Source organism: Scyliorhinus canicula, chromosome 13, assembly GCF_902713615.1.
Source record: "Scyliorhinus canicula chromosome 13, sScyCan1.1, whole genome shotgun sequence".
NCBI lineage: Eukaryota > Metazoa > Chordata > Chondrichthyes > Carcharhiniformes > Scyliorhinidae > Scyliorhinus > Scyliorhinus canicula.
The window spans coordinates 159,591,725-159,735,903 of NC_052158.1; positions in this window are offsets into that span (position 1 = coordinate 159,591,725).

The window sequence follows — 144,179 nt, forward strand, 5'->3', positions numbered from 1 at the left end:
GAGGTCAGTCATCTCAGTCCCGGGCCAGCACTGCAGGAGCTCCTCAGAGTCGTGTCCTGGGCCCAACCACCTTCATCAGTAACCTTCCTTCCAAGATCAATGGTGGGGATGTTTGCGGATGACTGCACAATTTTCAGCACCATTCAAGGCTCCTCAGATAATGAAGCAGTTCATGTCCAAATGCAGCAATATCCAGGCTTGTGCTGACAAGTGGCAAGTTACATGTGCGCCACACAGGTTCCAGGCAATGATCATTTCCAATAAGAGACAATCAAACCATTCAAACTACTGACATTCAATGGTATTACTGTCATTGAATACCACCATCAACATCCTGGGAGTTTCCATTGACCAGAAACTGAACTGGACTCGCCATATAAATACTCTGGCTATAAAAAGCAGGTTAGAGGCTAGGAATGCTATGCCTCCTGACCCCTACTAAAGCCTTTCCACCATCTACAAGACACAAGCCAGGACTACGATAGAATACTCTCCACTTGCCTGGATGAGTGCAGCTCCAACACTCAAGAAGCTCAACACCATCCAGGGCAAAGCCCGCTAGATTGGCACGCGTTCCACAAACATTCAAACCTTTCACCCTCGATCCACAGTGGCAGCCGTGTGTACCATCTACAAGATGCACTGGGTTTATAACCCATGACCACTACCATCTATAAGGACAAGAGCAGCAGATACCTGGGAACCCCACCACTTGGAGGTTCCCCTCCAAGTCACACACCACCCCGACCCGGAAATATATCGCCGTTCCTTCACTGTCGCTGGGTCAAAATCCTGGACCCCCCCCTCTCTAACAGCACAGTGGGTGTACCTACATGACATGGACTGCAGTGGTTCAAGAAGGCAGCTCACCACCACCTTCTCAAGGGCAGTTCTGGTCTAGTCAGCAACGCTCACATGCCGTAAAAATGAATTTTAAAAATACACTCATAAACACACACTAATACATGTTCGTAGGGGTAGAGGTAGGGGGTAGGGGTAGGGGGTTGAGGTAGGGCGCAGCAGCATGCAGGGGGGGGGGGGGCGATGGTGCGTTGGCCCTGGGCATCCATCCGGGAGGAGAAAGGGGGAGGGAGGAGAAAGAGGCCAAGGGGGTGGGGAGGCAGAATTAATCCAAATTCCTGCTTATTTCCTCAGACTCTTCAAAAGGTTGTTTCTCTCCAGGATTAGAAAAGGTGCCTTGATAATTCACAGCGCAGAACCCTTTCTGTGCTGCACCTGCACACTTATTTCAGCGACTGATGCATGGGAACGCTAAGGTCTCGCTGAATATCCACTTCTCTCAATTTATGTCCATTCAAATAATAATCCCATTTTTGCTACTGAAGTGGATAACCTCACATTTATCCACATTATACTGCATCTGCCATGCATGTGCCCACTCACTCAGCCTGTCCAAATCCCACTGAAGCATCTCTGCCTCCTCACAGCTCACCCTCACACCCAACGTTATATCACCTACAAATTTGGAGACAATACATTTAGTTCCCTCATTCAAATCATTAATATATAATGTGATAATGGACTCTCGCAACTTCCCTACTTCCGATGTCAGGCTCACTGGTCTATAGTTTCCTGTTTTCTCTATCTCCCATTTTGAATAGAGTAGTTATATTAGCTACCCTCCAATCTGTAGGAACTATACAAGGTCCAAAGAATTTTGGAAAATGCACACAGATACATACACACACACACATTCAAACACACACATGCACACACAAATATGCACATACCCACACATATACACACAGTTACAAACATACACACACATGCAAGTACATATACATACATACATGCAGATATATACATATGTACAAACATATACACATGCACACGCAAACACACACACAAAACATACACAGATATACACACAGACATCGCACAAACACACACAAAACATACATAAATATATACATACACATGGACAGACAAATACACACACACACACAAACATACACAGACATACAGACAGATACAGACAGACATGCACTTAAACATACACATGCATACACACGTACATACACCAACAAACACAGACATAAACACACTCACATGGAGACAGTGGCACACGCACATCCACATACAAAAGACACACAAACACAGACAGACACAAAGTTACACACACACACGCGCATAGATACAAACATATAAGCATACATATACATATATAAGCATACACACATAGGTATACACAGATACATACTTATACACACATATGCACACAAACACACATATGCAAACATACATACACACATGCACAAATACATAAACACATACGCTGTCTGAAAGGGTGGTGGAGGCAGAGACCTTCATAACACTTTTAAAGTATTTAGATCTGCACTTGCAATTGGAGGGTGGATAAAGCTATGGGCAAAGTGCTGGTAAATGGGATTAGAATAGTGAGGTGGTTGTTTTTGAGCGGCGCTGATGCAATGGGCGGAAGGGCCTTTTCTGTGTTGTAGACTCTGTGACACACAACAGACACACTCTCCCTGATATACAGTGACACGGACTGACAATCACATTCACACACACATACACTCACTCATGTACACATAGGCATATCATGGACACTCACATACACACACACACACTCAACACACACCCAAACACGCATATATTGGTACATACTGATACTCACATACATATAGACACTCATATACACAATTCTGCACGTAAACCTGAGTATATTTTCACCTCAAAGCATAACAATGGGCCGCACGGTAGCACAAGTGGATAGCACTATGGCTTCACAGCGCCAGGGTCCTGAGTTCGATTCCCGGCTTGCGTCACTGTCTGTGCAGAGTCTGCACGTTCTCCTCGTGTCTGCCTGGGCTGCCTCCGGGTGCTCCAGTTTCCTCCCACAGTCCAAAGACGTGCAGGTTAAGTGGATCGGCCATGATAAATTGCCCTTAGTGTCCAAAAAGGTGAGGAGGGGTTATTGGGTTACAGGGATAGAGTGGAAGTGAGGGCTTAAGTGGGTCGGTGCAGACTCGATGGGCCGAATGGCCTCCTTCTACCCTGTATGTTCTATATTCAATGAGTACCACTTCTCTGGTCCTTTCCCACAGACCCACAAATATTTCCTTTCTAAACATTTATCCAGTGCTCTTTTCTAAGTCACTGTATAACTTGCTTCCATCGCCCTTTCAATCAGCAGCATCCAGATTATAACAGTGCAGTAAAATGTCTCTCATCTCATCTCTGGTTTTGTGACAATCATCTTATATCTGTGCTCTGGTTCCTGAACCTGTCTGATGTGATGGGCCGAATGCCTCCTTCTGCACTGTAGGAATTCTACGAATCCTTCTATGGATTCCATGGCAGACGTGCAACAGGAAGTTCTTCCCATGAAAAAATGAATGAAAATCACTTATTGTCACGAGTAGGCTTCATGAAGTTACTGTGAAAAGCCCCTAGTCGCCACATTCCGGCGCCTGTCCGGGGAGGCTGGTACGGTTCCTTGGCCATTGTACAGTGTTTGACTCTCCTTTTCCCAAAAGCACACGGGCAGCAGAGAATGGGCAATCTCCTGCAAGTCCCCCTCAAACCCACTCACCATCCTGACTGGGAAATATATCGCCGTTCCTTCACTGTCCCTGAGTTAAAATCCTGGAACTCCCTCCCTAACTGCTCTGTGGGTGTACGTACAAAACATGAACTGAAGCGGTTCAAGAAGGTAGCTCGCCACCACCTTCTCGAGGGCAGTTACGGATGGGCAACAAACGCTACACTTTCCAGTTATACCTACGTCCTGTGAAAGGATAAATAAATGAAATGCCTTCGAACAGGTCTACACCATCTCCCCCTCAGTGCTGGTCCTTCCAGTTTCTCACAGAGACCTCAGGAGGTGTAGGCGATGTTACTGACTGGTCTGTTGATCGGAATGGCTTAGAAATTGGATTGGGGCATATTCTTGGTACAGTGAGGCCGTCAATGCAACTGCACCAAATTAGTCCATTGCCTAATTAGGAGTCCCAATCGAAGCAGAGGAACCAGCTATTGATCGCTGAATACCAGAAGAGACCTCGGAGAAAATGGGGGCAAGGGGCGGGGGGGGGGGGGGGGGGGGGGAAGGAGGATGGAGGAGCGAGACACAGTGTTGGAACAGAGAGAAGAAAGTCTTTCAAACTCAGCATTTGAATCATAAACTTTTACAGTGCAGAAGGAGGCCGGTTCGGGTGGCCACAGGAATTTAGTCAATGTGGCTTCACAAGAGTGAGTAGGTTGGTGGGAGGAGAAGAAAATGCTGCAAAAAGCCCATCATTTCCTTGGCGAAGAGTGAAAATAAATTTCACTATGTCAGAGCTTATTTCCTTTTTAAAACTTATATGTTCAACACAGGAACAATTATATACCGTGTGCATTTACTTTTGAGACAATACAAATGGTGGAAGCTTTAGCTTGAGTCTTGTCAGGTTCGTGACGAGTTCATGACAATCACAGATTCGCCACAGTGCTGTGGGAGGCCATTCAGCCCAGCCACTCTGCGCCAGCCCTCCAAATAAACAATTCCCTTAATGCTGTTCTCTTGTCTGTTCCTCATATTTTTTCTTTTCAAATAATCATCTAATTTCCTTCAGAATGTCCCAATTCGACCTGTTTCCACCTCTCTCTGGCATTGCATTCCAGGACTTAGCCACTCACTGTGTGAAAAAGTATTTTCTCATATCAATTCTGCTTCACTTACCAATATTACGATCCCAGAAGACCGCAACAGTGACGAGGATACTGGATAGAAACCCCAACATTTTATTTTAATTTTGTAATTTCACAGTGAAATAGGGATACGGTATATTAAAACAAACTTTATTACTCACACAGTATTAAATATCTTTAACATCGCACCGAAAAATAGCTTACAATTAACCCTTAAACAATACTTTTAAATACTGTGAATACAATACCCTTAACTGCTATCTTTATTCCCACTCAAACAAGAGAAACCATCTCAGCTCTCAATCCACTTAACTAAGCACATAGAAATACCGACTGTGCAGAGATGAGGGTGCAAACAGTGGTATCATACATTTTTAAACTTCATTCATGGGATGTCGACTTCCTGCTGGCTGGGCCAGCATTTATAGCCCATCAATGTTTGGCCTTGAGAAGGTGGTGGTCAGCTGCTTTCTTGACCGCTGCAGCCCATGTGATATAGGTGCACCCGCAGTGCTGTTAGGGCGAGAGTTTCAGGGTTTTGTCCCAGTGACAATGAAGGAACGGCTGATATATTTCCAAGTCAGGATGGTGAGTGACATTGGAGGGGAACTTCCTGCCCGTGGTGCCCCCATGTATCTACTGCCCTTCTCCTTCTATATGGCAGTGGTCGTGGATTTGGTAGGTGCTGTCTATGGAGCCTTGGTGAGCTCCTACAGTGCATCTTATAGATGGTACACGCTGCTGCCACTGTGCATTGATGGTGGGAGCGGTGAATATTTCTGGATGGAGTGCCAGTCAAGCGGGGCTGCTTTGTCCTGGATGGTGTCGAACCTCATCATCGAACATAGAATTTACAGTGCAGAAAGAGGCCATTCAGCTCATCGGGCCTACACCGGCTCTTGGCAAGGGCACCCTACTTAAGCCCACGCCTCCACCCTATCCCCGTAACCCAGCAACCCCCCTCACCCCACCTTTCTGGACACTAAAGGCAACTCATCGTGGCCAATCCACCTAACCCGCATGTCTTTGGACTGCGTGAGGAAACCGGAGCACCCGGAGGAAACCCACGCAGCCACGGGGAGAACGTGCAGACTCCGCATAGACAGTGACCCAAGCCGGGAATTGAACCAGGGACCCTGGAGCTGTGAAGCTAACCACTAACTGTGCTACCGTTCCGCCGTCATGAGTGGTGATGGAGCTTTACCCATCCAGGCAAGTTGATACTATTCCGTCACACTCCTGACTTGTGTCTTGTAGATTATGGACAGGCTTTGGGAAGTCAGGAGATGAGTTACTCGCTGCAGGATTTAGGGCAGCACGGTAGCATTGTGGATAGCACAATTGCTTCACAGCTCCAGGGTCCCAGGTTCGATTCCCGGCTTGGGTCACTGTCTGTGCGGAGTCTGCATATCCTCCCCGTGTGTGCGTGGGTTTCCTCCGGGTGCTCCGGTTTCCTCCCACAGTCTAAAGATGTGCAGGTTAGGTGGATTGGCCATGCTAAATTGCCCTTCATGTCCAAAATTGCCCTTAGTGCTGGGTGGGGTTACTGGATTATGGGGATAGGGTGGAGGTGTGGACCTTGGGTAGGGTGCTCTTTCCAAGAGCCGGTGCAGACTCGATGGGCCGAATGGCCTCCTTCTGCATTGTAAATTCTATGAATTCTATGATTCCTAGTCTCTGACCTGATTTGATAGCCACAGTATTAACATGGTTCAGTTTCTGGTCAATGGTTATGCCCAGGATGTTGATTGTGGGGGATTCAGTGATGTTAATATCATTGAATGACAAGGGGTGATGGTTAGATCCTCTCTTGTAGGAGATGGTCATTGCCTGGCACTTGTGTGGTGCAAATGTTACTTGTCACTTGTCAGCCCAAGCCTGGATATTGCCCAGGTCTTGCTGCATTTAGATATGGAGCATTTCAGTATCTGAGGAATCACAAATTGGGATGAAGATTGTGCAGTCATCAGTGAACGTCTGATCGTATGACGGAAGATGGTTGGGCCTAGGACACTACCCTAAGGAACTCCTGCACCGATGTCCTGGAGTTGAGATGACTGACCCCCAACTTCCACAACCATCTTCCTTTGTGCCAGGTATGACTCAAACCAGTGGAGAGTTTCCTTCTGATTTCCATTAATTCATGTTTAGCTAGGGATCTTTGACCCTCAGAAAACCCAAACATAACATCAGCGAGGAGGTTACTGCTCAGCGAGTGCCACTTGATAGTGCAGTTGATGACCCCTTCCATCCCTTTACTGATGATAGAGAGTAGACTGAGAGGGCGGTAATTGGCTGGGTCGGATTTGTCATGCTTTTTGTGTACAGGCATACTTGGGCAATTTTCCACATTGCCGGGTAGATGCCAGTGGTCTAGCTGTACTGGAACAGCTTGGCTAGGGGTGCGGCAAGTTCTGGACAAGCCTTCAGTAGCATTGCTGGTATACTGTCAGGGACTAGATCCTTTGCAGCATCCTGCTGAAGATTGGAGCAAAAGCTTCAGCTTTGTCTTTAGCACTGATGTGTCAGACTCCCCGCTGGATATTTGTGGAGCCTCCTCCTCCAGTGAGTTGTTTAATTGTCCACCACCATTCACGACTGGATGTGGCAGGACTGCAGAGCTTAGATATCTTGTGGAATCGCTCAAATTGTGTCGCACTTGCTGCTCATGCTGTTTGGCCTGCAAGTAGTCCTGTGTTACAGCTTCACTAGGTGATTCCTTATTTTTACGTACAGCAGGTGTTCCTGGCATACATTCCTCCAACCTTCATTGAGCTTTTTAGTTTAGATACCTTGCATTTAGATTATGTAACCTTCCTCAACACCTTAACTGTCTCTACATCATCAGATTGATTATCCTGGATCCAGAGCGACTCTTTTTTTGTTTTCATAGAATCATAGAATTTACAGTGCAGAAGGAGACCATTCAGCCCATCGAGTTTGCACCGGCTCTTGGAAAGAGCACTACACTTAAGCCCCACGCCTCCACCCCATCCCCGCAACCCCACACAACCTATTTGGTCACTAAGGGCAATTTATTATGGCCAACCCACCTAACCTGCACATCTTTGGATTATGGGAGAAACCGGAGCACCCGGAGGAAACCCACACAGACATGGGGAGAACGTGCAGACTCCGCACAGACAGTGACCCAAGCCGGGAATCGAACCTGGGACCCTGGAGCTATGGAGCAACTGTGCTAACCACTGTGCTACCGTGCTGCCCACAGAATCGCTTATGGGATGTGGGTGTCACTGGTTAGGCCAACATTTAATGTCCATCCCTAATTGTCCTGGAGAAGGTGGTGGTGAGCGGCCTTCTTGAACCACCGCAGTCCTTCTGTGGGATCCTCCGCTTCGCCGGCAGCGCACCCACGCCCGCGGGTTTCCCGATGGCCTGGGGTGGCCACAATGGGAAACCCCATTGGCTGGCTGCGGGATGGAGAATCCCACCCCATGTGTGTGAACAGGATATTCCCCAACCAAGGACTGGGAAAACCAAAGTGCCTGTTATCGGTCCCTATGGCAACGACATCCCTCGCAGCTGTTTGCAGCTGAACCAGATTCTTTGCAACATTCTCGTGAAATGAGCTTCTGGACACATACCCTCGCCTCACTCAGACTGACTATTCTCACCTCTGTAACATTCGCAACTCTGCTTGGTTACATTAACGTCACCAATTCCCTTCCCGTCTCTGCTCATCTGCCGCTGAAACCTTCTTCTATACCTGTGTTAACTCTGATGGGCACCATCCATCTGTGAGGGATGTTGGGAATGCAGCCTCAGAGGGGATCATCTGCTCCTCTTTCTTTGATGGCCGAAGATGCAGATTTCTGAAAGGTAAAGTCTGCCACACATTGTCCACAGGATGTTGGAACTTGCCAGTGATGTGTATTTCAGGGTTTGTAGCTTCTCAGGTGATTCTCCCCAAATCATTTTGGGCAGGTTTGGTGGGGTGTTTCCTGCTGTGCGTTTGGCCGCGATCCTGAGCAGTATTCACCCGTACTTAGTCGCTTGGGGAGTTTCTCACGAGCAAATCCCACACTACAAATTTATTTCTGCAGTGGGGAACTAAAGACCGGCTCCTCAGAGATCGCAGTGCCCTTTTAAAGGCTGCCCTCAGATCTCAAAGTCAGGTTGAGGGTCCCTCTCATCCATTCCCCACAGACATCGCGACTCTCCGCAGACATGGGCATCACCTCCCAGGCATGAAGGGGACCCAGCCCCACACCCATGCACCCTTGTAGGCATCAGGGCATTCCCCCCATCCCCAAGTGAGCATACCCCACCATGGGATCACTGAGGGATCCCTGCCTTTAACGCCCCCCCTCCTTTTCAGTTCTCCCCTATTCAGCCTCCCACTTTTATGACTGTAAGGACAGGTCAGAGGCTGGGAATCCTATGGTGAGTAACTCACCTGCTGACCACCCCCCCCCCCCCCCCCCAAAGCCTGTCCACCATCTGCAAGGCACAAATCAGGAGTGTAATGGAATACTCTCCACTTGCCTGGACGAGTGCAGCTCCAACAACACTCAAGAAGCTTGAGACCATCCAGGACAAAGCAACCCCGCTTGATTGCTCCCCCTTCCACAAACATTCACTCCCTCCACCACCGATGCACAGTGGCAGCCGTGTGTACCATCTACAAGATGCACTGCAGTAACTCATCAAGGTTCCTTAGACAACACCTTCCAAACGCACAACCACTACCATCTAGAAGGACAAGATCAGCAGATACCTGGGAACCCCACCACCTGGAGGTTCCTCTCCAAGTCACTCACCATCCTGATTTGGAAATATATCGGCCGCTCGTTCACTGTCCCTGGGGCAACCTCCTAGAATTCCCTCCCTAACAGCACAGTGGGTGTACCTACACACCCGGGGCTGCAGCCGTTCAAGAAGGCAGCTCACCCCCACCTCCTCAAGGGGCAATTAGGGATGGGCAACAAATGCTGGCCTGTAAGAGGGGCCGAACGGTCTGGCCTCTCCCTAGAAAGTGAAGTGATGGGCAGGAAGGTTGGTGTTGTGCAGACGTCGAGTGCGGGTCAGATCTGATTTGGATCATTGAAGAGCTGCTCTGCCGGGAGGAATGTTACCCTCAGCCAGCCAGCCAGCTGCATGATTTCCGCATCTTGGCACAGGCTGAACATTTGCGATTCGACTTTCGCCCAAACCGCAGACACTCAATGAAAGGGAAAGTGACCGAGAAGCAGGTGCGGAAGCCAAGAGGCGTGTTGGTGAGACAGAGAGGGGGTAAGAGAGAGGCAAGGAGGGTGGGGGCCTGGTTATAAATACAGTGGGAGTGAAGGCGGAGGAGCAGGAATCTGAGATCCTGCACAGGGATGGAGGTGAGATCCAGAGGAGGGGGACAGAGGAGGGGGGATGGAGGTGAGAGCCGGAGAGAGGGGGACCCAGAGGAGGGGGAATGGAGGTGAGATCCAGAGGAGGGGGACAGAGGAGGGGGGATGGAGGTGAGAGCCGGAGAGGGGGGGACCCAGAGGAGGGGGAATGGAGGTGAGATCCAGAGGAGGGGACAGAGGAGGTGGGATGGAGGTGAGAGCCGGAGGAGGGGGGACCCAGAGGAGGGGGAATGGAGGTGAGATCCAGAGGAGGGGGACAGAGGAGGGGGATGGAGGTGAGAGCCGGAGGAGGGGGACAGAGGAGGGGGATGGAGGTGAGAGCCGGAGGAGGGCGGACGCAGAGGAGGGGAGGGAAGGAGGAGGGGGGACCCAGAGGAGGGGAGGGGAGGAGGAGAAGAGGGGGGGGGGAGGGGGGGTGGGGGGGCTGACTCCTTTATTCCATCAAAATGCGAAGAATTCAAACTTTTAGAATTGTTCCAAAATGTTGGCAAAACTAACCAGCTTCTAGCAATTGGAATGATGATTGGCGATGCATCCAGTTCTTTATTCCAATGTTCAGAACAGTTATAATGCTGCTGGGGACCTGGAATAAATCAAACTCAGCGGCTCTGGATGCATTCGCATCTTTAATTGTTCACAACTCAATACTTTTATTCCTTTCAAGGTTGAAGATTGATTCTTTTTAAGGTAAATTTGCTGATGATACCGTTTGGATTTGCCTCAAACCTCAGCCAGCAGGAGAATGTAGAATTGATTCCAGTCTGTCACTCATTCTCCCAGAGTGGGATTGGAGTGGATATTCTGCATTCTAATCCCTGCTGCCCCTTAATGTTACTGAACAGCCAGAGGTGAGAATCCAGCCCCCGATTCGTGTTATTCACTAAAGTAAATCTCTCGCCAGATGCTGGCATCCGGACAGAACTTCCTTCACCTGTTCCTGGTGCTCAGTCTGATGGGCTCCAGCGACGGAGCATCACCCGGGACAGAGGCGGCTGAACAGGTAAGGGGAGTGTCTGGGATAAAGAGAGGGGGAGAGACAGAGTCTGGAGTGGGAATGAGAGAGAGAGAGTGACTGGCAGTGAGAGAGAGAGGGAGGGTGTCTGGGAGAGACGGAGAGGTGGAGAGAGGGAGGGTGTCTGGGAGAGGTGGAGAGGTGGAGAGAGGGAGGGTGGCAGGGAGGGAGATTGGAGGTAAGGGGGGAGATTGGAAGTGTGTGAGAGGGAGAGAGTTGGAATGTAGAAGAGCAAGAGAGAGGCCGCGAGAGAAAGATGAGGGGATAGGGAGAGACGGGGGAGACACTGGAGTAAGAGAGAAGGAAAAAGGCGAGAGAGCGAGAGAGAGAGAGAGAGAATGTGGGGTAGAGGGGAAGAGAGACCAGGGTGAGAGAGAGAGACTGGGTCAATGTGTCCGGGAGAGTGATGGGGGTGAGGTAGTGAGTGATGGGGGAGTGAGGTAGTGAGTGATGGGGTGAGGTAGTGAGTGATGGGGGTGAGGCAGTGAGTGATGGGGGTGAGGCAGTGAGTGATGGGGATGAGGTAGTGAGTGATGGGGGTGTGAGGCAGTGAGTGATGGGGTGTAAGGTAGTGAGTGATAGGAGTGAGGCAGTGAGTGATGGAGGTGTGAGGTAGTGAGTAACGGTGTGAGGCAGTAAGTGATGGGGTGATGCAGTGAGTGATGGGGGTGTGATGCAGTGAGTGATGGGGGTGTGAGGTAGTGAGTAACGGTGTGAGGCAGTGAGTGATGGGGTGAGGCAGTGAGTGATGGGGGTGTGATGCAGTGAGTGATGGGGGTGTGAGGTAGTGAGTGACGGGGGTGAGGTAGTGAGTGATGGGGGTGAGGCAGTGAGTGAGGTGGTGTGAGGGAGTGAGTGATCGGGGTGTGAGGAAGTGAGTGATGGGGGTGAGGCAGTGAGTGAGGTGGTGTGAGGGAGTGAGTGATCGGGGTGTGAGGTAGTGAGTGATGGGGTGAGGTAGTGAGTGATGGGGTGAGGCAGTGAGTGATGGGGTGAGGCAGTGAGTGATGGGGGTGAGGTAGTGAGTGATGGGGTGAAGTAGTGAGTGATGGGGGTGAGGTAGTGAGTGATGGGGTGAGGCAGTGAGTGATGGGGGTGTGAGGCAGTGAGTGATGGGGGTGAGGCAGTGAGTGATGGGGTGAGGCAGTGAGTGATGGGTTGAGGCAGTGAGTGATGGGGGTGTGAGGTAGTGAGTGATGGGTGTGAGGCAGTGAGTGATGGGGTGAGGTAGTGAGTGATGGGGGTGAGGTAGTGAGTGATGGGGTGAGGCAGTGAGTAATGGGGGTGTGAGTTAGTGAGTGATGGGGGTGAGGCAGTGAGTGATGGTGTGAGGGAGTGAGTGATGGGGTGAGGTAGTGAGTGATGGGGTGAGGCAGTGAGTGATGGGGGTGAGGTAGTGAGTGATGGGTGTGAGGGAGTGAGTGATGGGGGTGTGAGGCAGTGAGTGATGGGGGTGAGGCAGTGAGTGATGGGGGTGTGAGGAAGTGAGTGATGGGGATGTGAGGTAGTGAGTGATGGGGTGAGGTAGTGAGTGATGGGGGTGAGGCAGTGAGTGATGGGGGTGAGGTAGTGAGTGATGGGGGTGAGGCAGTGAGTGATGGGGATGTGAGGTAGTGAGTGATAGGGTGAGGTAGTGAGTGATGGGGGTGAGGCAGTGAGTGATGGGGTGAGGTAGTGAGTGATGGGGGTGTGAGGCAGTGAATGATGGGGGTGTGAGGCAGTGAGTGATGGGGGTGTGAGGTAGTGAGTGATGGGGTGTGAGGCAGTGAGTGATGGGGGTGTGAGGTAGTGAGTGATGGGGTGTGAGGCAGTGAGTGATGGGGTGAGGTAGTGAGTGATGGGGTGAGGTAGTGAGTGATGGGGTGAGGTAGTGAGTGATGGGTGTGAGGGAGTGAGTGATGGGTGTGAGGGAGTGAGTGATGGGGGTGTGAAGCAGTGAGTGATGGGGGTGTGAGGTAGTGAGTGATGGGGTGTGAGGGAGTGAGTGATGGGGGTGTGAGGCAGTGAGTGATGGGGTGTGAGGCAGTGCGTGATGGGGGTGTGAGGCAGTAAGTGATGGGTGTGAGGCAGTAAGTGATGGGTGTGAGGTAGTGAGTGATGGGTGTGAGGCAGTAAGTGATGGGTGTGAGGTAGTGAGTGATGGGGTGTGAGGCAGTGAGTGATGGGGTAAGGCAGTGAGTGATGGAGGTGTGAGGCAGTGAGTGATGGGGTGAGGCAGTGAGTGATGGGGTTGAGGCAGTGAGTGATGGGGTGAGGCAGTGAGTGATGGGGTGAGGCAGTGAGTGATGGGGTGAGGTAGTGAGTGATGGGGTGTGAGGCAGTGAGTGATGGGGTTGAGGCAGTGAGTGATGGGGGTGTGAGGCAGTGAGTGATGGGGTGAGGCAGTGAGTGATGGGTGTGTGAGGTAGTGAGTGATGGGGTGTGAGGCAGTGAGTGATGGGGTTGAGGCAGTGAGTGATGGGGGTGTGAGGCAGTGAGTGATGGGGTGAGGCAGTGAGTGATGGGTGTGAGGCAGTGAGTGATGGGGTGTGAGGCAGTGAGTGATGGGGTGAGGCAGTGAGTGATGGGGTTGAGGCAGTGAGTGATGGGGTGAGGTTGTGAGTGATGGGTGTGAGGGAGTGAGTGATGGGGTGAGGTTGTGCGTGATGGGTGTGAGGGAGTGAGTGATGGGTGTGAGGGAGTGAGTGATGTGTGTGAGGGAGTGAGTGATGGGGTGAGGTAGTGAGTGATGGGTGTGAGGCAGTGAGTGATGGGGTGAGGTTGTGAGTGATGGGTGTGAGGGAGTGAGTGATGGGTGTGAGGGAGTGAGTGGTGGGGGTCAGGCAGTGAGTGATGGGGTGTGAGGAAGTGAGTGATGGGGGTGTGAGGCAGTGAGTGATGGGGGTACGAGGTAGTGAGTGATAGGGGTGTGAGGTTGTGAGTGATGGGGGTGTGAGGCAGTGAGTGATGGGGTGAGGCAGTGAGTGATGGGGGTGTGAGGCAGTGAGTGATGGGGGTGTGAGGCAGTGAGTGATGGGGGTGTGAGGTAGTGAGTGATGGGGGTGAGGTAGTGAGTGATGGGGTGTGAGGCAGTGAGTGAAGGGGGTGTGAGGCAGTGAGTGATGGGGTTTGAGGCAGTGAGTGATGGGGGTGAGGGAGTGAGTGATGGGGGTGTGAGGCAGTGAGGGATGGGGGTGAGGCAGTGAGTGATGGGGTGAGGTAGTGAGTGATGGGTGTGAGGTAGTGAGTGATGGGGGTGTGAGGTAGTGCGTGAAAGGGGTGAGGCAGTGAGTGTTGGGAGTGAGGTAGTGAGTGATGGAGTGTGAGGCAGTGAGTGTTGGGGGTGTGAGGCAGTGAGTTATGGGGTGAGAGAGTGAGTGATGGGGGTGTGAGGTAGTGAGTGATGGGGGAGTGAGGCAGTGAGTGATGGGGGTGTGAGGTAGTGAGTGATGGGTGTGAGGCAGTGAGTGATGGGGGTGTGAGGCAGTGAGTGATGGGGTGTGAGGCAGTGAGTGATGGGGGTGTGAGGCAGTGAGTGATGGAGTGAGGTAGTGAGTGATGGGGGTGTGAGTTAGTGAGTGATGGGGGTGTGAGGTAGTGAGTGATGGGGGTCAGGCAGTGAGTGATGGGGTGTGAGGAAGTGAGTGATGGGGGTGTGAGGCAGTGAGTGATGGGGGTACGAGGTAGTGAGTGATAGGGGTGTGAGGTTGTGAGTGATGGGGGTGTGAGGCAGTGAGTGATGGGGTGAGGCAGTGAGTGATGGGGGTGTGAAGCAGTGAGTGATGGGGGTGTGAGGCAGTGAGTGATGGGGGTGTGAGGTAGTGAGTGATGGGGGTGAGGTAGTGAGTGATGGGGTGTGAGGCAGTGAGTGAAGGGGGTGTGAGGCAGTGAGTGATGGGGTTTGAGGCAGTGAGTGATGGGGGTGAGGGAGTGAGTGATGGGGGTGTGAGGCAGTGAGGGATGGGGGTGAGGCAGTGAGTGATGGGGTGAGGTAGTGAGTGATGGGTGTGAGGTAGTGAGTGATGGGGGTGTGAGGTAGTGCGTGAAAGGGGTGAGGCAGTGAGTGTTGGGAGTGAGGTAGTGAGTGATGGAGTGTGAGGCAGTGAGTGTTGGGGGTGTGAGGCAGTGAGTTATGGGGTGAGAGAGTGAGTGATGGGGGTGTGAGGTAGTGAGTGATGGGGGAGTGAGGCAGTGAGTGATGGGGGTGTGAGGTAGTGAGTGATGGGTGTGAGGCAGTGAGTGATGGGGGTGTGAGGCAGTGAGTGATGGGGTGTGAGGCAGTGAGTGATGGGGGTGTGAGGCAGTGAGTGATGGAGTGAGGTAGTGAGTGATGGGGGTGTGAGTTAGTGAGTGATGGGGGTGTGAGGTAGTGAGTGATGGGGGTGTGAGTTAGTGGGTGATGGGGGTGTGAGGCAGTGAGTTATGGGGTGTGAGGCAGTGAGTGATGGGGTGAGGCAGTGCGTGATGGGGTGAGGTAGTGAGTGATGGGGGTGTGAAGTAGTGAGTGATGGGGTGAGGCAGTGAGTGATGGGGTGTGAGGGAGTGAGTGATGGGGGTGTGAGGCAGTGAGTGATGGGGTGTGAGGCAGTGCGTGATGGGGGTGTGAGGCAGTAAGTGATGGGTGTGAGGCAGTAAGTGATGGGTGTGAGGTAGTGAGTGATGGGTGTGAGGCAGTAAGTGATGGGTGTGAGGTAGTGAGTGATGGGGTGTGAGGCAGTGAGTGATGGGGTAAGGCAGTGAGTGATGGAGGTGTGAGGCAGTGAGTGATGGGGTGAGGCAGTGAGTGATGGGGTTGAGGCAGTGAGTGATGGGGTGAGGCAGTGAGTGATGGGGTGAGGTAGTGAGTGATGGGGTGTGAGGCAGTGAGTGATGGGGTTGAGGCAGTGAGTGATGGGGGTGTGAGGCAGTGAGTGATGGGGTGAGGCAGTGAGTGATGGGTGTGTGAGGTAGTGAGTGATGGGGTGTGAGGCAGTGAGTGATGGGGTTGAGGCAGTGAGTGATGGGGGTGTGAGGCAGTGAGTGATGGGGTGAGGCAGTGAGTGATGGGTGTGAGGCAGTGAGTGATGGGGTGTGAGGCAGTGAGTGATGGGGTGAGGCAGTGAGTGATGGGGTTGAGGCAGTGAGTGATGGGGTGAGGTTGTGAGTGATGGGTGTGAGGGAGTGAGTGATGGGGTGAGGTTGTGCGTGATGGGTGTGAGGGAGTGAGTGATGGGTGTGAGGGAGTGAGTGATGGGTGTGAGGGAGTGAGTGATGGGGTGAGGTAGTGAGTGATGGATGTGAGGCAGTGAGTGATGGGGTGAGGTTGTGAGTGATGGGTGTGAGGGAGTGAGTGATGGGTGTGAGGGAGTGAGTGATGGGGTGAGGTAGTGAGTGATGGGTGTGAGGCAGTGAGTGATGGGGTGAGGTAGTGAGTGATGGGGGTCAGGCAGTGAGTGATGGGGGTGTGAGGAAGTGAGTGATGGGGGTGTGAGGCAGTGAGTGATGGGGGTACGAGGTAGGGAGTGATAGGGGTGTGAGGTTGTGAGTGATGGGGGTGTGAGGCAGTGAGTGATGGGGTGAGGCAGTGAGTGATGGGGGTGTGAGGCAGTGAGTGATGGGGGTGTGAGGCAGTGAGTGATGGGGGTGTGAGGCAGTGAGTGATGGGGGTGAGGCAGTGAGTGATGGGGGTGTGAGGCAGTGAGTGATGGGGGTGTGAGGTAGTGAGTGATGGGTGTGAGGCAGTGAGTGATGGGGGTGTGAGGTAGTGAGTGATGGGGGTGAGGCAGTGAGTGATGGGGTGAGGCAGTGAGTGATGTGGGTGAGGTAGTGAGTGATGGGGTGTGAGGCAGTGAGTGAAGGGGGTGTGAGGCAGTGAGTGATGGGGTTTGAGGCAGTGAGTGATGGGGGTGAGGGAGTGAGTGATGGGGGTGTGAGGCAGTGAGGGATGGGGGTGAGGCAGTGAGTGATGGGGTGATGTAGTGAGTGATGGGTGTGAGGTAGTGAGTGATGGGGGTGTGAGGTAGTGCGTGAAAGGGGTGAGGCAGTGAGTGTTGGGAGTGAGGTAGTGAGTGATGGAGTGTGAGGCAGTGAGTGTTGGGGGTGTGAGGCAGTGAGTTATGGAGTGAGAGAGTGAGTGATGGGGGTGTGAGGTAGTGAGTGATGGGGGAGTGAGGCAGTGAGTGATGGGGGTGTGAGGTAGTGAGTGATGGGTGTGAGGCAGTGAGTGATGGGGGTGTGAGGCAGTGAGTGATGGGGTGTGAGGCAGTGAGTGATGGGGGTGTGAGGCAGTGAGTGATGGAGTGAGGTAGTGAGTGATGGGGGTGTGAGTTAGTGAGTGATGGGGGTGTGAGGTAGTGAGTGATGGGGGTGTGAGGTAGTGAGTGATGGGGGTGTGAGTTAGTGGGTGATGGGGGTGTGAGGCAGTGAGTTATGGGGTGTGAGGCAGTGAGTGATGGGGTGAGGCAGTGCGTGATGGGGTGAGGTAGTGAGTGATGGGGGTGTGAAGTAGTGAGTGATGGGCTGAGGCAGTGAGTGATGGGGGTGAGGTAGTGAGTGATGGGGGTGAGGTAGTGTGTAATGGGGTGAGGTAGTGAGTGACGGGGTGAGGTAGTGAGTGATGGGGGTGAGGCAGTGAGTGATGGAGGTGTGAGGCAGTGAGTGATGGGGTGAGGCAGTGAGTGATGGGGGTGTGAGGTAGTGAGTGATGGGGGTGAGGCAGTAAGTGATGGGGGTGAGGTAGTGAGTGATGGGGGTGAGGTAGTGAGTGAGGGGGTTGAGTGATGGGGTGTGAGGCAGTGAGTGATGGTGTGAGGTAGTGAGTTATGGGTGTGAGGTAGTGAGTGATGGCGGTGAGGTAATGAGTGATGGGGGTGTAAGGCAGTGAGTGATGGGGGTGCGAGGTAGTGAGTGATGGGGTGTGAGGTAGTGAGTGATGGGGGTGTGAGGTAGTGAGTGATGGGGGTGTGAGGTTGTGAGTGATGTTGGTGAGGAAGTGAGTGATGGGGGTGTGAGGTAGTGAGTGATGGGGGTGTGAGGTAGTGAGTGATGGGGGTTGAGGAGTGAGTGATGGCGGTGAGGTAGAGTGAGGGGGGTGCGAGGTAGTGAGTGATGAGTGTGAGGCACTGTGTGAGGGGGTGCGAGGTAGTGAGTGATGGGTGTGAGGTAGTGAGTGATGGGGGTGTGAGGTAGTGAGTGATGGGGCGAGGTAGTGAGTGATGGGTGGTGAGTGATGGGTGTGAGGTATTGAGTGATCGTGGTAAGGAGGTGAGTGATGGGGGTGTGAGGTAGTGAGTGATGGTGGTGAGGAGGTGAGTGATGGGGGTGTGGGGAGAGTGGCAGGTGATGATGTGGTGAGTGATGGGGTGTGAGGAGACTGGCAGGGGATGATGGGGATAGTGATGGGGGTGTGGGGAGAGTGGCGGGTGATGATGGGGAGAGTGATGGGGGTGTGGGGAGAGTAGCGGGGGATGATGGGGAGAGTGATGGGGGTGTGGGGAGAGTGGCTGGGGATGATGGGGAGAGTGATGGGGGTGTGGGGAGTGTGGCGGGGGATGATGGGGAGAGTGATGTGGGTGTGGGGAGTGTGGCGGGGGATGATGGGGAGAGTGATGGGGGTGTGGGGAATGTGGCGGGGGATGATGGGGAGAGTGATGGGGGTGTGGGGAGAGTGGCGGGTGATGATGGGGAGAGTGATGTGGGTGTGGGGAGAGTGGCGGGTGATGATGGGGAGAGTGATGTGGGTGTGGGGAGAGTGGCGGGGGATGATGGGGAGAGTGATGGGGGTGTGGGGAGAGTGGCGGGGATGATGGGGAGAGTGATGGGGGTGTGGGGAGAGTGGCTGGGGATGATGGGGTGAGTGATGGGGTGTGGGGAGAGTGGCGGGTGATGATGGGTAGAGTGATGGGGGTGTGGGGAGAGTGGCGGGGGATGATGGGGAGAGTGAAGGGGGTGTGGGGCTGTGTAGGGAGAGTGATGTGGGTGTGGGGTGAGTGGCGGTGAATGATGGGGAGAGTGATGGGGGTGTGCGGCTGTGTAGGGAGAGCGATGTGGGTGTGGGGTGAGTGGCGGGGGATGATGGGGAGAGTGATGTGGGTGTGGGGAGAGTGGCGGGTGATGATGGGGAGAGTGATGGGGGTGTGGGGAGAGTGGCGGGGATGATGGGGAGAGTGATGTGGGTGTGTGGAGAGTGGCGGGGGATGATGGGGAGAGTGATGGGGGTGTGGGGAGAGTGGCGGGGATGATGGGGAGAGTGATGGGGGTGTGGGGAGAGTGATGGGGGTGTGGGGCTGTGTAGGGAGAGTGATGTGGGTGTGGGGAGTGTGGCGGGGGATGATGGGGAGAGTGATGTGGGTGTGGGGAGAGTGGCGGGTGATGATGGAGAGAGTGAAGGGGGTGTGGGGAGAGTGACGGGGGATGATGGGGAGAGTGATGTGGGTGTGGGGAAAGTGGCTGGGGATGATGGGGAGAGTGATGTGGGTGTGGGGAGAGTGGCTGGGGATGATGGCGAGAGTGATGGGGGTGTGGGGAGAGTGGCGGGGGATGATGGAGAGAGTGATGTGGGTGTGGGGAGAGTGGCGGGTGATGATGGGGAGAGTGATGTGGGTGTGGGGAGAGTGGCGGGGGATGATGGGGAGAGTGATGTGGGTGTGGGGAGAGTGGCTGGGGGATGATGGCGAGAGTGATGGGGGTGTGGGGAGAGTGGCGGGGGATGATGGGGAGAGTGATGTGGGGTGAGTGGCGGGGGATGATGGGGAGAGTGATGTGGGTGTGGGGTGAGTGGCGTTGGATGATGGGGAGAGTGAAGGGGGTGTGGGGAGAGTGGCTGGGGATGATGGCGAGAGTGATGGGGGTGTGGGGAGAGTGGCGGGGGATGATGGAGAGAGTGATGTGGGTGTGGGGAGAGTGGCGTTGGATGATGGGGAGAGTGATGTGGGTGTGGGGAGAGTGGCTGGGGATGATGGCGAGAGTGATGGGGGTGTGGGGAGAGTGGCGGGGGATGATGGAGAGAGTGATGTGGGTGTGGGGAGAGTGGCGGGTGATGATGGGGAGAGTGATGTGGGTGTGGGGAGAGTGGCGGGGATGATGGGGAGAGTGATGGGGGTGTGGGGAGAGTGGCTGGGGATGATGGGGAGAGTGATGTGGGTATGGGGAGAGTGGCTGGGGATGATGGCGAGAGTGATGGGGGTGTGGGGAGAGTGGCGTTGGATGATGGGGAGAGTGATGTGGGGTGAGTGGCGGGGGATGATGGGGAGAGTGATGTGGGTGTGGGGTGAGTGGCGTTGGATGATGGGGAGAGTGAAGGGGGTGTGGGGAGAGTGGCGGGGGATGATGGGGAGAGTGAAGGGGGTATGCGATGTGTGTGTGAGACAGTTCTGTGTTGGATTCCGTTGCTGCGCCCTGCCTGGTCCTCCCGGTGGGGTACGAGCTGGATTGCTCTCTGCTGATTGTCTCACCACCTGTGACCTGCCAACAATCAGTGTGCAGACTTGGGAATGTTGAACACAAATAAGAGTACAAGTAGCGCTTGTGTAGCTGTAAAGAAAGGCTTGCACGGGGCAGCACGGTGGTGCAGTGGTTAGCACTGCAGGCTCACAGCTCCGAGGTCCCAGGTTCGGTTCTGGCTCTGGGTCACTGGCCGTGTGGGGTTTGCACATTCTCCCCATATCTACGTGGGTTTCGCCCCCACAACCCAAAGATGTGCAGGGTAGGTGGATTGGCCACGCTAAATTGTCCCTTAATTGGAAAAATGAATTGGGTACTCTAAATTAAAAAAGAAAGAAAGACTTGCACATCCAGCGCACCTTTCACAAACTCGGGATGTTGTAAGGCCATTGAAGGTCAATGAGGTACGTGTGAAGTGCAGTCACTGTTCAAATTACACAGCAAGATCCCACATCAATGTGATGTTGACCAGATAATGTGTAGATTGAGGTACAGATAGTGACGAGTACACCAGGGAGGGCAGATAAGACCTCGGTTTAACATTTAAACTGAACGATGGTACCTCTGACCGTGCGGCAATCCGTCAGTATTGTACTGGCTCTGCCAGTCTGCACTTTGTGCCCAAGTCTCCAGAGTGGGACTTGAACCGACAACGTTCTGTGTCAGAAATGAGAGTGTTGGCCCCACAGCTGATAGCCTGAGGCAGAAAAGATTTGTGTCTTTGGGGGAAAAGAATCGGACGATGTGCTCAGAATGTTGTGTTTGACCCTTCTTTCAGAATGGATATTCCCTCTGAATTAAACCTTTCGATGGTACTTAGGTACAGTCAGAAATAATTGGATTTTATTTGTTTTTAGCAGAAAACATGATCACTTAAGTTTTATTTTTTAATTTTATTCTTTTCCCGGTGGCACAGTGGTTAACACTGCTGCCTCACAGCGCCAGGGACTTGGGTTCAATTCCAACCTTGGATCAGTGTGTGGAGTCTGCACTTTCCCCCTGTGTCTGTGTGGGTTTCCTCCGGGTGCTCCAGTTTCCTCCCACTGTCCAAAGATGTGCAGGCTACGTGGATTGGCCATGATAAATTACCCTTTAGTGTCCAAAGATGTGGAAGTTAGGTGGGTATGGGGTTAGGACAGGTGAGTGGGCCTAGGTAGGGTGCTCTTTCAGAGGGTCAAGTGTAGACTCGATGGGCCGAATGGCCTCATTCTGCACTGTTGGAACTCTGTGTTTCTGAGTCTGAACAATATCTGTACATTTATGTAAAACAGGCAGAAATGAAACATTCTAACTTGTCCTGGGACAGGTTGTTGAAGATTGTCATTTTCAGAGTTAACCTTTCCACAGTCCTCAGACCCCATACCGTGGGCAGTTCTGACTTCAGCATCCATGGAGGGGAACGATTCCGGTCCGTCAGCCTGGCTTCCTCCCTTCAATCACCTCACCAGTCGCCAAATTGATGTCGCATCAAAGAAAAAGAGGAGGAGCGTGCCCCAGTTAGGTTTCCGTTCAAACCGGAGCTCTGCCAAACCCAAAACCGGCAAGTCGAAACAGAGGTGAGTCTTCCACACTCCCCCCTTCAGAAGGTCTCCCCAACCATCCCCTCAGGGCTCACTCTGAATGTGAACTGATTTACGTTGGTGGCAAAATTGAGGAGAGGCAATGAAAACAAAATGGGGGAATGTTAAAGGGGCAGAGGATGGGGGTCTTTCCACACACCTCGGAAGGGTAGGGGTCGGTTAGTTGGCTAGATTGGTTGGTTGAGACACAGAATGAAACCAAAGGCTTGAATTCAATCCTGTACTGGCTCTGGTTGCTCATGGCGACCTGGCTCCCTGAATGTCGCACGCTTGCAAGTCTCTCTGTCCATAGAGCCAAAGAATCCCTGCAGTGCAGGCGGAGGCCTTTTGGCCCATCGAGTCTGCACCGACCCTCCAAGTGAGCACCCTGAACCTAGGCCCACTCCCTGCCCTATCCCTGAGTGAGAGATGCCAGTGATAAAAAAAAAAACAACCTTTTGAAGGTGACAGGACAAGTTGAGATGCCTGTGGAAGAGCAGACAGCGAGGATTTGTGGCTTTGTTATCAGACACATAGAGTACAAAAACAATTATGTGACATTTTTATATTAGTCAGGCCTCAGCTGGACTATTTTGGCCAATTCTGGGCAGCACTTTCGGAAGAATGTCAAGGTGGTTTAAGGGGAAACAGAGTTCCGTTTTGGGTGTGTTTCTCAGCGCCTGCAACACGAAGAGCGACCCCGCTGTTAAACGGTCCTTTTTCTGGCCTCATAAGGACAGGGCACTCCTGGGCCCAATCCTTGGCATGGACAACCTGGAATCCGGGCACCTTGCTACTGCCAGCCTGGTACCTTGGCAGTGCCCCTGCCGGCCTGGTATTGCCAACTGGGCACCGCCAGGGTGATCGGGGGCACTGCAAAAGCAGAGGGAATGCCAGGGTATCACCCTTCCTAGAGCCCGACCACCCAGGGCCCTCTGGAGGCCTGGGAGAGCCCCTCAGGTGTCGTTACGCCCGGTCCATGTGTTTGCGGACCAGTGATTGAACGGTGCCACAGCGTGGACTCCCAGGCGCAGCCGCTCATTCCTACGCTTTGGAAGAGTCCAGCGCAGACATCCTTCAGTGAAGCTAACTGCTGACTTAAATATGTAAATCTGGAACCCACCCTCATTGGGCAGGATGCGACGTCTCGTGAAATCGTGAAATTCATTCAATCTCGCGAGGCATCCCAAGCGTCACCAATCTTGTGAGAGGCCTCCCGCGAGATTGAACAGCCTCGTCGCGTCCTGGGTCGGGCATGATGAGGTCATTCGATCGGGCCCTTAGCGTAGATTTACTGGAATGAGACTGGGAATGAGAGACTTCAATGCTGAGAGACTGGGGAAGCTGCAAATGTTCTTCTTTAACCATAGAATATCGGAACAGCAGTCAGCCATTTAGCCCATCCATCCTACTCTGCCATTTAATAAGATAAGACTAGGGGCGGCACGGTGGCACAGTGGTTAGCACTGCTGCCTCACAGATCCAGGGTCCCGGGTTCAATTCCGGCCTTGAGTGACTGTGTGGAGGCTGCACGTTCTCCCGTGTCTGCGTGGTGCTCAGGATTCCTCCCACAGTCCAATGATGTGCAGGTTAGGTGCATTGGCCATGCTAAATTGCCCCTTAGGGTGAGGTTACTTGAATAGGGTGAGGCATTGTGTCTAAGTAGCGTGGCCTTTTGAAGGGTCAGTGCTCACTCGATTGGCCAAATGGTCTCCTTCTGCACTGTAGGGATTCTGTGATTCTATTACCCTGGCTGATCGAACATTCACCAACTCCACTTTCCTGTCTTAGTTCTGTGAACCTCAATTTTCCTCCGGATTAAAAACCTATTGATCTCAAACTTGAAAATGTTCAGGGACTCAGCCTCCACAGCTTCCTGATTCACCGCTCTTTGAGGAAGAAATTCTTCCTCAAATCCATCTTAAATGAGCTCCTTATTCTGCGACTCTGCCCTCTGGTCCTGCACTCTCCCACAAGTGGAAGAGTGGCACAGTAGCACAGTGGTTAACACTGTTGCTTCACAGCGCCAGGGTCCTGGGTTTGATTCCCGGCTTGGGTCACTGTCTGTGTGGAGTCTGCACGTTCTCCCCGTGACTGTGTGGGTTTCCTCCGGGTGCTCCGGTTTCCTCCCACAGTCCCGAAAGACGTGCTGTGAGGTGAATTGGACATTCTGAATTCTCCCTCTGTGTACCCGAACAGGCGCCGGAGTGTGGCAACTAGGGGCTTTTCACAGTAACTTCATTGCAGTGTTAATGTAACACTTGTGACAATAAAAAGATTATTATTAAACATCCTTCCAACATTTACCTGACTAACCCCCTAAGAATTTTATATGTTTCAATCGTATCAGCAGAGAGGGTTGAGGATAGATTTAACAGAGGTGTGTAAGAAGGATTTGATAGAGTAAATGAGGAGAAAGTGTTTGCAATGGGGAAAATGTCAGTAATCAGAGTGCACAGATTTAAGATAATTGGGAATGGTCTGCCTGGAAGGGAACCCTGTCACTGCCCCTGCCACCCTGTCACTGGCCCTGCCACCCTGCCACCGTGTCACTGCCACCCTGTCACTGCCCCTGCCACCCTGTTACTGCCACCCTGCCCCTGCCCCTGCCACCCTGTCACTGCCCCTGCCACCCTGTCACTGCCCCTGCCACCCTGGCAGTGCCCCTGTCACCCTGTCACTGCCCCGCCACCCTGTCACTGCCCCTGCCACCCTGGCAGAGCCTCTGCCACCCTGTCACTGCCCCTGCCACCCTGTCACTGCCCCTGCCACCCTGTCACCCTGTCACTGCCACCCTGTCACTGCCCTGCCACCCTGTCACTGCCCCTGCCACCCTGTCACTGCCACCCTGTCACTGCCCCTGCCACCCTGTCACTGCCCCTGCCACCCTGTCACTGTCCCTGCCACCCTGTCACTGCCCCGCCACCCTGTCCCTGCCCCTGCCACCCTGTCACTGCCCCTGCCACCCTGCCACTGCCCATGCCACCCTGTCACTGCCCCTGCCTCCGTGTCACTGCCCCTGCCACCCTGTCACTGCCCCTGCCACCCTGTCACTGCCCCTGCCACCCTGTCACTGCCCCTGCCTCTGTGTCACTGCCCCTGCCACCCTGTCACTGCCCCTGCCTCCGTGTCACTGCCCCGCCACCCTGTCACTGCCCCTGCCATCCTGTCACTGCCCCGCCACCCTGTCACTGCCCCTGCCATCCTGTCACTGCCCCGCCACCCTGTCACTGCCCATGCCACCCTGTCACTGCCCCGCCACCCTGTCACTGCCCCTGTCACCCTGCCACTGCTCTGCCACCCTGGCAGTGCCCCTGTCACCCTGTCACTGCCCCTTCCACCCTGTCACTGCCCCTGCCACCCTGTCACTGCCCCTGCCGCCCTGTCACTGCCCCAGCCACCCTGTCACTGCCCCTGCCACCCTGTCACTGCCCCTGCCACCCTGTCACTGCCCCTGCCACCCTGTCACTGCCCCTGCCTCCGTGTCACTGCCCCTGCCACCCTGTCACTGCCCCGCCACCCTGTTACTGCCCCTGCCACCCTGTCACTCCCCCTGCCACCCTGTCACTGCCCCTGCCACCCTGTCACTGCCCCTGCCACCCTATCACTGCCCCTGTCACCCTGTCTCTGCCCCTGTCACTGCCCCTGCCTCTGTGTCACAGCACCTGCCACCCTGTCACTGCCCCTGCCACCCTGTCACTGCCCCTGCCATCCTGTCACTGCCCCTGCCACCCTGGCAGTGTTATCCGGTCACTTTGGTGGTGCCAGGGTAGTAGTGCAAACCTGGCAGTGGCAAAGTGCCCAGGTGCTAGAGAGAATGCCAGGGAGCCACCTTGCCTTGTCCCCAACCACCTAGAGGTCACCAAAGGCCTTGAAGACCCTTCAATTACCATTAGGCCTGGTCAATGTGGACCAGTACAAAATGGCACCTGGTCCTGGCCTCGCTGGTGATGCTGTTAGTTCCTGTGCCCCGGGAGAATCCAGCACAAGCATATTTGAATGTGCCGTACAGCTTATTTAAATATGTATATCTGGATCTCGCCCAGCGTAGTCGCCCATTGCGACGCCTGCCGATGTTCAGATGAAATTTGCGAGACGTCTCGGCGGGTGTTTTACCGAGAAAGCAGCGGGTTGGGGGTGGGGTGGGGTGGTATACGCTCGCGAACTCTCTGCATTATTATTGGGCGGTGAATGCGGAGAAGGTCCGGCAGTGGTGGGGGGAGGAAGGAGGGGACTGGGTGGAGGTGGCACCGTGTGTGGGTGGGCAGGTCTGGCTGTGGCCCTGCTCCCCTTAGCCCCGGGGATGGATACGGTGAGGCGGTGGTGACTTTGGAACCACCTGAGGCAGGAGAAATGTGAGTTGCGGGGGGGGCAGTTTCGGGGTGGGATGGGGACTATTCATGGCTCTATGTGAAGCCCAGACCATTGCCAGCGGGTACGGGCTGGGGGGGGGGGGGGGCAGTTTCGGGGTGGGATGGGGACTATTCGTGTCTCTATGTGAAGCCCAGTCCATTGCCAGCGGGTACGGGCTGGGGGGGGGGGGGGGGGGGGGGGGGGCGCGGGGGGTGGGGGGGGGGGGGGTGTTGAAGGATATGGGGATGTTATGGTATTGAGTATGTGTTTATGTATGTATTCCTTAGTTTGAATGAAAATATTTTAAAAATATTGGTGGTAAGGATGAAAGCCTGAGATTGCAGGACGATAGAGACTGGGCAGAACAGTAGCAAATGGAATTTAACCATGGAAAGTGTGAGGTGATGCATTTTAGGAGAACTAACAAGACAAGGGAATAGACAATGAACGGTCAGACATGAGGAAGTACAGAGGACCAGAAGGAACTTGCTGTGCAAGTCTACAGATCCCTGAAGGCAGCAGATAGGTAGATAAGGTGGTTAAAAGGCCTCTGGGAGGGCAGCACGGTTGCACAGGTGTTAGCACTACTGCATCACGGCACTGAGGTCCCGGGTTCGAATCCCGGCCCTGGGTTACTGTCCGTGTGGAGTTTGCACATTCTCCCTGTGTCTGCGTGAGGTTCGCCCCCACAGCCCAAAGATGTGCAGGGTAGGTGGATTGGCCAAAAACAAATTGCCCCTTAATTGGAAAAAATGAATCGGGTACTCTAAATTTATTTATTTTTAAAAGGAGGCCTCTGGAACACTGCCCTTATTTTAGCTGAGGCATAGAATTTAAGAGCAGGGAGGTGATGCTGGAGCTGTATAAGGCCACAGCTGGAGCAGTGAGTGCAGTTCTGGTTACCACACTACAGGAAGTTTGTGATTGCACTGGAGAGAGTGCAGAGGAGATTCACCAGGATGCTGCCTAGGCTGGAGTGTTTCAGCTGTGAGGGAGAGGTTGGATAGACTGGGGTTGTTTCCTTCGAGCATAGATGCTGAGGAGAGACCTTATCGAGGTGTATAAAATCATGAGGGACATACACAGGGTGGATAGGAAGGAACCATTCCCCTTAGAAAGAAAGAAGAAAATCACTTATTGTCACAAGTAGGCTTCAAATGAAGTTACTGTGAAAAGCCCCTAGTCGCCACATTCCGGCGCCTGTTCGGGGAGGGGGAGTGGAGGGGTCAATAACCGGGCGGCATAGATTTAAGGTAAGAGGCTGGAGGTTGAGAGGGGATTTGAGGAAACACCGTTTCCCCCAGAGAGTGGTGGGAATCTGGAACTCGCTGCCTGAAATGATGGTTGAGGCGGGAACCCTCGCAACATTAAGATGAGCATTTGAAATACCACAGCCCACATGGCTACGAACCAAGTACTGCAAAATGGGCAGAGAAGAGATAGGTGCTTGATGCAGGGCAGAAACGATGGGTAGAAGGGTCTCTTTCCATTCTGTAAAACTCTGGCTGACTCTATATGTGGATTGTTCTTTCAAACAGCCATAAAGGGTAAATGATATTAAGCGTAAAGTGACTATTTATACTGTATTACACTGTGATTCACACAACAAAAAAGTGGGACAAGAGGTAGGACATTCGGCCCTTGTTCCTGCTCCTATAACTGAATGACCCAGAGTGTGAAAGGACAGTGTGTGACCCAGTGTCCCAGAGTGTGAAAGGACAGTGTGTGACCCACTGTCCCAGAGTGTGAAAGGACAGTGTGTGTCCCACTGTCCCAGAGTGTGAAAGGACAGTGTGTGTCCCACTGTCCCAGAGTGTGAAAGGACAGTGTGTGTCCCACTGTCCCAGAGTGTGAAAGGACAGTGTGTGTCCCACTGTCCCAGAGTGTGAAAGGACAGTGTGTGACCCGCTGTCCCAGAGTGTGAATGGACAGTGTGTGTCCTACTGTCCCAGAGTGTGAAAGGACAGTGTGTGACCCACTGTCCCAGAGTGTGAAAGGACAGTGTGTGACCCACTGTCCCAGAGTGTGAAAGGACAGTGTGTGTCCCACTGTCCCAGAGTGTGAAATGACAGTGTGTGTCCCACTGTCCCAGAGTGTGAAAGGACAGTGTGTGACCCACTGTCCCAGAGTGTGAATGGACAGTGTGTGTCCCACTGTCCCAGAGTGTGAAAGGACAGTGTGTGTCCCACTGTCCCAGAGTGTGAAAGGACAGTGTGTGTCCCACTGTCCCAGAGTGTGAAAGGACAGTGTGTGACCCAGTGTCCCAGAGTATGAAAGGACAGTGTGTGACCCACTGTCCCAGAGTGTGAATGGACAGTGTGTGTCCCACTGTCCCAGAGTGTGAAAGGACAGTGTGTGTCCCACTGTCCCAGAGTGTGAAAGGACAGTGTGTGACCCGCTGTCCCAGAGTGTGAATGGACAGTGTGTGTCCTACTGTCCCAGAGTGTGAAAGGACAGTGTGTGACCCAGTGTCCCAGAGTGTGAAAGGACAGTGTGTGTCCCACTGTCCCAGAGTGTGAAAGGACAGTGTGTGTCCCACTGTCCCAGAGTGTGAAAGGACCCACTGTTCCAGAGTGTGAAAGGACAGTGTGTGACCCAGTGTCCCAGAGTGTGAAAGGACCCACTGTCCCAGAGTGTGAAAGGACAGTGTGTGTCCCACTGTCCCAGAGTGTGAAAGGACAGTGTGTGACCCACTGTCCCATAGTGTGAATGGACAGTGTGTGACCCACTGTCCCAGAGTGTGAATGGGCAGTGTGTGACCCAGTGTCCCAGAGTGTGAAAGGACAGTGTGTGACCCAGTGTCCCAGAGTGTGAAAGGACAGTGTGTGTCCCACTGTCCCAAAGTGTGAAAGGACAGTGTGTGACCCACTGTCCAAGAGTGTGAAAGGACAGTGTGTGACCCACTGTCCCAGAGTGTGAAAGGACAGTGTGTGACCCACTGTCCGAGAGTGTGAAAGGACAGTGTGTGTCCCACTGTCCCAGAGTGTGAAATGACAGTGTGTGTCCCACTGTCCCAGAGTGTGAAAGGACAGTGTGTGACCCACTGTCCCAGAGTGTGAATGGACAGTGTGTGTCCCACTGTCCCAGAGTGTGAAAGGACAGTGTGTGTCCCACTGTCCCAGAGTGTGAAAGGACAGTGTGTGTCCCACTGTCCCAGAGTGTGAAAGGACAGTGTGTGACCCAGTGTCCCAGAGTATGAAAGGACAGTGTGTGACCCACTGTCCCAGAGTGTGAATGGACAGTGTGTGTCCCACTGTCCCAGAGTGTGAAAGGACAGTGTGTGTCCCACTGTCCCAGAGTGTGAAAGGACAGTGTGTGACCCGCTGTCCCAGAGTGTGAATGGACAGTGTGTGTCCTACTGTCCCAGAGTGTGAAAGGACAGTGTGTGACCCAGTGTCCCAGAGTGTGAAAGGACAGTGTGTGTCCCACTGTCCCAGAGTGTGAAAGGACAGTGTGTGTCCCACTGTCCCAGAGTGTGAAAGGACCCACTGTCCCAGAGTGTGAAAGGACAGTGTGTGACCCAGTGTCCCAGAGTGTGAAAGGACCCACTGTCCCAGAGTGTGAAAGGACAGTGTGTGTCCCACTGTCCCAGAGTGTGAAAGGACAGTGTGTGACCCACTGTCCCATAGTGTGAATGGACAGTGTGTGACCCACTGTCCCAGAGTGTGAATGGACAGTGTGTGACCCACTGTCCCAGAGTGTGAAAGGACAGTGTGTGTCCCACTGTCCCAGAGTGTGAAAGGACAGTGTGTGACCCAGTGTCCCAGAATGTGAATGGACAGTGTGTGTCCCACTGTCCCAGAGTGTGAAAGGACAGTGTGTGACCCACTGTCCCAGAGTGTGAATGGACAGTGTGTGTCCCACTGTCCCAGAGTGTGAAAGGACAGTGTGTGTCCCACTGTCCCAGAGTGTGAAAGGACAGTGTGTGACCCAGTGTCCCAGAGTGTGAAAGGACAGTGTGTGTCCCACTGTCCCAGAGTGTGAATGGACAGTGTGTGTCCCACTGTCCCAGAGTGTGAAAGGACAGTGTGTGACCCAGTGTCCCAGAGTGTGAAAGGACAGTGTGTGTCCCACTGTCCCAAAGTGTGAAAGGACCCACTGTCCCAGAGTGTGAAAGGACAGTGTGTGTCCCACTGTCCCAGAGTGTGAAAGGACAGTGTGTGTCCCACTGTCCCAGAGTGTGAAAGGACCGTGTGTGTCCCACTGTCCCAGAGTGTGAAAGGACAGTGTGTGTCCCACTGTCCCAGAGTGTGAAAGGACCCACTGTCCCAGAGTGTGAAAGGACAGTGTGTGTCCCACTGTCCCAGAGTGTGAAAGGACAGTGTGTGTCCCACTGTCCCAGAGTGTGAAAGGACCCACTGTCCCAGAGTGTGAAAGGACAGTGTGTGTCCCACTGTCCCAGAGTGTGAAAGGACAGTGTGTGTCCCACTGTCCCAGAGTGTGAAAGGACCCACTGTCCCAGAGTGTGAAAGGACAGTGTGTGTCCCACTGTCCCAGAGTGTGAAAGGACAGTGTGTGTCCCACTGTCCCAGAGTGTGAAAGGACCCACTGTCCCAGAGTGTGAAAGGACAGTGTGTGTCCCACTGTCCCAAAGTGTGAAAGGACAGTGTGTGACCCAGTGGCCCAGAGTGTGAAAGGACAGTGTGTGTCCCACTGTCCCAGAGTGTGAATGGGCAGTGTGTGTCCCACTGTCCCAGAGTGTGAAAGGACCCACTGTCCCAGAGTGTGAAAGGACAGTGTGTGACCCACTGTCCCAGAGTGTGAAAGGACAGTGTGTGACCCACTGTCCCAGAGTGTGAAAGGACAGTGTGGGACCCACTGTCCCATAGTGTGAAAGGACAGTGTGTGACCCACTGTCCCATAGTGTGAATGGACAGTGTGTGACCCACTGTCCCAGAGTGTGAAATGACAGTGTGTGACCCACTGTCCCAGAGTGTGAAAGGACAGTGTGGGACCCACTGTCCCAAAGTGTGAAAGGACAGTGTTTGACTCAGTGGCCCAGTGTGCACCTCCGGTATTATCATGCTTGGAATCTCTGGGCTGGTCAATGGTTGAATGTGGACGAGGAATTGGAATGTTTAATGGTGTCTGGACGCTGCTATCTTGCTGCTTGGCTTTGATTTGTCAGCACAGCATTTCAATCTGTAATTATTCTTGATCGTTCTAGGAAAGTTCCAGATGGTCGAAGGAGACGAGTTAATTTCCCAATGGATCGGATTGGTCACATGTACCTACCAAAGATCAGAAACTGACATGGTATATCATTAACCTTTGGACATGAGAACATAAATGCAGGGCACGATCTGACGTCCGACTCGGGATGTGACATGGCCGTTAAATCTCGCCTGAGGCCTCTGATGAGATTTACAGGCCTTGTCACATGTTGCGAGGTCAAATGGCATCTCACGAGGCCTCGCGTTCTGGATCCTGCCCCAATGGACGGGTCCTAAATTTTACTGATCAAAATGTTCAGTCAGGCTCACTTGTATATGCTCTCGCCGGCGGTGGCCAAGGTGCGGGGTCTAATCTCTGTGCCTCGGAGACCCAGAGTGAGTGCCATTTAACACTGGTCTCTACCAAGGTGAGCCAAGCACACTATCCCAGGTGATCGTTCATGAAGAAATTTCTCAGTCCTAAATGACCGACCACTTATCCTGACACAACACGCCCCTAGTTCTAGATTCTCCAACCGGGCGAAGCCACCATGAAAAACCCTCTCTGAATAATTTATGTCTCAATGAGATCATGTCTCATTCTTTTAATCTACAGAAATTATCGATCCATTTTACTCAATTCCTTCTCCCAGGACAAACTTCTCATTCTGGGAATCAGTCTTGTCAACCGATGTTGCGCCATCACTTAATTAAATATAACCTTCCTTGGGTATGGAACCAAATATCTGCTCCAAAAGTCCCACCAAAGCTTTGCACATTTTCAGCAAGACTTATTGTTATGCTGCAACTCCTTTACATTGAAGGTTAACATAAGATTTGCTTTACTAATTGTTTGCTGTACCACCGTTAACCGTCTTGTGCAGGAAGACCCAAATCACCACGAACACGAGAAACTCCATGGATAAAACATTCCATTTTTTCTCTTCTTCCTTCCAAAGTGAATAACCTCACGTTTTCTTGCATCGCATTCCATCTGCCACCTTCTTTCCCACTCATCCAACCTACCCACTCACCCAACCTGTCCACTCACTCACCCAGCCTTCCCACTCACCCAACCCGCCCACTCACCCAACCTGCCCACTCACCCAACCTGCCCACTCACTCACCTACCTGCCCCACTCACCCAACCTGCCCACTCACTCACCCAATCTGCCCACTCACCCAACCTGCCCACTCACTCACCCAACCTGCCCACTCACTCATCCAACCTTCCACTCACCCAACCTGCCCACTCACCCAACCTGCCCCCACTCACCACCTGCCCACTCAACCCACTAGCCCACTCACTCACCCAACCTGCCCACTCACCCAACCAGCCCACTCACCCAACCCACCCCCTCACCCAACCTGCCCACTCCCCAACCCACCCCTCACCCACCTGCCCACTCACCCAACCTGCCCCTCACTCATCCAACCTTCCCCTCACCCAACCTGCCCACCACCACAACCTGCCCTCTCACCCAACCTGCCTCACCCAAGCCTTCCCACTCACCCAACCTGCCCACTCACCCAACCTGCCCTCTCACCCAACCTGCCCTCAACCTCACCAACCTGCCCCTACTCACGCCCCAACCCGCCCACTCACCCAACCCGCCCACTCACCCAACCGCCCACTCACCCAACCTGCCTCTCACCCACCACCTGCCTCTCACCCAAGCTGCCCACTCACCCAACCTGCCCACTCACCCAACCTGCCCTCTCACCCAACCTGCCCACTCATCCACCTGCCCACTCACCCAACCTGCCCATTCACCCAACCTACCTTCCCCCTCACCCAACCCCCCAACCCGCCCAACCTGCCCTCTCACTGAACCTGCCCTCTCACTGACCTGCCCACTCACCAACCTGCCCTCTCACCCACCAACCTGCCCACTCACCCCCTGCCCTCTCACCCAACCTGCCCACTCACCAACCTACCCTCTCCCCAACCTGCCCACTCACCCAACCTGCCCTCTCACCCAACCCGCCCACATCCCACCAACCTGCCCTCTCACTCACCCAACCCGCCCACTCACCCAACCTGCCCACTCACCTAACCTGCCCACTCCCCAAACCTGCCCTCACCCCAACCTGCCCACTCATCCAACCTGCCCACTCACCCAACCTGCCCACTCACCCAACCTGCCCACTCACCCAACCCGCCCAACCCCCCAACTGCCCTCTCACTGAACCTGCCCTCTCACTGAACCTGCCTCTCACCCAACCTGCCCACTCACCCAACCTGCCCTCTCCCAACCTGCCCACATCACTCACCCAACCTGCCCACTCACCCCCTACCCTCTCACCCAACCTGCCCACTCCCCCAACCTACCCTCTCACCCAACCCACCCGCCCACTCACCCACCCTGCCCTCTCACTCACCCAACCCCCCTCTCACCCAACCTGCCCACTCACCAACCTGCCACTCACTCAACCTGCCCTCTCACTGACCTGCCCACTCACCCAACCCGCCCACTCACCCAACCTGCCCACTCCCACCAACCTGCCCTCTCACCCAACCTGCCCACTCACTCACCCAACCCGCCCTCTCACCCAACCTTCCCTCTCACCCAACCTGCCCCTCACCCAACCCGCCCACTCACAACCAACCTGCCCACTCACCCAACCTGCCCTCTCACCCAACCTGCCACTCATCACCAACCTGCCCACCTCACCCAACCTGCCCTCTCACCCAACCTTCCCTCTCACCCAACCTGCCCACGTCACCCAACCTGCCCACTCACCCAACCTGCCCTCTCACCCAACCTTCCCTCTCACCCAACCTGCCCACTACATCACCAACCCGCCCACTCACCCAGCCCGCCCACTCACCCAACCTGCCCTCTCACCCAACCTGCCCACTCACCCAACCTGCCCTCTCACCCAACCTGCCCACTCACCCAACCTGCCCTCTCACCCAACCTGCCCACTCACCCAACCTGCCCACTCACCCACCTGCCCACTCACCCAACCTGCCCACTCACCCAACCTGCCCACTCACCCACCTGCCCTCTCACTGAACCTGCCCACTCACCCAACCTGCCCTCTCACCCAACCTGCCCACTCACCCAACCTACCCACTCACCCAACCTGCCCACTCACTCACCCAACCTGCCCACTCACCCAACCTTCCCTCTCACCCAACCTGCCCTCTCACCCAACCTACCCACTCACCCAACCTGCCCACTCACTCACCCACCTGCCCACTCACCCAACCTGCCCACTCACCCAACCCTCAACCCCCCAACCTGCCCACTAACCCAACCCGCCCAACCCCCCAACCTGCCCACTCACCCAACGCTGCCCACTCACCCCACCTGCCCACTCACCCCACCCCCCACTCACTCACCCAACCCGCCCACTCACCCCCCTGCCCACTCACCCAACCTGCCCACTCACCCAACCTGCCCACTCACCCAACCTGCCCACTCACCCAACCTGCCCACTCACTCACCCAACCTGCCCACTCACTCACCCAACCTGCCCACTCACCCAACCTGCCCACTCACCCAACCTGCCCACTCACCCAACCTGCCCTCTCACTGAAACTGCTCACTCACCCAACCTGCCCTCTCACTGAACCTGCCCACTCACCCAACCTGCCCACTCACTCACCCAACCTGCCCACTCCCTCACACCCAACCTTCCCTCCACCAACCCTCTCACCCAACCTACCACTCACCCAACCTGCCCACTCACTCCACCCCCGCCCACTCACCCAACCTGCCCACTCACCCAACCCGCTCAACCCGCCCAACCTGCCCACTAACCCAACCCCCAACCCGCCAACCGCCCACCTGCCCACTAACCCAACCTGCCCACTCCACCCAACCTGCCCCTCACCCAACCTGCCCTCTCACTCACCCAACCTGCCCACTCACCCACCTGCCCACTCACCCAACACTGCCCACTCACCCAACACTGCCCACTCACCCAACACTGCCCCCTCACCCAACACTGCCCCCTCACCCACCTGCCCACTCACTCACCCAACCCGCCCGCTCACCCAACCTGCCCACTCACTCACCCAACCTGCCCTCTCACCCAACCCACCCACTCACCCAACCTGCCCACTCACCCAACCTGCCCACTCACCCACCTGCCTACTCACCCAACCTGCCCTCTCACCCAACCTGCCCACTCACCCAACCTTCCCTCTCACCCAACCTGCCCTCTCATCCAACCCGCCCAACCCGCCCAACCTGCCCACTCACCCAACCTGCCCTCTCACCCAACCTGCCCACTCACCCAACCTTCCCTCTCACCCAACCTGCCCTCTCACCCAACCCGCCCAACCCGCCCAACCTGCCCACTCACCCAACCTGCCCACTCACCCAATCTGCCCTCTCACCCATCCCGCCCATCCTACCCATACCTTTCTATGACACACAACTGGGTGGAATTGTGATGAGGATGCAATGAGGCTTCAATGTGATTCAGACAAGTTTAAAAAAAATAAATTTAGAGGATCCAATTCTTTTTTTCCCAATTAAGGTGCAATTTAGCACGGCGAATCCACCCATCCTGCACATCTTCGGGTTGTGGGGGTGAGACCCACCCAGACACGGGGAGAATGTACAAACTCCACATGGACAGTGACCCAGAGCCGGGATCGAACCCGGGTCCTCGGCGCCATGAGATAACTGTGCTAACCACTGCGCCACCGTGCTTCCCATGATTCAGACAAGTTGAGTGAATGGGCAAACACATGGCAGATGCAGTACAACATGGCTAAATGTGACATTACACATTAGCTTTGTACCATCAGCAAGTTTGGATATATTTTACACGGCACCTCACCCATAGATCCACGTGACAGGCCCCAGCACTGATCCTTGTGGTACCCCCGAGGTCACAGTCTGCCAGCCTGAAAATTACTGCTTCTTTGCTACTCCCTGTTTTCTGTCCTTTAACCAATCCTGAATCCATGGCTCAACATCCAATATTCACACTCCAGGGTATTACCAAACCCTCAGCTCAAAATTAGTGGCAGGCCATTCATGGGTGATGCCAGGATGCACGATTACACTCAAAAGGGTGCGGGATTCTGGAACTCTCTGCAAAAAGCTGCTGAGGTTGATGATCAATGGAAAATTTGAAAATTGCAAATAATTTTTGTTGTTAGATAAGGGCATTAGAACATAAGAACTAGGAGCAGGAGTCGGCCATCTGGCCCCTCAAGCCTGCTCCGCCATTCAATGAGATCATGGCTGATCCTTTATGGACTCAGCTCCACTTTCCCACCTGAACACCATAAGCCTTAGTCCCTTTATTCTTCAATTAAAGAATCACGGTGAGTAAATAGAATTAAGATAACAAATCAGCCATGATCTAATTGAGTGACGGAATAGGTTTGAGGAGCTAAATGCCCTCCTATTCCTGCTGTCCTATTATCATGTGAATAGACAGTGTTTACAAGCCCCAGTTACAAAACAACGACCTGCTCACTGACGCTCAGTTGGGTTCTGCCTGGGTCGTTCAGCTCCCCGCAATCATTAAAACCTCGGTCCAAACATGGACAAAAGAGCTGTGGGCGAGGTGAGATGAGAGTGACTGCCCTTGACAGCAAGGCAGCATTTCAATGAGTATTGGAATGAAGGAACCCTCGCAAAGCTGAAGTCATTGGCTAATGGTTGGTGAACTTTCCACTGCTTTGAATCATAGCCAGCACAAGGAAGATAGTTGTGGTTGTTGGAGGTCAATCATTTCACAGGATATCACTGCAGGAGTTCCTCAAGTATTTGACCATTGATGAGAAACCAAAATAGACTAGACATATAAACACTGTGGCCACAAGGGCAGATCAAAAGCTGGGAATTCTGTAATGCGTAACTCACCTTCCCAAAGTCTATCTACCACCTACAAGGAACAAGTTAGGAGTATTATGGAATACTCACCACTTGCCTGGATGAGTGCAGCTCCAACAACACTGCACTCAATCTGTATGCACTGCGCTGGAATCAATCACTATGTCGATGTACATAGATACATAGATACGTAGAAGATCGGAGCAGGAGGAGGCCTTTTGGCCCTTCGAGCCGCCGTCATTCATCACCATCATGGCTGATCATCCAACTCAATAGCCTAATCCTGCTTTCTCCCCATAACCTTTGATCCTATTTGCCCCAAGTGCTATATCTAGCCACCTCTTGAATATATTAATGTTTTAGCATCAACTGCTTCCTGTGGTCATGAATTCCACAGGCTCACCATTCATTGTGTGAAGAAATGTCTTCTTATCTCTGTCCGAAATGGTTTACCCTGAATCCTCAGACTGTGACCCCTGATTCTGGACACACCAATCATTGGGAACATCTTCCCTGCATCTACCATGTCTGGTCCTGTTAGTCATTTGTCAATGTACTCTGCCAATTATTCTTTTTGTCTAATATGTACGTACTGTGTACGTTCCCTTGGCCGCAGAAAAATATTTTTCACTGTACTTCGGTACATGTGACAATAAATCAATCAATCAATCAAGAAACTTGACACCATCCAGGACAAATCAGCCCACTTGATTGCTCCCCCTTCCACAAACATTCAAACCCTCCACCACTGACGTACAGTGGCAGCCGTGTGTACCGTCTACAAGATGCACTGCAGTAGCTCACCAAGGCTCCTTAGACAGCAACTTCCAAACCAGCTACCTCGACCATCTAGAAGGACAAGGGTAGCAGCTACCTGGGAACCCCACCGACTGGAGGTTCCCCTCCAAATCACTCACCACCCCGACTTGGAAATATATCGCCATTCCTTCACTGTCGCTGGGGCAACAGTGAGGAACTGCCTCCCTAACAGCACTGTAGGTGTAGCTACACCTGCAGCGGTTCAAGAAGACAGCTCACCACCACCTTCCCGAGGGCAATTAGAATGGGCAATAAATGCTAGCCTAAGCAGCCACGCCCACATCTGGTGGATGAATAAAAATTTTAAATGGCACCTCCTGTTTGGAGACAGATGGAGCTGAACTTTATGCCGGGGGTATTTCCCGCCCCACTGAAGTCATGGAGTTTTGAATGGCTCCCTGCATTCTGCAGCCCCATTCCCGGCCGGGGTGGGGGGGGGGGGGGGGGGGGGGGTGGGGGGGGGGGGGGGGAGGGATTTAAAATTCCACTCACGAGGGAGTACATTGATTGTTAGACCCAGGGAATGCCTCTGGGTCCTGTGCTGAGAGCGGAGAGTGAGGACAGGCCCAGATAGATGCTGATCCTTTTGTTCGTTACCCGTGAGAACTCATTGTTTGGGACGTACTTGAGGAACGAGGATCTGAACAAGGTACAGGAAAGTGAGGGACATCTGACAGCCCTGGCACCATGACAGCACAGACCTAAGCCTAAACCCGACATATAGATAACGCAGTCCCAGAGCTAAACTCAAAACTGTAGGAAGGAGCAGTGCTCCGAAAGCTCGTGTTTGAAACAAACCTGTTGGACTTTAACCTGGTGTTGTAAGACTTCTTCCCGTGCTCACCCCAGTCCAACTCCGGCATCTCCACACCATGGCTAAACTCAAAACTGACATCGCTGTCCCAGGGCACATGTTGATATGGAAAGAGTGCTGACACATAACGTGAGCCCTACATCAAAGCTGCACAGTTACACAGAAGCCTGATAATGGATCAATACCTTCAGGAAAAGAGGGAAGGAAATTGGAGGGATAAAGGACCAGAATATCTTGCTGTTTTGAGATATTTTCTTATCTTCTTTTCATAGTTTCCTGGCCTGGACAAGATTTTAAAATGAGGATCATCGAAAGCTTATCAGCAGAAAACATGATCGTTTCCCGAGGGCGTGTGCATTGCTAATTCTGTTCAATCTTTTATTGCTGTATCGATGTGATTGTAATTTGAAATGTGTCAATAACCTGAAGAATGCCCTGTCAAAGTATCCTCGCCATTAAATTTAACAGAGTTTGGAAAATTAAAAAGAATTTTCATTTATATCGCGGTTTCCTTCACCTCAAGGTATTCCAACGTGCTTCACAGTCAATGGCGTCATTGTCGGAATGTAGGGAATGTCAATGTTAGTTTAAACTCAACAAGCCCCCACAAACAGCAAATAGTTGAATAACTAGATATCTGGTCATATCTCCCTCATGTGGTTATTGAGCTTCACCTTAAATTTATCCATTGCTTCATCTCGACCACTCCCCATGGAAGCGAGTTCCACGTTCTCACCATTCTTTTGAGTAAAGAAATTTCTCCTGAATCCAGATTTTAGATATTAGTGACCCTTTTATATTTATGTCCTAGTTCTGGTCTCCCTGGCCAGTGGGAATATCTTCTCTCCATAGAATCATAGATTCATAGAATCCCTCAGAGGTCCTGGAAGGGAGGGTGACTCCGAGTACAGAGGTGGCAATATTTGGAGTGTTGGAAGATCCAGGGGGGTGGGGAGAGAGGCTGGCGTTTTGGCCTTTACCTCCCTGGTGGCCCGGAGGTGGATTTTGTTGGAATGGAGAGACTCGGAGGCTCCAAAGTCGGGTGTTTGGGTCAGTGACTAGAGAAAATGAAGTTCACCTTAAGGAGTTCACGACAGCAGTCGACGTCTTCAAGGAAATTTGACCGTCAGCGGGGGGAGGAGGAGGTGGGGGGGGGGGGGGGGGCAAGGAAGTGAAGAATAAGGGTAGGGAATCTAATGTATGGGTATTTAGGGTTTATGATGGGGGGGGGTGGGGGGGTTGGGTATGTCATTGTGGGGTTACTGTGTGTGTTGGATCTCTTTGTTTAAAATGTTAAAATAATAAATGCCTCAATAAAATATTTTCTAAAAAAAAAAATAGATTCATAGAATCCCTACAGTGCAGAGGGTGGCAATTTGGTCCATTGAGTCTGCACCAGCCCTTGGAAGGGGTTCCTACTTAAGCCCACACCTCCACCCTATCCCCATAACCCAATAACCCCACAAAACCTTTTTGACAGTACGGGGTAATTTATCATGGCCAATCCACCTAACCTGCACATCTTTGAACATCTCCACTCTCAAAACATTGCATCATCTTAAAGACCTCTACCAGGTCTCCTCCCATTCCGCCAGCCTTTCACACTTTTTGTTCTCTCTGGGGACTGCCACTAGCACTCTTTCCCCTTGCTTTCTGTGGCTATTCGTGGGCAGCACAGTAGCATAAGTGGATAGCACTGTGGCTTCACAGCGCCAGGGTCCCAGGTTCGATTCCCAGCTTGGGTCACTGCCTGGGCGGAGTCTGCACGTTCTCCCCGTGTCTGCGTGGGTTTCCTCCGGTTTCCTTCCACAGTCCAAAGACGTGCAGGTTTGGTGGATTGGCCATGATAAATTGCCCTTAGTGTCCAAAAAGGTTAGGTGGGGTTATTGGGTTACGGGGATAGGGTGGAAGTGAGGGCTTAAGTGGGTCGATGCAGACTCGATGAACCGAATGGCCTCCTTCTGCATTGTATGTTCTATGTTCTATAAGCACCCCGTTTCCCTGGGTTTCTGTGGCTATGACTCATCTTTCATTCTCACTCCACAGTATAAATATTTCCCACTTTCTCTGTCTTCAGCTTTGACAAAGGGTCATCTGGACTTGAAACGTTAGCTCTTTTCTCTCCCCACAGATGCTGCCAGACCTGCTGAGATTTTCCAGCATTTTCTCTTTCGTTTCAGATTCCAGCATCGGCAGTAATTTGCTTTTATCACCTCCCATTCTTAACCTTTCTACAAGAAAGGTGCCCAGTCTGTTCAGCCTTTCCTGATGTGGTACAACCCAATCTGCTACCAGCATAGTAAATCTCTTTTGCATTTTCTCTGGTACTTTTGTATCTTTTTTGTTATATGGAGACCAGAATTACTGTAAGTGTCAAACCGAGGTTCAATACAGAAACAAAATAGTGAGATTGTCTTTGGCAGAAGAGTCAACCGTGATCAGAGCTGGGACCTCAACATTTCACTGTTTATATAAATGGTTTGGATAAGGGGATCGAAGGGAAGGTTGCCAGATTTTCTGATGATGCAAAGATAGGTCGGAAAGTAAGTTGTGAAGAGAACAGAAGCAGGTCACAAAAGGATAAAGATCAGCTAACTGAGTGGGCGACGATCTCGCAGATAAGAGTATAATGTGGGCAAGTGTGAAATTGTCCATTTTGGCATGAATAATAAAAAAGGTGCTTATCTAAATGGTGAGAGATTACAGAATTCTGAGGCTCAGAGGGATCGGGCTCGTAGACAGGTACAGCAAGTCATTAGGAAATATAATACAATGTGTTTGTTTATTGTGAGGGGAGTTGATTACAGAGATTACGGAGGTTACGTTTCAGTTGTACAGGGCACTAGTGAGACCACATCTGGAGTATTGTGCACAGTATTAGTCTACATATTTAAGGAAGAATATAAGTGGGAAGCAGTTCACTGAATTATAGAATTTACAGTGCAAATGGAGGCCGTAGCAGCCTCGTAACAGCCCCGTAACAGCCTCCCCGAACAGGCGCTGGAATGTGGCGACTAGGGGCTTTTCACAGTAACTTCATTGAAGTCTACTCGTGACAATAAGCGATTTTCATTTCATTTTCATTTCATTCAGCCTATTGAGTTTGCACCGGCCCTTGGAAAGAGTACCCTACTTAAACACATGCCTCCACCCTATCCCTGTAAACCCAGTAACCCCACCTAACCTCTTGGACACTGAGGGACAATTTAGCATCGCCAATCCCCCTAACCTGCACATTTGTGGACACATTTTTGGTTCAGAGAAGGTTTACCAGACTAAAACTGGAATGGGCGGGTTATATGAGGAAAGGTTGGACAGGCTGGGTTTGTGTCCGCTGGAGTTTAGAGTGAGAAACAACTTGATTGAAACCTTTCTGATCCTGAGGGGTGTTGACAGGGTGGATGTGAAGAGGATGTTTCCTCTTGTGGGAGAATCTAGAACTCGGGTCACTGTTTAACAATAAGGGGTAACCCATTTAAGACAGAGTTGAGGAGAATTTTTTCTCTCGGAGGATAGTGAGTCTCTGCAACTCCATTCCTCAGAAGGCAGTGGAAGCAGAATCTTTGAATATTTTTAAGGCAGAGCTGGATAGATTCCTGATTAAGAAGAGGGGGTGAAAGGTTATCGGGGAGGCAGGAATGTGGTGTTGAAATTACAATTGGAAAAATCACGATTTTATTGAATGTGGAGCGGGCTCGAGGGGCCGAGTGGCCTAGTCCTGATCCTAATTCATATGTTGGTTCTGGAAATCTGACATTTAAGAAAAGTGCTGGGAATATTCGGCACATTGTGGAGCCTCAGTGAAGAGAGAAGCAGAGTTAATGTTTTTCTATAACCCAGATCCCTCTCCCCCTCACCCCCAATCAGACATTAATCCTTCCAATCAAAATGTATTACTTCACACTTATTCAAATTAAAGTTCGCCTTCCAATTACACAGCCACTCTGCAAGATAAATAATGAGAGTCCTAACTCTCTATTAATCACCCCCCCAAATTTGTGTTATCCGCAAATTTTTAAATTGCTCTTTTGATACCAGAGTCCAAATCATTTATGTAACTGATGAACAACAGTGCTCCCAGCAAAGATCGTGCTGTGCAGAAATGCCTACAAATTAATTACATTTCAAATTCAATAATTCTGTTTGAAATGATCTTAGGTCCTGCACACGAATTACAGGTATCCTTATTTTTTTCTACTGGTTGTTGTATGATAACTCACCACTAGAGGGTGGTGCAGGACTGTTTAAGGTTCTTTTCCTGCCTTTTTATTTTTTCATGCCATCTGCGATTCGCTGACGTGACTGACGTCTTGGCTCGGGACGATTTTTACGCTTCATCTTATGAGCCCCAGGCCTCTCCGCCCAGGAGGAGCACGGTAACACTGTGGTTAGCACAGTTGCTTCACAGCACCAGGGTCCAGGGTTCGATTCCCGGATTGGGTCACTGTCTGTGCGGAGTTTGCACGTTCTCCCCGTGTCTGTGTGGGTTTCCTCCGGGTGCTCCGGTTTCCTCCCACAGTCCAAAGACGTGCTGTTAGGTGGATTGGCCGTGATAAATTGTGTCCAAAAAGGTTACTGGGTTACGGGGGTAGGGTGGAGAAGTGGGCTTAAGTGGGGTGCTCTTTCCAAGGGCCGGTGCAGACTCGATGGGCTGAATGGTCTCCTTCTGCACTGTGTAATCTATGGTTCTATGATTTTCCCTTGGGCCTTGTGGGTGTCAGTACACTTGTCCTTGAACTGAATGGTTTGTTCAGAGGGCAGTTAAAAGTCAACCACTTTAGGGCAGCACAGTGACGCAGTGGTTAGCACTGCTGCCTCACGGCGCCGAGGTCCCAGGTTCAATCCCGGCTCTGGGTCACTGCCCAAACATGTTGGGTGCTTCACAGCTCCAGGGTCCCAGGTTCGGTTCCCGGCTGGGTCACTGTCTGTGTGGAGTCTGCACGTCCTCCCCATGTGTGCGTGGGTTTCCTCCGGGTGCTCCGGTTTCCTCCCACAGTCCAAAGATGTGCGGGTTAGGTGGATTGGCCATGCTAAATTGCCCGTAGTGTCCTAAAAAGTAAGGTTAAGGGGGGGGGGGGGGTTGGGTTACGGGTATAGGGTGGATACGTGGGTTTGAGTAGGGTGATCATGGCTCGGCACAACATCGAGGGCCGAAGGGCCTGTTCTGTGCTGTACTGTTCTATGTTCTATGTTCTATGTGCAGGGGAGGTGGATTGGGCACACTAAAATTGCCCCTTAATTAGAAAAAATGAATTGGTTACTCTAAACGTATAAAAAATAGTCAACCACTTTGAAGTCAGGTGCAGACAGACGGAGTATGATTGCAGATTCCCTTATCGCCGCGCTGAGATGGGCTTTTACGGAATTGACATTGGTTTCACGCTCATCGTTTCTGAGGCTCGTTTTATATTCTACGTTTATCAAATGAAATTAAACTGCTTTGGTATATTTAATTCCAGCGAAACCTGTGACCCCCACAACATTAGAGTAGGTTGACATGACTACGACGTCATCGTCTCCCCACGAAGGTACCTGGCTGAAGGTCATTAACCAGTTGTTGCCCTCAATACTTTGTTTCATGTTAAATGGGACACACAACGAGCCTTGAAGCTCACATCAAAGTAGTGATCATGGCACCTTTAAAACTCACCTGAGAGGGAAGATAAGGACCTGGATTCTCCGTTGGCGGGATCCGTTGGCGGAATCCGTCGGCAGGATCTTCCGCTCCTCCGGCAGCGCACTCACGCCTGGGGATTTCCTGACAGTGTGGGGTGCCCACAATGGGAAACTCCATTGGCCGGCTGACGAGACGGAGAATTCTGCCCAAGATCTCAGTTTGATATCTGATCCGAAAGATTAAGGCCGGGATTGTCCGTTCCTGAGACTAAGTGTTGATGCCGGGGGAGGATTCATGGAGTTCCACGACAGCAAAGCTGGCGCCGCACCTGGACTGATTTAGCGACTGTTACGGGTCTATCACCGTCGCCACGTGGAACACAATCGATTCCAATGTCAAGCGGTGCAGGATTCACCGGGTCCGTGATTGACACTCAGGAGGCTGACAGGCTGCAGTCTCCACACACACCATCCCAGTCAATGAGATGGTGTGTCCAACCTGTTGATGGATCGGCTGGTTCCCTAGGGTGGTGGACCTGTGGCCCTAAGTTCACAGCGGGCTGTCAGCGGCGTGCGCAGCTGCATGGCTGCCTTGCTGGCTGCGGCAATGGTGCTCCGTGCCCATTCACCCCGACCCCACAGCCCACCTCCTGGCCACACCCCACTACTCCCTGCCACCATGGCAACTGTCAGCAAACAATGGCGATGTTGGGCACTTTCCGTACCCCCTCTCTCTCCATCAGCAGCCACGGCGCCAGTTTCACGAGTGAACCTCGCCGTTGGGAATTCGCCCCGGTGGAGGTGGGGAATCGCGGAGGCCCCGGAGAATACCGGCTCAGGCCCGCTAATGACACGTCAACAGCGTTTATTGTACATGGGGAGTAGAATGCATTGACATCGCTATCGAGGCACCGGAAAATTGTAACTTGTGAAACCGACGTCCGCCCTGATATCAGTGTCAAAACCGATATCCTTAATCACCTTTCCCGATTTTGGCGTCCCACCTTCCTGCACCCAGTCCATAGCCCTGTACTTTACAGCACTTAAGGTGCAGATCCAGGTACTTGTTAAAAGAGTTTAGGGTCTCTGCCTCCACCACCAGCTCAGGCAGCGAATTCCCGACTCCCACTACCCCCTGCGTAAATAACGTTCTTCCTCGTGTCTCCTCCACACGGCTGTCACTTATCTTGAATCTACATCGTCTGGTTCTAGAATTCTTCACCAAGGGAAGAATATCTCTTCCCCTCATAATTTTGTTCACCTGAATTAGGTCATCGCTCAGCCGTCTTTGTTCCAAGGAAAGTAACGCAAACCTCTCCAACCTCCCCTCGGAGCCACACTTTCCCAGCCCTGGCAACATTCCTGTAAACCTCCTCTGCTCTCTCTCCACAGCAATAACCTCCTTCCTGTAATGCATTGGCCAATGATACACAACTATACACAACCTCCTCACGGCGATACAGAAAACTTGTGCAAGCAGGTGCTACCGATGATGTCACACGAGCACGCTCACACTGGGCAAAGACATCCACACTGTTAGGATCTCGAGCGGCTCCTTCCAAAGGTGTTCTTTTAGAGGGTTGACAAGCTCATCCCGGAATTTGTATCAGCAGGTAACATGCCCAGGATTCGGAGGGCATTTTGCAGAGGACAGCGGGTGGGGGGACGGCGGGGGTCGGGGGTGGGGGGAGGGGGGGGGGGGGGGCTGCTGTCACTTCCAAACCTGCTATATTACGATTCGGCGGCAAATGTGGTGAAGGTGCGGTGGTGATGGGAGGAGTTGGGGGTCAGAATGGGTGCAGGTGGAGGAGGCCTCCTGTGTGGTAATGTGCTTCAGGGACTCTGGTGAAAGCCCCCCTCCCATTCTCCCGGACTCGGGTTCTGTACTCGCTGAAGTTTAGAAAGATGAGGGGGGATCCTGTTGAAACTTACAGGATACTGCGAGGCCTGGATAGAGTGGACGTGGAGAGGATGTTTCCACTTGTTGGAAAAACAGGAACCAGAGGACACAATCTCAGATTAATGGGACGATCCTTTAAAACAGTGATGAGGAGGAATCTCTTCAGCCAGAGGCTGATGAATCTGTGGAACTCTTTACCTCAGAAGGCTGTGGAGGCCAAATCACTGAGTGTCTTTAAGACAGAGATAGATTGGTTCTTGATCAATAAGGGGATCAGGGGTTATGGGGAGAAGGCAGGAGAATGGGGATGAGAAAATATCAGCCATGATTGAATGGCGGTGGAAACTCGATGGGCCGAGTGGCCTAATTCTGCTCCTATGTCTTATGGCCTTATGGTCTCATCCTTCAAGATAGGGAACCAGCAGAGGCAGCCTTTTGGACTGGGGGCATGTGTCGGTACTGGTCCCAATACGCGGGAATGATAGGTTCATACCAGCAAGGATAGACATGACGTACAGGAGCTGGCATAGAGAAGGGGTAGAGTGGGAAAAGGGTCTGTTCAAGGAAAGGGAGGTTTGCAAGGTTAGAGGAATCGTAGGGGAAGTTCCAGCTGTCGCGGGGGGGGGGGGGGGGGGGGGGGGGGGGATGTAGGTACATACAGGTGGGGGATTTTGTACGAAAGGAGCTCCCCTCGTTCCCTCAGCTACCAAAGTCTCTACTCTGCTGGGTAAAGTCAGAGAGGGGGGAAAATTGGGGCTATCTATGGATGGTTGTTGGAAACGGAGAAGGTGCCAGTGGTGGAGATGAGACGGAAATGGGAGGAGAAGCTGGGGGTAGAGCTTGGGGGGATGTTGGCGGGGGGGTGGGCGGCTGGAGTGAAATTATGCACTGGGAAAATCCGACACCATCCTGTTCCAGGATGAGCCCGATACAGTTTACGTTGGTGCACAGGCCCCATCGGACTCGGGCTCGTTTGAGTGGGTTCGTCCCTGAGGCTGAGGACAAATGCGAGAGGTGCGTGAGGGGGCCTGCGAATCATGTTCATATGTTTTGATCTTGCCCGAAGCTGGGAGGGATTCTGGCATCGGTTTCTGAGACACTGTCAGAGATTGTAAGGGTGACGATGGCACCGTGCCCATTGGTGGTGATTTTCGGTGTTTTGGAGCTGCCGGAGCTGCCGGAGGGGAAGGAGGCCGATGTTTTGGCCTTCACCACTCTGACTGCCCGGCGGTGAATCTGACTGGGATGGAGGTCGGCAGCGGCACTGAGTATGTGGGCGTGGCTGGGGGATTTGGCAGAGTTCTTAACAACTGGAAAAGGGTAGTGAGTCAGAAGAAGGATTTTATGTGAGATGGAGGTTGTTTCTGTCTCTATTCAAGGATCTGTTTGTCGCCAGTGGGGGGTGGGGGGGTGGGGGGGAGGGTTTGTTGGGGGAGGTGGTTTGTTGAGGGGGAGGGGGTTGTGTCAGTTAAGGACGGAGGAAAAGGGGAAAATGTTAACTTGTCAAAATATCTTTTGTTGATGAAAAGCAAATTACTGCGGATGCTGGAATCTGAAACAGAAGAGAAAATGCTGGAAAATCTCAGCAGGTCTGGCAGCATCTGTAGGGAGAGAAATGAGCTCACGTTTCGAGTCTGATGACTCTTTGTCAATTTGCTTTGAAGACTTGCTGAGATTTTCCAGCATTTTCTCTATCTTTGATTCTTTGATTTATTGACTGCGTTTGGAATAAAACATATTTTAAAAAAAGGATCTCGAACAAGAACCCAGCCGTTTTCAAAATCTGCAAAACTGTGAGGAAATATTACTGCCCCACAGGACAGCTAACATTGACCAATCGGTATCTTTTATGATAAAACAAACTTTAATTTGATCACAGAATTAACCATATTAGCAACAAAGAAATACTTTTGTAGTTAACAGTTAGAACAGTTCTTAAGTAAATGAATACACCTTAACTTACTTCCTAAACCTGCCACTATATTCCAATTAAACAAACCAATATATTTCAAATACACTCATGAATAAAGTTAACAACCGGGGTTTTACTTGCTTTTCCCTCTGCAGAATCTTTGAAGAGAGAATCTTTCAGGACCAAACTGAAACACCTCTGTTCAAATTAGAGTTGTAGGACCAACTGACTCTTCTGACAGACTTGACTCCTTCCATTAACGACATCACCTTTACCCAAAGCATTCGGCATTTTTTTGTCTCTTCTTATAAAATGTCCCTTGATTTGTTTAGCCAGGACCAAACACAACACCTCTCAGAAATTATCTACACCACAGGCGTCCTACAAACCTAAACAATAGGTTTGAAGAACAAACCTAAACCATCTCTGTTTTGTGGGCAGCACGGTAACATAAGAACATAAGAACATAAGAACTAGGAGCAGGAGTAGGTCATCTCACCCCGCGAGCCTGCTCCGCCATTCAATTAGATCATGGCTGATCTTTTGTGGACTCAGCTCCACTTTCCGGCCCGAACACCATAACCCTTAATCCCTTTATTCTTCAAAAAACTATCTATCTTTACCTTAAAAACATGTAATGAAGGAGCCTCAACTGCTTCACTGGGCAAGGAATTCCATAGATTCACAACCCTTTGGGTGAAGAAGTTCCTCCTAAACTCAGTCGTAAATCTACTTCCCCTTATTTTGAGTCTATGTCCCCTAGTTCTGCTTTCACCCGCCAGTGGAAACAACCTGCCCGCATCTATCCTATCTATTCCCTTCATAATTTTAAATGTTTCTATAAGATTCCCCCCCCCCCCCCCCCCACCCGCATCCTTCTAAATTCTAATGAGTACAGTCCCAGTCTACTCAACCTCTCCTTGTAATCTACTATTCTCAACTCTAGGATTAACGTAGTGAATCTCCTCTGCACACCCTCCACTTGAAGTATGTCCTTTCTCAGGTAAAGAAACCTGAACACAATACTCGAGGTGTGGCCTCACTAACACCTTATACAATTGCAGCATAACCTCCCTAGTCTTAAACTCCATCCCTCTAGCAATGAAGGACAAAACTCCGTTCACCTTCTTAATCACCCGTTGCACCTTAAACCAACTTTTTGCAACTCATGCACTAGGACGACCCATGCATAGCAGCATGTTTTAATATTTTATCATTTAAATAATAATCCATTTTGCTGTTATTCCTACCAAAATGGATAACCTCACATTTGTCAACATTGTATTCCATCTGCCAGACCCTAGCCCATTCACTTAACCTCATTTTAACCTTAAATCCCTCTGCAGACTTCCAGTATCCTCCGCACTTTTTGCTTTACCACTCATCTTAGTGTCGTCTGCAAACTTGGCCACATTGCACTTGGTCCCCAACTCCAAATCATCTATGTAAATTGTGAACAATTGTGGGCCCAACACTGATCCCTGAGGGACACCACTAGCTACTGATTGCCAACCAGAGAAACACCCATTAATCCCCACTCTTTGCTTTCTATTAATTAACCAATCCTCTATCCATGTTACTACTTTACCCTTAAAACGATGCATCATTATCTTATGCAGCAACCTTTTGTGTGGCACCTTGTCAAAAGCTTTCTGGAAATCCAGATATACCACACCCGTTGGCTCCCCGTTGCCTACTGCACTGGTAATGTCCTCAAAAACTTATCCTGATGTTTTGAAAGGTGATACATAAATGCAGGTTCTCTCTCTTTTAGGAAACAATCAAATTATTATTGCAAACAGCTCCGGGTTTATTCTAAGAGTCTGATATGATATATATTGCACTGACCCAAATTGTAACCATCGCACACACCATTCCCAGAGTTCCCTATTCTACGTTTGACTCATCAATCTGTTTGACTATAAAGTAGATATTCACTTTATAGTCAGACACTGGTTAGCACAGTTGCTTCACTGTTCCAGGGTCCCAGGTTTGATTCCCGGTTTGGGTCACTGTCTGCGGAGTTTGCACGTTCTCCCAGTTTCTGCGTGGGTTTCCTCCGGGTGCTCCGGTTTCCTACCACAGTCCAAAGATGTGCAGGTTAGGTGGATTGGTCATGATCAATCGCCCTTCATGTCCAACAAAGGTTGTGTGTGGTTACTGGGTTACAGGGATAGGCGGAGGGTGCTGTTTCCAAGGACCTGTGCTGACTCGATGGGCTGAATGGCCACCTTCTGCGCTATAAATTCTATGAATATTCCTTTAGCTAGCTATCTGTAAGCAAGTAAATGGTTCTCAAGATCTATTAACAGAACACCTGCAGATCAATTTTATGACACCTTAATTACCGCTCCAGCAGTCGTACTGTCTGTGTGCACCTTAACCCAGGTTTTAATAACATTACTGCAAAACATATAAAATATAAAATATGTCAATTTCTTACATTCATCACAATACATATGAGTAGACAGGAATATTCTCAGTATAACACTCTATAAAATTCTAACAGGACTGGACAGGGTAGATGCAGGAAGGATGTTCCCGATGGTGGGTGTGTCCAGAACCAGGGGGCACAGTTTGAGGGTATGGGGTAGACCATTTAGGACAGAGATGAGGAGATATTTCTTCACACAGAGGTGGCCTGTGGAATTCGTTACCACCGTAAGCAGTTGAACCCAAAGCAATGTATGTTTCCATGAAGCAGTTAGATATAGCACCTGGGGCGAAGGGGATCAAAGGATATGGGGGAAGGTGGGAACAGGTTACTGAGTTGGATGATCAGCCATGATCATAATGAATGGCGGAGCAGGCTCGAAGGGCTGAATGGCCTCCTCCTGCTCCTATTTTCTACATTTCTATTCCTTTCCTCATCTGTTACTTCGTCAAAATAATCAAATACATTAGGCGATCTGCCTTTCACAAGTCCGTGCTCGCTCCCCCCAGATTAACTGAAACCTCTCCAACTGCTTTTTGATTTTTCTTCCCCCCATTATTGGTTCTAGAATCTGACCCACCGCTGATGTTGATCTCACTGCCTGTAGTTGCTTGGAATGTCCTTACATTTTTATTGGATAAGGGTGTCATATTTGCCCTCTGCAATCCACTGCTTCCTCCCCCACATAGCTAGGGAAGATTGGAAGATTGCGACAAATCCTTCTGCCACCTCTGCCCACATTGTTCTCAGGTGGTCCTTCTTATCTGTGGACTCTGGGCATGGTACTTGATTACTGGGCAGATTGTAGGCACACTCTGATATCTGCTTAACCCATTTTTATTAGGACCATTTGTAAACAGGTAACAGAGTGCACATGTTGGAACTAGAACGGGTGATCCAATCTCTCCCTCTCGAGAGTCTCAACTCATGTCTGACTGATGTTAATGGTACATCACCATCCACATCACATTAGCATATCCCATCTGTTAACCCTTTATACCACACTCACTTTCTTCAACATCCTGGGATGCAAACCATCTGGACCAGGTGACCTATCCACTAAAAACATAGCCAAACTGTCCGGTACGTCATGTCTCTTAATTTTCACCCCATCCATTGTTACCACTATTTCCAGTTCAGCATTTATTTTGTCAGCATTCTATTCTTTTGTATACACTGGTATAAAATACTCGTGTAGTAATCTGGCCTTATCCCGTTCTCCTAAGCCTTTGTCACTCTTTCAGTCCCTTATGAGACCCACCCTTTACTGTCCACTTACGATTTAGATACTGGTAGAAGATTATTGCCTCTATTTTATGTTGACTGCCATTTATTTTCATATTCTCTCTTTGACTGTCTCATTTACCCCTTCACCTCATATTTCAACCTATTATACTTGACCTGATTCTTACTTGAAGAATTCACCTGGCATCCATTCCTTGTTTGTTTCAGCATGGTATGAAATTTTCCCGGAAACCAGCAGAGGCAGGAAAAGCAGCATTGGGTCCACTGATGGTACCGCTGGCTTTTCCTGCCACACAGCATGGCACTTTGTGCACACATGCATAGGTTCCACGCAGTATCGCTGGCAGGGTGGCCTCTGATTCGCCCACCCCGCCATCACCTCAGCCCTGTAATTATCGGGGCGCCACATCTAATCTCTATCCCTCGTCATCCAAACAGGAAGGCAGATTACTACCTGAATGGTTGTAATTTGGGAGAGGGGAGTGTGCAGCGGGACCTGGGTGTGCTTGTCCACCAGTCGCTGACGGTAAGCATGCAGGTGCAGCAGGCGGTAAAGAAGGTTAACGGTATGTTGGCCTTCATTGCGAGAGGTTTCTAGTATAGAAGCAGGGATGTGTTGCTGCAATTATACAGGGCCTTGGTGAGGCCACACCTGGAGTATTGTGTGCAGTTTGGTCACCTTCTCTGAGGAAGGATGTTCTTGCTCTCGAGGGAGTGCAGCGAAGGTTTACCAGACTGATTCCAGGGATGGCGGGACTGTCATATGGGGAGAGATTGACTAGGTTGGGATTGTTCTCGCTTGAGTTCAGAAGACTGAGGGGGGATCTCATAGAGACTTATAAAATTCTAACAGGACTAGACAGGGTAGATGCAGGGAAGATGTTACCAATGATGGGTGTGTCCAGAACCAGGGGTCACAGTCTGAGGATTCAGGGTAAACCATTTTGGACAAAGATGAGGAGACATTTCTTCACACAAAAAGTGGTGAGCCTGTGGAATTCAGTACCACAGGAAATAGTTGATGCTAAAACTTTGAATATATTCAAGAGGCGGCTGGATATGGCACTTGGGGAGAATGGGATCAAAGGCTATGGGGAGAAAGCAGGATTAGGCTATTGGATGATCAGCCATGATTGTGATGAATGAGGGCAGCACGGTGGTGCAGTGGTTAGCACTGTGCGCTCACGGCGCTGAGGTCCCAGGTTTGATCCCGGCTCTGGGTCACTGTCCGTGTGGAGTTTGCACATTCTCCCCGTGTTTGCGTGGGTTTCGCCCCCACAACCCTAAAATGTGCAAGCTAGCTGGATTGGCCACTCGAAATTGCCCCTTAATTGGAAAAATGATTGGATACACTAAATTCAAAAAATTTAAACATTTAAAAAAAAATGATGGTGATGAATGGCGGAGCAGGCTTGAAGGGCCTCCTTCTGCTCCCATCTTTTATGTATCTATGATCTGTGTTTTCAGTTTGTCGAACTTTCACTCTTGTTGGAATGTATAATGCATTAAAACCTTTTAAACAAATTGTACCTTTACACCGTCAGGTTAATGTTGCTGAATGACTTCCATTAATGAAAGTGGCTCAGTGAGATTGTAAAATATTAATTTCTCAAATGGATGGAAGAAAGCGACTGAAATGATGAGTGGGCCAGCTGCCTCGGTGATTTACACTGCTGGGGAATACCATCAGCTCAAAGCTCCCTCCAATTCACATTGCATCCTGTCTGGTCATGTACCGGCCATTTTGTCATTATTACTGCATAACAGAAACACAGCAATGTACAAGCAATTTCATTGCAACATCCTGGGGGTTACCATTGATCAGAAACTGAACTGGACCCAGCCATATAAATACTGTGGCTTCCAGAGCAGATCAGAATCTGGGAATCCTGCAGGGGAGTAATTCACCTCCTGACCCCCCCAAAGCCTGTCCACCATCTGCAAGGCACAAGTCAGGAGTGGGATGGAATACTCTCCACTTGCCTGGATGAGTGCAGCTCCAGCAACACTCAAGAAGCTCGACACCATCCAGGACAAAGCAGCCGAATTGATTGGCACCCCATATCCCATCTTTAACATTCACTCCCTCCACCACTGACGGACAGTGGCAGCCGTGTGTACCACCTACAAGATGCCCTGCAGTAACTCACCAAGGCTCCTTGGGCAGCACCTTCCAAACCCACAATCTCTGCCAACCAGTAGGATAAAGGAAGAAGACACATGGGAACCCCACAGGGATCTGCGGGATCGGTGCTGAGTTCTCTCTTGTTTGGTGTGAAATTAATGATCTGGATGTGAATGTGGGGGAGTATGAGAAGTAAATTTGGAGATTATACCAAAAAATGGTGGTGTGGTAAGTAGTGGGGAGCAAGGCCTCGGATTACAGGAGGATAAAGACGGGCTGGTTAGATGTGTGGAAGAGTGGAAAATGGAATTTAACCACTAAAAGTGTGAGGTGATGCATTCTGGGAGGACTAACAAGCCAGGGGAATAGATCAAAGGGACCTTGGTGTGCATGCCCATAGATCTCTAAGGACAGCTGGACAGGGAGATAAGGTGGTTAAGAACATCTATGGGATCCTTGCCTTTATTAATTGAGGCATTGAATAGAAGAGCAGGGAGGTTATGCTGGAGCTCCCAGCATAGAGCTGTATAAAACACTGGAGAGGGTGCAGAGGAGATTCACCAGAGAAACTGATGAGACTGGTATTGTTTTCCCCTGGAGCAGAGAGGCTGAGGGCGGACCTGATTAATATAAAATTATGAGGGCCATTGGCAGGGTGGATAGGAAGGAACTTTTCCCCTTAGTGGAGGGGTCAATAACCAGGGGGGGGCATAGATTTAATAATAATAATAATCTTTATTAGTGTCACAAGTATGCTTACATTGACGCTGCAATGAAGTTACTGTGAAAATCCCCTGGTCCTCTCTGCTTCCTGTTCGGGCAGTAATGGGTAATGGGTAGGAGGTTTAGAGGAGCTGTGAAGTAAAGCTCTTTCATCCAGAGGGTGGTGCGAGTCTGGAACTCGCTGCCTGAAAGGGTGGTGGAGGCGAGAACCTTCACAACTTTTCAGAAGTATTTAGATGAGCAACTTGAATTACCATAGCGAACAAGGCTACGGGCGAAGTGATGGAAAATAGGATTAGAAAAGATAGATACTTGATGGCCAGCATGGATGTGATGGGCTGAAGGACCTCTTTCTGTGCTATAAAACTCTAAGACACTATGATCCCCACTTGGATGTCCCCCTCCAAGTCCTTCCCCATCCCGACTTGGAAATATATCGCAGTTCCATCACTGTGGCTGGGTCTAAATCCAGGAACTCCTTCCCTAACAGCATTGTGGATGTACCTACACCTCAGAGATTGCAGCGACCCAAGAGGGCAGCTCACCACCACCTTCCCAAGGACAATTAGGGATGGACAATTTGGACTAGCCAGCTTGAGAATAATTTTTAAAGAATTACATGGAATGTACAACTTTGGAACTGGCCATTTGACCTAATTGGTCAGTGCCAGAGTTTATACTCCCCCTCCATCCAGTACTCCTCATGTAAGCATCAAGTCTCATCAGAACTGAGTCAGTTCTCCGTGATTCAACCTGTCTCTGTGCAGTGACTTTCACAATCTTATCACTGTTTATGTAAATAAACTTCTTCTAGATCCTCTAGTTGATTTGTTGGCAAATATTTTGGCTGTGACGACTGTTTCCACCTCTGGGTGTGTCCAAAAACCGTAGGGAATCAATACGGGAGGGAGAAAATTACCTTTAGTTGACACACAATTGTGTGCAAATATACACAAGCCTGCCGCTAGGAGAATTAAGCTCCCGGCAGGGTCACCCATGACGGTAAGGTAGGAGGGGAGGGGCCAGACAAAGCATGATCCAAAACAAGTCCTCAACGGATCGGGCAGAAGATAGTCGTCTGGTATCAACATCTGCAGCAAGAGGCAGATCCCCAGTCATCGAGGTTCCCTCGCCACTGGAACTGGACCGACCCTCTGTCAAGGACCGCATATCTGCTGATGTGTAACGGCACTCCCACGTTAAACGATGCCCTGCACCAGGCGTCTACCGAGAGGAAACCAGCAGCAGCCCCTCCCCCCCCCCCCCCCCCCCCACCCCCACCACACAGACAAACCCTGTGGGGATTGGCGAGAGGTGATGGGGGCTGGGTCCGAGACAAAAAGGAAGCCCTCATCACCAAGGCGATGGCCAGTGTAGATGGCTGCTAGACAGACCACCGGCCCATCCGCTCCCTTATGTCGGTCAAACTCTTCGAGAAGCAGCAGAAGATGAAGAAAGAGCTCAGAACAAAGGTCAGCGATGAACAGTTTCAAGAACCAAGTGCACGGGTGAACTTTTAACAATGTCTTGCCCAAAATCTCCAAAGTGTCCAATCCAATGGACTGGAGGAAAACTGGGAAGAGCCCGAAGACAGTCATCATCTCAAACTGTGAATAAACCATCGGCAACAAGACCAGGAAACACCTGAGGAAATGAACAGAAAGGCATAATGGGTAGTTAGGCCAAGTTAGGAGTAACATTTTACTGCAGTAGAATAAGGAGTTAGGTTGGGGACTTTTAAACATCAACTGGGATTCAAGGCAGGAAGAGGGGGATGGGCAGTCACTAAGACCATTTCTTTGTTGCCAAGGATACTAGGAAAAGGGGCCTCAGGCCAGGTTGAGGAATGTGGGGAAAGCCTATGGGAGCTTTGCATTTGTACCGTTGCCTCATTTGGTCGTATGTATGTGAAATTTGATGCAACTTGAATGTATCTGTACAGAAATGCTTGGTCCCTTTGTTCACTCGCTGTTAAAGAACCAGGAGACATGGTTGTGTCCTGCTCTTCCAATAGAGTGAGTCACCCAGCTAGCTGGTTAAAATAAACAATAATTGATACCTGCAAATCCGTCTCAAATGTTATTGAGACCAGACTGGCAGCAAAAGAATCAGGATTGTCACACCAAGACTGGATTGAGAAGAATGACCAATGCCGACAATGATGAATGGGTGTTGGGGCGGGGTTAGCCTCGTGCTTGGGTGGTGGGGGCCAGGTTCATGCTAACTTTTATTGACACGGGGTGGGAGGTTGCTCCTCAGGGGTTGAGGGTTGGGTGAGTTGCCCATGTCTGCAGGGGTGGCATTATCCATGGGTGGGTGTGTGGAGGCCCCTCAAGGTCACTTTGAGATCAGGGCACCCTTTCAAAATAGTGCCTCGATCTCTGAGGAACTGGTCTGGCCGTCAAGTTCCGTTCCCCATTGCAGAAAAAAATTCTATTTTGGGAATGACCAATGAGAAACTCTCCAAGCCCCCCCCAAAAATGACAGTGTGAGTGAATACAGGTCTGGATCTCCCCAAAATCACCGCTGCCAACCTCGCACCTGGGCACTTCCCCTGACACCCTGCAATGCCAAATAGGTTGACTCGTAATCGACCTGGTGCCCAGCGTGAAGCCTGTTTTGGACCGCTCCCATGATTCTCCCGGCACAAAGGGATTGGTGTCGGGCACAATGGGAAAATTGTACCCAAGAGGCAGCACGGTGGCACAGTGGTTAGCACAGTTACTTCACAGCTCCAGGATCCCAGGTTCAATTCCCAGCTGGAGTCACTGTCTGTGCAGAGTCTGCACGTTCTCCCCATGTCTGCGTGGATTTCCTCCGGGTGCTCCGGTTTCCTCCCACAGTCCAAAGACGTGCAGGTTAGGTGGATTGGCCATGCTAAATTGCCCATAGTGTCCAAAAAGGTTGTGGGGGTTACTGGGTACGGGGCTAGGGTAGAAATGTGGAATTGAGTAGGGTCTCTTTGTAAGGGCTGGTGCAGACTCGATGGGCCGAGTGGCCTCCTTCTGCACAGTAAATTCTATGAAAACGACCGACGACAATCTCCCCGCCAAACCCCTCCAAAATGACACTTTATCATTCTTTTGAGTGAATTGTGTCCCTTGTCTTCATCATTGTGTTCATCTCGCCCGAGACCAGATGTGATGATTGTGCCATTGAGGGCCACACAGCAGAACAAGGGTCACCTGGAGTTTCAATGTATTGAATGTTTTTTTGCATCAATGGAATTTATTTTAATAGTGACATCAAAATAGATGCATGAGTTTATTTCCTTTCTCTCCTTTCCTTTCACTTTCTTTCACAGCCTTTCACTTGCAAGGCTGCGTACCCAACCCCCTACTCTACTCCCTGTACACACACGACTGCGTGGCAAAACTTGTTTCCAACTCCATCCACAAATTTGCTAACGATACGACCATAGTGGGCTGGATCTCGAATAACGACGAGTCCGAATACAGGAGGGACATAGAGAACCTAGTGGAGTGGTGTAACGACAACAATCTCTCCCTCAATGCCAGCAAAACTAAAGAGCTGGTCATTGACTTCAGGAAGCAAAGTACTGTATACACCCGTCAGCATCAATGGGGCCGAGGTGGAGATGGTTAGCAGTTTCAAATTCCTAGGGGTGCACATCACCAAAAATCTGTCCTGGTCCACTCACGTCGACGCTACCACCAAGAAAGCACAACAGTGCCTATACTTCCTCAGGAAAGTAAGGAAATTCGACATGTCCACATTTACGCTTACCAACTTTTACAGATGCACTATAGAAAGCATCCTATCTGGCTGCATCACAGCCTGGTATGGCAACTGCTCGGCCCAGAACCGCAAGGAACCTCAGAGAATCGTGAATACCGCCCAGCCCATCACACAAACCTGCCTCCCATCCATGGACTCCATCTACAGCTCCCGCTGCCTGGGGAAAGCGGGCAGCATAATCAAGGATCCCTCCCACACGGCTTACTCACTTTTCCAACTTCTTCCATCGGGCAGGAGATACAGAAGTCTGAGAACACGCACGAACAGACTCATAAACAGCTTCTTCCCCACTGTCACCTGACTCCTAAATGACCCTCTTATTGACTGACCTCATTAACACTACACCCTGTATGCTTCATCCGATGCCAATGCTGATGTAGTTACATTGTATATCTTGTGTTGCCCTATTATGTATTTTCTTGTATTTTTTTGAATTTTGGTTAATTCCCTTTTCTTCCCATGTACTGAATGATCTGTTGAGCTGCTCGCAGAAAAATACTTTTCACTGTACCTCGGTACACATGACAATAAACAAATCCAATCCAATCCAATCCTGAGGTCAGCCTATGTTGGATACTGGGTGAGTTGTCATCGAGGGGGTAAGAGAAAAGTGTAAGATTTTGATAAAAGTATTATATTTCCAGGGGTTTTGTATAGGGTGGTCTAATGTCTATATATTTTGTATTTTTAAGTGAGGCACTTTTAAATTAGGTCAGTTTGAAGTTCTGTTAGATAATTCCCGTACCAGCCTCCCCGGACAGGCGCCGGAATGTGGCGACTAGGGGCTTTTCACAGTAACTTCATTGAAGCCTACTCGTGACAATAAGCGATTTTCATTATTTCATTTTCATAATTAAGAATCAAAGTAATTGGGCAACAACTTGTACAGAACCATCCAAAAATACAGTTTATGACTTTGATGGTACCTCGGGTCTGAAATCAAGGAGCTTTCTGCTTTGAACGAAGAGTTAAAAGTGTTGAGTTTTAGCTCAGAGTGACACCTTATGTTCTGCACTGTAAATTCTATGAAATTCTATCACTTTAACAGTATCCTTCATCTGAGAAATAGTTCATCAGTACTTTGGAGAAAATCGATTCCAGCTGCGTTGTCATCATTCAGAGAATCCTGGACCCTCAGGGAATCAAGGATGAGAACAGCCTACAGGCTAAGATTGGACAGTGTGTGTGTGGGGGGAGGAGGGGGGGGGGGGGGGGGGGGGAGTGCAGGTATTCTGAGTTTTTGAGAAGGGGGTATTTACACTGCTTTAGGAAGCAAAATTGGTGGGTAGATGGGGAAGGGTGTGAAAGAAGATCTGGTGGGCTGAATGGTCTCCTGTGATAGGTCAATTCTATGATTTTTTTTCCGTGATTAAATGATCAAATAGAGTCTGGCAGAGGGTAGAGTGTGGACAGGGAATGTAAATAGGAAGGGATTGATCAGGCAAATGGCTTTCTCTCATTTAGGCTCTCCCACGTCCTTCTTTGATAACCCTCTGCGCCCTGTGCCATGGCCTTCCTCAGCTGCCACCTCTCAGGGGCATCATCCTCTGCACCAGTGGCTGTTGTCCCATTGAAAGAGTTCTCTCAACATGGTTCCCATCTCTGATTGGACGTCGTCCAGGAGATTTCATTGCACGATGCCAGCCTCCAACTTCCCCACCCAGTCAAATAGCTACGTTTATCTCACTCCCAATATCAACTGGACAAAGACAGTCAAAGGTAATTTAAAATATCATATTTTTAATAACCCTGTGACATTTATTCCAGGAGTTGCTTGTTGCAGAGTCCGGGAGAGTAAGCATCAATTTCTGGAGACATCCAGTACACGCTCGGAGAGTTCCTCATGTATCGTGGCAGTTCTTGAATCAATGTTCAAACGCAAGCAATGAAAAAGCTCGAGCGAAGAATCCCACATGGAGATCCAATGTTTCCAGATTGTTGATCCAGGACTCCTTCCTGGGAAGGAATTAACTCTTAGACACAGTATTTCCAAAAGCAAGCTGCATTGAGACAAGGAGACAGAGAAGAGGCGAGAGTTAGACTGGAGCTGAAGTATAAAACCCAGCTGGAAGATATACTACCTGGGAAGTGAGTTGGGACAGACACAACTGGAGAGGGAGGGAGGGAATGGTGAAGTGGGGTTCAGGTGTAAGGGGGGGGGGGGGGGAGGTCGGTGCAAAGGGTGAAGGATATGGTGGATGAAGGATATTAACTAGTCCTGTTGGGAAAGACAGAGGTGGGGTGTGACTAAATTGGTGTACAGCCCATATCCTGGGGAGAAGGAGGGAGCTGACATTGAAGGATTTATAACTCATGGATTATATTTGAAAGGTGAATATTCCTCTTGGTATCTGCTCAAACCTTGACAAAAACCATAAATCACCGATTCAGACAAGTCCTCGTGCACCATACTGACCCAATTCAATAATCAATATTCATTTCCAAAGAGGCAGAAATCTCCCCACATCTGGATTAATCACAGTAGCTGCCATTGTGGTTTGGAGCACTGATTGAATTAAATGATTGCCTCTCTCTCCTGTTATTCCCGACCTCAATTTCCCTCTTCCTCTATAACTGTGCCCCCTTCTCCCGCCCCTCACACCTGCCTCCAGTTACCACCCCATCCCCCCAGGACACAGGACACAGACTCTATCTGGCCACATGTCTGCCTGTGACCCTGATTACTGCATCGACATTTGAAACCCCATTTTCAGTCAAGTCTCCCAATGTCGGCTGATGACTTGACCCACATCTCCCTGTCTCTTATTTCCTTTTACCTGAAAGTCATACCACAGTTCCATCCTTTAATTATTCTTTGTGAAACTAATTGAGCCAGAAACTGCAGAGGAAGGTAGGTGGGAAAACACCCTTACTTCCCCCGGCAACATCCCAACCCTCCCCACCCCCCAGCAACCTCCCAACCCTCCCCACCCCCCAGCAACCTCCCAACCCTCCCCACCCCCCAGCAACCTCCCAACCCTCCCCACCCCCCAGCAACATCCCAACCCTCCCCACCCCCCAGCAACCTCCCAACCCTCCCCACCCCCCAGCAACCTCCCAACCCTCCCCACCCCCCAGCAACCTCCCAACCCTCCCCACCCCCCGGCAACATGCGAGGGACACCCTGTACTGTGAGGGACACCCTGTACAGCGAGGGACACCCTGTACTGTGAGGGACACCCTGTACTGTGAGGGACACCCTGTACTGTGAGGGACACCCTGTACAGCGAGGGACACCCTGTACTGTGAGGGACACCCTGTACAGCGAGGGACACCCTGTACAGCGAGGGACACCCTGTACTCTGAGGGACACCCTGTACAGCGAGGGACACCCTGTACTGTGAGGGACACCCTGTACAGCGAGGGACACCCTGTACTGTGAGGGACACCCTGTACAGCGAGGGACACCCTGTACTGTGAGGGACACCCTGTACAGCGAGGGACACCCTGTACAGCGAGGGACACCCTGTACTCTGAGGGACACCCTGTACAGCGAGGGACACCCTGTACTGTGAGGGACACCCTGTACTGCCAGGGACACCCTGTACTGAGAAGCTGCAAAGGCAGCAATGGAGCACAGTGGTTAGTACTGTTGCTTCACTGCTCCAGGGTCCCAGGTTCGATTCCCAGCTTGGGTCACTGTCTGTGCGGAGTCTGCACGTTCTCCCCATGTCTGCGTGTGTTTCCTCCGGGTGCTCCAGCTTCCTTCCACAAGTCCTGAAAGATGTGCTTTTAGGGGAATTGGACATTCTGAATTCTCCCTCTGTGTACCTGAACAGGTGCCAGAATGTGGCAACTAGGGGATTTTCACAGTAACTTCATTGTAGTGTTAATGTGAGCCTACCTGTGACACTAATAAAGATCATTATTATTAGAAGTTTCACAGAATCCCTATAGTGTAGAAGGAGGCCATTCGGCCCATCAAATCTACACCAACCCTCCAAAAGACCGCCTTACCTTGAACCACTCCCCTGCCCTGTGCTGTTAGAGACTGTGGTCAAAATAGCTTCAACTAAAAAAAAGTAACTCCTTGAATTTTGGTATCATAGAATTTAATAATAATAGCCGCTTATTGTCACAAGTAGGCTTCAATGAAGTTACTGTGAAAAGCCCCTAGTCGCCACATTCCAGCACCTGTTCGGGGAGGCTGGTACGGGAATTGAACCCGCGCTGCTGGCATTGTTCTGCATTACAAGCCAGCTGTTTAGCCCACTGTGCTAAAGCACAGAAGGAGACAATTCGGCCCATCTTGGAAAGAGCACCCAACTTAAGCCCACACCTTCACCCTATCCCTGTAACCCAATAACCCCACCTAATCTTTGGACACTAAGGGGCAATTTATTGTGGCCAGTCCACCTAAACGGCACATCTTTGGACTCTGGGGAAACCGGAGCACCCGGAAGAAACCCACGCAGACATGGGGAGCAAAAATCACACAGTCACCTAGAACATAGAACAGTACAGCACAGAACAGGCCCTTCGGCCCTCAATGTTGTGCCGAGCCATGATCACCCTACTCAAACCCACGTATACACCCTATACCCATAACCCAACAACCCCCCCCCCCCTTAACCTTACTTTTATTAGGACACTACGGGCAATTTAGCACGGCCAATCCACCTAACCCGCACATCTTTGGACTGTGGGAGGAAACCGGAGCACCCGGAGGAAACCCACGCACACAGGGGGAGGACGTGCAGATTCCACACAGACAGTGACCCAGCCGGGTATCGAACCTGGGACCCTGGAGCTGTGAAGCATTTATGCTAACCACCATGCTACCCTGCTGCCACCTGAGGCCGGAATTGAACACAGGTCCCTGGAGCTGTGAGAAAGCAGTGCTAACCACTGTGCCAACATGCCGCCCATAACACTATCAAAGGGGATGTAAAGTTGAACCAGGTTAAGGTGAAATAAGATAATAAAGTAAATAAAATAAGTTAACTCTATGGGGTGGGACTTGACTTCCGGGCGGCGAGCGAGGAGGTCGCAGGGAGAGGGGCTCCCGCAAGCGGTGGACAGCAGGAGGAACAGCCCCCCCCCCCGACAGGCCGGACGGCGGAGGAGCCGGAGCGGGAGCCGAGGAGCCGGAGCGGAGGAGCCGAGGAGCCGGAGCGGAGGAGCCGAGGAGCCGGGGCGGAGGAGCCGAGGCGGAGGAGCCGAGGAGCCGGAGCGGAGGAGCCGGAGCGGAGGAGCCGAGGAGCCGGAGCCGAGGAGCCGGAGCCGAGGAGCCGGAGCGGAGGAGCCGAGGAGCCGGAGCCGGAGCGGGAGCGGAGGAGCCGGAGCGGAGGAGCCGGAGCGGCGACAGGGGGGCCCAACAGCAGCAGGTCCATCCCCTCTCCCTCCCCCCCCCCCCCCCACGCGGGCCAGGAGCGGTGCGGCGGCGGCGGCGGCCCCTCTTCTCTCCACCCCCCCCACGCGACCCAGGAGCGGTGCGGCGGCGGCGGCCCCTCTTCTCTCCCCCCCCAACGCGGGCCAGGAGCGGTGCGGCGGCGGCGGCCCCTCTTCTCCCCCCCCCCCCCCACGCGGGCCAGGAGCGGGGCGGCGGCGGCGGCCCCTCTTCTCTCCCCCCCCCCCCCCCCCCCCCACGCGGGCCAGGAGCGGTGCGGCGGCGGCGGCCCCTCTTCTCTTCCCCCCCCCCCCCCCAGCCAGCAGCGGGGACCCCCCCCCCCCCCCCAGCCAGCAGCGGGGACCCCCCCCCCCCCAGCCAGCAGCGGGGACCCCCCCCCCCCAGCCAGCAGCGGGGACCCCCCCCCCAGCCAGCAGCGGGGACCCCCCCCCCAGCCAGCAGCGGGGACACAACCCCCCCCCCCAGCCAGCAGCGGGGACACAACCCCCCCCCCCCAGCCAGCAGCGGGGACACAACCCCCCCCCCCCCCCCCAGCCAGCAGCGGGGACACAACCCCCCCCCCCCCAGCCAGCAGCGGGGACACAACCCCCCCCCCCCCCCAGCCAGCAGCGGGGCCCCCCCCCCCCCCCCCCCAACCAGCAGCGACCACCGGCCCACTCGCCCCTCCCCCCCCCCCCAACTGCTGTGACCACCACGTGGCAAAGACAAAGGGACTCTCTCTCCTGGTTGAGTGGGGAAAAAAGAAAAAAGAGACTTGTATTTCTGTTCTTCCCAAAAGAAAACTGGTAAAGAGAAAAGGGGTAGGGGAAATAAATTTTAAAAAAAAATATATATATATATATATACATATATAGATATATAATAATAAATAAAATAAAAATAGGGTGCGGAAAAGGGGGAAAAAGAAGAACAAGGAGAGAAGAAAAGATGAAGGGGAAGGGGGAGAAAAAAGTGCCAGAAAGGAGCCAAGAGAAAGGGGGCACCGGAAGTAGACTGGGCAAAGGGAAAGCCAGCTCGGGCGAACGAGTCAACACGCGAAGCGGCGGGAAGGATGCTTCGCCGCATCCAGAAGAGCTGGACGGGCGGGCAACCTCTCCCCTGGGGTTAGAGGGGGGCGTGAATTGGAAGGAAGCCTTTGCCGAGGTGGTGAGGGAGCAGCTGCAGGCATTCAAGGCAGAGTTAAAAGCAGACGCAGAGGCCGCAGCACAGGCAGCAGTGACCAGGGCCATGTCAGGGGTGCAGCAGGTTCTGACCAGATTGGAGAAGAAAGTGGATGCCCAAGGGAAGATACTGGAAGCCCAAGGGAAGATACTGGAAGCCCAGGGGGCAACCATTAAAGAGCTGGAGAAGGCAGCGACTGACGCGAGCGACCGGGTCATATCCTTGGAGAGGGGAATGGTGAAACTGAGTGCAACACAGGGGAGCCTGAAGGGCAGGGTAGACGACCAGGAGATCAGCTCGAGAAGGCAAAATATCAAGATAGTGGGCCTGCCAGAGGGGATAGAGGGTAGAAATCCCACAACATTCGTGGCTGCGATGCTGGGCTCCTTAGTGGGGCGGGAAACTTTTCCCACCCCACCGGAAATGGACAGAGCTCATCGGTCACTGCGCCCGAAGCCCAAGGAAGGGGAAAAACCGAGAGCAGTTATAGCCAGACTGCACCGGTACCGGGATAGGGAGACAATCCTGCGCTGGGCCAAGGAGAATAGAGCCTGCAATTGGGACGGGCACGCCATCCGAATCTACGAGGATTTTGGAGCGGACATAGCTAAGAGACGGGCGGAGTTCAACAGAGCGAAAGCAGCTCTCTATAAGAACAAAGTACGTTTTGGTATGCTGTACCCAGCAAAACTCTGGGTCACATACCAACACAAGGAATATTTCTTTACAGCCCCTGCCGAGGCGAATAGATTCGTCGAGGAGCACGGGCTGGAAAAACGCCATGGGAAGTAGGGACGAGGGGCCCATGGCAAGGAGACACGTCATGCCGACGGGGGGGTGGGGAGGGGCGAGGCAAAGCCAGCCCCCTCCCCCCTGGCAGGAACACCCAGAACGGAAAACAACCCAATGCCCTAGGGCCCGCTCCAGGTGGGAGGCCAGGCCCCGGCACGAGGGAACGGGAGTACTGGAGAGGGGAGAGGGGAAGCGGGACAGCAACCTCCGAGAGGGGAGCCACCGTGCTAGCAGGAAAGCTAGCGAAGGGGGCGCGCAACAGAGCAGGGCCGCAGCGCACCCCCAACAGGGGGGAAGGCGCCAGGCAGGGGAGGGGGGGGATCACCCATCAAAGGTGGGAGAGCAAATGGGGACAGGAATGGGGGAGAGAGGGGCAATGGAGGGGTACACAGGGGTATCCCCGAAAGGGATAGAGCGGGGGGGGGGGGCACCCGGGGGTCGAGAGACCAGGGAGGGGAAACGCAGGGACGAAGGGACAAAAGAGGCCAGTAAGGGAATAGGGCCACAAAGTGCCACAGACAAGGGCTCGAAACAGGGAACTGCTGCAAGCACCCACCCAGTACGGTCTGTGGGTGAAGGGGCCCCCCGGAGTGCAGGGGACTACCCGCGTGGCGGACACAAAGTGGACGGCCATGGCGGGTGTCCCCGGGACAAGGGGGAACCCCGGAGCGCAGGGACCCGACCGCATGGGGAGAGCAGTGATAGTGGACATCCTGGACGGCCCCCTAACATAGGGAACCCCAGAGGGCAGGGGCGCGTCCACCGGACAAATATGGTTAACCCCACAGGAGCAAGGGGGCAGAAGCCCCCCACCAGAATAGTCACCTGGAACGTAAGGGGACTTAACGGCCCAGTGAAGAGATCTAGAGTCCTCACCCACCTTAGAAACATGAGGGCCGACATAGTCTTCCTCCAAGAGACGCACTTGAGGGAGCAGGACCAACTGCGGGTAAGAAAGGGCTGGGTGGGACAAACCTATCATTCCTGTTATGGGGCAAGAGCCAGGGGGGTGGCGATCCTGATTGGCAAGAGGACAATGTTTAGGGCGACAAAGACGGTTACGGACCCAGGGGGACGGTATGTCATGGTCAGCGGGGCCCTGGATGGGGCGCCGGTAGTTCTAGTTAACGTGTACGCGCCCAACTGGGACGACACGAGCTTCATCCAAAAGACCATGGCAGAAATCCCGGACATAGCGACGCACCGACTAATCATGGGGGGGGACTTCAACTGTGTACAGGACCCAACGACGGACAGATCAAACCCCAGAACGGGGAAAACCTCAAACATGGCAAGGGAACTCAGCCACTATATGGAGCAGATGGGAGCAGTAGACCCCTGGAGATTCGCCCACCCGGGGGAGAAAGAATTCTCTTTCTTCTCCCCAGTACACAACGTGTACACCAGAATTGACTTCTTTGTGGTGGGGAAAACGGTGCTTCCAGAGATAGACAAGGTGGAATACTCCGCAATTGTGATATCAGACCACGCTCCACACTACATGGATGTGCGGCTAGAGACGGGAAGGGCCCAGCGCCCCAAATGGAGGTTGGACGGTGCCTTACTAGCTGACAAGGCCTTCAGCGAAAGGATAGCGCAGGCCATAGCGGAGTACACTGAGATCAACCAAAACGGGGAGGTCTCACCCTCCACGTTCTGGGAAGCGCTTAAGGCCGTACTAAGAGGGGAAATCATAGCCTACAAAGCGCAAAGAGATAGGGAGGAAAGGGTGGCTAGGCAGAAGCTGGTCGACTCCATACTGGAGGTAGACCATAAATACTCCGAGGCCCCGACTGTAGAACTCCTGGCGGAGAGAAAAGAATTACAAAGGAACTTTGACCTGCTCTCCACCAGGAAAGCAGTACACCAACTCCGCCAGGCACGCGGGGCCCTATACGAACACGGAGACAAAGCCAGCCGCCTGTTGGCCCACCAGCTGAGAAAGCAGGCAGCCAGCAGAGAAATTGCGCAAATCAGAGATACCAGAGGCACGTTGGAAACAGAACCAGAGAAGATTAACAAAACCTTCAAGGCCTTCTACCAAGAGCTGTACACCACAGAGCCCCCAACGGGGAAGGCTGGGATGAACCGGTTTCTTGACGGACTGAACATACCAGTTGTGGGAGAGGGCAGAAAACGGGATCTGGAAGCACCACTAGCACTGGGAGAGATCATGGACAGCATTAGCTCCATGCAGGCGGGGAAGGCGCCGGGACCGGACGGATTCCCGGCGGACTTCTACAAAAAATTTGCGACAGCGCTGGCCCCGCACATGCGGGAGATGTTCACAGACTCGCTAGCTAGGGGCACGTTGCCACCCACATTAGCACAGGCCTCAATCTCGCTGATACCTAAGAAAGACAAAGACCCAACGGAATGTGGGTCATACAGACCCATATCTCTGCTGAATGCAGACGCCAAAATACTGGCCAAAATCCTAGCCAAAAGGCTAGAAGACTGTGTACCTGAGGTGGTCACAGAGGACCAGACGGGCTTTGTCAAAGGTAGACAGCTGACCGCGAACATCAGGCGCCTGCTGAACGTGATAATGACCCCCTCCGGGGAGAGAACACAAGAGGTGATCGTCTCCCTGGACGCAGAAAAGGCCTTCGACAGAGTCGAATGGATATACCTCATAGAGGTACTGGAGCGGTTCGGGCTTGGAACAGGGTTCACAGCTTGGGTAAAGCTCCTGTACAACGCTCCCATGGCGAGTGTACAGACCAACAATACCAACTCCCAATACTTCCAGCTGCACAGGGGCACCAGACAAGGATGCCCACTGTCCCCGCTGCTGTTCGCACTAGCAATCGAACCGCTAGCAATCGCGCTCAGGGCAGCAAAAATTTGGAGGGGAATCCGAAGGGGAGGTAGAGAGCACAGAGTCTCACTCTATGCGGATGATCTGCTCCTCTATATCTCGGACCCACAAAGCAGCATGGACGGAATCATCGCGCTCCTGAAAGAGTTTGGAGCCTTCTCGGGCTACAAACTCAACATGAGCAAAAGTGAGATCTTCCCATTACACCCGCAAGGGAGGGGGGGGGGGGGCAGCACTAAAGGGGCTGCCGTTCAAACAAGCCCGACATAAATTCCGCTACCTGGGGATCCAAATAGCCCATGACTGGAAAGGGATCCACAAATGGAACCTCACCAGCCTGACGGAGGAAGTTAAAAAGGACCTGCAAAGATGGAACACACTCCCGCTCTCCCTCGCGGGGAGAGTTCAGACGATCAAAATGAACGTACTGCCCAGGTTCCTCTTCCTGTTTAGATCCATTCCGATCTACATCCCCAAGGCCTTTTTCAAAGCGCTGGACAAACTCATCATGGCGTTCGTATGGGGGGGTAAAAATGCTAGGATCCCAAAGAAGGTCTTACAAAAAACAAAAACCAGGGGAGGGTTAGCCCTCCCGAATCTACAATTCTACCACTGGGCAGCAACAGCCGAGCGAGTAAGGGGATGGATCCAGGAGCCAGAAGCTGAGTGGGTGCGTGCGGAGGAGGCCTCCTGCATGGGAACCTCCCTCCGGGCCCTCGCCACGGCAGCACTCCCATCCCCACCCAAAAAACACTCCAGCAGCCCAGTGGTGACAGCCACCCTCCAATCCTGGAACCAACTGCGGCAGCAACTTGGCCTGACCAAAATGTCGAACAGGGCTCCCATCTGCAACAACCATAGGTTCAAACCAGCACTGACCGACGCCACCTTCAAAAGGTGGAGGCAGGACGGGGGGACACTGACAGTCAGGGACCTATACACGGACGACAGGATCGCAACACTGGACGAACTGACAGAGAAATTTCAGCTAGCTGGGGGGAACGAGCTACGGTACCTGCAGCTCAAAAACTTCCTACGAAAGGAGACAAGGACGTACCCACAACCGCCACGACAGACACTACTGGAAGACCTACTGGACGCAAGTATCCTAGAGAAAGGGAACTGTAGTGACATGTATGACCGACTGGTAGATAGGGACGACACCGTACTGGACGCAACAAGGAGGAAATGGGAGGACGACCTGGGGATGGAGATCGGGTGGGGACTCTGGAGCGAAGCACTGCATAGGGTCAACTCCACCTCCACGTGCGCAAGGCTCAGCCTGACGCAACTAAAAGTGGTACATAGAGCCCACTTAACAAGAACCCGTATGAGTAGGTTCTTCCCGGAGGTGGAAGACAGATGTGAACGGTGCCAAAGAGGCCCGGCCAACCACGCCCACATGTTCTGGTCCTGCCCCAGACTTGTGGAGTACTGGACAGCCTTGTTCGAGGTAATGTCCAAAGTGGTGGGAGTGAGGGTGGAGCCATGCCCGATAGTGGCGGTCTTCGGGGTTTCAGAACAGCCAGATCTATTCCTGGGGAGGAGGGCGGATGCCCTTGCCTTTGCCTCCCTGATCGCCCGCCGTAGAATCCTGTTTGGCTGGCGGTCAGCAGCACCGCCCAGAGCTGCGGACTGGCTGTCCGACCTCTCGGAATCTCTCCAAATGGAGAAAATCAAATTTGCCATCCGAGGGTCGGACGACGGCTTCCACAGAACGTGGGAGCCATTCATGCAACTGTTCCGGGACCTATTTGTGGCCAATGTACAAGAGGAAGAATAGTCGGGGGAAGGTAGCGGGAGGGGGGGGGGGGGCTACAGGTTCGTTACGGGGGTTCGATGGCTAGCTAAGGCCCAAAACCAAGCTAAATAAACATGTTGAGGGGGGGGGGGGGGGGGGGGGCGCAGTTACTACTACGAAGATGCTTACCTGTAAATATGTATGTTAATTTTTGCGTGTTTGTTTTTGTTTGTTTTTTTTTTTTCTCTCTCCTAACAATTTGTAATTTGTTCAATACAAAATACGAAAACTGAATAAAAACATTTATAAAAAAAAAAAACTCTATGGGGTGGGGCCGGGAGGATAATGGAGGGACAGAAAGAGCGAGACTGAGAGTGGAGCTGGGTGGATAAAGAAGTGCAGGAAATGGCGAGACTGAGAGTGGAGCTCTAGTTTGGATCTCCTGATGTGGATTCAAAAGTGATGGAGGGCAAGTGGAAGCAGCTGATTGGATGAGTATGGTCAGTAAGCATCTACCACTTTATTTGTTAAGGTCTTGTTTTGTGGTTCACTGTTTTTAAGGGGCTAAATTTTGTAACAGAGATCAGGGAAGAAGGGCCCTAGAATAACTTATAGAACATACAGCGCACAAGGAGGCCATTCGGCCAATCGAGTCTGCACCGGCCCACTTAAGCCCTCACTTCAACCCTGTCCCCTTAACCCAATAACCCCTCCTAACCTTTTTGGACACTAAGGGCAATTTATCATGGCCAGTCCACCTAATCTGCACGTTTTTGGACTGTGGGAGGAAAAAATGAAAATTGCTTATTGTCACGAGTAGGCTTCAATGAAGTTACTGTGAAAAGCCCCTAGTCGCCACATGAGTATCTTCTGAAAGGTTGAATTTCATTTAAAGGGGTAAGTCATGGCAGGAGAGCTCAAAGCCGTTTTGTGCTCTTCCTGCTCTATGTGGGACAGTGAATAATAGACCAGTAAGCCTGAGGTCAGAGGTGGTAAGTAGAGATGAGCAATTTCCTGAGGATTAAACAAAATGTCACTTGATCGGAGACTGAATTCTGATAGAAGTAGTTGTAAGATAAGCATCACCCCGTTTCTTAGATTGTAGCGAAGAACTTCTGTTTTTGGTGTAAGATTTCCTGTGATCAGATAGATGTCCTGGTGTTTGTTCCCTCTGCAGAGAGAAGAATTGAAAAAGATTAGAAATGGAATGAATTTTACATATGCTGTCAAACCCATTCTTGAGTCTTTTTGAAAAATCCTTCCCGGGACAGATTCGGGAATGTCAGTTTCCCTTCGGGGTCTCACCATGAGGTCCATGATGTTTGGAGTCAGTAAGCCTGTTGGCCATGGGAGCATCAAATCTAATCCTCTCAAAGCTAATGACTGCATAAAATCAGTGATCAGGAGCAGGAACCCTGCCTGATTTCCCCCCTCTCTCTAACTTGGGATCACTGGACAGTGATCAGGAGCAGGAACCCTGGCTAATATCCCCTTCCTCTCTAACTTGGGATCACTGGACAGTGATCAGGAGCAGGATCCCTGGCTGATTTCCCCTTCCTCTCTAACTCAGGGATCACTGGACAATAATCAGGAGCAGGAACCCTACCTGATTTCCCCTCTCTCTCTAACTTGGGATCACTGGACAGTGATCAGGAGCAGGAACCCTGCCTGATTTCCCCTCTCTCTCTAACCTGTGATCTCTGGACAGTGATCAGGAGCAGGAACCCTGCCTGATTTCCCCTCTCTCTCTAACCTGGGATCACTGGACAGTGATCAGGAGCAGGAACCCTGTCTGATTTCCCCTCTCTCTCTAACCTGGGATCACTGGACAGTGATCAGGAGCAGGAACCCTGGCCAATTTCCCCTTCCTCTCTAACTCAGGGATCACTGGACAATAATCAGGAGCAGGAACCCTGTCTGATTTCCCAGTGTTCTGATATTGCGGATCAGGAATTGGATCAATGTGCTCTCAATGTGTTACCATGTTTGTCATTAACCGCACGGGACTTATGGGGTTGGAATGATTGAGTTCTCATGTCTCTTGCGGAGTATGAGAGATGGTCAGTTGAGCCGACTCGGTTATGACTCAGTTGGGAACTCATAAAAGTGGCGACGAGGAGCAAACTGATTTGTAGGTTTTTCCTTTGCAGGAATGTATAGGAGACTGGGATAAAAAGCCAGCTGGTGTATGGAGTAGCGTTGGGTGTGTCAGAATGTGTGACACAGAAACAAAAGATAGCAGAGTCTCCCCCACTCCCCGAATCTCAGAACAAATTGTTCAATTGCTGAACCCAATGCTACTGGAATCATAAATTTCTAACAGCTAGAAGTTTTCACCATCTACTCCTCACAGGTAAATGTATTTTTCTATTTATCTTTGGACTCAGTTCTCATTTCTAATTTGTGAGATTCTATATGCATGCATTTTATTTTTTTCCTTTGATTAATGGATAATAATGTAACTCTTCCTTTCATTCAAAAAAGCCTGGATAAATTGGCTGCTTTTAATACATAAATACATTTGGGCAGGGAAGGGATCCTTTTGAAGTAATCTTGAGGGAACAAATTTGGAGATCTTACCCGAGGTCATAACAGTCCAGCGCAGATTAGTTCAACAGGAATATCAGACAAGGTAACAGGGTGATTACCTGGCCGTAAGGGATCAAAGGGTTGGTAGGTGTTTACTGGGAGTAGCAATGAATGCCCGTTTCACTTTACCTCTGCAAGTTCGGCTAGTTTCTTCCTCAATCCAAGCCCTGAAACAGACAGAAAGTAAACTCAGTGTCCGTCACTAACCAATAATAAGTTCTACTTTTGGGGGGTTTTTCAAGTTTCTCCCTTATGACTCAGAAACTCCTGATTGGCCCACAGTTCCAGTGCCCCACCTTCTTGATCCAATCACAGACACAGCCCTGCTCACACCCAAAATCTGCTCAGATACAGAGCCTAATTTTAACCCAATCAAGATCCATCCAATTGCACGGAATTAAAATTGGGCTCACACTCACTGTCACACACACACTCACACACACACTGTAACACACCCACTCACACACACATTACCACACCCACTCACTCACTATCACACACCCACTCACACGCCCACTCACAGAATCAGGATCTCACTCACAAATTTCCCATATTCACACTATGTTGTGATGGGGAAATGGACAGAAAGGGAAAACCTTTCTTCCTACATATCCCTGTTCATTCAACAGAGGAACTAGGAACAGAGGTAAACCATTTGGCCAATGAAGCTTGCTCCACCATCCAATATGACCATTGCTGATATTTGACCTCAACCATTGTTCCTGCCCGCTTGTAGTATCTTAGGATTTGAATCCAGTTTTATTTTAATTACGGTTGCCGGTTGTTGTTGAGACATTGCTGAAACTCAGTAGAAATTCAAGTTAAAAACTTGTCAGGTGCAAATAGGAATTGCTTTATTGAAGTTCATTGGTTACAACTTGAAAATGATTTAAAAGGTAGTTTGTAGATAATTTGATTTTCTTCAAAGAATCACAGGAATTATCTTCTGAGACAATAGCCTGAACACAACTTTAAAAGTCAAAGGCTGAAGTCAAAGTATGAAAATGAAATAGGAATACAGAACTCTTTTCTAATTCTCTTCCTTTACTTTCTCTCTCTCTCTCTGTCTTGTTCTCGTTGTCTCTTTCCTGTCTCTTTCTCTCTGTGTCTTTCTGACTTTCTTTCTTCTTGTCTTCTAGTCTCTTGTCTTTCTGACTTGTCTAAAATGGTGGCCAAATCATCCATGGATATACTCTTTGATATCTGTCTTAAGCGATCCGATCACACCCCAATATAATCCTAATTGGTTTAAGCTATATTCAAAACACATTTGATTTGATAAAAAGCCATCCATCCTCCCAATGCAACGCCACTTCCAATTGTTGCTTATCTGCAACAATTAAGACATTATGTCATCTCATCATATTATAATTTAAACTGTTTTTTTGACACAGTTCTAAAATGTTTCGGCTTGTATACGTTATGGAATGTGGTTCAGGCTGTTATCACAAGTGGCTTTTGAATCAGAACAATGGAACCTTTGATTATACCACCTTAAAACCCATGGGATTTTGCTGCTGCCCTTGAAAGAATGTGATGTTTTTATCAGTGGTTCTGTTTTTCCCAAACACATGTCTGAGTTTGGAAGTTGTATATTTCTTTCATTTTAAAACTGGGATTTAATATTTCTGTCTTAAACAGTCTTCTTACCTATATTAAGTGTATTTAAAATACCTGACTTCTGCACCGCTCCCCATATCCCTTAATTCCCTGAGACCAATATCGCAGCCTTAAATATATTCGATGATGGAGCATCCATAAACATTCACATCCTTTGAAGATGTAACAAGCAGGGTTGATAAAGGAGAACCAGTAGATGTAGCTTATTTGGATTCCCAAGACACATTTGATAAGGTGCCACATCAAAGATAAAAGCACAAGGTAAGAGCTCGTGGTGTTGGGGTGATATGTTAACGTGAATAGACTTTTGGTTAACGAGCAGGAAACAGAGTCAGGATAAATAGGTCACTCTCGAGTTGGAAATCTGTAACTAGTGGATAGGGGCTGGTTTAGCACAGTGGGCTAAATTGCTGGCTTGAAATACAGAACAATGCCAGCAGCGCGGGTTCAATTCCCGTACCAGCCTCCCCGAAAAGGCACCGGAATGTGGCAACTAGGGGATTTTCACAGTAACTTCATTGAAGATGATTATTATAGTGGGCAGCATGGTAGCATAGTGGTTAGCACAATTGCTTCACAGCTCCAGGGTCCCAGGTTCGATTCCCGGCTTGGATCACTATCTGTATGGAGTCTGCACGTTCTCCCCGTGTGTGCGTGGGTTTCCTCTGGGTGCTCCAGTTTCCTCCCACACTCCAAAGATGTGCAGGTTAGGTGGATTGGCCATGCTAAATTGCCCTTAGTGTCCAAAATTGCCCTTAGTGTTGGGTGGGGTTACTGGGGGATGGGGTGGGAGAGTGGGCTTTGGTAGGGTGCTCTTGCCAAGAGCCAGTGCAGGCTCGATGGGCCGAATGGCCTCCTTCTGCACTGTAAATTCTATGAAATTCTGATACCACAGGGATCGGTGCTGGGTCCTCAACTACTTATAATTTATAGTAATAGCTTGAATGAAGGGACCGAGGGTATTGTTGCCAAGTTTGCAGTGATGACGCAAAGATAGTCATGAAAGTAAGTTGCGAGGAGGACACAAAGAGTTCTCAAAGGGATATAGTTAGGGGAAGTGAAGGGGAAAACATTTGGCAGATGGAGTATAATGTGGGGAAATGTGGATCAGTCCACTTTGGCGGAAGAACAGAAAAGCAGCAAATTATTTAAATGGAAAGAGATTGCAGAATTCTGAAGTACAGTGGTGTGGTGTTCTTTGTGTTGTTAATATTCTGGACGTAGTGTACACAAAGACCACAATGCTAAGTTAAATTAACAAAGCTAAATTTTATTACACTACTTATTATACAGTTCGAGCACTATTCCTAAAGCTAGCAATGCTATAAACGATAATTACGATCTGTACTAACACCTATCTCACACACGTTATCTCTACTTATTCTCTGCCCCTCCTACTCTCTCTAACTTTCTCCCACCTTCTCCCAGAAGTCTGAGAGGCATTCCTTTTTATAGGTCAGCTCCCCAGCTCCATTTGGTGGTAGGATAAAATATTACATTAACGCTTAATGTGCGAGACATTATACATAATGTCACAAGAGGGATTCATAAATGAATCACATAAAGTTAGCAAACGGGTTCAGCAAGTAATTAGGAAGCCAGATATAAATGTCCAGGGCTCTGGTGAGGTAATCGCTGGAGTACTATGCACAGTTTTGGTCTCCTTATTTAAGCAGAGATATACTTGCATTAGAAATGAAAATGAAATGAAAATCGCTTATTGTCACGAGTAGGCTTCAATGAAGTTACTGTGAAAAGCCCCTAGTCACCACATTCCGGCGCCTGTTCGGGGAGGCTGGTATGGTAATCGAACCGTGCTGCTGGCCTGCCTTGGTCTGCTTTAAAAGCCAGCAATTTAGCCCAGTGTGCTAAACCAGAGAAGAATGAGAGATGATCTTATTTAAACATACAAGATCTGAGGAGGCTTAACGGTGTAGATGTTTGGAGGATCTTTGGGGTATCGAGATTTAGGGGGCACAGTTTCCAAATAATGATTCACCCATTTAAGACAGAGACGAGGAGGAATTAACCTTTGGAATTCTCTTCGATGGCGAGGAGCAGTGACTGGGCCATTGAAGGTGTTTAACCCTGAGTTGGACAGATTTTTGATCTGCAAAGGAGTGAATGGTTATGGGATATGGGGGCAGGAAGGAAATGGAGTTACGGCCACAATCAGATCAGATCCTATTGAATGGTGGAGCAGGCTCATGGGGCCGAAGGGCATACTCCTGCTCCTATCCCTTTTGTCTTTATGTCACCCTCTGGGGTGGAGAATTCCAAAGATTCACAAGCCTCTGAGTGAAGGGATTTCTCATCATCTCACTCCTAAATGATCGGTCCCTTATTCTAACACTGTTTCCCGATGTTCCGAGTTCCCTATTTAGGGAAAACACCCTCTCTGTGTCTACCCTGTCAAGCCCCTTCTAAATCCCAAAGATTCTAGGTGCAAAATTAACATGCACAGTTAACAGGTGCAGAGTGTGCACTTTGTTATTTTCTACCTTCGACAAAGAAAGGAGGAGGGTATTCAGTTCCTTGAACCTGCTCCCCCACATCTGATATAAAATAATCTTACCTAAAAATGTACTGTGAGTAAATGATCCAGGTTCTTCATCTGCAGCCAGCGGAGTGTGTCAGTCGAAGAACCGTGGAGAATAAATCAACGTGGGGGCATCGGCGGGGGTCACAGTAACTATTTCACATAACAAGCTGGTTCATTGATCGAGCTCCAGGTCACACTGTCACATCATTGGATGTTGGGCAATGAAAGGTTAACTCCTGATCACAAGGGAGATGGGATTCCCTTACAGACTGATACCAAACTCCAAATAACATCTCAAGTAGATACTTTTTCAAAGCAAACACAAGTTATTTTCAGAACGAAAAGGTCGACCCACATCGATGCTATGACTAAGAAAACACAGCAGCCCCTCCACTGCCTTGGTTTAGCCCATTTGGCTAGATAGCTGGCTCCTGATCCTGAGTGAGGTCAGCATTGTGGGTTCAATTCCTGTACCAGCTGAGGTTATTCATGAAGGATCCAGCTTCTCAACCTTCCGCTCGCCTGCAGCGTGGTGACCCACAGGTTAAATCACCACCAGTCAGCTCTTCCCCTCACAAGATAAAGCAGTCTATGGTCATAGAACATAGAACAGTACAGCACAGAACAGGCCCTTCGGCCCTCGATGTTGTATAGAGCATTGTCTGAAACCAAGATCAAGCTATCCCACTCCATATCATTCTGGTGTGCTCCATGTGCCTATCCAATAAGCGCTTGAAAGTTCCTAAAGTGTCTGACTCCACTGTCACAGCAGGCAGTCCATTCCACACCCTAACCACTCTCTGAGTAATGAACCTACCTCGGACATCCCTCCTATATCTCCAACACTAAACCTTATAGTTATGCCCCCTTGTAACAGCTACATCCACCCAAGGAAATAGTCTCTGAACACCCACTCTATGTATCCCCTTCATCATCTTATAAACCTCTATTAAGTCACCTCTCATCCTCCTCCGCTCCAAAGAGAAAAGCCCTAGCTCCCTCAACCTTTCCTCCTAAGACCTATCCTGCAAACCAGGCAGCATCCTGGTAAATCTCCTTTGCACCCTTTCCAATACTTCCACTTCCTTCCTATAATAAGGTGACAGAACTTCACATAATACTCCAAATGTGGTCTCACCAGGGTCATGTATAGTTGCAGCACAACCCCGCGGTTCTTAAACTCAAGCCCCCTGTTAATAAACGCTAACACACTATAAGCCTTCTTCACGGCTCTATCCACTTGAGTGGCAACCTTTAGAGATCTGTGGACATCTCTGTCCAAGATCTCTCTGTTCCTCCGCATTCCTCAGAACCCTGCCGTTGACCCTGTAATCCGCATTCAATTTTTTTCTACCAAAATGAATCACCTCGCACTTATCAGGGTTAAACCCCATCTGCCATTTTTCAGCCCAGCTCTGCATCCTATCAATGTCTCTTTGCAGCCTACAACAGCCCTTCACCTCATCTACTACTCCACCAATCTTGATGTCATCAGCAAATTTACTGACCCACCCTTCAGCTCCCTCCTCCAAGTCATTGATAAAAATCGCAAACAGCAGAGGACCCAGAACTGATCCCTGTGGTACACTGCTAGTAACTGGTCTCCAGTCTGAAAATTTTCCATTCACCACCACCCTCTGTCTTCTATGTGATAGCCAGTTACTTATCCAATTGGCCAAATTTCCCTCTATCCCACACCTCCTTATTTTCTTCATGAGCCGACCATGGGGAACCTTATCAAACGCCTTGCTAAATCCATGTATACGACATCAACTACGCTACCTTAATCTACACACTTAGTTACCTCCTCAAAGAGTTCAATCAAATTTGTGAGGCAAGACTGCATCTTTCCAAATGGTCATAAATCCTATCCTTCAGGACCTTTTCCATTAACTTATCGACCACCGAAGTAAGACTAACTGGCCTATAATTACCAGGGTCATTCCTATTCCCTTTCTTGAACAGAGGAACCACATTCGCCACTCTGCAGTCCTCTGGCACTATCCCCGTGGACAGTGAGGACCCAAACATCAAAGCCAAAGGCTCTGCAATCTCATCCCTTGCCTCCCAAAGATTCCTTGAATATATCCCATCTGGCCCAGGGAACTTGTCGTCCCTCAGGTTTTTCAAAATTGCTAATACATCCTTCCTCAGAACATCTACCTCCGCCAGCCTACCCACTTGTATCACACTCTCATCCTCAAAAACATGGTCCCTCTCCTTGGTGAACCCTGAAGAAAAGTATTCATTCAACGCCTCTCCTATTTCTTCTGGCTCCATGCAAAAGTTCCAACTACTGTCCTTGACCAGCCCTACCTCACCCTAACCTCTCACATAAAAGAGTAAAAAGCCTTGGGGTTTTCCTTGATCCTACCGGCCAAAGACTTCTCATGCCCCCTCCTAGCTCTCCTAAGCCCTTTTTTTTTAGCTCATTCCTTGTTACCTTGTAACCCCCAATTGACCCAACTGAACCTTGTTTTCTCATCCTTATATACGCTTCCTTTTTCCTCTTGACAAGACATTCAACCTATTTTGTGAACCATGGTTCCCTACACGGCCATTTCCTTGAACAAGCTCCACTTTTCATTTGTGCCTTTCCCTGACAGTTTCTGTTCCCATCTTATGCTCCCTAATTCTTGCCTAATCACATCAGAATTACCCCTCCCCTAATTATAAACCTTGCTTTGCTGTATGGCCCTATCCCTCTCCATTGCAATAGTAAAAGGCACCGAATTGTGGTCACTATCTTCAAAGTGCTCTCCCACAAACAAATCTAACACTTGGCCCGGTTCATTACCCAGTACCAAATCCAATGTGGCCCCCTCTCTTGTCGGCCTGTCCACATATTGTGTCAGGAAACCCTCCTGCACTCACTGTACAAAAACTGCCCCATCCAAACTGTTCGACCTACAGAGGTTCCAATCAATATTTGGAAAGTTAAAGTCACCCATGACAACTACCCTGAGACCTCCACACCTATCCATAATCTGTTTTGCAATTTCTCCCTCCACATCTCTATTACTATTTGGGGGCTTATAGAAAACTCCTAACAATGTGACCGCTCCTTTCCTATTTCTAACTTCGGCCCATATTACCTCAGTCGGCAGATCCCCCTCGAACTGCCTTTCTGCAGCCGTTAAACTATCCTTGATTAACAATGCTACTCTTCCACCTCTTTTACCACCTCCTCTACATTTACTGAAACATCTATACCCCGGAACTTCCAGCAACCATTTCTGTCCCTGTTCTAACCATGGACGAGATTCTCCGACTCCCCGCCGGGTCAGAGAATTGCCGGGGGGCCGGCGTCAATCCTGCCCCCGCCGTGTCTCAAATTCTCCGCCACCAGAGATTCGGTGGGGACGGGAATCGCTCCGTGCCAGTCAGCGGCCCCCCTCCCGGTGATTCGCTGGCCTGCGATGGGCCGAAGTCCCGCCGCTGTCAAGCCTCTCCCACCAGCGTGGATCATACCGCCTACCTTACTGGCGGGAGCAGGCGGCGCGAGCGGGCTCCAGGGTCCTGGGGCGGGCGCGGGGCAATCTGGCCCTGGGGGGTGCTCCCACGGTGGCCTGGGCTGTGATCAGGGCCCACCGATCGGCGGGCGGGCCTGTGCCGTGGGCGCACTCTTTTCCTTCCACCTTCGCCATGGTCTTCACCATGGCGGAGCCGGAAGTGACCCCCTCCCCAGCGCATGTGCGGGGATGACATCAGCAGCCGCTGACGCTCCGGCGCATGCGCGGACTTGCGGCGGCCGACAAAGTCCCTTCGGCCCCGACTGGCGTGGAGTACCCAATTATGTTTTTCCAATTAAGGGGCAATTTAGCATGACCAATCCACTTAACCTGCACATCTTTTGGGTTGTGTGTGTCAAACCCACACAGACACGGGGAGAATGTGCAATCTCCACACAAACAGTGACCCAGAGCCAAGATCGAACCCGGGTCCTCGGCACCGTGAGGCAGCTGCGTTAACCACTGCGCCGCCCACACCCATGGGATCTTTTATATCTATCCAAGAGGACAGATGGGGCCTTTGATGACGCAGAGTTCCTTCAGTACTGCACTGACATATCAGCCTAGTTTATGTGCTGCAGGTCCTGTGATGAGATAGACCCACAATACTGTTCGGGAGGGAGTTCCAGTGCGACCCACTGAGCTAAGGGTGATGTTGAAACCCAGTCGTCCCTTTGCCCTCTGAATCATGGAGCTCATCACGACCCAAACCGTTCCCATCCTCGAAAACCTTTCAAACCTGCACAACCTGATCGTTGAGCCGACTGTCCAACTCACCGTCCGCTTGCCCTTGCTCCAGTCCTGCATTGTGTGGCACTGACCGACACAACTGCCAATGAATAAATGAACGAAACTCACAGTCGCTTTGAAGATCCGGTTTATCGGGAAGCTGTTCTCAAGGGGACTGAACCCACGTCATGGGAAATGTACACTATCACTGTGACAAAACCACGAGCAGGTCTATAATTACATCACAACAGATTGGTCACAATTGTCCTCAAACGTAATGCTATTCTTGTACAAGAAACCTATGGAACACAAGCAATGGTCTGGTCTGAAGCTAAATGAGAAGAATTGGTCAAAAGGAAGTCATTGATGAAGAAACCCACAGAATTATTTCATGAGGAAATTAGAAGCCTGTATTATTTCTCTGCCACAGAAAGAAATAATTTGCAAATGGATTTCTAAAATATGAATGGGCGAATATGAAAGGATAGTTAAAGTTGTCGATTCACAGATAAATCTCTGGTACCTCATTAGACGGATATGAAAGTTTTGTCTCTTTCATCTGGTGTTCAAGGCAGATGTTATTTCCATAAATCCGTCTGATCCATTCACTGAAATGCAACATTAAATGGACTAGCGTCCTCACAAACATTATGTTGCAAATCCTTTAAATGAATGAAAGGATAAAGCTGTTCCATTTGTGAGGCACCAATGCAAAACAAGAAAAAACACATTTCCCTCGCAACGACATTGTATCAACGGCACGGAAACAGGCCATTCGGCCCAACTGCTCTATGCTGCACACATGCCATTTCCCATCCTTCCAGCATATCCTTCCATTCCCTTCTCCCTCGGGGATGTCTAGTTTCCCTTTAAAGGTCACACACCTGGGGGTTAAATTCAGGAATGGTGAACATAAGCATATCCCATCGAAAGGAAAAGGTTTAGGAAATTAACTTGACCTGCTCTGACCCGAACTGTGATCACAGTTATACAGATCCCCTTTCTCACACAGTCACTGTGTCCTTCTTTAATGCTGTTATGGTAGCCGGCCCCTTTAAGGGGGCGAGTTCTCGGAGGGCCATGTGACGTGTAGGACCAATCAGGCCAGAGTGTGCGAATCTTGGGGCTGAGCGTGGGTTTTTCTGGCAGTTAGAATTCGGAGTTGTAGCGTATGGTAGCCTTTATCTCACTCTCTGTAAATAGTTATTTGCCTCAATAAACCGTTTATTTGTTAATTGACTTGATGGTCGCCAATCTTTCAAGATACTACATTTGGCGATGAGGATGAATCAAAATGCCTTTCCTTTTGCCAGAGACATCGGGAGAGTAGACCTTGTGTGGGAACTTCTCCTTGGAAGAAACCCATTCAGTAATCTGAGTGTCATTCCCAAATGAATTCCATTGCCTGGCTCTTTCCCCATAGCCCTGGACCAATCCAAAACAAATGCCGCTGTTCCGCTCTCTCCCCATAGCCCTGTATCAATCCCCAAATGAATTGCACTGTTCTGCGCTCTCTGCATAGCCCTGTATCAATCTCAAAGTAATTTTATAGGCCTGCATCAATCCCAAAACTAATCCCATTGCCCAACTCACTCCCTATGGCCCTGTAAGAATCCAAAACTAATCCCCCTGCCCCTCCCAATCCCCATAGACCTGTATCAATCCAAACTAATCCCACTGGCTGGCTGTCTCCACATAGCCATTATCAATCCCTACCTAACCATACGGCCCTGCTCTTTCTCCATAACCCTTTATTAATCCTAACCTAATACCGCTGCCCTGCTCTCCCCATAGCCCTGTATCATTCGCAACCCAAACCCATTGCCCCACTCTCACTCCAAAGCCCTGTCTCATTCCCAATCTGATTCCATCTCCCCAAAGCACTGTGTCAATCCCCAAACTAATCACACTGCCCTGCTCTCTTCTCATAGCCCTGTATCAATCTGAACCTAATTCCACTGCCCACACTCTCCCCATAGCCCTGTATCTATCGGAATTTAATCCCACTGCCCACACTCTCCCCATAGCCCTGTATCTATCGGAATTTAATCCCACTGCCCACACTCTCCCCATAGCCCTGTATCTATCGGAATTTAATCCCACTGCCCACACTCTCCCCATAGCCCTGTATCTATCGGAATTTAATCCCACTGCCCCGCTGGCTCCTCATAGCCCTATATCAATCTGAACCTAATCCCACTGCCGCACACTCTCCCCATAGCCCTGTATCAATCTGCACCATATCCCACTGTCCCGCTCTCTCCCCATAGCCCTGTATCAGTCCCAACCTAATCCCATTGCCTCATTCTCCCCTTAGATCTGTATCAAACTACAAATAAATACTCCTGCCCCACTCTCTCCCCATAGCCCTATATCAATCCCAAACGAATCTCAATGCTCCCCTCTCTTTCCATAGCCCTGTATCAATCCCAACTATTCCCATTGCCCGACACTCACCCCATAACCCTTTATCAATCCACAAATAAATACCACTGCCCCACTCTCTCCCCATTGACCTGTAACAATCCCAAATAATCCCACTGCCCCACTCTTGCCACATAGCCGCGTATCAATCCCCAAATGAATTGCGCTGCCCTGATCTCTCTGCATAGCCCAGTATTATCCAACTAATCCCACTGCTCCGCATTCTCGCCACAGACCTGCATCAATCCCCAAACTAATCCAATTGCCCCACTCACTCCCCATAGCCCTGTATGAACACCAAACTAATCCCACTGCCCCTCCTAATCCCCATAGTCCCAAATGGACCCCATTTCTCCACCCATGGCCCTGTATCAATCCCAAATGGATCCCATTTCCCCACCCATGGCCCTGTATCAATGTGCTATGAATTCACTACCTTGTCTTTTGACTACTCAACAACAAAATAATTAATTTAATTTGATCTTTCTTTTCTAGTTCAAGTGCTCACCCCCTCTTGTGCTCTATATTCTGTCCCAATACCTAGTTATTACAGTTACAGCCCAACCTATTTACCCCAAGGTGATCTCAAGGCCTCTCCAATGCCTTTCTTTTGTGTGTTATATCTGTTACTATACCTCTCCACTCTGGGCTCCTCACGTTCCTCAGAGCCAGATTGAGGCTCCTCTCTCTTCTCGCTGCCATTTCTAGACTCCTCCTCAGAAATATCATCAGCAGCCCTCTGGAGAGTTCTGTCATGTCGCTGTTTTCTCCTTCAAGAAAGATGGCTCCCTCTACAAGAAAGAGAAGTAAAAGCTGAAATGGCGCTTTCATTGAAGCCTACTTGTGACCATAAGCGAATATCATTATTATTATATCCTCGGATGTCGCAAGCTGTTCCTCACTCAGACTGACCCCCATCCTCTCTAGCCGCAGTGTACTGCTCGATGTTGAACCTCAGGACCATCAGAAAGAATGACGACACCCTATCCCTGTCTGATTCCACTTTGGAAATCTCTTCCCCTGGACTCTGTAGCTGGAATGCTTTCCCGCTTTTCCTATTCTTCGATTGACCATGCCAGGTTTAAAAAAAAAGGTATACTTGCCAATTTAATGAATGTTTAACAGTTTATCTCTGCTGTGACTATAAAAAATACCAACAGGGAGGTTTCCCCGAGTTTTCTTTGACAGTAAAAGAGTTTAGTCTGCTTGTACTTAATACTGTCTGAGCAAAATAATAAAACACTCCAATTTTCACACACTCAAATTCACGCTAAAAATAACTTATAAAATGGGAGGATCGGTTAAATGATAATTGAAAAGTCCAATGAAGAGTAAAGTGATATGGTTCTTGTAGATTCTGTCATGTTTTATAATGCCATAAAGGGGCCAATCACTGATTAGAAATTGCGTAAACATGTTGTGAGTGTATTTATTTGGACTCGGCACAGGAAGAGATTTATACACGGATAAAAAGTTTGAAAAAATCAACGGCAGAGCTGGGTGCCGTGTGTTCTGCTCACATTCCAAGATAAAACTGAGACTGGATCAAATGACCCCCTTCCCTTCCAGTGATGACATTCTGCTATCCCTTAAAAACAGATTACAAAAGGTATGTGAGGGGAGTGTCCAGACTGACTTCGAAGGTCCTTCTGGTTTCGGCATTCAAGAGATGATTAGGTGTTTAAAGGTGGGATTAGTTGATTTATGTTCTTTTAGAGACAGTAGCGGCTGGATTGAGTTTTTAAAACGGCAGACAGGGTTCAATTTGTAAAAGTAGATGGAGAGGGAGAGAGAGAGAATCGAACAGGGATCTTCTGTGCTGTTCAGTTCCAGTGACCACTTGGTTAATACTTCCATTGTCCACATAAATGATTTGAAGTTGGAGGTCATTCATCTGCAATGGGAAGTGGATGTTAACTATTCACACTAACTTATGATGAACCAAATTCTCTACAGTGCTCTTCATTAAATTTCAAGCCATCTGGAAGGACAAGGTGCAGGTACCTAGGAACTCCATCACCTGGAGGTTCCCCTCCAAGTCTCTCACCATCCTAACTTGGAATTATATCGCCGTCCTTCATTGCCGATGGGTCATAAACCAGGAAATCCCTCCCTAACAGCACTGTGGGTGTACCTACACCTCAGGGACTGCAGCAGTTCAAGAAGGCAACTCACCATCTACTGAACAGCAATTAGGGATGGGCAATAAATGTTGTCCTAACCAGCGACACCCACATTTCGTACAAAAAAATCCAAAATATAAACAATGTTCCATTAGCCCTTTATCTGTAACCAAGTAAGTGGTTGGAATCAATCATGACTTCACATTTTATGACTTCTTAATTACAGCTTGAGCAGGCATCCTGCCTGTATGTATTTTAAACCAGAGGTTTTAATAACATTACTGCAACAGAATATAAAATGTAATATATAACGATTTCGATATTGATCACAGTAGAAAATCAAGGGTTAGAGTTAAGGCAGAAGAGCAAATAGTAATGTGGGAAATGAGGGTCAGAGAGTGGCAGGAAGGAACAAAGAGAAGCAATCAAAGAATACAGAATAGTCAACACAAGACATTACAAAGATAACAAAAAAACACAACTGATGGTTCTGTGTCTGAATGTGCATAGCATTCATAACAAAGGAAATGGATTGACTGGGCACACTGAAGTAAAAAAACATAGAGCTGGATGATCCCGGGTTGCCATCAGTCAGTGTTCCCAATGTGGTGGAGAATCCACGTCGGCCAAAAACCCGAGCTAATCTCGTTCTGACGCTCTGGTGCCCTGCTGGTGGCAGCATTGAACAATAGAACATAGAACATTACAGCGCAGTACAGACCCTTCGGCCCTCGATGTTGTGCCGACCTGTGAAACCACTCTAAAGCCCATCTACACTATTCCATTATCATCCATACGTTTATCCAATGACCATTTAAATGTCCTTAATGTTAGCGATCCCACTACTGTTTCAGGCAGGGCATTCCACGCCCTTACTACTCTCTGAGTAAAGAACCTACCTCTGACATCTGTCCTATATCTATCTCCCCTCAATTTAAAGCTATGTCCCCTCATGCTAGACATCACCATCCGAGGAAAAAGGCTCTCACTGTCCACCCTATCTAATCCTCTGAACATCTTGTATACCTCAATTAAGTCACCTCTTAACCTTCTTCTCTCTACCGAAAACAGCCTCAAGTCTCTCAGTCTTTCCTCATAAGATCTTCCCTCCTATCAGGCAACATCCTTGTAAATCTCCTCTGCACCCTTTCCAATGCTTCCACATCCTTCCTATAATGCGGCGACCAGAATTGCACGCAATACTCCAAATGCAGCCGCACCAGAGTTTTGTACAACTGCAACATGACCTCATGGCTCCGAAACTCAATCCCTCTACTAATAAAAGCTAACACACCGCACGCCTTCTTAACAACCCTATCAACCTGGGTGGAAACTTTCAGGGATCTATGTACATGGACACCGAGATCTGTCTGCTCATCCACACTACCAAGAATCTTACCATTAGCCCAGTACTCTATCTTCCTATTACTCCTTCCAAAATTGAGGTACGCACCCTGCCATTTAAGTGCTTTCTGCAGCGAAAAAGAGGAAGTGACAGCATGTAACTGTCTTTGATGTGGTCCAGGAACTGCCAATCATAGCTAGATGTTTATAAACATTGCTGTTAGTTTCACAGCTGACTATTTGAAACAGTAAGAAGTCACAAACCCTTGCCATGTAAATGTATGCATGTGCGATTGTGAGGGATCCCTGTAAATCCCACTATCGGGTCGCCCTTTTGAGCGGGTGGCCCAATAGCGAGGTTAGGCAGCTGGGTCCTCTCCCCCCCCCCCCCCACCCCCTCCCCCCCACCCGAAACGCAATTCCATCCCCCACCCCCAGGATTTCTGGTTCATTGCCCACAGTAGGAGTGTGCCGTGCCCAAACCACCACGAACCCATCAGCAGGGAGACCCCAATGAGAGAGAACACCAGCAGAGACCCCCCCCCCCCCATTGCAGAGACCCTACCAGAGATCCCCGATTACAAAGACCCTCACCGGAGACCCGCTTGAAAAGACCCTGCCTGGAAGACCTCCATGAGAGACACCCCTGCCTGGAAGGCCCCCCCCCCCCATAAGAGAGACCCCTGCCTGGATGTTCACCCCCCCCCCCCCCCCGATAAGAGAGACCCTTGCCTGGAAGCCCCCTACCCTCTGTTGAGTTGGCGGATGTGTTCCTTGGTTGGATCTGCGGGTAACTGTCTGTAGTGTTCCTGGTTGTTGAGTTGTCGGTACACTTCTTTACAGTAGTCCGTTCTGTTCAGTATGACGGTGTCCTTTGTCTGCTGGTTTGATGATGATGTTGCGGTTGGTCTTGTCAGGATGCGCGGCAACGCAGAATCTCTGAGCAGAAACTTATAGCCAAGTTCCGCACACATGAGTATGGCCTCAACCGGGACCTTGGATTCATGTCGCATTATATTCATCCCCCACCATCTGGCCTGGGCTTGCAAAATCCTACCAACTGTCCTGGTTTGAGACAATTCACATCTCTTTAACCTGGGATTATCCCTCTCTCCAGTTGCTTTGTCTGGAGCTGTAGACTTAATTCGCAGCAAAGACTCTCATTCAAAGTATCGTCTTGCATCTTTGACTTTGTCGATATATATGTTTCTGGAACCCACCTCTTCATTCACCTGAGGAAGGAGCAGTGCTCCGAAAGCTAGTGATTCGAAACAAACCTGTTGGACTTTAACCTGGTGTTGTACGACTTCTTACTGTGCTCACCCCAGTCCAACGCCGGCATCGACACATGATAGATATTTGAAAGCCCACTCAGGTGTGAAGGGAGGTGAATGAAACAATGCAGACTGCTGGGTGTGTGTGGAAGCTGTCAATCACCGCCTAGTTAAAGCAGTTTTGTACAGATATGATGGACAGGTTTTCAAATCAATGGTCTGAGGGGGTTTTAACCCAGCTGACTGTTTTTCTCTTTCCGGGACTTTCCAGGTGCTGCATCCTCTGCCTGAGCCAGCAGGTGTATTGTACAGGTGAGTTTTAAAGCTTTGATCTGTTTCACTGCCTCTGTTTGGACTGTTCGCTATCTTCCAGACAGGGATCCTTTCTTATGCGGGGGTAGGGTAGGGGGCTCCCAGGCAGGGGGTCTCTCCCATGGAGGCCTTCCCGGCAGGGTCTTTTCAAGGGGGTCTCCAGTGGGGGTCTTTGTAATCGGGGATCTCTGGTAGGGTCTCTGCAATGGGGGGTCTCGGCTGGTGTTCTCTCTCATCGGGGTCTCCCTGGTGATGGGTTGGTGGTGGGGGCAGGGCACCCTCCTACTCTGGGCGGTGAACCAGAAATCCTGGGGGTGGGGGATGGAGAGGACCTTGCTGCCTAACATCTTTATTGGGCCGCCCGCTCAAAAGGGCGACCCAATAGTGGGATTTACAGGAATCTCACAATCACACCATGCATACATTTTACATGGCAAGGGTTTGTGAATCCCTGGTTGTTAGTGACATCTGTCAAGACGTGTCAGCACCGATGTCAGGGCACATCCTGGCACTGTTCTTTTTCTAAATCAGCATTGCCCAGGTACAGGGATTACAACAGCCAAAAGAAGCAGAATTAAAAGGGAACATAAATCATAAGTGGGTTCCCTACACCACATCTGGAGGTGTGAGCAGTTGTGGTCCCCTTCTTCAAGGAAATTGGAGGCGGTTCAGAGAAGGTTCACTAGGATGCTCCACAATACGGGGGGATTGTCTATCAGCAAAGGTCAAACAGGTTGGGACTCTTCATTGGAATTTAGAAGAATGAGAGAGTCTCGGACCAGAGGGCAGCATCTCAGAATAAAGGGGGGGCAATTTAAGACTGAGTTGAGGAGGGATTTCTTCACTCTGAGGGTTGCGAGTTTTTGGAACTCACTCACAGAGAGCTGTGGAGGCTGAGTCCTTGGGTATATTTAAGGCTGATATAGGGAGATTCTTGATCAGTAAGGGAATCAATGCTTATGGGAATAGGGCAGGAAAGTGGATGTAAGGAATGTCGGATCAGCCCTGATCCTGTCAAATGGTGGAGCAGGTTGGAGGGGCAGAATGGCCTAATCCGGTTCCTATTTCTCTTTTAAATTTACTGTGCCCAATTATTATTTTTCCAATTAAGGGGCAATTTAGCGTGGCCAATCCACCTACCCTGCACATCGTTGGGTTGTGGGGGAGAAACACAGACAGACACGGGGAGAATGTGCAAACTCCACACAGACACTGACACAGGGCTGAGATTCGAACCCGGGTCCTCAGCGCCACAGTCCCAGTGCTGACCACTGCGCCACATGCAGCCCCTCGGTTCCTATTCCTGATGGTCTCGTGGCCTGATGTTGGTAAGATGCTGGGGGGTGGGAAACAGGACTGGTGCAAGACTGTTAAACGCTCTCAGCCAATCTTCAGCTGTGTGACTCACCTCACTAGACACCCCCCGACCCCCCTTCCATTCCCCCGACCCCCCCCCCCCAACCCCCTGTCTATCCCCCCGACCTCTGAATGTCACTTGACCTATCTTGTTTACTTATTTATCAGGGGCCTTGCATTTACAAACAAATAAACACACACACTCACTCACTCACTCTCACTCACTCACTCACTCACTCACTCACTCACTCACTCACTCACTCACTCCCACTCACTCACTCACTCACTCACACTCACTCACTCACTCACTCACACTCACTCACTCACTCACTCACTCACTCACTCACTCACTCACTCACTCACTCACTCACACACGCTCACTCACTCCCACTCACTCACTCACTCACTCACACACACTCACTCACACACTCACTCACTCACTCACTCACACTCACTCTCACTCACTCACACACTCACTCATTCACTCACACTCACTCACTCACACACACTCACTCACTCACTCACTCCCACTCACTCACTCACTCACTCACACTCACTCACTCACTCACTCACTCACTCACTCACTCACACACGCTCACTCACTCCCACTCACTCACTCACTCACTCACTCACACACACTCACTCACTCACTCACTCACTCACTCACTCACTCACACTCACTCTCACTCACTCACACACTCACTCATTCACTCACACTCACTCACTCACACACACTCACTCACTCACTCTCACTCACTCACTCACTCTCACTCACTCTCTCTAACTCTCACTCACTCACTCTCTCACTCTCTCACTCTCACTCACACTCACTCACTCACTCACTCACACTCACCCACTCACTCACTCTCTCTCACTCTCTCACTCTCACTCACATTCACTCACTCACTCACTCACTCTCTCACACTCACTCACTCACTCACTCACTCACTCACTCACTCACTCACTCTCTCTCTCACTCTCTCACTCTCTCACTCACTCACTCACTCTCTCTCATTCACTCTCTCGCTCTCACTCACTCACTCACTCACTCACACTCACTCACTCACTCACTCTCACTCACTCACTCACACATACACACTCACTCATTCACTCACACTCACTCACACTCTCTCACTCTCATTCACTCTCACTCACTCACTCATTCTCACTCACTCACACTCTCACTCACTCACTCACTCACACACACACACACTCACTCACTCACACTCTCTCACTCACTCACACTCTCTCACTCTCATTCACTCTCACTCTCATTCACTCTCACTCTCACTCACTCACACATACACACTCACTCATTCACTCACACTCACTCACTCACACTCACTCACTCTCATTCACTCTCACTCTTACTCACTCACTCACTCACGTGTTAATCACTCACTGACATTTGCAATTCAAGTCTGTTAATGATTCCATGAATCAAGCCCACAGAATAAAGACCGTCATTGACCCACCATGCAGTGGACCGAGCACAGGACCGATGAATGAAAGAAGATATTAAACGTCACTGGAAACTCAGTGGAGTATGTTGATAGGTTCAGATTTTGAAGCCACATTTATATGTTGTTAGTGCAGCTTGCAGATCCCCCAGGCATCAGCAGACTAGGAAAGAGATTCAAACACACCTGATGTGAAGAATGTCCTTAGGTTTACCTTAGCTTCACTCGGAAACCAAATTTCCTACGAATATTAACAGAACAGGAAACTGAAATCTAAATATTCATGAGAACAATGATGAAAGTCACTGGTAACTTATTCAATAACTTCAAAGTGATAGCTTAAATGGAGGCCCAACGCAGGAACTCCCAAGTGCTGGGTCCACCTGGAGAGTTGGTTTTAGCACAGGGATAAATCGCTGGCTTTTAAAAGCAGACCACGGCAGGCCAACAGCATGGTTCAATTCCCGTACCAGCCTCCCTGAACAGGCGCCGGAATGTGGCGACTAGGGGCTTTCCCCAGTAACTTAATTTGAAGCCTACTTGTGACAATAAGCGATTTTCATTTCATTTCATTAACGTGAGGGCCCATTTCAACATCAAGTATCTGGTGGCCCTCTGCACCTGGATTAGTACTACAGCATACCTGCCGACTGCAAGACTGCCGCACAACAGGAGCATGGTTTACCAGGAGCAGGGCAACAAGGTCCTGAGCCACCGCCTTTGGTGGCCTGATAGCAGGAAATGACAAGCTGGAAGTCCCCTGGAAGTGACCAGAGCTGCGGTTGGAGGAGCAGCGAGCGCGGGAGAGACAGGGGGGTTCTTCCAATCACAGGTTCTGTCTCTCCCACGCTAGCTGTCCCAGCTCCTCCAATAATAAGCCCTCTCTCTTCTGCACTCGCGAATGCTCCAATCACGACCCTGACCGGTCCCAGGAGACTTTCAGCACGTCCTTTCCCTCTCCCAGGCAGGAACTCTGCGGTCAGTTCCCGCTCTCAGCAACTATCCGATTAACCGAGAGTTAAGATTCTGTGTAATACAAAGGCTGACAGTTGCTAATAGTGGGAAAGAGCTTTGAGCAGCAATGTGGTTCATTGGTCAGCTTTAAAAGCAAAAATTGGAACTGTCAGTTTTTGTAAATCCAGCAGTGTTTTTGCCATAATTCCAGCCCCCAATGGTGCCACTATCAGCAGGCGCCTAGTTAGTCTATTGGTTGTAGCAGCCCTGATGGAAGGAAGCTAATTTTATTTTTTATATATTTTTACAATCTTTATTGTCACAAGTTAGCTTACATTAACACTGCAATGAAGTTACTGTGAAAAGCCCCTAGTCGCCACACTCCGGCGCCTGTTCGGGTACACAGAGGGAGTATTCAGAATGTCCAATTCACCTAACCTGCACGTCTTTGGACTGTGGGAGGAAACCAGAGCTCCCGGAGGAAACCCACGCACACACGGGGAGGACGTGCAGACTCCGTGCAGTCAGTGACCCAGCGGAGAATTGAACCTGGGACCCTGGAGCTGTGAAGCAACAGTGCTAACTACTGTGTTACCGTGCCGCCCAGTTTGGTGTGGACCAGTTGGGCTGTATTATCTGTTTCTGTGCTGACCTGGAATGGCTGTAGCAGAGAAGGCCATTCAGCCCATTGAGCCAATGTCAGCCCTCTGCAAGGACAAGTCAGCTAGTCTCACTCTCTCACCATTTCTCCACAGCCTGTGGTATCTGAATTATTGCCATTTCTCGGGGGGAGGGGAGTTGATACTGATTAGATTATGGTGCTGCTTAATAGCCCAATAACCATTTCAAACACTTGCCATATTTTCTGATTGTTTCCATTGTTAATAATCAACAAATTGATTTTTGTTTTTACACGTTTTCAAAAGAACAGAATTTAATTCCCCAGTCCACAATTGCTGAAGGCTTTTTTGAAGGCAAGTAGCTTTCTGAAAATAAACTGCGTGTAAAAAGAGGGAGGGAGATGATCCAGAGAAAGTTTACGAGGATGATATCAGGAATGAGTAATTTATAATAATATAGTAAACTTTCATTGTCACAAGTATGAAGTTACTGTGAAAAGCCCCGAGTCGCCACATTCCGGCGCCTGTTCAGGTAAACTGGTACGGGAATTGTGACCCGCCCTGCTGGCCTTGTTCTACATCGCAAACCAGCTATCTAGCCCACTGAGCTAAACCAGCCCCTGGAGGGGTCAGTTGCCCTCCTTGGAGCAGAGAAGGTTTAAGGAAGATTTAATTAAGTTGTTCGAAATTAGGAGGGTTTTTATAGAGCAAATAAATAAAACTGATCCTTTGGCAAGTTGGTCAGTAACCTTGGTCATCGGCCTTAAATTACCTTAAATAATTAGCATCAGAAATAAAGGGGAAATGAGTATAATGTTTTCAGACACAGAGGATTATTAAGATCTGCAATGTTCTTTCTGAAAGTATGGTGGAATCAGATTGCACAGAAACTTCCAAGTAACAATCGGTTGTAGACTCAAAGAGGAATAATCAATCGGCCGGGTTATTGGGAAAAGATGCAGTGTGGGGGAATGATTCACAAGAGCTGGTGTAGACTTGACAGGTCCAATTATCTCCCCCTGTGCTACATTTTCCCAGTAACTTCATTGCAGTGTTAATGTAAGCAGGGCCGGCTCAAGGCACCGGCAACTCGGGCAGTCGCCCGGGGCGCCATGTGCTAGGGGGCGCCAGAGACTCGGGTCCCGCGCATGCGCAGTTGGGCCGGTGCCAACCAGCGCATGCGCGGTGGCCGCCCTCCCTCAGGGCGCCCCACGCTCGGTCCGCCCCCCGCTCGGTCCGCTCCCCCCGCACCCCCCCCTCGGTCCGCTCCCCCCGCCCCCCCCTTGGTCCGCTCCCCCCCCCCTCGGTCCGCTCACCCCGCCCCCCCCCCCCTCGGGTCCCCCTCGGGACGTCCCCCCGCCCCCCCCCTCGGGTCCCCCCCCGCCCCCCCCTCGGGTCCCCGCCCCCGCCCCCCCCTCAGGTCCCCGCCCCGGGTCCCCGCCCCCCCCCCTCGGGTCCCGTCCCCCCTCGGGTCCCCCCCCGCCCCCGCCCCCGCCCCCGCCCCGCCCCCCTCTTGGCCCCGCCCCCCTCTCGGCCCCGCCCCCCCCTCGGCCCCGCCGCCCCCCCTCGGCCCCGCCGCCCCCCCCCCCCCCAAGGGCGCCGAAGTTCAGCTTGCCCGGGGTGCCAGCAACCCTAGGGCCGGCGCTGAATGTAAGCCTGCTTGTGACAATAATAAAGATTATTATAAGATTCTATCATATGAATTAGGAGCAGGAGGAGACCTCAACTTTCAAATAAATCATGGTTGATTCGGTGTCAGGTCACTTCCACGTTCCTTCCAACCCTCTGATAACCTTTCACCTCCTTGTTTGTCAAGAATCTATCCAGCTCTGCCTTAAAAATATTCAAAGACTCTGGGCTCGATTTTTCCACCCTGTTCCAATCCCGTTGTGCCAGGGGTTTCATGGGAGGGGCCCAAAATGGGCATCACCTGACCCAGGCAGGATCTAAGTGTTGGGTGAATACAGGTCAGGATCTCACCCAAAAAGCAGGGGGATGCACCCTTCCACATGATCTTTGGTCATTTTTTGGGTGATTTGCCTTTTGAGGAAGAGAAATTCACAAACCTCTGAGAGAACACAATTCTCCCCATCTCTGTCGTAAAATGGGCGACCCTTTCTATTTAAATTGTGACCCCTAGTTCCAGATTCTCCGACACCCGCTCCACATCCACCCTGTCAAGGTCCCTCAGCATCTTCTATGTTTCAATCAAGAGAGTGACACAGATTTCATTTTGTCCCTGACACCAGATAAATGGAAACTGTCACTTTGCTGATTCGGTTCAAGGGTAATAACGTGAACTTTTTGAAATAAATGTGCAGATAAACAGGCAGGCAACAAATACCAGACATGGAAATCCTCCTCAATCACGCGCTGATCCAAGTGATATCATCACATCGTCATTATGGAAATGAAGTACAGATCGTCCAGCTCCCAGAATAAACGAAGAAAAAAATTAAACGTGAACAAACTTCTAAAATCTCAGTTTAGTGATATTCCACTCTGAGGATTCGAGAGGTTTGACGCAAATCCTCAGGCTGTCTATCTGACACAGAAACACATCAAAGTTAGAAGACTGCAACAGGCCATTCAGCCCATCCAGACTGTGTTGATGCTTAACCTCCAGACAATCAGATCCACCTAATCACATTTACCCCTCCTTGTTCCCACATCCCTTCAGACCCTTTTCCTTCATCCCCCCCCCCTCCAGCCCCCACCCCCCCCCCCAATCCAATAATCAACGTCACCAGTTTCTGCTTCAACCATTTACCCTGGGAGTGAATCCCGGCTCCACAAATCCTGTTTCCCCTGCTGCACCTCATTCCTGACAGCAGCAACAACAACTTGAAAGAACTGTTTTAACACAGTACGACCCTCAACAAGAGGCAGTTTTCTCCAGTCCCAAACTTTTCAGCATTTTAAACACTTTTATCATCTTCCAGTGATCTGCCAGCTGAAACAAAATGACCTAACATTGATATCCTTATAATTATTTAGAGGTGGAGATTTATTGCGAGGTGTGTGGATCAAGGGAGGACTGAACTATTGAAGGGTCTGTATTGAGGGAGCACTGTCAGAGGGTCAGTACTGAGGGAGTGCTGCACTGTCAGAAGGTCAGTACTGAGGAAGTGCTGCACTGTCAGAGGGTCACTACTGAGGCAGTGCCGCACTGTCAGAGGGTCAGTGCTGAGGGAGTGCTGCACTGTCAGAGGGTCAGTACTGAGGGAGTGCTGCACTGTCAGAGGGTCAGTACTGAGGGAGTGCCGCACTGTCAGAGGGTCAGTGCTGAAGGAGTGCCGCACTGTCAGAGAGTCAGTACTGAGGGAGTGCTGCATTGGAGGGGGTCAGTATGGGCAGCACGGTGGCACAGTGGTTAGCACTGCTACCTTACAGCGCAAAAGTGAGTTCCATTCCAGCCTCGGTTCAAGGTGCGGAGTCTGCACGTTCTCCCCATGTCAGTGTGGGTTTCCTCCGGGTGCTCCCGTTTCCTCCCACAGTCCAAAAATGTGCAGATTAGGTGGATTGGCCATGATAAATTGCCCCTTAGTGTCCAGGGATGTGCGGGTTAAGAGAGTTGATGGGAACAGTTTATGGGAATAGGGCCGGTGAGAGGGCCTGGGTGGGGTGCTCTTTTGGAGCACTGTCCAGCCAAATATACATATTTCAACAAATTAAGAGAGATTTTCTGTCCATTATCTCGCTGCTATTTGTGGGATCCTGCTGCGCGCGGTCTGGCTGCCTTGTTTTGAACGTCTTTGGACCAACTTATGGTGCTGAAGTTTGACACATAAATGGAAATCTTTCTTTTAAGGGACTGGGAAGAGAATTCCAGACACGGGACTGTTTACTCCACACTGCGGACAGTAAAATGTGTCCCGTGTTAGTCCCAGTTACTCAGCTGGTGACAGATCGAAGCCAGGTCAAACCTTCCTGTGAAAGTGAAAGATCATTGTGGACAGTTGAATAGAGAGGATGGAGTTAGGACTCACCCTGCTGTGGGATCTGCCTGCCTTCCACCAGCACCATCAGTCCCAGCAGCAACACAGCCCAGGTCCCTGCAGACAGCGGTTTGTGCATCTTGCTGGCTCTCGCTTCTCTGACTTTGCAATCGAACACCGGGCGCTGGAGAGGCTTTTAAAGCGGCCACTCAGGTTCAATTTGACGAGTGAGGTTAAATCCGTGGAATATATCAGTTGATGAGATGAGTCACCGCTCGAGTCTCACAATTTATTAGCTTTAGTTTGGAGGCTGGAGGATTGCTGCGTAACTGGACCGAGTGGGAGAGGAGGGAGTCCTCAATCTGCACAACTCCGTTTGCTCAGATATCAGAACCACTGGGGAGGTGCAGGCGCTGAGCTGCTCCGTGCCCTGCTATCCGAACCCTCCACATTGCACAGAGCTGTGAGTGAGCAGGAAGACCCCAACGCCTCCCCTAAAACCTCCTCACCCGGAAAAAACTCCAGCTAATATTGACCCCAGTGGGATTTATGCCCATTGTTCCTGGGACAAATAGACTCAGGAGATCCTGGGTTCCAGCATTATGGAAGAGACTTCACACATATACAGGCTGACATCCCCAACGCAGTGCTGAGGGAGTGCTGCACGGTCAGAGGGTCAGTACTGAGGGAGTGCTGCACGGTCAGAGGGTCAGTACTGAGGGAGTGCCGCACTGTCAGAGGGTCAGTACTGAGGGAGTGCTGCACTGTCAGAGGGTCAGTACTGAGGGAGTGCTGCACTGTCAGAGGGTCAGTAATGAGGGAGTGCAGCACTGTCAGAGGGTCAGTACTGAGGGAGTGCCGCACTGTCAGAGGGTCAGTACTGAGGGAGTGCCGCACTGTCAGAGGGTCAGTACTGAGGGAGTGCTGCATTGTCAGAGGGTCAGTACTGAGGGAGTGCTGCACTGTCAGAGGGTCAGTACTGAGGGAGTGCTGCACTGTCAGAGGGTCAGTACTGAGGGAGCGCCGCACTGTCAGAGGGTCAGTACTGAGGGAGTGCCGCACTGTCAGAGGGTCAGTACTGAGGGAGCGCTGCACTGTCAGACGGTCACGACTGAGCAAGTGCCTCACTGTCAGATGGTCAGCACTGATGGAGGGCCACACTGTCAGAGGGTCAGTACTGAGGGAGTGCTGCACTGTCAGAGGGTCAGTACTGAGGGAGTGCCTCACTGTCAGATGGCCAGTACTGAGGGAGTGCCGCACTGTCAGAGAGTCAGTACTGAGGGAGTGCTGCACTGTCAGAGGGTCAGTACTGAGAGAGTGCTGTACTGCCAGAGAGTCAGTACTAAGGGAGTGCTGCACTGTCAGAGAATCAGTACTAAGAGAGTGCTGCACTGTCAGAGAGTCAGTACTGAGGGAGTGCTGCACTGTCAGAGGGTCAGTACTGAGGGAGTGCTGCACTGTCAGATGGTCAGTACTGAGGGAGTGCCTCACTGTCAGATGGTCAGTACTGATGGAGTGCTGCACTGTCAGATGGTCAGTATTGAGGGAGTGCCTCACTGTCAGATGGTCAGTACAGAGGGAGTGCCGCACTGTCAGAGAGTCAGTACTGAGGGAGGGCTGCACTGTCAGAGGGTCAGTACTGAGGGAGTGCAGCACTGTCAGAGAGTCAGTACTGAGGGAGTGCTGCACTGTCAGAGGGTTAGTACTGAGGGAGTGCTGCACTGCCAGAGGGTCAGTACTGAGGGTGTGCTGCACTGCCAGAGGGCCAGTACTGAAGGAGTGCTGCACTGTCAGAGGGTTAGTACTGAGGGAGTGCTGCACTGTCAGAGGGTCAGTACTGAGGGAGGGCCGCACTGTCAGAGGGTCAGTACTGAGGGAGTGCTGCACTGTCAGATGGTCAGTACTGAGGGAGGGCCGCACTGTCAGAGGGTCAGTACTGAGGAAGAGCTGCACTGTCAGAGGGTCAGTACTGAGGGAGTGCTGCACTGCCAGATGGTCAGTACTGAGGGAGTGCTGCACTTCCAGAGGGTCAGTACGGAGGGAGTGCTGCACTGCCAGAGGGTCAGTACTGAAGGAGACTGCACTGTCAGAGGGTTAGTACTGAGGGAGTTCTGCACTGCCAGAGGGTCAGTACTGAGGGAGTGCTGCACTGACAGAGGGTCAGTTCTGAGGGAGTGCCGCACTGTTAGAGGGTCAGTACTGAGGGAGTGTCGCACTGTCAGAGGGTCAGTACTGAGGGAGTGCTGCACTGCCAGATGGTCAGTAATGAGGGAGTGCTGCACTGCCAGAGGGTCAGTACTGAGGGAGTGCTGCACTGTCAGACGGTAAGTACTGAGGGAGTGTTGCACTGCCAGATGGTCAGTACTGAGGGAATGCTGCACTGCCAGAGGGTCAGTACTGAGGGAGTGCTGCACTGCCAGAGCGTCAGTACTGAGGGAGTGCTGCACTGTCAGAGGGTTAGTACTGAGGGAGTGCTGCACTGCCAGAGGGTCAGTACTGAGGGAGTTCTGCACTGCCAGAGGGTCAGCACTGAGGGAGTGCTGCACTCTCAGAGGGTCAGTACTGAGGGAGTGCTGCACTGTCACAGGGTCAGTACTGAGAGAACAGTACACTGTTGGAGGATCAGTACTGAGGGAGTGCCACACTCTCAGATGGTGAGTGCTGAGGGAGTGCTGCACTTTCAGACGGTCTGTAATGAGGGAGTGCTGCACTGTCAGGGGGTCAGTACTGAGAGAGTGCCACACTGTCAGGGGGTCGGTACTGAGGGAGTTCTGCACTGTCAGAGGGTCAGTAGTGAGAGAACGTTGCACTGTTGGAGAGTCAGTGCTGAGGGTGTGCTGCACTGTCAGAGGGTCAGTATTGAGGGAGTGCTGCACTATCAGAGGGTCATTATGGAGGGAGTGCTGTACTGTTGGAGGGATAGTACTGAGTGAGTGCTGCAGTGTCAGAGGGTCAGTTCTGATGGAGTGCCGCACTGTCAGAGGGTCCGTACTGAGGGAGTGCCGCACTGTCAGAGGGTCAGTACTGAGGGAGTGCCGCACTGTCAGAGGGTCAGTACTGAGGGAGTGCTGCACTGTGAGAGGGTCAGTTCTGAGGGAGTGCCGCAATAGAACACAGAACAAAGAAGAAAAAAAAGTACAGCACAGGGAAAGCCCTTCGGCCCTCCAAGCCTGTGCCGACCATGACAAATAAATAAATAAATAAACAATTTTTTTATTATTGTCACATGTCGGCTTACATTAACACTACAATGACGTTATTGTGAAAACCTCCTCGTTGACGCACTCCGGCGCCTGTTTGGGTAGACTGAGGGAGAATTCAGAATGTCCAAATTACCTAACAGCACGACTTTTGGGACTTGTGGGAGGAAACCGGAGCACCCGGAGGAAACCCACGCAGACACGGGGATAGCGTGCAGACTCCGCACAGACAGTGACCCAAGCCGGGAATCGAACCTGGGATCCTGGGGCTGTGAAGCAACAGTGCTAACCACTTTGCTACCGTGCTGCACATATAACAGGTGGCAGATTTAAAACAGAGATGAGTAGAAATGACTTCTCTCAGACAGTGGTGAATCTGTGTCTTTCACTACCCCAGAGTGCGGTGGATGCTGGGACAGTGAGTAAATCAAAGGAGGGGATAGACAGATTTTTAATGTCAGTGGGTTGAAGGGTTAATACGAACGGGCAGGAAAATGGAGTTGAGGCTGAGTTGAGATCAGCCATGATTGTAATGATGGCGGAGCAGGCTGGAGTGGCTGGATTGCCTCATCCTGCTCCTAGATTTTACCAGTAGATAATCTTCTCCTCACATCCCCACTCCCACTCCCATCTCACAGATACCATCACCATCTGATCCGGCAGGATTCCTGCCTGCACTCCCCATCAACCTCATTGCAGGAATATCTCAAACACAACCGACATGAGGAGCACAGCCTGCCGAGGTCATGCCCGAGCTGAGATGCTCAACCTCCTTTGAGGAGAGAGCCCTTGGGCTGGCTGTGAGGAGCAGGACCGAACTTGTAATTAGGGCAAAGTGGGAAGCAGCCAAAACTGAGACGCGTCAAGACAGGCAGCCATGGGACAAGCCTCACATGAGCTAACTTTATACCCGTGATGCACTAACGCCATCTTGCTTCCGTTGCAGGTCAACCAGTCGACCTGCCCGTACCATCCTCATACTCTCTGGACACCACAGACCCGAGCTGTTCTGAGGAAGAAATCTCAGAAACTGGCACCTCCACCAGTGCAGATACTCACACCTCAGTTTGATTAACTGTTGGGCAGACGTCTGGGTCACTCACTGATATGCACCTCACAGCTGACGACTAACAGTTGGCAGAGCCAGGGAACCGGCACTCAGAGGGATTCCGGAGCCAGGACTGAGTTGAGCCCATTGGTCAGTGGCCTGCCTCTGGGTCCCGTCATCTCAGTGATGCTGGAGCTACAAAGACAGAGTCACAGCATCCCTCCTGCAAGGACGACTGGAGGGTCCCATCACCTGCTGCCTGAGGAGAAAGAGCCGTCACTCCAATGCAACGAGGCCAGCACGATGGTGGCCTCCACAGTGGAGACACTGCTGCAGGATGTGCTATCTGTTATGATAGCTTGAGTTATCGCACGGTCAATTCCAGCCCCATGTGCCCCCATGAGTTGCAACACACTGGATTAGCTCACTTGGCTAGATAGCTGAGTGATGAAGCAGAGCAAGGCCTGCAGCGGATTCAATCCCCGTACCAGTTGAAGTTGGGGGTGGTACAGTAGCACAGTGGTTAGCACTGTGGCTTCACAGCATCAGGGTCCCAGGTTCAATTCCCACTCGAGTGACTGTGTTGTGGGAGAGGTGTTTCCAGAACCCCAAAATGTATCATAGAGTTCAACCAACCTCTCCCTTTAATGTATTGTTGCTTTTGAAGCACACGGCTTGTTCTCCAGGTGTGGTATTACAATTATGGACACGTGGGTTTTTAAACACAAAAAAATGTTTATTCCATGAATTCAACTTAACCTTTTAAATAAACATTGGATCACTTAACACCCCTTACTTCAAAGATAACCCCGAAAATAATACAACACTAAATAATCCCTCAAAATGTTCCTTCAAACCTCCAAAAGACTTCGGGCGCGATTCTCCGCTCCCCATGCCAGGTGGGAGAATCACGGGAGGGCCGGGCTACTCATTTCACTCCCCCCCTGGCGCCCCCTGCGATTCTCCCACCCCCTGCTCGGAAGAATCGCCGCTCGCCGTTTTTCACGCCGACCAGCGATTCTCCGACCCGGATTGGCCGAGCGGCCTGCCATTCGCAACCGTTTAACGACGGCGGCAACCACACCTGGTCGCTGACGTCATGAACATGGGCGCCAAAGGCCCGTTTGAAGCTTGAGGGGGGCGGAGTGGGGAGTGAGCACCACGGCCATGCTCGGGAGGGGACTGTCCCGCGATCGGTGCCCACCGATCGTCGGGCCGGTGTCTCAAAGCGACGCACTCTTTTCCCTCCGCCGCCCCGCAAGATCAAGCCGCCACGTCTTGTGGGGCAGCGGAGGGGAAGACGGCCACCGCGCATGCGCGGCTGATGTCACATAGGTGCCGCCGTCGCGTCATTCTCGGCGCGCTGCCTTGACGCAAGCGTCAAGGCCTACTGGCCGAGAATAACGGAGCACCGCTCCTTGCCCCCCGGGTGGGGGTGAATACGGTGAGAGGAGCGGCCTCCGAGGCCGTCGTGAAACTCGGCCGAGTTCACGACGGCCTTCCCGATTTTTCCCGGGAGCGGAGAATTCCGCCCTTCACCTTTAACAACAGACATGAGGTTACATTCAATATACTTATAGTCTTTGGATTTTCAGACATCAACCAAGCAGTTCTGTGTTTTCTTCTTGCAGCTTTTTGCAAAACACACAAACAGTCCCAGCTTTCTCCTCAAACTGAAACCAAAAGCAGCAGTGAGCTCAGCTCAGCTCCCCCCACCCTCTGACATCACTTCAGTAATATGATCAGCTTCATTTGTTAAAGGTACATTTCTTAAACATCCAATTCTTAAAGGCACTCTCGCATGACACCTCCCCCCAACAAAAAAAACCCATCAACTTCAAGATGGTTTCATTTTTCACTTTTGCACCATCCACTAAGAAATGTACACAGTAAATATACCTTTTCATTTTTAATAAAAACAATGCACGCAAACAGGTATAATAATATAGTCCATTTTTCTTTGTTCTTCTTCCTCCAACCAAAATCCTTTTCGATTGACAGTCTCTTTGAACAAAGTCTCTGCACGATCCATCCATTCCTCTACTCCTCGGCATTTCTCTTTAGAACCAGCTACTTTAGTTCAATCTGATCACAGAGTCCCTTGCAATTCTCCAATACAGGAACATTGGTTACCACAGCTTTCAGGCAGTCACATGCCTGTTGAAAGTCCGCTGTCCATTGAAATTTTTGATGTTTCTTTAGCAAGTCCAACAGTGGAGTAATCATGCCACAAAACTTTTGCACAAGTGTTCGATCAAATCCATTCATGCTAAGAAATCGCATTATTTCCCTTCGTCTTGAAGGTATCGGAAACTCCGCAAGGAAAGTGATTTGGGCTTCTCCAAATTCACTTTCGGCTAGGTTCATCACCAAAACCGCCTCCTGAAGTCGATCGAAGAACTCCATACGATGTTTTAAATGTTCTTTCCGTGTCTGGAAGTTGGAAATAAAAGCAGATTGTCCAGGCCAATAAAAATGTTTCTGGATTTTAGCTTAAGTTTTCCTCATTCCCAAATGACCTCCCACTGGTACCTCATGCACAACTCGCAACACTTTCTTTCTATACCCTACCGGCAATACTACTTGATAAATGTTTGCCCACTTTTCATCCGCCTGCATATGTACAGGTCTCCATTTTCTCATCAAGTCATCCCTTTTACGGTAATAACACTCTGGTATACTCTCAGATTCCTCTTCCCTATATGCTTTCTGATACATCCGCTTCATTTTTACATCTTTCTGTTGTAACTCCGCCAATTTTCTTGAACTAAAAATATCCGCCTCATCCTCCGCTGGGGGTGGGGTATATGTGGATAGCCGCTGGGGGTGGGGTATGTGTGGATGGCCGCTGGGGGTGGGGTATGTGTGATTAGCCCCTGGGGGTGGGGTATGTGTGGATGGCCGCTGGGGGTGGGGTATATGTGGATAGCCGTTGGGGTGGGGTATGTGTGGATGGCCGCTGGGGGGTGGGGTATGTGTGATTAGCCGCTGGGGGTGTGGTACGTGTGGGTAGCCGCTAGGAGTGTGGAGTCTGATCCCCAGAAAGAGTATCACCACTTGGGCAATGGCACCAACCAGGTTAGAATAAAATTTAATAATTAAATTAAAGGTGGCTGAAACATTCCCAAAATTCCGGACTGGGATTCTCTGTCGGCCGCCGCTGAAATTGGGAACGACCATTGGGCGGAGAATCGGTTTTGTCGCCAAAATTGTGGCAGACGCCGGGTTCACGTCAAATTGCAATTCTCCGTCGCCCCAATAGCAGCAGCAATGCGTTCCACTCCGCAAGTCCAGTAAACACTGTTCGCATATCATTACCAGGCCTGAGCCGGCATTCTCCGGGGCTTTCGCGATTCCCCACCTCCACCAGCGGAAATCCCGACGGAGAGGTTCACTTGTGCTTTTAAAAACTGAGAAACAGATGCCGTGGCTGCTGAGTGGGGGAGAGGAAGTAGGACACTGATGCTCGATCAATGTCTCCAGAAGTGAGATTGGATGACAACTGAAGGCTTTATTGGACTAGATGTTTCCCCCAGCAGCACAGGTACAGAATGCAGCAGCTGGGAAGACACAGACTCTTATACTCCGCCTTACTGGGCGGGACTAGCAGGCAGGCTTCACCAATTATGTTGCTGTCTCAGGTACCTCCCACACCAATGGTCTTACAGCCTCAACCTGGGTACCATAATACCCCTAATACCAACTACCACATTCACCCCCTGTTAAAAAAAGAGTCCGGCGGGGGTGGTGGTCTTGCGTTATACAGTGGTAGAGGTTGAGATTATGGTGGCACCCGTCGGTGGTACAGTGTTTTGCCTTGTTACATGTCACAACTATTTACAGTATTTATTTACATGTACATATCAAAATGAAGCAATTAGTCGATCGGGGGCCCTGGTTGTCCTCTGTGAATGTCGCAGTTTCGGCGGTGATGCAAGCGCCGGCTCGGGCATCCGTGACTCCGGGAGCGTGACTTCGGCTTCTTCAGCTTCATCACCCCTGGATGGGACCAGTGGGAGAACTGATCCACCTGGGAAGTGGGGTGTGCTGGTGGGGGAGGGGGGGGGGTGAGGATCCAGTGGGTGCCAGGTCCCGTAGGGGGACCGTATCCTGTCGGCCGTCAGGGTACGCCACGCAGGTGTACTGAGGGTTAGCGTGAAGGAGGTGGACCCTCTCGACCAATGGGTTTGACTTGTGCGCTCGCACGTGTTTGCGGAGCAGGATGGGTCTAGGAGCTGCCAGCCAGGTTGGGAGTGAGGTCCCGGAGGAGGACCTCCTAGGGAAGCCAAGGAGACGTTGAAGTGTTTCGTTTGTCGTGGTACACAGCAGTGATCGGATGGAATGGAGAGCATCAGGAAGGACCTCCTGCCAGCGGGAGACTGGGAGATTCCTGGACCGTAGGGCCAGCAGGACAGTCTTCCAGACCATTCCATTCTCCCTCTCTACCTGCTCGTTTCCCCAGGGGTTATAACTGGTCATCCTGCCCGAGGCAATGCCCTTGCTGAGCAGGAATTGACGCAGTTCGTTACTCATAAAGGAGGACCCCCTATCGCTGTGTATGTAGGCGGGGAAACCGAACAGTGTAAAGAAACTGTGGAGGGCTTTGATGACATTGGTTGCGGTCATGTCGGGACAGGGGATGGTGAATGGTAACCGGGAGTACTCGGTCAATCACGTTCAGGAAGTATGTGTTGCGGTTGGTGGATGGGAGGGTCACTTTGAAGTCCATATTGAGGCATTCAAAGGGACGGGAAGCCTTTACCAGGTGCGCTTTCTCTGGCCGGTAGAAGTGCGGCTTGCGATTCTCTGTAGTTGACCGCCGGGCTAACAACTAGCAGATTAAAGCCACAGTTCGGATCCTAAATGTGTCTTGAGTCGAATTGTTGGTACATCAATTTAATCAGCTAGAATTTTAGAATGGAGCTTCGTATCAAGCCTGACTGCCTCCGCACCAGCCCGCATGCTGCAAATGCGTCTGCAATTTTTAAACACTGGCAGGCGTGTTTTAATAGCTACCTGACGACTGCAGCCGGCAAGCCCACCAAGGAGCAGAAACTCCACATCCTCCACTCATGCGTGGGCACATCGGTCTACGCAATGATCGAAGACGAAGGCGACTTTGATGCGGCCATGGAGATTCTCAAAGGACACTTTCTCCGGCCGGTCAACAAAGTATACGCACGGCATCTCCTGACGACTAGACAACAGTTCCCTGATCACCTTTCTGTGATGATCTCGGATTTGGCAGCTGAAGTGCCTGTGTGGAAGCTGTGTTTGTCACAAGGTGACAGCACCAAGCACTCAAGTTCAATTGCATCAAAGTCTGAAATTGAAGCAGAAAAACGTGGAAATAAACAAAGGGTGCGATTCACCCGAAAAATGACTAAATGTTATTTTGGGCGAGATTCACTGGATGATTTATGCTTACTCTAGATGTAGACTTAGATTTATTGTTATTGTCACAGTGAAAAGTATTGTTTTCCTTACAGTTCAAGTAGGTCGTTCCCTACGTGAAAACATAGAACATATGATAAATACATGAGGATACACAATGAAAATACCTTAACATAGACAGCGGGTGCTTCCATTGGCGGCTATGAAGGAGTAGGTCACACATTTGGTGGCTCCCGCCCGGGTTGGAACTTTTGATCTTTTTCCCCGATTTTTTTTGTCGGAACTGAAGTGGAAAATTGATGTTGGTTGCAATTGTGAAGAGGAATCCAACATCAGTGCATGGAGAAGAGGACCAGGAGTGCTCACAAAGGAAGAAATAGATGAATGGAGAAGGCTTGGGCTGAGGCTGCAGTGGGAGAAAGCATGGCGGAGGTCCGGAGTCCTGCCTTGACGACCCAGCAGTCGACGGAGCAGTTGACGCAGTTTACACAGGAGGGCTTTGCCAAGCAGAAACAGGAATGCTTGGACCCGATTAAGGACTCGGTTGTGTGACTGGAACTCAGACTGGATGCTCAAGACCCGGCGATCCACAAAGCGGAGAAGGCACTGACTGAGCAGGAGGAGCATCAAACAGCAGTGGAGTTCGAGGTAGGAATGTTGAGAGACCAACAGAAAAGGCTCCTGGAGAAGGTGGAGGATCTAGAGAACAGGGCCCACCGATTGAACCTGAGAATCGAGATCCAAATCGTGAGTCTCCCGGAGGGATCCAAAGACGGAACTGTTTGTGAAGCTACTGGGAGAGGATATATTCTCCCGACCCTTGGAGGTGGATAGGGCACACAGAGTGCTAGCGAGGAAGCTACATGTGGGTGACCTTCCCCCGAGAGCAATGGTGATGTGATTCCACAGGTACCTGGACAAGGAGTGCATTCTATGGTGGGTCAGGCAGATGCAGAGCTGCAAATGGGAGAACAGTGTCCTCCGTATATATCAGAATCTGAGTGCGGACGTCGCCAGGAGAAGAGCAGGGTTCAACCAGATAAAATCTACCCTTTTTAAGAAGAAGGTAAAGTTTGGCTTACTGTACATGGCCCATCTTTTGGGTTACGCACGAAGAGCAACATTTCTATTTCGAGTCGCCCGAGGAAACGATGGACTTCGCGAGAAGGAAAGGGCTGGTATCGGACTGAGGTGTTTGGACTGAACTTTGCTGCAGTGCTCATGTGTTTATTTTTGTTTGTTATTTTTGGCTCTCTTCTCTTTAGTTATTTTTTTTAAAAAGAAAAGTTTTCGACTTTGGATGTTTCTTGTAATGCCTTTTGTATTGAGCTGGGGCCTGCAGACAAGCTGCTTGAGTTAAATTTTGTATTTGCACTGATGGGGGATGGAGGTTGTCATGAGACTGTCACTTTAAGAAATGTCTGTCTGCTCATGTTACTGCAGTGATGTCAGAGTGTGGGTGGAGCTGAGCTCTGGCTGCAGTGATTTGAGAGTGTGGGTGGAGCTGAGCTCTGGCTCTGCTTTTTAGTTACACTTTGAGAAAAACTCGGGTCTGTGTATTTTTGGTTTCGTTTTCAGTGTTGATGCTCAAACCAGAAAAAGCAGGTGTATTGCTGTTCTCTCTGCCATGAAAAGACTATCTCTTGATCATTTGGTAAATTCAGAATTATAAATGTTTTCAGTAGCGAATGTAAACCTGATGTGCTTCTGTTAAAAGGTATTTTGTTTGTCTTCTGGATGTTGTTTGGGAAGTTATTAAGGATTACTTAGTGTTGTATTCTTTGGGGGTTGTATTTGAATTGATGGTTGCTAAGATGTTCACTGTATGTTTTAAAAAGGTTAACTTAAGTTCATAGAATAAATATTATTTTGCTTTTAAAAAAAAAGTGCGGCTTGCACTTCGCGCAGATTTGGCAATTCCTGGTGGCTGTCCTGACCTCCTCACTGGAGTAGGGCAGGTTACGGGTCTTGATAAAATGGAAGAATCGAGTGACCCCCAGGTGGCAGAGGTCCTCATGGAGGGCCTGGAGTCAGTTTAGCTCACTGGGCTAAATCGCTGGCTTTTAAAGCAGACCAAGCAGGCTAGCAGCACGGTTCGATTCCCGTACCATCCTCCCCGGACAGGCGCCGGAATGTGGCGACTAGGGGCTTTTCACAGTAACTTCATTGAAGCCTACTCGTGATAATCAGCAATTGTCATTCATTTCATTTCACTTGTGCGTTGGCACATGTGCTGTGGGATAGAGCTCATTTAGGGCTCATTGGAGGCTCGTTTAGCTTCCCGGGACGATACAAGATCTCATAGTTGTAGGTGGAGAGCTCGATCCTCCACCGTAAGATCTTATTGTTCTTTATCTTGCCCCACTGTGCATTATCGAACATGAAAGCAACCGACAGTTGGTCAGTGAGGAGAGGGCATCTCCTGCCGGCCAGGTAATGCCTCCAGCACCGCACAGCTTCTACTATGGCCTGGGCCTCCTTTTCAACGGAGGAATGACGGAGTTCTGAAGCATAGAGGGTGCGTGAGAAGAAGGCAACGGGTCTGCCCGCTTGGTTGAGGGTGGCCGCCAGAGCTACGTCGGACGTGTCGCTCTCATTTTGGAATGGAAGGGATTCGTCGATTGTGTGCATCGTGGCCTTTGCGATGTCCGCTTTTATGCGCTGAAGGTCTGGCGGGCCTCTGCCGACAGGGGGAAACCCGTGGATTGGATTAGTGGGCGGGCCTTGTCCGCATAATTGGGGACCCACTGGGCGTAATATGAAAAAAATCCCAGGCAGCGTTTCAGGGCCATGGAAAGTGGGGGATGGGAAACTCCATGAGGGGGTGCATGTGTTTGGGATCTGGGCCTATAACTCCATAATGCATTACGTAGCCGAGGATGGCTAGGCGATCGGTGCTGAACACACATTTGTCCTTGTTGTAGGTGAGAATAAGGATTTTTGCGGTATGGAGGAATTTTCGGAGGTTGGTGTCGTGGTCCTGCTGGTCGTGGCCACAGATGGTGACATTGTCGAGGTACAGAAACGTGGCTCGCCAGCCGTACCGGTCAACCATTCGGTCCATCTCCCGTTGGAAGACCGAGACTCCATTTGTGACACAGAAGGGAACCCTCAGGAAGTGGTAGAGCCGCCCATCTGCTTCGAATGCAGTGTATTTGCGGTTGTCCGGGTGGATGGGGAGCTGGTGGTCGGCGGATTTGAGGTCCACCTTGGAAAAGACCTTGTATTGTGCAATCTGATTGACCAAATCAGATATGCGGGGGAGAGGGTACGCGTCGAGCTGCATATACCTTTTAAAAAAAAAGGTGACAGTGACCCAGAGCCGGGATCGAACCTGGGACCTCAGCGCCTTGAGGCACAGGGCTAACCCACTGTGCCACCGTGCTGCCCCGAGCTGCATATACCTGTTGATGGTCTGACTGTAATCAATAACCATCCTGTGCTTCTCCCCGGTCTTTACAACCACTACTTGAGCTCTCCAGGGACTGTTGCAAGCCTCGATAATACCTTCTGGTATTAGGGGCTGGTTTAGCTCACTCAGCTAAATCGCTGGCTTTTAAAGCAGACCAAGCAGGCCAGCAGCACGGTTCGATTTCTGTACCAGCCTCCCCGGACAGGCGCCGGAATGTGGCGACTAGGGGCTTTTCACAGTAACTTCATTGAAGCCTACTCGTGACAATAAGCGATTTTCATTTTCATTTTTCATTCTTTCAGTAGCCGCTGGAACTCCGACCGAATGAAGGTCCGGTCCTGGGCACTGTACCGTCTGCTCCTGGTGGCGACGGGTTTGCAATCCAGGGTGAGGTTCGCAAAAATGTAATGTGGGTTGACCTTGAGGGTCGCAAGACTGCAGACAGTGAGGGCGGTATAGGGCTGCCGAATTTAAAGGTTAAGCTCTGGAGGTTGCATTGGAAGTCTAACCCTAGGAGCGTGGCAGCGCAGAGGTGAGGAAGGACATAGAGTCGGAAATGTTTTAATTCCCTTCCCTGGACCGTGAGGTTAGCTACGCAGAACCCCTTGATCTCTACAGAGTGAGTCCCGGAGGCCAGGGAGATTCTTTGGTTAACTGGATGTATGGGAAGAGAACAGCGGCTTACCGTGTTGGGGTGTATGAAGCTCTCTGTGCTCCCGGAGTCGATCAGGCTGGATGTTTTGTGTCCATTGATGAGCACGGTCGTCGTCGCGGTCGAGAGCGTTCGGGACCGAGACTGGTCCAAGGTCACCGAGGCGAGTCGTGGTAAAAGTTGAAGATTTCCCTCGGGTGGTGTGTGGCCATCCGAATCGGGGTCCTGAGACTCCAGCCTAGATGGCGGCGCCCACGGGTCACACATGGCTGGGGGTGTGCAGGATGGCGGCGCCCACGCGTCGCACGTGGCCCCTGGGGAATAAGATGGCGACCCCCGGGGCCCGCACGTGGCTTGGGAAAACGAAGATGGTGGCACCCGCTGCCCGCACGTGGCCCATGGAGAGAGTTGTGGTGGCGGCCCCGGTTCGCCCCCAGAGACGGCGGCGACCACCCGGGCCTGGCATATTGCCACGAAATGGCCCTTTTTGCCCCACCCTTTTCAGGTGGAGGAGCGGGCCGGGCAGCGATGCCGGGGGTGCTTGGCTTGCCCGCAAAAATAACAGCGCCCCCCCCCCCCCCCGGGGTTGCCTGGTAGCCGCGTGGCACAAGCTTGTGGGGGGATCGGGAATGCATCGGGGTCGGCCACGGGTGGGTTCCACGCTGCCCAAGGGGCTGCCGCGCGGTCGGGGACGTACGCGTGGGTATTTTGGGAGGCCACATCCAGGGAACTGGCAAGGGCCCGTGCTTCCTTGAGGCCAAGTGTCTCTTTCTCCAGCAGCTGCTGGCGGATTTGGGAGGACAGCAGACCTGCAATGCATGCGTCTCGGATCAAACGTTCTGTGTGGCCGCTGGCTCAAACTTGTGGGCAGTCACTGTTCCTACCTAATACCAGGAGCTCACGGTAGGAAAAATCCAGTGATTCCCCCGGGATTTGTCGACTTGTCGCTAGCAGATGTCGGGCGTAGACTTGGTTTATTGGGCGAATATAGTGTCCTTTCAACAGGGCCATCGCGGCCTCAAAATCGTCCGCATCCTCCATGAGGGTGTAGATCTCTGGGCTCACCCTCGAGTGGAGAACTTGCATCTTCTGGTCCTCCGTGGGTGTAGTTGTGGCCATCCTGAGGTACTTGTTGAAGCATGCCAGCCAGTGTTTGAAGGTTGCCGCGGAGTTTGCCACGTGGGGGCTGAGTTGCAGACACTCCAGCTTGATTCAGAGCTCCATTCTTTAAAATCTAGTACAATAAATTGATGCTTGATCAATGACTCCAGAAGCGAGATTAGAGTACAATTTAAGGCTTTACTGGACTAGATGTTTCCCCCAGCAGCTCAGGTACAGAATGCAGCTGCTGGGGAGACACAGGCTCTTATACTCCGCCTTACTGGGCGGAACCAGCAGGCAGGCTTCACCAATGATGCTGTCTCAGGTACCTCCCACACCAATGGTCTTACAGCTTCAGCCTGGGTACCGTAATACCTCTAATACCGACTACCACAGACACGGGTGAACGTGAGCCGGGATTCTCCGAAATCCTGGCCAGGTGTTGAGGCCACGTCAAAACTGGTGCAAATGGCGCTGGCATCAACGGGCCTCCAGGCCCTCATTCTCCTCTTCCTCAGGGGCTAGAACCCTAGGAAAGCTGTGCGCTGCTCCGGCGCCGAAAGCCGGCCCTACGCATGTGGGTCCACACATGCGCGCCACGACCGGCGCAGGTCTGCGCATGCGCGCCATGGCCGTCTCCGCACCGGACCCCGGGCAACATCTACAGGGGCCCGGCGCGGAGGAACATTGGCCCCCACTCCCCAGAGTGAGTGCGCCCGCCGACCGCAGGCCCCCACTCACAGGACTGGCCACTGTGGAGCCCCCCCTCCCAACAGGACAGCCCCTGCATTCAGAACGGTGAGGTCCCGCTGGGTAGGACCATAGGCGAACGACACCGGCGGGACTCAGCGGGCACTGGGCCCGTCGAGCACGGAGAATCGCCACGGGGGCCGCTTTCAACAGCCCCTGACTGGTGCTGCGGAGACCACGCCAGTGCGATTGCCGCCGATTGTCCGCGGACCGGAAAATCGGCGGCCTGGCGTCGGAGCGGCGTGGTGGGATTCGCGCTCACCCCTGGCGATTCTCTCACCCGGTGCGGGCTCGAGAATCTCGCCTGTGGTCTGCCAGTCAGACACTGGTCGGGCTGGCGGAGGTGGTGGGAGGGGGCCCTTTCAGGACTGGGGTGTGTGTGTGGGGGGGGGGCGGTGGTGATAGGGGGGGGGGTCAGGCAATGGGGCTGAGCTGACCCCCCCCTCACGGGACTGGGACGGTGTCCAGGCACAGAACGCCATTGCCACGGCCTGCGCACCTCACTGACCACCCACCTTGGCCCACGGTTCCGCAGAGTGCCACCGGCCAAATGGGTGGCCCCACCACCCCAGCCCTGCCACCCCCGCACCCCAGCCCACTCTCCACCACACCAAACTCCCCTCCCAAATGACCAATTCCCTCTAGCGGGGCATCACGCAGCCCCCCTCCTACAGGGCGGCGGCGGACGGCAGCCTTGGAGCGTACCGCTGGCAAGGGCAGTACCAACCGACGGTACCCCTGGCAGCAGGGACGGGCGTCAGGGCCAGAGGCCCCATGATGCCGGGCACCAGGGGTGCGGGGATGGGGGAGGGGGCATGCGGGGCCAGTTACCGCAGTACCAACCAGGGCCACCATGTAACATGGCGACTTTTCACCCCCTGCAGACAATGGATATTGGAATTCAACCAGGAATAGTGGCCTTCCTGCTGGAGGTGATGGAGGTGCAGCAGCGGAACTCCAGAGGAACTGGAGGCAGCCACTGAGGATGGAGAGCTGGCCGCTCAGCAGGACAAAGAGGAGGAGGAGGTGCAAAGGAAGTCCCGCATGAGGCATCATGTATACCGGCAGCGTCTGTCATTCGAGGACTTGCCGGACCGGGCATGCTGTTGAAGACTCCGGCTGAGCAGGGAAACAGGGCAATGTATCTGTCAGACGATGGCACACCTGGCACCGCGGGGGAATGGGGGAGAACACCCGCTCCCGGTGGCCGTCAAGGTGACGGTCGCCCTGAACATTTACGCCATGCGGTCCTTCCAGGCGCTGAGTGGGGTCCTTGCCTGGATCCCGCAGAGCTTGGTGCACAGGTGCATCCGCGCCATCGCGGAGGCCCTATGTGCCCAGTTGGCACAATACATCCATTTCAATGTGGACCAAGTCTACCAGGATGCCCGGGCAGGGGGATTCACTGCCCCCGCCGGGATGGCGATAGACGGAATGCATGTCCCCCGACGAGCACCTGCGGATGACACCAACTCAACACCAACCCAAAGGAGGAGCCACTCGATGAACGTGCAGCTGGTGTGCGACCATAAGCTGCGCACCATGCACGACTGCCCCTGACACCCGTCCAGCGTGCACGATGCTTTCATCCTGGCACACGGTGCATGGCCTCTTTCAGACACCCCGCCAGTTGGGGAATTGGCTCCTGGGTAACAGGGGTTATCCACTGCGGTCAAGGCTGGTGATGTCGATCTGAACCGAGGCTGGAGGTGCCTGGACCGCTCTGGAGGGGCGTCCTGTGTGACGCTGAGAGGGGTGCCCACATCGTGGTGACCTGCTGCGTCCTGCACAACATCGCATAGCAGAGGGGCGACATGCTGCAGGAGGAGGACGAACGTAAGTCCTCATTCGAAGAGGAGCTGCGGGGGAGGGGGAGGATGGGCAGGACATGGGAGGCAGCACAATGTGTGCGCCAGGGCCAAAGCGCAATAACACCAGTGAAGATGGTGTGGGTGTAAAGATGGTGTGGGGGTGGTGGTGGTGGTGGGGGGCTGGGGGGTTGGGGGGGGGGGGTGGGGTGGTGACACATGTGTCATGGTGAACCGCAATTCAGCTGGGTCTCACATCTTCTTCGCCCAATGCCAACCTCCTCCCCAGCACCTGCTTTTTCCTCAGGCCTGCCGACCATGTCGAGGGCCCTCTATGCTGCTCTGATGGTCCGCAGGTTCAGCGGTCCCCCTTCCAGTATTCTCCCACTCCCAGCCATTGTAGGCAGCCTTCTCCTGGCCGTGGGCGGGGGACAGGAATGCTCTGTTAGACAGTCCAACGCATGCAGCCCAGGGGGTAGGTAGCTGGTGGCTTTAGTGGCCAGGGCACCCGGCCATGGCGGCCGATATGTGTGTCGAGATGTGTTGCAGGGTGGAGATTTGACCGCCCTCTGCATGGCGGTCGGTAGTTGTGGGTGTGTATGACGGGGGTTAGTGCCAGGGGCACAGTGCTGCCTACTCACACTGGCCACCCTGAGGTGGTCGTGCAGTTACTGCTGGCCGGACTGGCGAACGCCGCTGGCTGGCAGCGTCCTTCCCACACCGGGGTAGAGGGTCACTCGCCTTTCCTCCACCACGCCCAGCAGGGTCTCCAGTTACGCATCAGTGAATCTTGGTGTCCCTCTGCTTGCTGCCATCTTGTTGGCTGGGATGAGTGTGTGTGGGGAGTGTAATGTGTGTGTGTGGCTGGGATGAGTGTGTGTGGGGAGTGTAATGTGTATGTGGGGCTGGGATGAGTGTGTGTGGGGAGTGTAATGTGTGTGTGCGGCTGGGATGAGTGTGTGTGGGGAGTGTAATGTGTGTGTGGGGCTGGGATGAGTGTGTGTGGGGAGTGTAATGTGTGTGTCGGGCTGGGATGAGTGTGTGTGGGGAGTGTAATGTGTGTGTGCGGCTGGGATGAGTGTGTGTGGGGAGTATAATGTGTGTGTGCGGCTGGGATGAGTGTGTGTGGGGAGTGTGTGCGGCTGGGATGAGTGTGGGCGGGGAGTGTAATGTGTATGTGGGGCTGGGATGAGTGTGTGTGGGGAGTGGAATGTGTGTGTGAGGCTGGGATGAGTGTGTGTGGGGAGTGTAATGTGTGTGTCGGGCTGGGATGAGTGTGTGTGGGTAGTGTAATGTGTGTGTGCGGCTGGGATGAGTGTGTGTGGGGAGTGTAATGTGTGTGTGCGGCTGGGATGAGTGTGTGTGGGGAGTGTGTGCGGCTGGGATGAGTGTGGGCGGGGAGTGTAATGTGTATGTGGGGCTGGGATGAGTGTGTGTGGGGAGTGTAATGTGTGTGTGCGAGGCTGGGATGAGTGTGTGTGGGGAGTGTAATGTGTGTGTGCGGCTGGGATGAGTGTGTGTGGGGAGTGTAATGTGTGTGTGCGGCTGGGATGAGTGTGTGTGGGGAGTGTAATGTGTGTGTGCGGCTGGGATGAGTGTGTGTGGGGAGTGTAATGTGTGTGTGCGGCTGGGATGAGTGTGTGTGGGGAGTGTAATGTGTGTGTGCGGCTGGGATGAGTGTGTGTGGGGAGTGTAATGTGTGTGCGGCTGAGATGAGTGTGGGTGGGGAGTGTAATATGTGTGTGCGGCTGGGATGAGTGTGGGCGGGGAGTGTAATGTGTATGTGGGGCTGGGATGAGTGTGTGTGGGGAGTATAATGTGTGTGTGGGTCTGGGATGAGTGTGTGTGGGGAGTGTAATGTGTGTGCGGCTGGGATGTGTGTGTGTGGGGAGTGCAATGTGTGTGTGCGGCTGGGGTGAGTGTGTGTGGGGAGTGTTGGCTAGGATGAGTGTGTGTGGGGAGTGTAATGTGTGTGTGCGGCTGGGATGAGTGTGTGTGGGGAGTGTAATGTGTGTGCGGCTGGGATGAGTGTGTGTGGGGAGTGTAATGTGTGTGTGGGGCTGGGATGAGTGTGTGTGGGGTGTGTAATGTGTGTGTGCGGCTGGGATGAGTGTGTATGGGGAGTGTAATGTGTGTGTGCGGCTGGGATGAGTGTGTGTGGGGAGTGTAATGTGTGTGTGCGGCTGGGATGAGTGTGTATGGGGAGTGTAATGTGTGTGTGCGGCTGGGATGAGTGTGTGTGGGGAGTGTAATGTGTGCGTGCAGCTGGGGTGAGTGTGTGTGGGGAGTGTAATGTCTGTGTGCAGCTGGGATGAGTGTGTATGGGGAGTGTAATGTGTGTGTGCAGCTGGGATGAGCGGCTGGGATGAGTGTGTGTGGGGAGTGTAATGTGTGCGTGCGGCTGGGATGAGTGTGTGTGGGGAGTGTAATGTGTGTGTGGGGCTGGGATGAGTGTGTGTGGGGAGTGTGTGTGGGGAGTGTAATGTGTGCATGCGGCTGGGGTGAGTGTGTGTGGGGAGTGTAATGTGTGTGCGGCTGGGATGAGTGTGTGTGGGGAGTGTAATGTGTGCGTGCGGCTGGGATGAGTGTGTGTGGGGAGTGTAATGTGTGTGCGGCTGGGATGAGTGTGTGTGGGGAGTGTAATGTGTGCGTGCGGCTGGGATGAGTGTGTGTGGGGAGTGTTTGTGGGGAGTGTAATGTGTGTGTGAGGCTGGGATGAGTGTGTGTGGGGAGTGTAATGTGTGTGTGCGGCTGGGGTGAGTGTGTGTGGGGAGTGTAATGTGTGTGTGCGGCTGAGATGAGTGTGTGTGGGGAGTGTAATGTGTATGTATGGCTGGGATGAGTGTGTGTGGGGAGTGTAATGTGTATGTGTGGCTGGGATGAGTGTGTGTGGGGAGTGTAATGTGTGTGTGGGGCTGGGATGAGTGTGTGTGGGGAGTGTGTGTGGGGAGTGTAATGTGTGTGTGGGGCTGGGATGGGTGTGTGTGGGGAGTGCAGTGTGTGTGTGCGGCCGGGATGAGTGTGTGTGGGGAGTGTGTGTGGGGAGTGTAATGTGTGAGTGCGGCTGGGATGAGTGTGTGTGGGGAGTGTAATGTGTGAGTGCGGCTGGGATGAGTGTGTGTGGGGAGTGTAATGTGTGTGTGGCTGGGATGAGTGTGTGTGGGGAGTGTAATGTGTGAGTGCGGCTGGGATGAGTGTGTGTGGGGTGTGTAATGTGTGTGTGGGGCTGGGATGAGTGTGTGTGGGGAGTGTAATGTGTGTGTGGGGCTGGGGTGTGTGTGTGGGGAGTGTGTGTGGGGAGTGTGCGTGGGGAGTGTAATGTGTGTGTGCGGCTGGGATGAGTGTGTGTGGGGAGTGTGTGTGGGGAGTGTGCGTGGGGAGTGTAATGTGTGTGTGCGGCTGGGATGAGTGTGTGTGGGGAGTGTGTGTGGGGAGTGTAATGTGTGTGTGCGGCTGGGATGAGTGTGTGTGGGGAGTGTGTGTGGGGAGTGTGTGTGGGGAGTGTGTGTGGGGAGTGTGTGTGGGGAGTGTGTGTGGGGAGTGTGTGTGGGGAGTGTAATGTGTATCCGCGGCGGCAGCTTGTCAGCCTCCCGAGTGTCAATCTCTGACCCAGAGAATCCGGCTCCGTTTCTCATTGGAATCGATTGTGTTCCACATGGCGCCGGTGCTGCCCCTCAACAGTCGCTATATCGGCCCAGGTGCTGTTGTGGAACTCCAGGAATTCTGCGTCGGTCTCAACACTTTGTCTCAAGGACGGAGAATTCAGCCGCAGGTCTTTATTTTAACAAAAAGTTATTTTCAATCTTATCTCAGTAACATTAATGTGTTAATGTGTCAGCGGGTGAATCACGGTGATTACAGTGAAGGACACTCGGTCATTTGTACACCTGATAGATTGGAACAGAGGTACACCGTCATTCAACATCATGAATCTTCCATGGCACAGTGCGTAATCGGTCTGGGTTAAACTGCCGATTCCGGTGACGTCAGCTGTTAAAAGGTGTCTGAAGCAGTACTGACGTGCGTAAACTATAAATGCTAACGAGGAGGAATCAAACTAATGTTAAAGTCGCACGTGGAAAAAGCAGAGAGTAAATCTCCCTCTACACTGTCCCCATCAAACACTCCCAGGACAGGTACAGCACGGGGTTAGATACAGAGTAAAGCTCCCTCTACACTGTCCCCATCAAACACTCCCAGGACAGGTACAGCACGGGGTTAGATACAGAGTAAAGCTCCCTCTACACTGTCCCCATCAAACACTCCCAGGACAGGTACAGCACGGGGTTAGAAACAGAGTAAAGCTCCCTCTGCACTGTCCCCATCAAACACTCCCAGGGCAGGTACAGCACGGGGTTAGATACAGAGTAAAGATCCCTCTACACTGTCCCCATCAAACACTCCCAGGACAGGTACAGCACGGGGTTAGATACAGAGTAAAGCTCCCTCTACACTGTCCCCATCAAACACTCCCAGGACAGGTACAGCACGGGGTTAGATACAGAGTAAAGCTCCCTCTACACTGTCCCCATCAAACACTCCCAGGACAGGTACAGCACGGGGTTAGATACAGAGTAAAGCTCCCTCTACACTGTCCCCATCAAACACTCTCAGGACAGGTACAGCACGGGGTTAGAAACAGAGTAAAGCTCCCTCTGCACTGTCCCCATCAAACACTCCCAGGGCAGGTACAGCACGGGGTTAGATACAGAGTAAAGATCTCTACACTGTCCCCAAACACTCCCAGGACAGGTACAGCACGGGGTTAGATACAGAGTAAAGCTCCCTCTACACTGTCCCCAAACACTCCCAGGGCAGGTACAGCACGGGGTTAGATACAGAGTAAAGCTCCCTCTACACTGTCCCCATCAAACACTCACAGGACAGGTACAGCACGGGGTTAGATACAGAGTAAAGCTCCCTCTACACTGTCCCCAAACATTCCCAGGGCAGGTACAGCACAAGACCTGAAAGACGTGCTGTTAGGTAATTTGCACATTCTGAATTCTCCCTCTGTCTACCCGAACAGGCGCCGGAATGTGGCGACGAGGGGATTTTCACAGTGACTTCATTGCAGTGTTAATGTCAGCCTACTTGTGACAATATTAAAGATTATAGATTATTATTATAAAATCACTCTCTGTTCAGGGACAGTCTATCCTCCTTGCTCATCATCTCCCATTCCTTCTCAGGGTGACCCCCGCTAATGTCCTTCGCACGTCCATCACTTTAAAAAAATAGATTTTTATTGAACCTGTCATTTTATACAAATCACAACCCCAAAAATACGGAGAACAACAATAACAATGTAAAAATAAATAGAAAGAGAAAAACAACACCCCCCTCCAGAGCTACCACACCCCCCCAACCTCCCTCCCCACCCCTCACTGGTTTAGGGGCTGGTTTAGCTCACCAAGCTAAATCACTGGCTTTTAAAGCAGACCAAGCAGGCCAGCAGCACGGTTCGATTCCCGTACCAGCCTCCCCGGACAGGCGCCGGAATGTGGCGACTAGGGGCTTTTCACAGTAACTTCATTGAAGTCTACTCGTAACAATAAGCGATTTTCATTTCATTCATTTCATTTCACTGATAGCTAACAGGGACTCACTCATTAAAGTGTGATATAAACGGCGCCATCGATGATGGAACTGATCGTTCGACCCCTTCATCATGAACTTGACCTTCTCAAGGTACAAGAACGCCATCAAATAACCCAGCCATGCTGTGGCACTCTATGGTGTCAACTGCCTCCCACTCAACAGAATGCAGCTCCGGACTACGAGAGAGGTGAAGCATCTGCCCCATTCCCGGTCTCAGCTCCGTCCGGTCTGATACCCCAAATACTACCAATGGGCATGGCTCTAGCTCTACGGTCAGGAGAGTCGATACGGTGCTGAAGAAAGGTCCCCAAAATCCCACCAGTTTAGGGCAGGACCAGAAGACGTGAGGATGGTTCGCAGACCCTGCCCTTGGTGAGGTGCACCGTAAACACCACCTTTCGCTGAATCAGTTCCTGTCTCGTGCAGGATGACGTTGCATTTACCCTGCGAAAGGCCTCACTCCACACCTCCTCCTCCAAACTGTGTCCCAGCCCCTCCTCCCACCCACCATTCACCTCTTCCACCCAAACCTGCTCTTCCTCCATGATCTGCCCATATATCCTGGACGTGCTGCCCTCCTCCGAACCCGCACAGGGGAATATCCTCTCCAGCAACGTAGGCGAAGGTGTCTCCGGGATTGTCTGAAATGCCAATCGAACAAAATTCCGCTCCTGAAAATACCTGAACGCATCCGATCTCCCCAAGCTCTTGAAGTTAAAACTCACCACTATTCTTTGAATTCCCCCTATACCAAAAAGGGCCGACATTCTAAATGGTGAACAGGGATTCTCACTCCCTGACTCCGATGCAGGCTTCGGTGGGTGCTATTCAGGTCAAACTATATTTTCAAGTTATTCCCTGGTATAACCCATACCTTCACCGATGAATTTTACCTACTTACCCCTTAGTAGCATCGATGTCCTGGGTCCTGCGTTGTTAAGTAAGTAAAGTAGGTTAATAACCACTGTTTCGTGTTAAAACTTTTTAGTGATTTTATTATTATATATTTTTTTAAAGCTGTAAACACTTTCTTAACAGAAAGGTAAAAAGATCTTGCTTCTGGATCCTTCCTGTTGGTTGAAGGGACCTTCAGGCCCACCTTGACAATCGATCTTCTTTAAAATCTGGTCTTCTTGAGATGTATTCGCTGGTGAACTCGGTTGCTGTGTCCTATCCTTCCCATGTACCGAGCTGTGAGAGCTGGCTCTGCTGGTTGTCCCCTTTCTTCAGGTTTATATTCTCTTTCGAAAAGTTATTAAGTTTTAACGACTTTATTGTAAATGAGCTTGTTTCACTTTGATAGTTAAAAAGTATCTTTGATGTAAACATTTTAATACAACTAATTATTCATTTTGGGCATAATGTCACCTCTCAGATCTGATTAAAAAATACTTTGGTTTCAATAGGTGTTACTTTTATTTCTGTGATTTCGAATCGTTTAATTTTTCAATTGTCCCCAGCTCATAACTTTGCCTTTGATTTTGACTTTAAATTATGTTTCTTGTAGACACGTCGTCTCCAATTTTCTTTTAATTGACTTGATGTTAGTAGAATTTTACACTTAGAATTGACACCAAATTTGACTGATCATCATCCTTTCTTTTCCAGCTGTTTACTAAGAGAGTTAATTTCAGTGAAGGTGTGAAACTTTGCTTTTAGCTGTATGCTAAAATTTAACTTGGTTATGACTTAAAAGACCTGCCTGTTTTAAACATTCGTCACTTAATTCAATTGAAACCCTCATCCATGCTTTTCCAGATGCTTCCTAAGCTATTGGGCGCGATTCTCCGCAAATGCGGCGAGTCGTAAAGGCTGCCGTGAAACTGGCCGTGTTTCACGGCAGCCTCCGCGCCCCCTCCCGGGATCCGATTCTCTCCCCGGGTGGGGGTAGCAGCAGGTACCCGTGAAGCACGGCATCGTGGCCTTAGCGACCGTCGCTAAGTCCGCGGGCCAAGCGTCACGCCGGCTGACGCGCACGATGACGTCAGCCACGCATGCACGGATTGGACAGCTCCTACCCGCGCATGCGCAGGACCGTCATCTCCCTCGGCCGCCCCGCGGACTGATCCTGCAGGGCGGCGGAGGGAGAAAGAGAGCGTCCGTTACGGACGCACTGCCCGGGATCGGTGCCAATCGGGGCCCTGGATGCCCAGAACGGGCATGTTGCGGCCGTTTTTACGACGGCAGCAAGCAGGTGTGTTTGCGGCCGTAAAAACCGCCGTAAAGGCCTGGGAACTCGGCCCATCGGCCTGGGGAGAATTGCTGTTCGCCGTAAAAAACGGTGAGCAGCGATTCGTGTCGTGAGGCGGCCGTGGGGGGGAGAATAGCGGGAGGGTGGGAAAAATGTCAGGGACGTCCTCCCGCTATTCTCCAACCCGTCGTGGGCAGCGGAGAATCGCGCCCACTTACTTTCAATAAAGGTGTGAGCCATTGTTTTATCTTAATACATTGATCCTGTGTGTTTGCTAAGCCTGCTCGTGAGAAAGAATCTGCATTTTATAATCCTGCTCTTTGCAGCTGCTATTAACCTTTTGTGGGATCTTTCCCTGTATCCTCTCAGACCAGATATTGCCAGACTTCCGTGTTTCAAATGACACATTTTTCTGTATTTTCAAGAACACTCTGCTTTCTCCTTCAACTCTTTCCAGCTGGCAAACCGCCCCTCCAGAAACAAGTTCCTCACCCTCTCCAGCCACTTGCCGCTCCACCTCCTCAAATGTAGCGTCCAATTTCACCGGCTCAAACATATCGTTCCTCCTGATAGGAGACACCAACCTCAACTTGAAACGCTGACCGAGTTGCCACCATATTTTTAAAGTGGAGACCGCCACTGGATTCGAAGAATATTCCGCTGGAAACAGCAGAGACACCGTCACCAGCGCCTCCAAACCCATCACCTTCCAGAACCCGGTTCCATTCTCACCCAAACAACATCCTGATCACCAAACTACCCTCACACTTTCTCCGCATTAGCCGCCCAATAATAACACATCAGGTTGGCAGTGCCAACCTCCTCGCACCTGGTCCTCCCGCTGTAGGAGCCCCCTCCGAATCCGGGGAGTTCTCCCCACCCAAAGAAAACCCGTTGCACGTCGCTCCATTTCCTGAAAAAAATTACTTGAGTAGAAAAATCGGGAGGCATTGAAACGGGAACAAAGATTGTGGCAAAATATTCAGCTCAATAGATTGAAGTCGGCCCACCAATGGCAATGGGAGGCTGTCCGACGTTTGTAACTCCGCTCTAGCCCTAGTCACCAGGCACGTAACATTGAATTTGCGAAGTCGCGCCCAGTCCCGGGCCACCTGTACCCCCAAATAACGAAAGCTAGTCCCCGCCAGATGGAATAACACTCCCCCCCCCCCCGAGACCACCTCCTCCCCTCGAAGGGAGAACCTAAAGACTCGCTCTTCCCAACATTCAGTGTATACCCTGAAAAGGAGCCAAACCTTTTCAATATTCCCAATATATCCCCATTACTGCCCCAGGAATCTTTACGTGGAGCAGCAAATCATCCGCGTCCAGGGACATCCTGTGCTCTCCTCCCCCCTTATCTACTCCACTTATCCAAGACCCTCAGAATGACTGCCAGCGGTTCAATCGCCAGCATGAACAGAACAGCGGACACAGGACATCCCTGCCTCGTCCCCTTGTACAGCCTGACCGACCCCCAACTCCAGTTGTTCATTCTCACAATAACAGCAATGCCGGACTGATCCCAAACGTATTTAATACTGTGAACAGGTAACTCCATTCAGCCCTGCCAAACACCTTTTCTGCACCCAGAGCCATGCTTACTTGGTGGTGGCTCATTTGCTGTTGCCTTATCGCCCAATGTGCTCTAGCGAATACTTCATCCCCTCCCACCAATCGAGGTAACATTTCATCAAAATACTGGGTCGGCTTCGTGGCCGTCACTCTCTTCGGGAGACCCACCAACCTGAGGTTTAGCCGCCGTGATCTGTTCTCCAGATTCTCCACCCTGGACCTCAGGCTGTCCGCCAACAGCGACAACTCCTCTTCCAGCAAAGCAAACCAGTCCTCGTGCCGTGACGAAGCCTCCTCCACCCCCTTCAAAATCTCACCTCGTGCTTCCATGTTCGAGGTTCTTACCAGCTGTTCATGGATCGCACGCAAAGCCTCCTCGACAGTGTCTTTCCTCGACGGCCACTTTTCCTCCTCCACCCTCCTTCGAAGGGTTATCCTCCTGAACCTTCTTGGTGTTGGGCTTTTTAGTCGATTTCGACATGGCACCGTTTGGAAAGCGCTCACCCACTCCACAACCCAGCCTGGACACCAAACCACGCCCCCCCTCCAATAAATCAGGTAAAAGGATCAATATGATGAAGATAGCACAACAGCATTTATACTTCCTCAGGAAACTAACGAAATTCGGCATGTCCATATCGATTCTTACAAACTTTTACAAATGCTCCATAGAAAGCATCCTATCGGGCTGCATCACAGCCTGGTATGGCAACTGCTCGGCCCAGGACCGCAAGAAACTTCAGAGAGTCGTGAACACAGCCCAGTCCATTACACGACCCTGCCTCCCATCCATTGACTCTGTCTACACCTCCCGCTGCTTGAGGAAAGCGGGCAGCATAATCAAAGACCCCTCCCACCCAGCTTACTCACTCTTCCAACTTCTCCCATCGGGCAGGAGATACAAAAGTCTGCGAACACACACAAACCGATTCAAAAACAGTTTCTATCCCGCTGTTATCAGACTCCTAAACGACCCTCTTATGGACTGTTCTGATCTCTCCACACATCTTCTCTACTGAGTAGTACTACACTCTGTATGCTTCACCCGATGTCTGTGTTTATGTATTTACATTGTGTATTATGCATGCCCTGTGTATTCCATGCACGGAATGAACCACTATGCCACCATGTTGCCCTTTTCATGTATGGAGAGCAGCACGGTAGCATAGTGGTTAGCACAGTTGCTTCATAGCTCCAGGGTCCCAGGTTCGATTGCCAGCTGGGTCACTGTCTGTGACACATTCTCCCCATGTCTGCGTGGGTTTCCTCCGGCTGCTCTGGTTTCCTCCCACAGTCCAAAGATGTGCAGGTTAGGTGGATTGGCCATGCTTTAGTGTCCAACAAAGTTAAGTGGGGGTTACTGGGTTACGGGGATAGGGTAGATTCGTGGGCTTCTGTAGGGTGCTTTGTAAGGGCCGGTGCAGACTCGATGGGCCGAATGACCTCCTTCTGCACTGTAAATTCTATAAAAAATTCTATCTGTCTGGACTGTACGTAGAACAATACTTTTCACTGTACCTTGGACGTGTGACAATAAAACCAAATCCATATTCAGTGCAGAAGGAGGCCATTTGGCCCATTTAGTCAGCACCGACCATCCGAAAGAGTACCCTACCTAGGCCACACACCTGCCGTATCCCCGTGATCCACCTAACCACTGGACACGAAGGGGCAATTTACCATCTAAACTGCACATATTTGGGTTGTAGTTTTCTCACTCAGCAAGTTCTAGAAACAATGGATTGATGCTGGAACAATCGAGCATGAATTGCTGATGTAATCCCTGCATATTTATAGGGCGAGCTGTTATTATTCAGGACTTTACTATCATTGGGCAAATGTTTGATGAACGATACACTCATTTTTTACAGTGTTGGTGACATATCCAATGGATGATGTCCTCAAACATTAATTTAACACATGGCGTGGATCTGTTGCAATATTTCTTGCTGTGATCTTACTGCATCATTGCAACGTTATTAAACAGAGTGTTGAACCTATGTCGCCTCATCAATAAGATTGAGTACCTGAGTAAGGGTCTAGCAGGTCACCCGGTCCCATGGCAACAGACCGACTGGAAGCACAACATGACCAATCAGAAATCCATAACCAAAATCCCGCGGATGCTGGGAATTTGAAACAGAAGCAGAAAATGCTGGAAGTCCTGAGCAGGTCTGGAAGTATCTGTGCAGAGAGAGACACAGAGTTATCGACTCAGGTCGATAATCTTCCATCAGAATTGATGTGCCTGGGGGAAGTGCGAATGACAGGGTAGCTGAACACAAAACACAGGAAATAAGGAATAAACAGGAGGAAAAGAAAAATGAGCCAGCAAAGGATAAAGGGGATGAAATGTTACGCTGTAAAACGATTGATCTCCGTGTGGAGCGCAGAAGGCCGGAGAGTCCCTGCCCAGTTCCTCAAGCTTGTTCTGACCTTCATTGGAGTGACTGCAGCTGCCGGAGGTCTGAAAGATCAGAGTGGGAACGAGCTGGAGATTCAGATAAGTAACCACAAGCTGAGGATATGCTTGCAAAATAGTCACAATAAAGACTCAAAATGAGCAGAAACCGACAGACAGAATCAACATTAAACAGTCAGAAGAGACAACAAACATTGCGGGAAAAATCATGGGCAGAATTCTTCCTTTGGGAGACAGAGGGTGGGATTCTCTGGAAAGATTTTGAAATGCTGTAACGAGTGGGAAACGGCGCGAGCTTCCTGGCGCTTGTCCCAGCGAGGCCAGAAACGCTATTCAACCTTAATTCAGTCACGTAACGAGGCCCCATGGGCTTCTCACCTCAAATGCCGGCTCACCAGCTGATTCGCTGGGACCGCGCTCGCCAGCTCCCCGCTAACACGGTCGAGCAGCTCTGAAGCTGCCCTTGCTCAGCCAATCCCCAGCCAGTTCGCAACACTGGGGGCTGAGGAGACGGGCCCCAAGATTCGGGGATTCTGACCTGGGGAGGCCCCTGGACACAGTGGAGGCCGGGAGGGATGTCCTGTTCCCCCGAGGGTCCCAGGGGGTGAGCCACAGGGCAGGCAGTGCTGCCTGGGATGAGGTGGTGGGGGCAGTGAGCTCGGGGAGTGTGACCAGGAGGACTCCAGTGACGGGTAAAGGTCAATGACCTACAGCAGGCAGCACAGGTGAGTAGACGCCAACAGCCCACCCCCCTCCCCCGCCCCCTGAGACCTTTCCTCATACGAGCATCCACTCACCCAACTCTCCATGTGGCCCACAACCCTCCCTTCACTCCCCTTTCCCTGCAAACCCCCAACCTTCCCTTCACCCCCCCACCCCCCCGCCCCACCACTGTGAACCATGCGTGTGGTTAACGCTGCCCTCTCAGTGTCTCCTCAGGGAAAACTCTCCCATAATCGTCGGGAGAGGACACAGACTGGCGATGGGGTGCCGGACATCAGAATCTTCACCTCCTTCGAGGAGTGGGCCCTGGAGGTGACCGATGTGGCCGAGGACAGAGCGGTCACCCACGCGGAGGCTGGCAGACACCGCAGAGGTGAGGAACCACCGGGCCCCACCCGGAGGACCTGTCAAACGTGAGTTGTTGTTGCCTTCCTGACCCAACCCTCCCACTGACCACATGCCCATTCTCCCGCAGCTCCTCCAGCCGACAGCGCCGGCCCATCCCGGGCGGACCCCTCTCCTGACTCCAAGGCAACTGTTATAGTCACGGCACAGCTGTCACCCCCACCCTCCCCCAGTGCAGATACACTCACCTCAGTGGGAGATGTTAGTGGACAGGCTTCTGGGGCACAATCTGGTGAGCACCACATTGATGCTGATGTGCATCAGGTGGAGGCAGGAACCCCCCCAGGTGAGACAGCAGTCAGAGGGCTGCTGGATCCCAGGACCCAGCTGGGACGGGGCGTTCAGAGAGAAATGTCAGCATCACTCCAGTAGATCCATAGCCGATTGGAAGAGTCCCAGAGTTTACGGGCGCAGGAGATGTTGCCGGCGACGTGTGGCACCGACGCCAACACTGCGAGCGTGGCAACCGCAGTGGGGAGCCTGGTGCACGACGTCGGCACCATGAGTGAAGGTGTCCAAGGCGTCACTCAGTCGGTGACGACCACGGCTGAGGGTCACGGTAGAATGTCCGCCTCGCTGGGGAATGTGACCCAGCACCAGGCCGATCTTGATGAGGTTCTGCGGGGCATGTCCTGCTCTCAGTTGGGAATGGCCGAGGTGCCGCGGAGCTTGTCCCAGTCACAGGTGGGCATTGCCACTAACGAGACCCAATAATCGTGCCCCATGTTCTCCCCCCCATAGGACAATTGCAGCCTATTTACCTCCCCCCAGCAGCAAATTTATGCATGGGGAGGAATATGAGGGAAACCCGTCTTTGGGCCGCTGGGTAGCAAAGTACCACAGCCCTGAACCCTCTCCCGGAAATCACCATAAAGCAGTCCCTCTTTATGCCCCAGATTGCTTGGGTACTACCCCCCCAGAGTGACCTGACCACCATCCCCCAGAGACTCCGTAATGAGGGACAGTGCCCACCCCCAAGGGATCCCTGCAATAGGGAGACCCCCCAGGGACCCCCTAACTAGTGGGACCCGCACAGTGACCCCTAATTAATTGACCCCCCCCCCCACAGACTCCTCCCCCCTGCCTGGAAAATTGAGAAAAAGATTACAGCTGTGACACTTACCTGGAAGCTCCACGTGTCCACGTCTCAAAATAATTTGACCTGCGTTTCAACTCCACAGATGCATTAGCAGCAAGCCATTCATAACTTTCTATTAGTGGGCTGTGATTGACAACTTCCACAAACCAGCTGCAACCTTGATTCATTCACCTCCCTTCATAGATCAGCGACACTAAGTGGTGAAACCGCATTATCTGCAAAAAGTTACCAGATGAAAGAGAGGTGAGTGCATTCCAAGCACCAAGTGCATCCCAATCGCTCAAGCATGTGATTGCAATGCACTTACCTCTCTTTGATATGTCCATTACCGTGTGTGAGTGCGGGGGGGGGGGGGGGGGGGGGGTGGGCGGAGCATCGGGGATCGGGTCGGCTCCTGGTGCCAACCCTGAATTCCCCCGATGCCTGATTCTCCATCCCATCGGGAAACGTGATCTGGGCATCGCAAGACAGATAATCCAGCCAGTAGTGAGAATAAATACTAAACGGTCAGAAAAAACATTCAGAATAAATACTAAACAGTCATAATAAAACTTTGTTTGGGTCCTTCCTGTTCCTTCTTCTTTATTCCATGTAGATTTATTTATTTGCCGTTTCTTTTATTTTTGCCGTTACATTTTTGACCCATGGATTATTAATGGTCCTGTGTCTTTAAGGAAAGTTTCCTATGCCTATAACTCAAACAGAAGTATCCAGTAAGGACTGTGCTAGTTTACCCTGGTGATTGGAAAATGACTGACAACACTAGTGACTTGCTTTGACTGATTTGGCTGGCAGCTGATGACTTGGCCTAAAAGGTGGGACGCTGCCCAGTAAGGGTTGTGATTGGGTCTGTGTCCACTGAAATGGTTCAAAGACCTAAAGAACTCCCAGTTTCACTTTGGCAGCTAAGAGTGAAAACCTCTCTTTTCCCCACTCTGTTTCCTCCAGAAATAATCAGCGAATTCTCACGGAAATGCCACTGTGGGAACCAACTCCCTCTCTACATAAACGACTGATGCAAGCAGAGACCACAATCTGATAACTCTCTCTGCAGAGCACGCTGATGTGAAGTCAGGATTATGATCGCTGTCTGCAGAATGCTCCCCCATTGATATTTCAACCACTTTCCCAGCTTTGTTACCTAAAATTAAGTCCAAAACCCCCCACTCTCTCGTAAAACCTTGTGGTTTTAAAAGGTCTCCTGGATGCATTTTATGAATTCCGTTTCCTCCAAACCTTTCACATTGTGGTTTCCCCAGTTACTATTGGGGAAGTTGAAATCCCCACTATCACCACCCTATTACTTTTACACTTCTCTGAAACTTGTCGACAAATCTGCTCTTCTATTTCTCTCGAACTGTTAGGGGGCCTATAGAACACTCCCAGCAATGCGGTTGCTCTTTTTTGGTTTTTAAGTTCTACCCATATGGCTTCTTTTGACAAGCCTTCTAAGATGTTGCCCCTCCTTACTGCTGTAATTGATTCCCGGATTAAAATTGTGACACCCCCTCCTCATTTCCTATCTCGTCTGAGGATCCTGTACACTGGAATATTGAGCTGCCAATCCTGTCCCTCTCTCACCCACATATCAGTGACACTGGGATGAGTGGGGCTGGATCTACCCACACACTGGCCCAAGGTGTCTGAACAAACTAAATACAGCTGCATGAATACAGTCAGAATAAACATGAAACAAAGTCAAAATAAACACTAAACACAGTCAGATTAAGCACTAAACACAGTCAGATTAAACAGTAAACACAGTCAGAATAAACACTAAACACAGTAAGAATAAACACTAAACAGTCAGAATAAACACGAAACAGAGTGAAAATAAACACTAAACACAGTCAGATTAAACACTAAACACAGTCAGATTAAACAGTAAACACAGTCAGAATAAACACTAAACACAGTCAGAATAAACACTAAACACAGTCAGAATAAACACAGTCAGAATAAACGCTAAACACAGTCAGAATAAGCGTTAAACAGTCAAAATAAACAATAGCCACAGTCAGAATAAACACTAAACACAGTCAAACTAAACACTAAACACAGTCAGAATAATCACTAAACACAGTCAGAATAAACACTAAACAGTCAGAATAAACACGAAACAGAGTGAAAATAAACACTAAACACAGTCAGATTAAACACTAAACACAGTCAGATTAAACAGTAAACACAGTCAGAATAAACACTAAACACAGTCAGAATAAACACTAAACACAGTCAGAATAAACACAGTCAGAATAAACGCTAAACACAGTCAGAATAAGCGTTAAACAGTCAAAATAAACAATAGCCACAGTCAGAATAAACACTAAACACAGTCAAACTAAACACTAAACACAGTCAGAATAATCACTATACAGTCAGAATAAACACTAAACACAGTCAGAATAAACACTAAACACAGTTGCAATAAACACTAAACACAGTCGCAATAAACACTAAACACAGTCGCAATAAACACTAAACAGCCAGAATAAACACTAAACAGTCAGAATAAACACTAAACACAGTCAGAATAAACACTAAACACAGTCAAACTAAACACTAAACTCAGTCAGACAAATCACTATACAGTCAGAATAAACACTAAACACAGTCAGAATAATCACTATAAAGTCAGATTAAACGCAAAACACAGTCAGAATAAAAACTAAACACAGTCGCAATAAACACTAAACAGCCAGAATAAACACTAAACAAACAGAATAAAATCTAAACACAGTCAGAATAAACACTACACACAGTCAAACTAAACACTACACTTAGTCAGAATAATCACTATACAGTCAGAATAAACACTAAACACAGACAGAATAATCACTATACAGTCAGAATAAACACTAAATACAGTCAGAATAAATACTGAATACAGTCGTAATAAACACTAAACACAGTCGCAATAAACACTAAACAGCCAGAATAAACACGAAACAGTCAGAATAAACACTAAACACAGTCAGAATAAACACTAAACACAGTCGCAATAAACAAGAAACAGTCAGAATTAGCACTAAACTGTCAGAATAAACACTAAACACAGTCAGAATAAACATAGAACACAGTCACAATAAACACTAAACACAATCAAAATAAACACTAAACACAGTCAGAAAAAACACTAAACACAGTCAGAATAAACACAAAAACAGTCAGAATAAACACTAAACACAGTCAGAATAAACACTATACACAGTCGCAATAAACACTAAACAGTCACAATAAACACTAAACACAGTCAGAATAAACACTAAACACAGTCACAATAAACACTAAACACAGTCAGAATAAACACTAAACACAGTCAGAATAAACACTAAACACAGACAGAATAAACAGTAAACACAGTCAGAATAAACACTAAACACAGTCGCAATAAACACTAAACAGCCAGAATAAACACGAAACAGTCAGAATAAACACTAAACAGTCAGAATAAACACTATACAGTCAGAATAAACACTAAACAGTCAGAATAAACACTAACCAGTCAGAATAAACACGAAACAGTCAGAATAAACACTATACAGTCGCAATAAACACTAAACAGCCAGAATAAACACTAAACAGTCAAAATAAATAATATCCACAGTCAGAATAATCACTAAACACAGTCAAACTAAACACTAAAAACAGTCAGAATAATCACTATACAGTCAGAATAAACACTAAACACAGTCAGAATAAACACTAAACACAGTCAGAATAAACACTAAACAGCCAGAATAAACACGAAACAGTCAGAATAAACACTAAACAGTCAGAATAAACACTATACAGTCAGAATAAACACTAAACAGTCAGAATAAACACTAACCAGTCAGAATAAACACGAAACAGTCAGAATAAACACTATACAGTCAGAATAAACACTATACAGTCAGAATAAACACTAAACAGTCAGAATAAACACTAACCAGTCAGAATAAACACGAAACAGTCAGAATAAACACTATACAGTCGCAATAAACACTAAACAGCCAGAATAAACACTAAACAGTCAAAATAAATAATATCCACAGTCAGAATAATCACTAAACACAGTCAAACTAAACACTAAAAACAGTCAGAATAATCACTATACAGTCAGAATAAACACTAAACACAGTCAGAATAAACACTAAACACAGTCAGAATAAACACTAATAACAGTCGCAATAAACACTAAACAGCCAGAATAAACACTAAACACAGTCACAATAAACACTAAACACAGCCAAAATAAACACTAAACACAGTCACAATAAACACTAAACACAGTCAGAATAATCACTATACAGTCAGAATAAACACTAAACACAGTCAGAATAAACACTAAACACAGCCAGAATAAACACTATACAGTCAGAATGAACACTAAACACAGTCAGAATAAGCGTTAAAGAGTCAAAATAAACAATAACCACAGTCAGAATAAAGACTAAACACAGTCAAACTAAACACTAAACACAGTCAGAATAATCACTATACAGTCAGAATAAACACTAAACACAGTCAAACTAAACACTAAACACAGTCAGAATAAACACGAAACAGTCAGAATAAAGACTAAACACAGTCAGAATAAACACAAAAACAGTCAGAATGAACACTAAACACAGTCAGAATAAACACTAAACACAGTCGCAATAAACACTAAACAGTCACAATAAACACTAAACACAGTCAGAATAAACACTAAACACAGTCAGAATAAACACTAAACACAGTCAGAATAAACACTAAACACAGTCAGAATAAACACTAAACACAGTCGCAATAAACACTAAACACAGTCAGAATAAACACTAAACACAGCCATAATAAACAGTAAACACAGTCAGAATAAACACTAAACACAGTCGCAATAAACACTAAACACAGTCGCAATAAACACTAAACAGCCAGAATGAACACGAAATAGTCAGAATAAACACTAAACAGTCAGAATAAACACTAAACAGTCAGAATAAACACTATACAGTCGCAATAAACACTAAACAGTCAGAATAAACACTAAACAGTCAGAATAAACACTAAACAGTCAGAATAAACACTAAACAGTCAGAATAAATGCTAAACAGTAAAAATAAATAATAACCACAGTCAGAATAATCACTAAACACAGTCAAACTAAACACTAAACACAGTCAGAATAATCACTATACAGTCAGAATAAATACGAAACACAGTCAGTCAGAATAAACACTAAACACAGTCAGAATAAACACTAATAACAGTTGCAATAAACACTAAACAGCCAGAATAAACACTAAACACAGTCACAATAAACACTAAACACAGCCAGAATAAACACTAAACACAGTCACAATAAACACTAAACACAGCCAGAATAAACACTATACAGTCAGAATGAACACTAAACACAGTCAGAATAAGCGTTAAAGAGTCAAAATAAACAATAACCACAGTCAGAATAAACACTAAACACAGTCAAACTAAACACTAAACACAGTCAGAATAATCACTATACAGTCAGAATAAACACTAAACACAGTCAGAATAAACACTAAACACAGTCAGAATAAACACTAAACACAGTCAGAATAAACACTAAACAGTCAGAATAAACACAAAACAGTCAGAATAAACACTAAACACAGTCAGAATAAACACTAAACACAGTCAGAATAAACACAAAACAGTCAGAATAAACACTAAGCACAGTCAGAATAAACACTAAACACAGTCAGAATAAACACTGAATACAGTTGCAATAAACACTAAACACAATCAGAATAAACACTAAACAACCAGAATAAATACGAAACAATCAGAATAAGCACTAAACACAGTCAGAATAAACACTAAACGCAGTCAGAATAAACACTAAACACAGTCGCAATAAACACAAAACACAGTCAGAATAAACACTAAACACAGTCGTAATAAACACTAAACACAGTCAGAATAAACACTAAACACAGCCAGAATAAACAGTAAGCACAGTCAGAATAAACACTAAACACAGTCGCAATAAACACTAAACACAGTCAGAATAAACACTAAACATGGTCAGAATAAACACTAAACACAGTCAGAATAAACACAAACACAGTCAGAATAAACACTAAACACAGTCAGAATAAACACTAAACACAGTCGCAATAAACACTAAACAGTCACAATAAACACTAAACACAGTCAGAATAAACACTAAACACAGTCATAATAAACACTAAACACAGTCGCAATAAACACTAAACACAGTCAGAATAAACACTAAACACAGTCGCAATAAACACTAAACAGCCAGAATAAACATGAAACAGTCAGAATAAACATGAAACAGTCAGAATAAACACTAAACAGTCAGAATAAACACTAAACAGCCAGACTAAACACTAATAACAGTCGCAATAAACACTAAACAGCCAGAATAAACACTAAACACAGTCACAATAAACAATAAACACAGCCAGAATAAACACTAAACACAGTCAGAATAAACACTAAACACAGTCAGAATAAACACTATTCAGTCAGAATAAACACTAAACACAGTCAGAATAAACACTTAACACAGTCAGAATAAACACAAAACAGTCAGAATAAACACTAAACACAGTCAGAATAAACACTAAACACAGTCAGAATAAAAACTGAATACAGTTGCAATAAACACTAAACACAGTCGCAATAAACACTAAACAACCAGAATAAATACTAAACAATCAGAATAAGCACTAAACACAGTCAGAATAAACACTAAACACAGTCAGAATAAACACTAAACACAGTCGCAATAAACACAAAACACAGTCAGAATAAACACTAAACACAGTCGCAATAAACACTAAACACAGTCAGAATAAACACTAAACACAGCCAGAATAAACACTGAATACAGTTGCAATAAACACTAAACACAGTCGCAATAAACACTAAACAACCAGAATAAATACGAAACAATCAGAATAAGCACTAAACACAGTCGCAATAAACACTAAACACAGTCAGAATAAACACTAAACACAGCCAGAATAAACAGTAAGCACAGTCAGAATAAACACTAAACACAGTCGCAATAAACACTAAACACAGTCGGAATAAACACTAAACATGGTCAGAATAAACACTAAACACAGTCAGAATAAACACAAACACAGTCAGAATAAACACTAAACACAGTCAGAATAAACACTAAACACAGTCGCAATAAACACTAAACAGTCACAATAAACACTAAACACAGTCAGAATAAACACTAAACACAGTCAGAATAAACACTAAACACAGTCAGAATAAACACTAAACACAGTCAGAATAAACACTAAACACAGTCGCAATAAACACTAAACAGCCAGAATAAACATGAAACAGTCAGAATAAACATGAAACAGTCAGAATAAACACTAATAACAGTCGCAATAAACACTAAACAGCCAGAATAAACACTAAACACAGTCACAATAAACACAGCCAGAATAAACACTAAACACAGTCAGAATAAACACTAAACACAGTCAGAATAAACACTATTCAGTCAGAATAAACACTAAACACAGTCAGAATAAACACTAAACACAGTCAGAATAAACACTGAATACAGTTGCAATAAACACTAAACACAGTCGCTATAAACACTAAACAACCAGAATAAATACGAAACAATCAGAATAAGCACTAAACACAGTCAGAATAAACACTAAACACAGTCAGAATAAACACTAAACACAGTCGCAATAAACACAAAACACAGTCAGAATAAACACTAAACACAGTCGCAATAAACACTAAACACAGTCAGAATAAACACTAAACACAGCCAGAATAAACAGTAAGCACAGTCAAAATAAACACTAAACACAGTCGCAATAAACACTAAACACAGTCGCAATAAACACAAAACACAGTCAGAATAAACACTAAACACAGTCGCAATAAACACTAAACACAGTCAGAATAAACACTAAACACAGCCAGAATAAACAGTAAGCACAGTCAAAATAAACACTAAACACAGTCGCAATAAACACAAAACACAGTCAGAATAAACACTAAACACAGTCGCAATAAACACTAAACACAGTCAGAATAAACACTAAACACAACCAGAATAAACAGTAAGCACAGTCGCAATAAACACTAAACACAGTCAGAATAAACACTAAACACAGCCAGAATAAACAGTAAGCACAGTCAAAATAAACACTAAACACAGTCGCAATAAACACTAAACACAGTCGCAATAAACACAAAACACAGTCAGAATAAACACTAAACACAGTCGCAATAAACACTAAACACAGTCAGAATAAACACTAAACACAGCCAGAATAAACAGTAAGCACAGTCAAAATAAACACTAAACACAGTCGCAATAAACACAAAACACAGTCAGAATAAACACTAAACACAGTCGCAATAAACACTAAACACAGTCAGAATAAACACTAAACACAGCCAGAATAAACAGTAAGCACAGTCAAAATAAACACTAAACACAGTCAGAATAAACACTAAACACAGTCGCAATAAACACAAAACACAGTCAGAATAAACACTAAACACAGTCGCAATAAACACTAAACACAGTCAGAATAAACACTAAACACAGCCAGAATAAACAGTAAGCACAGTCAAAATAAACACTAAACACAGTCGCAATAAACACTAAACACAGTCAGAATAAACACTAAACACGGTCAGAATAAACACTAAACACAGTCAGAATAAACACAAACACAGTCAGAATAAACACTAAACACAGTCAGAATAAACACTAAACACAGTCGCAATAAACACTAAACAGTCACAATAAACACTAAACACAGTCAGAATAAACACTAAACACAGTCATAATAAACACTAAACACAGTCAGAATAAACACTTAGCACAGTCAGAATAAACACTAAACACAGTCAGAATAAACACTAAACACAGTCACAATAAACAATAAACACAGCCAGAATAAACACTAAACACAGTCAGAATAAACACTAAACACAGTCAGAATAAACACTATTCAGTCAGAATAAACACTAAACACAGTCAGAATAAACACTAAACAGTCAGAATAAACACTAAACACAGTCAGAATAAACACTAAACACAGTCAGAATAAACAGTGAACAGTCAGAATAAACACTAATAACAGTCAAAATGAATGCTAAACAGTCAGAATAAACACTAATTATATTCAAAATAAAGACTAAACAGTCAGAATAACCCCTAAACACAGAATAAACACTGAACACAGTCAGAATAAACACTAACACCCCCCCCCCCCCCCGATCCCCCCCCCCCCCCCCCCCCCCCGGTTGCCCAGTCCTTTGGTTCTTCATCTCTTTTTTTCCCCTGGCTTACTCCTCGTTGCCGGCCTCGAACAGGTTTTGGAACAAACTGACAAACTGCCCCCAAGTATCCAGGAAGCCTTCCTCGGACGGTGTACACAGAATAAACACTAAACAGTCAGAATATACACTAAGCACATTCAGAATAAACACTAAACAGAGTCAAAATAAACACAGGTGGAGAGATTCTGAGAGGTCAGCGAGCCAGTCTGCAGCTGTGGGTGGTGCTGTCGATCGCCAGCGGAGCAGGATTCTCCGGCGTGCGATTAGGGAAGCGAAAACAAGGGCGCTGGCCCCCTTCCCCATGTGTAACTCTGGCTGCTCCGATACCCCGAAGATTGCCACTATTGGGCATGGCTCCACCCTCACCCCCACAGCCTTGGACATTGCCTCAGAGAAGGCTGCCCAGAACCCAGCAAGCTTGGGGCAAGCCCAGAACATGTGGGTGTGGTTGGCCGGGCCCCTCTGGCACCGCTCACATTTGTCCTTCACCTCCGTCCGGGAAGAACCTGCTCATTCGGGTTCTGGTCAGGTGCGCTCTGTGCACCACTTTGAGCTGTATTAGGCTGAGCCTTGCGCAGGAGGAGGTGGAGCTCACCCTGCTCAGTGCTTCGCTCCAGAGTCCCCATCCCACCTCTGTCCCCAGTTCGTCCTCCCATTTTTGACTGGTCCTGTCTCGTGTGTTCGGGCTCTGTCCAGTAGCTGTCCATATATTCTCCCACATAGCCCCCCCTTCTCACTGCTTGTGCCTATCAGATCCTCTAGTAGTGTGCTTTGTGGGGCTCCGGGGCACCCTACTGTCTCTTTGTGGAAGAAGTGCTTTATTTGGAAGTGTCTCAATTCTTGTCTCTTGAGAGTTTCCACTTCCTCGTCAGTTTGTCCAGTGTCGCCAGTCTGTGCCCTAGGTAGAAGTCCCCGACAGTGTGCCCCCGTCTTGCGTCCATCTTTTGAAGGTGGTATCTAGCATGCCACCACTGTTTGCATACTTGTATTATAGGTAATACGGTAAGGCTCCTGTACTACAGGTACTGGGGTAGATCCTTGCCTGATGGCTCCGCCCAGTAGGGGGAATATAAATGTGTGTGCTCACCTAGCTGCAACCATTTCAGCAGCAGCTGCAGGAGGCCACACATCTCTGCGTAATAAAGCCTCAATTACTCTCTACTCTCATCTCGTCGTAATTGATAGTGCATCAATTTATTAAGCAGAGATATGACAGCGATGGAACTACGCATCAAGCCAGATCGCCTACAGCTGCACTCTCAAGCAGCCAATGCCACGTCGCACTTCGACCACTGGCTAGCTGGCTTCGAAAGCTACCTCGGATCAGCGACTGAACAATCCTCGGACGTACAGAAACTTCACATCGTGTACTTACGGGTGAGCTGCGAGATTTTCCCCCTTATCTGGGATGCGCCCACTTACCCTGAAGCTATGGAGCTTCTGAAAGGACACTATATCCGGCCGATCAACAAACTCTACGCCAGGCACCTACTATCCACGAGGCAGCAACTCCCTGATGAGTTATTAGACAATTTCTGGCGTGCCCTGCACATCCTGGCGAGCAACTGCGATTGCCTGGGAGTTTCGGCCATTGAACATACAGAACTCTTAATCAGGGATGCTTTCGTTACGGGCATGGGGTCGGCGTACATCCGTCAGCGCCTATTAGAAGGGGGTACGCTCGACATCGCGACGACCAGGCAACTCGCGAACTCCCTAACGGTAGCCTCCCGTAACGTACAGTCGTACGCCCCCGACCGCACGGCGGTCTCATGGACATCGTGGGTCCCATCAGCGGCCGCCCCCAGCCAACCCCAAGCCTGCGCCGCGTGGCAGCCAGCCAAACCCGGGGGACCCAAATGCTATTTCTGCGGGCAGACCAAACACCCCCAGCAGTGCTGCCTGGCGCGGAGTGCAATCTGCAAGACCTGTGGGAAGAAAGGACATTTCGTTGCGGTGTGCCAGGTCCATTCGATCGCTGCTGTATCTAGGCCCATTGTTCCTGCACCCCCCACATGCAACCCATTGGTGCCACCATTTTCGGCCCCGCAGAACATGTGCGGCCCGTGGGTGCCGCCATCTTCCTCCCAGCAGACCACGTGCGGCCCGTGGGCGCCACCATCTTTAACACTGCCCGCCACATGCGCCCCGTGGGCCCCGCCATCTTTGGCGCCATTTTGGATGGCGCCTCAGGACCCCTGCTCGTCGGGCACGTCATCTGGCCATTCATCACCTGCCCCGCCGCCGACCAGCCCGGGGCCTACCAACACCAGCCGCAGCTCACCTCCATCACGTTCAACCAGTCCCAGCCGCACAACCTCGCAACCGTGACAACGACGGTGAAAGTTGATGGGCACAAGACATCATGCCTTCTTGACTCTGGGAGCACGGAAAGCTTCATCCACCCCACTACGGTAAGGCGCTGCTCCCTCGCGGTACACCCCGTTACCCAGAGAATCTCCTTGGCCTCAGGAATCCAAAGCCTAACTCTAAAATTTGGCGGACTCCTACTACTCCTCACCGTATGCGGCCTCACGACCCTTAAGTTCGACCCACCTTTCCTGTTTGAAAACCTCACCCTGGATTGCAAACTCGCCGCCACCAGGAGCAGACGGTACAGCGCCCAGGACAGGACCTTCATCAGGTCAGAGGTCCAGTGGCTGCTGCGGGATGGTATTATCGAGGCCAGCAACAGCCCCTGGAGAGCCCAAGTGGTAGTAGTAAAGACTGGGGAGAAACACAGGATGGTCATTGACTACAGTCAGACCATCAATCGGTACACGCAGCATGACGCGTACCCCCTCCCACGCATATCTGATATGGTCAATCAGATTGCGCAGTACTGGGTCTTTTCTACAGTAGACCTGAAATCTGCCTACCACCAGCTCCCCATCCGCAAGGCGGACCGCCCATACACTGTGTTCGAAGCAGACGGCTGCCTTTATCACTTCCTTAGGGTTCCCTTCGGTGTCACTAATGGAGTCTCGGTCTTCCAACATGAGATGGACCGAATGGTTGACCGGAATGGGCTGTGGGCCACCATCCCGTACGTGGACAATGTCACCATCTGCGGCCACGACCAGCAGGACCACAACGCTAACCTTTTCAAATTTCTCCACACCACCAAACTCCTGAATCTCACGTACATTAAGGAGAAGCGCGTGTTCCACACCAACCGCTTTGCCATCTGTGGTGAATGTATTCACCATAATGTGTGCATGATACCATAACCTGTGACCTATGACCTGGAAGAGGTCATATGAATTGCTTCCAGGTACTGTACTGTAAACCCGGAATGGCAGACAGGCTCAAACCCGACGCCCGCGCGTCCGAAGCCAAAGAAATATTCGAATATTGGCTCCGATGCTTGGAGGCCTACCTCAATTCCTCCACAATGCCTCCCTCAGAGACTCTCAAACTGCGACTCCTCCACGCCCGGGTGAGCCATTGAATCTCAGTAATGATCGAGAAAGCGGCCACGTACGAGGTGGCGGTCGCAACCTTCAAGGCACACTTCATGAAGCCCATAAATGAGGTGTTCGCCAGACACCTCCTCACTACTCACCGTCAACGCGCCAGAGAATCTCTGGATGAGTATGTGGAAACCCTGACCCTACTCGCAAGGAACTGCAGCTATCGAGGAACACATGAACTCACAGATCCGAGACACCCACGTGGCTGGGGTCCGCTCAAACTATATCAGGCAGCACCTGCTGGAAAACGGGACCTCCGACCTGCAGGACACGGTAAAGCTAGCGACCTCGCTAGAGGTGGCCTACCAGAATCTCAGAGCGTTCCCCGCAGGCCTGGCGAATCACTCGTGGACACCCTCGTCGCGGCCACCGTCGGACCCGACAACTTCGCAGCCCTGTGCTGCGTGTCTGCCAGCCCAGCCCGGGGGACCGCAGTGCTACTTTTGCAGCCAGGGTCAACACCCCCAGCAGCACTGCCCAGCCCGCATAGTGACGTGTAGCGATTGTGGGAAAAAGGGGCACTTCGCTAGAGTCTGTCTGGGCCGATCTAAGGCTCAGAAATTGAAAACATACCAGGCCCGTGATGTGTTGGCTAGTGTAGGCTTGAGAGATGAACAGACACTTCCAACACTGATGAAGGTTCAACTCAATTTTATTAACTACTTCTAACTAACTAACACACGATGACTGTGGGTCTAACTGATGCTAATTTAAAATAGAGACTTAAGCCTTGTCTGAACCAGTTGATTCTCTCAACACGTGTTGTGAGTCTGTGCTGGGCTGGATGAGTTCTTGTTACACTGAGAGGCAGCACCCAGAATGAGCGGGAACCGTGGAGCCCTCTGCCTTTATAGTGTGTGTATTCTAACTGGTGATTGGCTGCGGTGTTTGTACATGTTGATTGGTCCCTGTGTGTGTCCATCAGTGTGTGTCTGCACCATGATATACTGGTGTATATTATGACAGCCCGACCCATGGACTCGCAGCCCCACGGACCCCGCAATGCGGCTGCATGCCTGCCCGGAACGCCCCCGTCAGATGCGTCATCGGTATCGTGCGACTCGTGGAGGCCGCCATCTTGGTCGTCGGCCCCAACACCAACCGACAGGTGCAACTCATGGGGGCCGCCATCTTGGCCACCGGCCCCGGCACCGACCAATATGTGCGACCGATGAGGACAGCCATCTTCGTCGCCATCTTCACCCCAGTCCGACACGTGCGACTCATGGGGGCCACCATCTTGTGACTCCACCGAGCACACAGACTACCCACAGCTGGGCGCAGTCACCCTCGACCAGTCGCAGCCAAAACAGCTGAAGAACTCCATGATGGTCATCAGGGTCAACGGGCACGAGACCCCCCTGCCCCTTCGACTCCGGGAGCACGGAGAGCTTTGTCCACCCCGACACGGTAAGCCGCTGCTCCCTTCACATCTACCCAGCCTCCCAAACAATCTCCCTTGCCTCCGGGTCCCATTCGGTTTAGATCTGGGTGTACTGCATCGCCAATCTCGCTTTGCAGGGCACAGAGTACGCTCGTTTCAAGCTTTATGTCCTCTCCCACCTCTGCGCCCCCCAACTGCTCGGGTTGGACTTTCAATGTAACCACCGATGCCTGACCCTACAGTTCGGCGGACCCTTGCCCCCCCCCTTCACGGTGTGCAGCCTCGTGACCCTCAAGATCTCCCCCCTCACTCTTTGCGAATCTCACCCCTGACTGTAAGCCCAATGCCACCAGGAGGAGGCAGTACAGTTCGCTAGACATGACGTTTATCTAGTCGGAGGTCCAGCAACTGTTGAGTGAAGGGATCATCGAGGCCAGCAACAGCCCCTGGAGAGCGCAAGTGGTGGTCGTCCGGACCGGGGAAAAGAATCGGATGGTTGTGGACTACAGCCAGACAGTTAACCGATTCACACAACTCGATGCGTACCCCCTCCCCCGCATAGTGGAGATGGTCAATCAGATCACGCAGTGGTGTTCTCCACGGTAGATCTGAAGTCTGCCTAACACCAGCTCCCGATCCGCCCGGAAGATCGCCAATCCGCCCGGAAGAGCGCCAATACACTGCCTTTTAAGCAGCCGGCCAGTCTTCCACTTCCTCAGAGTCCCCTTCGGCATCACTAACGGAGTCTCGGTTTTTCAGAGAATGATGAACCGAATGGTGAACCAGTACGGTTTGCGGGCTACATACCCGTACTTGGACAATGTGACCATCTGCGGCCATGACCAGCAGGACCATGACGCCAACCTCCAGAGGTTCCTCCAGGCCGCCCAATCCCTCAATCTCACATATAACAAAGAAAAATGCGTCTTCTGTACTACCCAACTAGCCATCCTCGGCTACGTCGTAGAGAATGGAGTCCCAGGGCCCGACCCCGACCGTATGCGCCCCGTCACAGAATTCCACCCTCCCCACAGCCTCAATGCCCTCAAACGATGCCTGGGGCTGTTCTCCTGCTATGCCCAGTGGGTCCCCAACTATGTGGAAAAAGCCCACCCACTTATTCAAACAACCACTTTACCCCTGACAGACGACCCTGACCCCTGCGGTCTTCAGCCGCATCAAGGCCGATATCACCAAGGCCGCAATGCACGCGGTGGATGAGTCCATCCCTTTTCAGGTAGAGAGCGACGCATCAGACGTCGCACTGGCCGCCACACTCAACCAGGCGGGCAGGCCA